Consider the following 144,179-nt stretch of genomic DNA (forward strand, 5'->3'; position numbering starts at 1 on the left):
CTTCTCAGTTACTCCATGATGTCCTGGAGTTTTCTCTTGGAGAATGGAGCTAGCACACACACAGAGTCCTGATTATAGGGAATCACTGGGGATCTGTTCTACCCAGAGCAAAAAATAAGTGTTATCACTATACCACAGCATCCATGAAATTTTAGGACAGGATAGCTGGAAAGAAATATTTCTGCTGTGGACATGATCACTTCGGTTTTCTGAAAGAAACGGCACTACTGATTGATGGAAAAACCCTGTACATTTTTGGTAGAAAAGATACTTAAATGAAAACTTAATTTAACTGAAAACCTACTTTTGCCCCCAAGAATGGCTTTCAGTGACATGGACTTTGGACTCTACCTGCTCACATTTTTAACAGAAGAAGTTGTGGTCCAGTTAGACATACTCAGCATTGACATGATCATTTTACCTGTGTCTCTTGTCATTATTGTGTATTTGAGGTTCAACATGTGCAATTCTGGTAACATGAATAACATGGAGAATGGTCCAATTTTGCATGTACATGTTATTAAGTATGTGCAGCTGGACTGTGTGCCATGCCACAGTGACAAAGACTAGAATCCCTTTGAAAAAATGGCTGAAGAAAACTTACCTTAGTGTTCCACTGGGTGCAATACAAATTTGTGAATAATACAAACGAGAATGTTAACCAAATGCAGAATCAAAACTGGCAGCACAGATAGTCTGAATGGTGAATTTTTCTTTTGCATAAAGGCTGATCATTAATCACTGCTGGTTCTTTAAATAAGCTACATTTAAAAAGTGATATATTACAGAAATACACATGGTGATGGATGAGTTCCCTTTTCATTTGTTATTAAGGATCCATTTCACTGTTCTTTTCTGGGTGTGCAGTCTGACCTCAAGAAGCACCTGACATGGGGTAACATTTTCCCTGTTGTGGCCCACAGGTCTTTTTTCCTGCCTAGGTTTGGTTAAATGTTTTATTGCATTCCTTTGTATTAAGCCTGGGAATTGTCAGGATGGTTTATTCTTCCATCCAAACATTCCTGTTGACCCATTTGCACAAAGCGTGTTCTGTCCCGAGTTCCACACCAAGGTGCAGATGTACAGGTTACATTTTCATATGCTTGCTGCTTTCCAGTGATCTGTTTTAAAAAGGCAAGTAGTATTATGGTGGTCTGTCAGCAAGACGAATTTTCCAGTTAGATTTGCCAGATGGTTGAGCTTGATCAGGACTGCCTAATTTCAGGTTCTATCAATAGAGCATAACCAGATTGCTGAAAACCTGGGTTGCTGGTTCCTCATGCTGCCTTGCACAAAGCTGGCAGTGGTGGGGTTTGGGTTGCCTGTCTGGCTTTGAGACTAGCCAAGACTATGCTCAGATTTCTTCTTTGTGATTCTATTACAGCTAGTAAGGTAATACTTTTCCTGTTCGCTCCCCCCACCCCTTCTGTTTCTTTTTGATAAAGTAAGCCTGCAAAAGAGCACAACAAACAAACCAACCAACCCCCCAAAACCAAACAACAAAAAGAAGTCATCCCTCACCTGCATTTGTCATTCTGAATCATACTCTGGACCGAAGGGCTGGGACTCAGCCCCTGGCATTCAACATTACATGCCTTCATTGGTGCTGCACAAGAAGGTAAAAAGGAAATACTTCATACTGAACTGCTTGGTTGTGCAAGAGAAAGGCATATATAGGAAGAGAACACCTGCCAGTGTTAGCTGTCATCATGGTAGTGTAGCTGTGAAACTCCTGAGGTCCAAGGGAAGTGAGGATCAAAAAGGACATGAGACTGAAGGCTTTTATGAGAGCAGCTGATAGAACTAGAGTAAGTGGAAAAGTGTTTGAGATTGAATTCCTTTAGAAAGTCACCGGTAACATCGTACTCATGTTATGAAACCATGAAATCAGATCAGTGTCCTATCTTCCAAGAAAAAGGGCACCTTCATGGAAGAAGTTTGTATAGAAAACTTTGACTCAATTTGGACAAGACCTTTTCCTCCATGGCTGTTTCCTTTCTTGCCTAGTGAAAACACTGCTAGGTTGACTGCTGCATAAATACAGTTGAGCTCCTAGGGCTCAGCCCTTTCATAGACAACAGTGTGAGAGATCACATGGGTGCTCTTCACCACACATCCTCACTGCTACAGGTGGATCTGGGGTTGCCTGTAACCACCTCCTGTTGATAAAATGAGGGTGTTAGCATAAAAACTGAGGTTTTCCTGCAGCTGTGAGGTGCTTTTGGGAGGAGAGGGTGATTGGCAGAAAAGGGTGCAGGCTTATGCCAGCTGCTCTTGAAAACAAAGCAGTTAGCAATGCCAGTTCTCGCCACACTGCCCCTGAAGCCAGGCCAACAGCATTAAGCCAATGCTGTCCCTAACCAACGCACAAGATGAGGTTTGCTGATGAAGCCTTGCTGCTTCTGGAGAGGCACACCTCAAAGTGGCTCATTAGTGCAGAGGTTCCAATGTAACAGAAAACATGCTGAAGGGCAAAAACTGTGTGAGGGCTGATATCAGCACATTGTAAGCTCAGTCTTCTAATTACAGGGCTGTAAGAAAAGAGTTAGAAGCAACCAAATACAAATATATCTGTGGCCTAAACTGAACATCAGCTCTTTTTGGCCAGTTCTTCCACTCCAACCACTTAAGGACACTTAAAGTTGAGGCCTCAGTATTGAGGGTGCTACCCCTTCCTCTGAAAGCTGCTCCACATCTCAGTCCTTAGCAGGTTTAGAAGAGGTAATCATCCATCTCCAGTGGCATTCCCTGCTCCAGACAATCTTCTCCATGGGTAACTTGGATCTGAACATGGAGGCATCTGTGCAGCTGACACTCTGCCTCTCTGTTTTCCACATGATCTTTAACTGCCTGAGGATTTTGTAGAAAGGTTGTTAGAAAATTCAGGGGACAGGCTGCAACATGTAGTCACAGCTACCTGCATGCACCGGTCTTGAGCCCAGTTTTGTAACTGTAAGCTGACTTTTCTCTCTGTCAGACCGTGATGAGGAGACTGGAGATCCCTGCACACTTTGTCCTTGGTTTATGTTGTGTGTCACCAGCAGAGAGGAAAGCAGGTCAAAGAGAGATGGAGATTTAGGACAGGAGATGCCAGGAGGACAGGACAGGAGTTTTCAGGGTATCTGATGAGATGGGGATATTTTAGAACTTTTCCTCAGAGTGGTCATGTCTTCCTCCTCTGGAAATAGCCTTTCATCTGGAGAGAAATGATGGTTATGGACAGGTATAAAACATTTTCCAGAAACCCATTGTATGGCTCAGCATAAAAAAAGAAGTACAGTGGTGTTATTACAGGGCCTCAACTGCCAGGATTGTCTTTTTTTTTGTATCACTTAGTGCTTGCCCTTAATCTCATTTATTCCTCAGTATCTGAGCAGTTCCTCTGTGACACTGTGTTGGCACTATAGTCCTCAGTTTCAGTAGTTTAAAAAAATAATTACTGTCATTGAATTTGACAGGAGTGGTTAAGGCAGGATTAGATGGAAAGCTTTTGATTTTAGGGCTGTGGCTAATTCCAACACCTTTAGTTCCCCAGAGGTAAGCTGTGAGTTTCAGGCTCAGCTGAGCTCCAAATTTCAAGGCTAACCTGAACATACATGCAGATCTTCCCTAGTTTTGCTATAAAGATACTGACCAGACCAGACTTATTCAAACCTACACCAGCTTTGTTCCCAGGAGCTCATAAGCTCCACCCAAGCTCTCCCTAATCATGGAATGTATCTTGAGTTCATGGCATGGCATATTTGAGTTCACATACCGCTGGTTTTGCCCGCTTCGTCTTTTTAACTTCTCAATCAGATTTCTTCTGCAAACAGCTTTGTCAGGACTCTAAGTCAACCAGAAGCCACATGAAGCCACATGGCTATTGCAGTATTGAGCCTGCACTGATCAGCCCTGGTGATAAGCATCCTGCACTGGTTTAAGATCTGCCCTGCGCTACTGGAGCTATGCAGCTGCTAGTAGGCTCAGAATTAAAGCAGAACTTGGTTGCTTGCTCTTGAAAAGAAAATCTGGGTCAGCAGTAAGTAATAAATACTTGTGGACACTGACTTTTCAAGCTCAGCATTCTCCACAGATTGGATCACTAACATTACTTCCGTGGATTGTCCTGTTAGCATCTACATTAAGTTGTAGCTGGTGCAGTATGCGGTGCAACAGTGCCACTACTGTGCCTGTGCTCCAGGTACTGCGCTGGCTGGAGCTATTGTAGGGTCCAGCTCTGCAGTACGGGGTGCTTTGGTCTCTGGGACATTAGTCTCCCTGCTTGCTGAGATGATGTGGTACTGTGTGTGCTAAGAACATGAAATGTAATTTCTGGGCATGTGGGGAATAATCTTCTTACATCCCAGCAATTTGTAGAATTACCATCTCTCCGTGCTCCAATACAACATAATGTGAATCTACTCACTTTTCATAGCTAAAATGGAAAACCAAGCCTTTTACCCAAAAATGTGTGTGGAGAGTTAATTCAGGCACTGCAATGAATACAGATGGGTAATATAGCAGAATATGTTTTGTTTTCTTCCTACCATTCCTCATGTCTTTCATTTTCTCTGCCTGTATGCAGAGCCTGCCTTTGTTCTGAAAGTCTTTTCATATAATGCATTCATTCACCACCCAGATGCTGCTCTTTATTCTTCCTTTTGTTTTCATTTCTCTAACATGAAAGTCACCTTGAACTGAAAGAGCTTTGCACTTGCTAGGCATGCAAAGTATTAAAATATATAAATATAAAGATAAGCATACAAAATACAGGGTCTAGGCAAGTTTTTGTAGGGATTGCTGTTGTAGGCCATGGATACTGAATCTGAGTTGTCCATTAAAAGTCAAGATGCTGTTCAATTGGATAAATAACCCATAGAATGATGGCAGACTTAAACACCAAGGCAGGGGTGTTATACCTTTATTTTGGGATCCATTTCTTCCTGAGCAGTAGTACATTTGGGTACACACTGAAAAGTTTTTCATCCCACCTGCTTTACAGATGAAGGAAACTAAGACCCTTCTTTGCCGAACAAGAGGCAGCACTTCAACTTGACAGCCTGGTAGTGAGTGCTTAAATATTTTTGGCACATGAATTTAAAAATGTGAGTTCAGACAATCACACTGTGAGCATGCCTGCAGTGCTGGCAGCTCAGAGTTGGTCTGTCCATTCTCTTAGTTAAATAAATGGCTAAATGCATTTAGCCACATTAGTATTGGCTGGGACAAGTGGTGCTGTGCTTGCTAGGCCCATGCAGCTCTGCCAGCCCTCATGGTCAAAGAGCAGCTACACACTGTCATTTTGTGCTTTCATCCTGAGAACAAAAGCTGGACATAGACTTCCTTCATGTCTTCCTGACAAAATTAATATTTATTGCCTCTTTTTTCTCATTTTTTGTAGCAGGGAATCTTTTAGCTTCATTCTGGTTGTAAGAGCAGCAGGAGATTGCATATTTTAATGCCACAAAGAAATGGGTTACACACAAGGGAAAAGCTCAAGAAGATGTGCTTTTTAAAAGGCATGAAAGAACAAAGACACACCATTTTCTGTAGTTGGTGGGCATTTGGGGCATCCTTTCTTCTATAAATTTGTGACATTTTGTGCAGGATGGAATCTGGTCCACCCAGAGGAACTTTTCTAGTGACAAGCTGGCATCTGATTAGTAACTTGTGGTCCATTTTTCTCTCTTTTCCAAGCCTGTATTGCTTAAAAAGAGATTAATGCATTCAAATGACCAGTCTTACCAGTTTTAACCATAACCTGTACAATTTGAATGCAAAGCCCTTGAAGTTTACAGCATGCCACAGCACTGGACACACTATCCCTCACATGCCACCATTGACTGTGTCTGCCATTGAAACTTTTGTTTGTGTATATATGTGTCCATGTGCACATGGGGTTTATATGTGCTTTGGCAAACACTTTTTAACTTTCAAAAAGTCAGGGAGAAGATGAAAGGTGAGGTCCATTCCTTTGCAGAAACTGGCAAAAAGAACTGAGAATACTTACATAGTTGGATCTGGTGAAGTAGGTAGTTTTCTTTTATTGTACATTTTACCTACACGCACACCTGTTGTTGTTTTGCTTTTTCTTTTTTCTCTTGACTTAGATTAGGAGTACTTCTACAAGGGCTTGGATCTTGTTACCAGCTGTATAATACTAAGCTCAATGGCACTGCAGTTTTGATCTTTCCAGATCACTTTGTGGGATTGTTGTGCTCCAGACACCAATGTACATGACTTCAGTTAATTCCTATAATATTCACCTGGTACTTATGACTATGTAATACTTCTCAAATGTGTCTCATTTGTGGCCTAAATGGGGTTTTATAAACTAAAATGTACAAAAGAAAGTTAGCCAAGTCAGTGGTAAGACCCACACTTGACAATTCTCATCTGAGAGATGAAATCTAAATGCAAGCACTTGGTGAGGAGCATATGTGTGTCCAGAGTACAAATTTAGCATCTAACTGACTTCAGTGGGAGGAAAATCCAGTGATTCAGGATGTAGATGTGACGCTCATGAATACTGTAGCCACAAATATGCTTCCTGAGGAAGTCTAAATAACTGAAGGAACTTTAAATCTCTTTTTCTTTCTTTTTCTATCTCTTTAGACACATAGAATTGAAAGAAACAGGTTGGAGTCCAGCTGCCTGGAAACATCTGTCCAATGCTATATCTAACATGCTTAAGGGTCTCCAAGACATCTGGTTCAGCCTGGCATATATGACATAAGACTTATGGTACACTCATTTGGCCTGTTGCTAGATGCTGAGTGAGATAATCTGCAGCACTTAAAATAGCACTGAGCCCTGCCAATGAAGTCATTCCATCTGGTGAATACTGCAGGAGAGGCTTAGGTTTGTCCATTTATATCCATTACTATTTATATCTGCTTGATTATGTGAAGAGTGAAAGGAAACATTTTCCCTTAGAAAGTTTTAGAAAACAAAGGCACACCTACTGATACCAGGGCATGCCAGGGAAAAAAAATCTCATTAAAAACATTTTCTGAGCTGCTGCCCAGAAAGTCATCGAGAGGACATTTATACATTCTGCAAAGTACACTGAAAAATTGTTCAAGTCTAAAAAATAGTCACAATGACATAAAAACATTAACATAACTACCATCCTGAAACGTGCTGCTTGCAAAGCCAGATCTGTCAGCTAGACAGCAAAGAGAAAGGCTGCCTGACTGAGGAAACACCACCTTTTTAAATCTGTTGCAACCTACAGGTGGGTTTAGCTGTGCATGGAGTGTCCAGCTCTGTCAGTGCCATTCTTCCTTCCTGGCCTGCTTTTGTAGTTGACACATTCGCCCCTTGTGTTTGTTCAAACGGTACTTCACTAGTGGAAGAAAGAAGCCCCCATGGCTCTTTTCTCCTTTCAGCTGCCAAAGAAAATGGAAAAAGGAGCTTGTTTCCTATGTGAGAGCACTGTTTGCCTGCAGTTGCATGCCCTGGGGTGCATCAAGGTGCCAAAAGAGACGGGAACTGACAGAGACATTCAAAAATACTTATTTCTTGCTGATTTAAGTGGCTGCTGCTGCTAAAAACCCCACAAAATGTGTAAATAATACTAAGTCTCTGGCCCAGGGCTCACTCCAGGGTTGCGTGGCTTTAAGGTGCTGATGATGTTTGCACAGTACCTAGCACCTGGCAGGATCTAGCCCCAAGCTCGAGTCAGGACCACACCGTCTGCTTGATCCCAGCTGAAGCCTGAGATTGCCCTACCTATCCTCAGTTAGATTCTCTTTGGACACAATTTGTGAAGTAATATTTGAGGTGGGAAAATGGATTTATTTGGAATTCTTTTATTTGCTTTGGTCTTTAAGATGAGGTGATGGACAGGTTCCCCAGTGCCATTTACACTGAGCCACAGCTGTGCTTCCCAGCACCTGATATTTTTGCTGAAAATCGTAGCAAACAGGAGATATTCCAGAGAGTGAACTCGAGTTTTCCTTTAAAATAACACCCTCTACTGTTCACTCCTGAATACTATATATAAACAAACTGTAGACACAATTAAAGTGACTACTTCTGTGTAGCACAGTGATTTCTAGAGTACTGTCTTAATTTCATTTACATTATTCTTAGAAACTAGTACAGCAGTGATTTAGCCACCTGACCTACCTTGTATGTTTTTCAGACAAAGTAACATGCAGCAGTGTCAGTTTTCAATAGTTTGGGGATTTATTTTTGAATATATCTTGCTAAAACCAAAAGGAGTAAAGAACCTGTAGATTTTCTCTGTGAAAGTCAGCTATATGGCAATGGAAAAAGCAGAAGAAACTGCTGAGCTCTCCTGACCAGTCTATCAGTAGCAAGACAAGTCTCTGAAGCTAATTTTTGGTCTCTTTATTTCTGCATAAAGACACTTAGCTCATCATGCTTTCTAGTATGCCCATCTCCCCTGGCAAGAAAAGGGTTTATGGATAACCTAACTTTAGGAAAGCTATTCTCAAGTGGCATGAAAATTGTCTTTCAGTGCTGTTCTCCATATGTGGGGCAATAAATAGGAATCTAGCAAAACATTCATTTCCCTCTCACCATTACCAGCATCAAATCAACCAGTATTTGTGGTTCTGTGTGTAGGCAGGTGCAAGCATGGTTAATTCTTATCAGCCACAGGAGTTTAGCAGGATTAGTCTCAGGAGTTCTTCTGTCTTACTGCCAGCTTCTGAAACTGTTCCAAAAAATTCCCTGGGTCTGTCTCCAGCCCTCAGGTTTGCTGACCTGCCAAAGTTTTCCCTGAGCTTCCTCTCTACTGAAAAAAAATAAAGGCACCATCCTGGGAATTCTCTTCTTCCCATGGCAGCTGTGTTGCCATTTCTCATTTGACTTCCCAAGAGTCATCAGAAGATTAGCTACAACCTCTTTGCAGGTGGCTAATCCAGAGCACTGTATTACAGTGCCTTGCTGCCCTCTGAATATGATAATAGGTAGACAATAAGCAGAATAGTGTTCACAGATGGTACAGTGGCATAAGCAAAATTATATTGATACTCCTCCCTTGAGTCCTGCTGAAATAGCTGTACACCCCCAAGGCAATCCCACAGGTCTACTCATGCCAAGGGGCACAGGATGAGGCATAGCCTTCCTCAGTGCTCTCTTATGGGCATCACAAACTTGCAAATTTATGTTTTGCTGATAGTTACTGCTGTAGAAAGTCTTTGATCATTGTTCAGGATTTTTAATTGTATTATTAGTTTGCTGGAATAAACCTCCTGTTGGTTTGGAAGTAGGACAAGCTGGCCTGAAGCTACAATGATTTCACTGTCTTGATGAATATATGCACTCTGATAGGCTATGCCAGTCTATGGTAAGTTATCATACCTTAATTGTGGGTGTGTTTAAGCTAAAGGGAGTTAGGGCATAGGTAACCTTCTGCTCCTAGTGTAGTATACTCACACTACAAAAGATATTTCATAGTAATCATAGAATCATGGAAGGTTTTGGATTGGAAACGACCTTAAGATCATCTAATTCCAACCCCCCTGCCATAGGCAGGGACACCTTCCACTAGATCAGGTGGCTCAAAGCCCTATCCAACCTGGCCAGAGAGATAAAGGAGATCCATCTAACAAGAACGTGTCTCTCCCACCAAGAGAGCAGTGAGAGCCAGTAAAATGCTCTGTTGAGGTAAGTCATTGAGGGAGTGCATTAATCACTGACCCAAGGTCTCAGACCTTGTTTGTTTATGCAAAGTTTGAATACAGTATGTTCTCACTTGCAAAGATTTCTGGTGTCTTTGACTTTGTTGCCTGTAGTCAATCTTGATACCATAAGACAACAGTTTTTACCACCTCAGCCAGTGATATTTGTTCCTTAAAAGCATTTCACCTACTTCAGCATTTCACCCTTGCCTCATCTAATTTGTGTGACCTGGAACTGCCCACAGCTGCAGATAGTTTGTATGGAACCATGTTGGAGTGCTGCTGTCCTGATTTACTCTCTGGTAAGCAGAAAGTCATATAAAGATATTTAGCAGTGCCAGATCAATGAAGGTTCAGCAGGACTCAGCATTCTGATGAAATACTGAACTTTTGTTGCATTTCCAAATGCTTGCTTTTCATGGCTATTATTAACGCCTGTATACGCAAGGCATACTTTGCACCTTGAGCCTTGTAGACAGTACATGGAAATAAATAGTGTTGGCTAAAATAACTCCAAAGCAAAATAAAGAGGATAGGATTTTTTATTCTCCTCTTTACTCAGTGGTTCAGGTAAGTCATTGCTTTCTGATGGGAAGCAGCAGACTGCTCAAAGAGCTCCTGAAATGAGGGTCAGCACATGGACACTTGGAGCTGTGCTAACAAGCTACACTGGTATCCTTCCCATACAATTTCTTTAGTTCTCAGTTTACAATTTGACACAGTGTTTATGGAAAGAGTAGCTAGAGAGTTACAGTAGGCAGTTAGAGACCTACCACTCATCACCTGTCTCATGTATCTCAGGACACAGTCCATCCTGGAGTCTGGGCAGACAGGTGCTAGATCCAAGTAAAGATATTTATAACTTCATGAAAGAGACATCTTTAATCTGTGACTACCAACATTTGGCTGCAGACCATCAGCTGTTTCCTCAGACTCATCAGTGAGGCCCAGCAATGACAGCAACTGCCTTCATAGAGCATGATGAGAAAAGGTTTATAAGCCATACTTTATAGTTCACGTGTCTCTCTTTCCTTGTCTTTGCTTCTAATGAACCACCATTATGTGACTGAAAATGCAATTTACTCTGTTTGCAAGAGTTGGGCTGTATCCCTGTCGTCTGTACCTCTATCAGGCCTGACTAGCGTTTTGCTGAAATTCCCCTGGAGACAGCAGGATAGTTTTATTTTCACTAAAAGATAGGATTGTCCTGAGAAGCAACTTAAGAAATATGTATTCTTGTGTATATTTACTGTCCCAAGCTAGCAACCTGGGGAAACATTAAGAAGGCTGCATTTGCAATCACGTTTGTTTCAACACAGCAGCATGAAAAATCTCATGAGCATCTGTAGTGCTCCTGCACAGCTCATTTAGCCTGTGTCTTCAGGTGGTTTGAGTCACATAGGGTGTTAAGCGAATTCACAGGTAGGCTCACATGCAGCAGAAATTTCCACACCTCCCTCAGGCTGATCCCTGCTGATCAGTGACCATTTGCTCCCCATCCTTCCGGGTTCTCTTCTATCAGGGAACAACCAGGCAGAAGCATGTACTTGCTTTTCTGTGAAATGCTCTACAAACTGGCAGTGCTACATAAAGGAACCAGCTGAGCACTTGCTTGGGCAATGGGCAGGAAGGTTCCTTATCTACCTGTGCCCTAGTCTATTCTCATGCAAATGTCTCTATTTGCTGTTGAAGGAACACCAAACAATATTAGAGGCTTACTGTTCCTTCTTTGGGAAGTTTAGCCTTTAATGTGTTGTGATTTTGCTTGTAAAAACAACTGGCTTTAAGCGGATGCAAAGGCTTTCATAGATATATAAAGGATCCAATCCTGTTACACCAAAATGTGTGGGATGTTTTCCATTTATTTCAATGGAACACAGCAGCTGTTATGTATTCAGCATTTCTTTTTTATTCAAACCCAGAAAAAAAAAATCATTCAGTTTGGTTAAAAAAAGAATTGCACACAGTCACATCCTTCCCCTTACTGTATCTTCCCCTCCAGTGGTGAAGGTTAAGGTAAAATAAATAGAGTTTATTCACTTATAATTAGGGTAAGATAGTGCTTACAGGGAGAACATTAAACAGGTATGTGTGCTTTTTTTGCTTTTGTTTATCAGGAGATGTCTCTCTTTAGTGGGGCTAGTTTCTGAGCTTGACTTGGTCATGTTCAGTTTTCTGCAGTAGTCAGTTCCTCACAGAATTAGGCTGTTTCAGGACTGTGAAAATACTTGTGATGTGGATTCCACATTCCCTATTTGAATGATTCTATTCCTTGTTTCTTTTTTGTCTATATTTTGATTTTGTCTTGCCTTTGCACATATGCACTGCATGGGTTTGTTCAACTGAGCTCCCACTCCATAGATTGTTTCCAAATCATAACTCAAAATGCTAAAATACAAATGGCTTTTTAAGACATACCTAATCAGTGCTTCTCTTGGGAGCAAAATCAAATGAGCTTTCATCAGGTTTGCAATTCAGTCCAATTATTGTACAGATCTTTGTTCGTTTAATTCCTCTGAACTGGAACAATCACAAGAAATGGGTCAGAACTACAGTGCAAGACAGGAAATGATGATTTCTCAACCTGAAGAAAATGAGATTTTAAACCACAGTCATCCATTCATTCATTCATTCATTCATTCATTCATTTATTCCTTCATTCATTTTTAAAGCCTTATTCTTCTGTAACGCATCCTGGTGGTACTTTGTTGCAGAGCGTAGCGGTCTTTGGAGAACTATTACAAGAATGTCAATGCCTCTCACAACAGAACCACATAGCCAAAGCCTCAGATACTGTAAATCAGCTCAGCTCTGTTGGTTGCCCTGGACCACCACCAGTTTAGAGCAGCTGAGAACTAAAGTTCACTGGAGTTAAATGTTGAGGTATTAGTTTTTGAATAAAGTCACTACATACAATACCATTGATCACCTAACAGATTCAGAAGGGGACTTCTAGCAGTGCCACTAAACACTTACTAATTTTTGACAACAAAGAATGATTATATACTAGAATTCTGCTTTGGCTATTGACCGTCTTCCCCATAGGGCCTGACTCTCAGTGTTTTGGTTATGCATTATAACAACACATGGTCTGTGAACTGTACTGCCTCAGGTGACTGAACAACTGGGGTTTATGCTGAGATGGCTAATGCCAGGAACTGGCCTCAAGATGTTGAAGGATGGCTCTGATATAATGTCTGCTTCCAGCTTGGAGCCTGATTCAACTCTGTGAAGTCAGTGAAGCTGAACTCCACATCAGTGCTTGGAGCCCACACTGGCAGAGAGCACAGCAGATAGACATACAGAACTAAGGTCACAAGTCTCAGCTGTCTTAATCCTTTCCTCAAATCTACTCTGCCTCACAGATTAGACATGCTTCAAAATGCTATCTTGCTGCTGGATGCAGAGAGACACTGCAGTGTATCTTTCAGCAAGTGATGAGTTTCAAATGCATCCAGGCTGTCATGGGCTCAGGATTTAATTCTATGATAGACTAAGTCAAGGCTCCAAAAACTCCTGTTGCAATTAACTCATTTTTTTCTGGTGCGTTTGGGAGAAGTTACTGATGCATTATCTGACTTTATTTTTTTTCCTTTATTTCTCAGAGACTTCTGATGATTAATCTGAAAGCTCTGGTCATGCAGTTAAAGGGAGCTTCAACCTGACAGACTAACTCTGGAGAAATGGAAAGCAGCTGCAGAAAGAGAACTGCGTGAAAATCTTTCTTTCTTTCTCAGAAGATTGTCAAAAGTGCATGTTATAAAAAAGTGTAATTTATTTATGGACTCAATAATTGTGATTTTTTTTCCCCCAGTTTTGTTTCTTTTTTTTTTTTTTTTTAAGAAAATAGCTCAAAATTATGTATAATTTTATGGACATTTAGATGTTTTGTTATTGGCAGTATTTCTCTAATACTAATAACAAGACAGGCAAATAACAAGACAGGCAGTGTCACAAAACACAGAAAAAGGCTGTTTCCCCCTTGTCTACCCTGAAAATAGTCTAAGCCATGCACTACAACTAACTACAACTAACTGAAGACAAAGATCTCCTAAAAAGTATTCTTTGAAAAAAAGGATTAACAGGAAATATTTTGAGATGTATCATCTCACCTCACCAGCTATTTTCTAGCAGCTATGAGATTTTTAAAGCAGTCATTCACTCTGAATTGGTGTTAGACATGTTGTACGTTTTACGTTATGCTCTGAAGGAAGAAAGGGATACTGCAAAATCGGAATGGGAGAGCTCTAAGAAGCAAAACTTTTCAGGGGAAGCCAAGGGAATGTGGACCCTTCATCAGATTCCTTGGCTTGGTGCATAAAGTTCCTGCAGCGTCTATTTTGCTGATTGATAAGAGGACAAAAATCTCAGCAAGGTCTTTTGACCAGAGGCTGTATGTTGGGTCTGGCTGAGATGGAGATAATTTTCGTCATAGCAGTCCTCCTAGTGCTGTGCTTTTATACTGGTAGCTAGAAGGGTGTTTTGGCTTCTGCTGAGCAGTGCTCACATAGCATAAAGGCTGTCTCTACAACATTCCCTCTCACCAGCCAGGACAGCTGACCCAAACTGGCCAAAGGAATATTCTGTACCATATGATGGCTGATCAGAAAGAAAAGCTAAGAGAATTTCGTATTAGGATGTTTGTCTTCCAGAGCAACCACTACCCATACTGAAGCCCAACTTCCCAGGAAGTGGCTGTAAGTAGGCTGGAAAAAGAATAAAATGAGAAAGCAAGCTATGAGAGGGAAGACTGTGTTTGATAACTAGGTAGCTGAGGACCACGGTGTGAAAGACTCTAATGTAAGTGCTTGCTTTTTCTTTCTTTTTTCCCCTTCTCTTTTCTATTTTGAGGTGCTGGAACTCCATTTTTTTCCTTTGTTATTAATTATAATTTCCGGGTGCAAACTATCACTGATGCTTTGCTTAATTGCAGACAGAGTGGAACAAAATTGATATTTAATTTGCATTCAAAACTACAAAATACTTTGTCAAAATTAGACATGTTAATTCATGGTTGTGTTTCAAGGGGTGTCTATCAGAGAACAGTAATTTGAGGTCACTGAGTTAAATCATCAGTAGTGCCTTGCTGAACGTAACTGTTTTGATGGATGATGTCTTGCAGCTGTCAATGTGTTGAACTTCCTTGTTGATGGCTCTCAAAGGGTTGGTTTAATGATTGTACAAATAAAGCAAGAGCTAAATGCAAGTGTTGGAAAGAAGGAATATTTGTTCCCTGAATAAGCATGTTTTCAGTTATATCTAACCATTCAGAAAATGGAACAAGCAAAAAGATATTTCTTTTTTTTTCTGTCATCTTCAATACCTAAGCGAGTGGCCAAACTCTGCCACCAGCAGATTGAAACCTGAAAGTAAATAGGTTTGAATAAGAATATAATTAGCATACAGGAATAGATATGAGAACTGGAAAATAATTGCCAAATTTAACTAGAACTTGGGATGGTCTTCTGCCTCTTAGTGCCTACTACTTTGACAGTGACTGATGACAGTAAACAGCAATCAAACCTTTTTGTCAGTTTGCTGTGCGTACTTCATGCTATTAGGCAAGTGTGTTCAGAGTGTTAGTGGTTCTGTATCAACAGCTCATTTCACTGGTGTAGCTCTAAATTTTGAATGTATTTGTTCAATCCCTTTGGGGGATTACTGAGCAGAATTAAATCTGTGAGCTTTGCAACTAGTTACATTTCATTTTGGATATAATTTCAATATAATTATTAGCCACATCACTAAGGCTGCCTTTGAAGAGTTATAGTCCTGATACCAATGTTTGGATCAGTTACCAATAGTTAGAAAAGCAGTGTAGGTAGCAAATCAGACTTGTTTTTGATCCAGCATCTTTAGTGAATAAGCTGAATGTTGTGGTGCTCAGGAGTTGTACAAAGCCCTCAGGAGAAGAAAAAAGATGCAAAAGGATCAGAAGGAGGGGCCATTGGTTCATCAGGTCCCTCCTGCTCACTGGCTACACCATGCCAGAGCACAGAGAGCGCTGGAGTCAGTTTGGTCCACTCTCACCCTGTGTGTGTCTCCAGCACACACTTTGTATGTATAGTGGAAAAAGGCTCTTTTGATTGACTTCACATGTAACAGGCACATGTTTAATAAGCCTTCTTAAAACTGCAGCAAGTTTAAACCTTCTGTGGCCCTTTTCAGGGGGTTTCAATGCCTGAATGATGCTTTATAACAGTGTATCTGTCTCTTGCTGTAAGGAGCTTAACAGAGAATGATGACTCTGGGAAGAAGCCAAGGGAGAGGAAGGAAAAACAATCAGTGCAGGCTATATATTTATACACTGAGAAATCAACTACCACTTCTAAAAATTATGCAATTCAGATACATCTAAAAATTTGAGAAATAATCCTATATTTTATAAAAAGTTTTTATATTGACAATGTGTTACTTCCTTGAATAGAAAATAGTCTTTTCAAACGAACATAATGTTATGATAAATGCTTAGATAAATTTATTTAACATTGTTTTCCTTTATGAAACATCTTTTTTTTTTCTCAGAGATTTACTTCTGTAATATAAAAGATTTGAAGAGACTTGGTCCTCTGATTAAGAGAGGTAAACTAAGGTACTGTGAAAACATATTGTAAATTTAACATAGTATTTTCTCTAAAATTTCTTACACCAGTATCGCTGAACAGTATGGCAGACTTTGGAAAGTAATGCATTCTAGATGTGGACATTCATTGTTGCTGACCTTTGGAAATACCCCCAGCTTTTTCCTGGATTCTCATCCAAAGCTTCCTTCACATAGTAACCAGAACATGGGGGCAAGATGTAGAACTAGACCTTGTCACAGTAAGAAGTCTCCCAGGAATGCAATCCAGCAGGAAAGGAAGTAAAAAAGCATGCTCTTCGAATGCGTTCTGCCTTCCCAAGCTTTTCGGTTCTGATTGCCCAAAACCCTGTTACTCTGAAGACTGATGTGATAGCTGTGTGAGAAAGAGACCTCGAGTTTCTCATGGGCTTTTTAGAGGTGCCCTTTTCCTCTCCGTAGTGCTTGTTGTGTGTTTCAGTTCATCTTTCTTATGTAAAATAGTTCTTAGCAAGGGAAGAGAAGTAGCTCTGCCTCTCCATAACCCCAAGCACTTAAATGCATTTCTACTATCACGTTGTGTCCAGTCTAGCTGAACTGATGTTGTACAGCAAAGTGCAGTGGCCTCTCAGAGGTGACATGGCTTTTACTGACTCTTTTTCCAGATGAAGAATCACTTTATGGTGCTTTCATACACTGTCCTTGTTTCCAGCTTTTAGGCACCCTTTGAAAAGCAGAATCAGAGTTGAGCAGGTGAAGTCCAGGGGAGAGTTAAAGCCTGCGGGGAGCTGCAGTACAAGATGCGGGAAGCATGCTGCCCGGCCCCGGCTGAGCGTCAGCAGGAAGGTGAGCCTCCTCCAGGAGGTCAGCGAGGGAAGGACAGAGTACTGAAGAGCCCTATCCAGCGGTACATCGACGAGAAACGCCTCCTCACCAAGGAGAAGCCGTCGGTCCCAGCAGTAGTGCGGTGACCAGCTGCGGGCTGTCTCCTCACAGTATCCCTCAAGTAAGGCAGGGCTTGCTCCCCTCAGCTGGCAGACACATCCCCCGCCCTCCTTCCCCTCCTGACGAGGCGCCGCTCGCCGCCCGCCCGCCCGCCCGAACCGGCTCCCTCAGCCCCAACGGCCGTCCCCGCCACGCGAAGGCACAGGGAGCGGCGTGCGCAGGAACGAGGCGGCCGCGGTGGGCTGCGGGGAGCCGGCTTTCTGTGGCGGCACGGAGCTCTCCTCCCTCCTCCGGCCGGCCTCTCCCCGCGGCATGGACAGCGGCGCGGCGGCTAAGGTAGCCGCGCAGGCACCAGTGGGAGCGGTGAGTGCGCCCGGGAGCTGGATGTCGGCGGCTGCGGGACCTCGCCCGGACGAGAAGGACTGAGGCAGCGAGCCCGCCAACCCCGCAGCGAGGAAGGGATGAGCGTCCGGGCTGGCGCGGCTCCCCCCCGCAGGTAGCCAGTGCCTCGGAGGCCGGGCCGTGTGTGGCAGAGGGGGGTCACATCTCTTTTGGTGTCGCCGCCCGGGGCTGCGGGTCCCGGCTCCGGCAGCGGCCCCAGGCCGGCCCGGCCCTGCCCTGCCCTGCCCAACTTTCCTCGGCGTGACAAGAAATGTGCCGGGGCGCCTCCGAGCTGCTTTGACGTCTTGATCCTCCCAGAGAACTTAACAGGATCGCAAAGCCCTCCGAGCTGCTTTCGCCGATGAGCCGAGCTTAGGGCGCCGGCCGCGGCCGGGATCCGCCCGCGGAGGGGCGGCCCTGCGGGCCCTGCCCCGCCGACCGCGCCGGACCGGGCCACCACGCCGGGGAGGTTCGCCGCGGGCCGGGGGCGGCGTCCGGGCCGGTACAGCGTCAGGGAAAGGCAGAGCCGCCTCTTTATGTTGCTTGAGGATAAAGGCCCCGAAGCGCCGGACAGGCAGTTTCCCAGTTGGGATACTGAGGAGGAAAGCGTGGTGAGTCGGAAGGAGTAGGCAGTAAGCCGTTGTTTGTGTTATTGCCGTGAGAGTGGGATCATGTCCGGCATCCGACTTCAGTTCTTAACTCAAAAGATTGAAATGGGAATGTAACTTATGAGCTCTGGGTTTGGGGGGGTTCGTTGTTTTTTTTCGTGTTTTTTTTTTTTTATTTTTATTATTTTTTTATTTTTCCTTTTTCGTGTTCTAAGAGTGTTAATTTGATTAATTGACACAGAGATCTGTATCCACAGTTAAGTTGGATCAGGACACAAATCTGTCCAGAAACAGGGCCTAGGGGAGTTACTCCACTCCTGTTGACTGAGGCTTAGCTTTACCAGTTTGATCTGCCTGTCTCTAACTTCTCTGCTGTCTGGTGGTACAAGCATCAGGTTGTCAAACCCTGCATAAAGAAAATACTAGCATATAGTACAGGCTCAGTGAAAGGAAATAATTTTCCTGGGATTCCTGGTGCTCCTGCTGAATTGACCTTGTTTTTAGCAATGTGACATCTTTTGCGAAACTCGTGTAGTGTAAACCAGGCCATGGTTTACATGCCTAAGAATGTGCAAGATACAATAATGATAATAATCAGTGTTTTTCTCTAATGCATGGTCCACTCACTTGCTAAGAGGAAGAGGCCAAAAGAAAACAAGGAAAATTGACATGAATGTTACTTTAAGTCTCTGGGGAAATGATGTTAAATGTAAATGCTGGTACCTATTAGTAGTGGACAACTTTTATTATGTTTTGTTTCCCAGATTCAGAGTTGTTACATTCAAAGCAAGTAGTAAAGGGGCTATTGTATTTCAAATCTGCAATTTTCATTGTTACAAGTGTGTAGATTGTAGTTTCAGATATTGCAGGCTTTGAAATATTAGGACTTTGCCTTCGGTTGGCACGTTTTTTGTTTTTTTCTGTCTGATATTTTTGTCATTTTCTTTGAGTACGCATGCTGAAACCAGCTGGTTAGAAAAATACATGCTGCAGATGATAATGGGAGTTGCCAGGATGTCTAATCAGCAAGGGTAATCACAGAAAACAAGCAGTGAGCAACTTGAGGGAAGAGCACATCAGCTTTAAAGAAATTATACACCATCGTTCCATGTCAGCATCTCTCAGCTTTGCCTTGTGTATCTCTGTGCATCCCAGCCTTTGTCATCCAGTTTGTGCCCAAGCTCTGTCATTTCAGTTCAGCACGTTATCCTGCTGCCTTCTCCAGTGTTGCCATCTCTTTTCATTAGCATCTCTTAAATCCTCTTCGGTTGAATGGCTTGTTGCTGTATGTGAAATGTGATATAAATTACTTCTCATGTGTTCCTTCCCTAGCCACATGGGATGGCTGTAATAGTTTACATTAAATGGGTAGGGAATGAATTTGAGTGGGTAACATTCACATGTATGCACATGCACATATGTAAACATACTAAATATTTTATACATAGTCATTCAGAAATGTAAACCTTCTGTGTTTTAGCTGTATTCACGTCCTTGTTATGTTCACTTTTAAGAATTACCCTGGCAAATGAATGCACTGACAGAGATTATAAAACCATAGAATAGTTTGGGTTGGAAGGGATCTTCAAAGGTCATCTAGTCCAACTCCCATGCAATGAGCGGAGACATCTTCAACTAGATCAGGTTGCTCAGAACCACATCCAGCCTGGCCTTGAATGTCTCCAGGGGTGGCACATCATTTTAGACAGTGGTGACAGAAGTCTTGCACAGAGTTTATTTGCTATATAGAAACATGGATACCTGCATGGTGTTAACCCATACTAGCAACAGAAACAACGTGATGTAACTTGGTAGTCCACTCAACTGTAATTTGTAGTTTACTGTGTTTTAATTTACAATGTTATGTTCAGTATGCACAGCTAGATTCTCCTGAGCAGTTTCCAGTCTAAAAATGATACATTCATAGAAAATGGTCTGAAAAAAAATAAAATGGAAAATCTTAGAACCTTGAACTGTATTAGTAATAGTTCATAGATACAGAAAGGAAACTCAGTACAAATAATTCAATGTATTTAAAAGGTTCTTTTGCTGCTATAGGGTTCCAGGGACTCAACCATCAAATGGATGAAGGATAATCATACACATTTCATTATAAAACTATAAATGATACCTATATACATATGCAGTAGTCATTAACGCCAACTGGCAAGTTGTGTATTTGTTTGACAGATCTTTAGTACTGTGTTTACCAAGCTATGCATATAAATTATGTGCATTTTCAGGAGATACCAGTCCCCACAGACTATGGGGCAGAGATGTAGCAGTGAGTAATGAAATTTGAAAAGTTTACTTACAAAAGTGGTCATAGGATGTAAGAGTTGTTGATTTAAACTATTATGCATAATGATGCAGGAGGGTAAGGTGGTGCAGCCTGCTTATTATGTTTTCAACCCCTTGGGCTTGACCCAGTAGCTTTTATACAAAGCTGATTCCCATGAGAATGTGCTGGAGTTAAATCTGCAGGTTAGTTGACAAATCTCCAAATCATTGCAGAAAAAAGTTGTACCTTGTCTTCAAATCACATACTTGCTTAAAGATCCAGTATCCCACCGTTGATGTATATTTGTTGCCTGTACTGCTTGATATGTTGGAACTGTAGACTGTAACACATAACACACACAGTGGTGCAGCTGAACCACAACTATTATGAGGTGATGTAACAAGGATCATGTAGGTGGAGGTCAAATCCTAAAATAAATCCCAGAGACTTACCAGGGTTGAACCTGAGAGGCTCTGTGAGGATTTGGAATGTGTCTTAACTAAAATGATGTAAGTGATCCTATGCAGCTTATCTCTGCTTCCACAGCAAGTAGCAAGATGTTGTTGAAACCCTCAAGAGTAACAGTATATTACCCGCCACACAAATACAGAAGATCCATTATGAAATCATATGTAAGGTCACCTTTTACTTTGTGACAATGATGCATATTTCACCTTGAAAAGCTGTTTTGTGAATTCTGTCACAGTTTCTGTCTGTAGTCCTTTTATTCTAAATAAATAAGCTTTAAGACTGTGAAATGGTGGTATAAAGAGCTTGCTCTGCCATCATTACTTGACAGCAAACTATGTTTACTTCATATCAGAAATATTAATATTTGTTTGGTTAGCAATTTTGAATTAAGTTAGAGTGAGTTAACACATTCTGCCCAACATTGCTAGAGTAGCCCAAATGTGAACTCTCAATGCTCTTGAGAGGGAGACTATAGTTTTTTGCTACCAAGCATATGCCAGATTGTCTGAAAACCAGGCCAAGGAAGCTGCTCAGAGGCCTTGACTGCAGTGGGTGCTGAAAACAGTCATTCCTGCTGCTGAAAGTATATGTTTCAGAACCCTGCAAACTCATGGGAAAGCAGGTCTGTTGGTAAGAGGTTCTGGAGAAAGGGGAAAAAACGTTTTTGGTGTGCTTAATTTGAAGCAGACTTGAAAAGTGTCTCATTTTTGAGGTGGAGCTCCAAAGCACAATGCAGTTTGCTGCAAATGAGTAAATAGACTTGAGAAACCAAGTTAATGCCGGTGAATTGGGTGCTGCCTCCTTTTGACATGGAGTTAGATGCTGTGTTATTTTCAGTGTCTGGTTTTAGCTTCAGTCATTTCATATTGGCTGGAGTATGTAGCTTCCTTCTTAGTGTCTTATTCCTGGATACCTGGTTTTCTGCCTGCCTTCTATAGGAAATCCAGTGGATGCTACAGCCTCCTAAAATTTAGACGCTTAAGCCTTTGTAAGTCTGGTTCTCAGTCTAATATTACAGTTACAAAGAGATAAGTAGAACCTCATTTTCAAAATTGAGAAATGCTTATGTGAGGCTGATGTTTCCATAGGTTACTTGAACTTGTTGTCAAACAACTGGCTGTCTTGGTAACACAGGTCTTTTACACCATACAGTGTATATAAAATAACTTGACACAAAACGTCAGTTGCTACTGAATCCAAAAGCAAGAAGATAAAAGAGGACATAAACTATTTGCATTTGGAGTAGGGAGAGCTATCACTAATGTATAATTTGTAATATTTTTAGTAGGATACTACATCTCTCTCATTTAGCTCTAGTTTCAGTCTCTGAATCGCTGAAAAGCAATTTTCTTGTGAGTGGAATTATTATTCATCTCTTTCATTGATTGCCAGGAAATAAACAGTGAGAAAATATGTTAAAATTCTGCTTAAGTCATTGGTAAAGCTAGGATTGTTTCAGATAAGTTCTGTTTTGCTGTCTGGCACTGGAATATTCTTCAGCCCGAGGCATTTTTTGTTTTTCAAAGTTGCAAGTTAGCAAACTTGCTGTACTTAAAGATTAGTTCTGGAAAATTAAAAATTATAATGATACTTCAGTGATCCAGTTTGGTTGCCTAAAACCAGGTAACTGGATTCAGGCTCAGAGGACCATCTGCCAGAGCAGAGATTCATGGGCAACCGATGGGGAGGACCATGCTGGAGCAGATAACCAATGTGGAGGACCCCACAGTGCAGCAAGTAGTTATTTTCTGAAGGGAACTGCAAGACAGTGGAGAGGATCCATGCAAGAAAAGGTTTTCCCGACAGGAACTGTGGCCCATGGAGGACCCATGCTGGAGCAGGTTTATCGTGAAGGACTTCAGCCCATGGAGTGGACCTACACTGAAGCAGTTTGCGACAGAGCGCAGTTGGTGCAAAGGACCCACACTGTAGCAGGAGGATGGTGTGGGGAGGAAGGAGCAGCAGAGAGGCAGCATTGTGGACTGACTGCAACCCTCTGTACTGCTGGTTGGGGTGGGGGAGTTGGGAATGTAAGAGTGAAGTCGGATCCAGGGAAAAAAAGAGGGAGGGAGGTATTTTGTCTTTATTTCTCACCTTCCAACTCTATTTTAATTGGTGATAAATTAAATTAATTTTCCCCAGTTTGAGTCTGCTTTGCCTGTGTTGATAATTGGTAAGTGATCTTTCTGTGTTTATCTGACCTATGAGCTTTCTTATCTTACTTTCTCTGCTGGACAGCTAAGGAGGGAGTGAGAGAGCAGCCAGGTGGGTTTCTAGTAGCCAGCCAAGGCTAACCCACCACGCTGCTGTAAGAACTGTTTAAATACAAAGCTGAGCCTCTACTGAGTTCTGAAAATTGTTTTCTAAACATCAGCTCTCTATAGCAGTTTTACAATTCTAGATCCTAGCTAGTTGGAGTTGTTTCTTTGTGGCCCTGCAAAGACTTTCTGGGAGACCTGTGCCTCTGCAGCACTTTCCTTCTGGTTGACTCCTGATAGCCGGCCCCATGCTCTTTTTAAGCTGCTCCATAGTCAGTTGCTTGCCAGATTTGGGATCTGGCTTTGAAATGCTGATCTCCTCACTAGATCAGTAAACACATTTACCATTAGGAATCTTGGAGGCTTAGAAGGAGCAAGTATTTCTTCTGTATTGGATAGTCAGTAATTTGTCAGAATTCTGTGTGCTTCATGCAGGGCCAAACCATGTTCAGAATGTTTCACCGCCTTCACTGTACCCAAATTACCTCTTTATTTATTTCTACCAGTCCTGTGTTCTGTCTCTCTCTACCACAGGTGGGTATGCACAGCACAATTTAACAGTGAACCTTCATCCACTCTCCCTACCTCTTTCCAAAAATATATTAGTAAATTTTATTGCTAATAGTAGAATTTTATTTCTGTGAGATTTTTACATCCTCCTTTCCTCCAGTCTAGGGTTCAGACCACAATGTGTATTGAATTTGGATTTTGAGCTGAAATAATTGCAAGGGCTCTGAAATGAGCACAAATTTTGCCTCCATATTTTTATTGTATAGCTTCTTATTCTTTGCCTTTCTAGGGTGGGCAAGCCCCATTTTCTGTGTCCTTAACCATTCTTTTTGTGCTTTTATTCTGCAGTATCTTTCTGTTTAAGAGAAGGACTAATAGTGTTCCAGATAATTTTCACTGTTGTTTCATGGAGCAGTTTTAGAATTTGCTGTGTCATTACCACTTTCCACGTATACATTGTTAGCTATTATGTCAGCAAGCCTGCCCTGCACTAAACAAGGCATTTCACTTAGCTGTACATATATAGTGTTCAGGTTCCCTTTCTGAGAGCTTCAGATGGTTAATTTGGAAGCACACGAGGCAGTAGGTTACATATTTTTCACGTGTATTCACTGATTTCCATTTGCTTACATTGCATGTTGCTTGCCATCAAACTGAGAGATTGATCTAGTTGATGTGGGTCATCCTAAAATTCCTTGTACTCCTTTTATTTGTCCTGCCCATAGTTCTTTTGCCATCCTAAGATCTTGTTTCACTGCTCTTTCTTTTTGTCTTCATCATTAATGAGAAGTTTTTCTATGGAACCCTGAGGAATATTGTTCTTAAACTTCTGTAGCGGTAAAGGTTTAATTCCATTCTTGCTTTCTGCCTTCTAAGAAGCTAAGTTTTTTTTTATCCAAAATAGTGTTTGGTTTCATATATCATATCCTATGACTTGTTTTGTTTCTTTTGTGGCATAGCTTTTGGAAGTCTACTGAAGTTATACAAGTGTTTCCTGTATTTAGTGCTCCAGTGGCATACATGAACGATTCCAGGAGATTTGGAATATCTAATTCTAGTATCTATTAGTAGTGTCTAATTCCAAACTAGTAGTATGTAAATTTAGGAAGTTAGTAACATCGGAAGAAACTATTTCATTTTGAAGTTTAAAGGAATACTGTAGTTCATGTTTTTTTAACCAAACTTTCAGAAATGGATGGAGAGCTGTCAGGCCTGGAAATTCATATGTCACACCTACAGCGTTTGAAATATAGAAAGGCATCATTCATTACTCTCCATGTTCAGAACCAATGTGTCTCTTCAGGGAGATAATACATGTTCTTAGAAACTAGTTATCTACATCATTGCTAGATTTCAGAAGGTTTTTATTATCTTAAACTTTTATTGTTTAAACAGTGATTGATTTTCTTGGAGGTTATAAACCCTTAGACCCTTGTCTAAGAACTGCGGTAGACAGACATCAACCTGATTATGGGTCACCAGAACTAATGACAGCGTTATTGTTATGTTAAATGGCAGAACTATTCAAGATCTTAACTCAGTATTAATTCTGTGCTGGAAATACATACTTAGGAAAAAGTTAATGCTTTGTTACTTATCGTATGAATCATTCTTCTTTGTCCACCATCAAGCTTTTGAAACCTTGAACTAGAATACAGTGAAAGTTTAACGGAGATACATGGGGAATACATGACACTGTTCAGTGGAAGAGTGACAACTCCTCTCTCCCTCCTGCAGTGTGGTAGAGAATCGTATTATGATTATGAAAACCCAATGAAATTATTTTGTTGAGCTTTAAAGGAGAGCAGGTTCTATACAGAGCAGTAAAATCCAAGCAGCTTATGCCGTTGTACTCTTAAAAGTTATCTTTTGTGATACTTGGTATAGCTCAAAGCAGTGGAAATGAAATAGACAGCAAGAACAACAATCGGTAGGAAGGAGCAATTTGCTGCTGTGCCTTACTTTCTGTATATGCATAGCGGTTTGTCAGCAAGAAGCATGCTGCACTGTTTTTAAATCAAGTGTCTATGACAGCATGGCTACTTGTAGTTCTGTTGTCAGTTCAAGTCTTGGAACCTGGGCAGAGAGACAGAGTGTAAATTGTAGGCTACTTTTGCAGATTTTGGTAAGCTGAACTTCGAAGAAATGGGTAACAACAGACGGAAAAACATGTTTTCTTTTTACCTTGAATTATGTTCAAATTAATATATGAGAAACAGGAGTTACCTTAATGCTGTCTGTTATGACAAAATAAATGTCCTAATCGCCAAAGCACTATTGCGTGTCAGCTATCTAATTCTGTGTTATAGTATGTGTAGAAGCACAACTCTCTGTGTAGCAGAAGCAGTAATAAAAACTAATATTACTAAATATAACTAAATAATAACTAAATATAACAAAAAAAGATGAAAATTTTTCCTAGAGATTCGATACCTTTGGCACATGCATATTTTGAAACCTATTCATTTGACTAGTTTATTTATTAATAGGAACATTTGTCTCTTAAAGGCTGAATAATTTTAAAAGATGTGTTCATTGATTTATAATGGATATACATTAACATACATATAAATAATTTGGCAGATGTTTTTTGAACAAACTTCTCCAGTTAACATTTTTATACATAGTTACATTTTTTAGCATGTCATCTGCGCTTTAAGAATTAATTGTTCTGAGTAAGCGCTCAAATGTGAGAGCTGTTTGAAAGATCTCTCTTTGTTTTTTTATGTCAATGTGTAATAGAAATGCCCACTTTTTCCCCAGTAATACATAAGTTATCCAGTATGTACAGGACTCAGCTTAAGGTGAGACATAATTCTATACCAGTTGACCTACACTAAGGCAAAATGGGAAATACTAATCAGATATTCAGGTGTTAAATGCCTAAGGGCTATTTCTACACTAATTTCATTTGTTCAGGATAATAAAAAATGAGTTAATGTATTTTCTATTTTGATATATGTTAAATTATTTTAAAAGTTGTATATGATTCCATTTAGTTCTCTGGGAAATGCGTGGAGGGTAAGTCAGGTATGTGTTTTTTAAGAAACTGGATGCATAACGTAATCATGGATTGTGAACTTTGCTTCAGAAATAATTCAGAGCAGAATGTTAACTTCTGTAAGGTCTGCATTTCATTTGCTGCTAATGAGGAGTATTGTATGGTCAGTGAGACAGAGGATTACAGGTGAAAACAGCAGATGGTCTGAGGTTACTGAGTGATCTAAGAGAATTTCATTCCAGTCATATCTCAAACAGAAATGATTCCTGAACGGAGTTTCAAAACCTAAAAACGTTTTTCAAAATTCAAAGCTTTCACTGAGTCTTTCAGTCTCTCGTTTTTAAGACACTTGTCTCGAGTCTTAGAACCTGTTTTGCAGATGATAGACGTGAAAGGAATTTGGTAAGGCACTAAAGACCAAATCTGGAAAGGAATTTAGGTCAATTTCCTAAATCTTGTAGAAGATGGGCTACTAAATATCTTAATAGAGCTTGTCTTTAAGTAGCATAATAAAAATGACATATGGAAATAAATGGGAAAAAAACCCTAGTATGTGTTTTGTGCAGTTTAGGTAATACAGAATTAATCAGTGGCATATATTGAGCTGAGGGATACATTTCATTAATTATCTGCTTAGTTAATATGTATTTTTCGAATAAAAAAAAGTCATAAAATAGGTAAAATTAGCACAAAGGTTCAACTTAAAGTGGGATTGGTTGTCCTAGCACATGTGTTACCTAACTTTTTTTTGGTTGGCTTTCTAACGGAAACCTTCTTTTAATGAGATTTTAAATGCAATTGCACTGTGGATAATAGGTGTGATAGTGTGGATATTCAGAAAGCCGAGAAACTAAAAATAATACAGTGTCATGCAACCCTTTTCTTTGTTCATGATGAATTTTATTATACTTTTACTAGCACTGTTTTCTTACTAGTGCAAATAAATCAAGGAACAGGTATCATACTGTGTGTGTAAATATCACTGGCTAGTCTTCAAATGCTTGAAATTGCTTTTTGCTGTTCCACTGTTTAAATAAATCACTCTTTTAAAGTACACCTCTTTTGCGAACTTCACAAAATGTTTTTTCTTCCCTGTTTCAGCTGTCATTTTGATGTTGATATGTAAAGCAAAATGGCAAAAATCAACACCCAGCATTCCTACCCTGGTATGCACAGGCTGTCTGTCAGAACTACTGATGATGATGTTGCCAGGATTGAAAATGGCTGCCTCAGGTAATATATTCCTTTCACCAAGTCAAGAGGACAGATTGCTGCATAGTCTGTGGTGTTGCACTAGCTCTGCATTGTGAGAGTGTTACATCATGGTATTGTTGACCCCGTGCACTTAACTGACTTACCAATGTATATCCAAAGTAGAGAAGATACAGCAATGGGAAGGTAGTCATGACTTCCAGTTTTGGAATTGTGCCATGCAGTGCAAAGCTTTTTTTTTTTTTTTTTTTTAAAGGTGGCCTCTACAATTTGCCTAATTCCTGTGACAGGGAACATCTATGGTGTATAAAGGATAACAACATTTTCTGACTGGATTTTCAGAGTCTCTTTGTATGGTGGAACTGTAACAGTTCTTTTACATTCATCTTTCTCTATTTTGATAGTTTTAATGTGGCTGTTTAAAATGTGCCACTGAGCTTGCACTTAGATTTTACATAGTACCAGTCATTTGTCTAGTCTAAGCAAACCTTGTTGGGCCTGCAGGAAAGTGTACAGCACCTGTACAGACTGGAAAAAGTGTTCTCCTTTTGGCTTGTTGCGGTCAACCACCTCTGCTATGTGGACCTTGTCAGACTCTCTTGCTGTTCAAATGTGTACCCAGCCTAGAGCACTCAGAATCCCACTGGACAGATAGATTGCCTGGGTTCCTGTGTTATTATAATTTTGGATTGCATGCCCCTAGCATATATTATATGTGGGATCCTTGTCCTGTTTGGACATAGAATAATAGAATAGGTAGGGTTGGAAAGCACCTTAAGATAATCTAGGGACATCTCATACTAGATCATGTCACCCAAGTCTCTGTCCAGCCTGGCCTTGAACACTGCCAGGAATAGAGCATTTACCAGTTTTTTGGGCAGTCTGTTTCAGTGTCTCACCACCCTCACAGGGAAGAACTTCTTCCTTATATCTAACCTGAAATTCCCCTGTGTAAGTTCAAAGGTCCTTGTTTAAGGTCCTTTTTTTCTTTTTGCTTTGCTTGCATGATAGCTTCTGTCATGTAGGTGTACCTACACCAGTGAAAATGCTTTTATCTTGCATAGTATGGCTTGCTTGAATTAGTTATGCCACCCCATGATCTCCTTAGGGAGATTTATAAGAGTTGTGTCCCTTTGTGTCCCTTTGTCTCTGTTTACAGTCGTATCTCAGGAACAGGAAAAAGCATATCAAAATGTTAATACAACCTCTTTGTATCCTTTTTTAAATGTCTTTTTTTTTGTAGAGGATATAAGTGATTGGCAGCTCACAGAATGGTATTACTGTCAGGAATTTGAGAGTGTGGTAATAAAGGTTTAAATGTAGAATTAAATCACTGCAGTCATCTGCAGTTTCAGAGGCAATGATTTACTTATGACAGAGGGACTGAAATATGAATCACACTTTATCATCATGATGATGGTTTTGAAGAGTCATTTATTTAAAAGAAAATTTGCTGTTAGCAGTATTAATTACAGTTCATAGATGAGTAAAAAGCTACAATCTTACTCTGCAAGAGATATATTTAAGGTTTTTGTATTGCTGAAGTGGTTTCTAATAGGTGTATACAATACCTTTTTAATACCACTCAAAGAATTTTGATACACATCTTTTTAATTCAGATTTGTTTTAGAATATGTCTGTATTGAAAGATAGATCAAAGTCAGAATTTTAGTTAGTTTTTGACTTGTAGCAAGATACAACTATAGACATTGGGAAAAAAACCCCAAACCCCAGGTTTTCTAGAGTAGCAGCATTTCTCCTTTACCTTTATCTTCCTTCAGCTTCTGTTGGCTATAGTTCAACAAAGCAATTAAGTGTACTACTTAGTTCTCATTAAAGTCACTGGATGTTAAATTTGTGCTTAATGCTAAGGATATGCTTAAGTGCATTTCTTCTGTGGAATGAAGTATTATCAAGGAAAAGCGTTCACTGCAATAGTTAACAGAAAACTACTAGTGTTGTTTAAACTCTCATTCTCAATTATGCTGAAGTAGGTGATTCATGAGCCCATATTCTTACAGTGTAGTGTGCTATAAAGTTAGTCCATTTTGTTAAAACAAGACCCAACATAACAAAAGATACCTCATGAGTCTTAATTTTTAAAATCCAGCCTCTGTATAACAACACCTCAAATAGGACAGGCAGCACATTAGCTTGTAGACACAGGTTATCTATCTAAAAATAAGAAGTAGGATTCAGCTGTACCTTGTAGATATCTGTATTTCAGTGTGAATGAATTGAATATGAGCAGGTGTCTTAAGTTCCTACTGTCATCAGTGAAGATGTAGTCAGTACTAACATGGCACCTGGAGAACTGTTCAGCTTACCCTAAAGCTCAATAGCTCTTCAGGCCTGTTTTGCTCTGTTGATTATGAGAAGTATTTAGTTGCCTAAAATAGGCATCTAAAACTGTTTGATGTATGATAGAGGACCTGAAGCATTTTGCTAGGGCTAGTGGATTTGATGTGAGACCAGTGTGCTTTGGAGGGGTCAGATAAAGTATTTTGAGGTATTCCAAATCATACTAGACTCCTATACTGAGGCAACCGAATCAAGCTCTAAGATGGCAATTGACTGTAATAGGAACTTAGATGCTGAGTTTATATTAGACACCCTAATTTAGGTCACTGCCATCTGGAGTCAGATCCTGCACTTCTGGCTCATAGTTGTTAATCAAAAGGGCTTCAGCATTTCCTGTTTAACTGATCAGAACTTCAAAGCAATTACTTCTAAAAGAAAATTCTGGATTATTTGCATGCACTTTAGGTGAAAATGGTCTTCTAGTGTTTCTAGAGGTAAAACAAGGCAAGGCAAGGGATGGGTACAGAGTAGATGCTGGTGTAAATACCTTTCCCAGAGCTTACCTCTAGATGCCATGAAAGCTAGGAATAAATTGGGCTTTAGAAAGCTGAAGAGGCATAGAGTAGGAACCTCAGTGTCAGGGAGTTTTCTCTAAGACACAGTGGTGTTGCTACCCCCAGGGAAATAAAATATTTTTCAGCATAAGTGGAGGAAGCACAGTCATCTGCTGATGTTTCTGCTGTGTAACCTGTTCTCTATTTCATGGCATACTGTATTTTCTCTTCTCCTCTTGTTGATTTCAGACTGTGTGACAACCTTGGGTAGTAATGTCAATGGTTACTGTTTGGCAAACATGATAATGGAATCCAGAGGGGAATGCATCTGTCTTTGTGAAAATAAAGTAAACACTGTGCCACATGCACTGAGGGTGTTGCATCAAAAGCCCCGTCTGTAACTGTACCTCTGCATCAATATAAAGCCAACTGACAAATAAAGCCTCTTGTTTTAACTGAACAGGGTTCAGGAAAGTCATGACTGAGTATGTGAGTTTTATAATAGGGAGTTATAATAATGGAAGGAAGAGTTCATTTTAGATTTACATTTGATTTGCATTTGTGTGAATTAAAGTGGAATGTGTTTGTAATTGCTGTGTAATATTGAACAGGAGCTTTCATAAGAGTTGCCTGTAGGAGTCCTGTGTGTATTTTTTTCTGATCCTGTTGCAAATATACAGAAGCTGTAATTGCAAAAATGAAATACAGGCATTTTAGCACTGTTTCCACAAAATGATTTTGGTTTTACGAAGTGGTATACGCATGTTATTCATATAAATTTTTTTTATGAGATAAACCTGAATTTAATTACAAGTGGTTATATTTAGTTATAACATAGTTGTAGAAATTCTTGGTGCACGTATAGAATAATCAGAAGATTCTTTTTAAAAACAGTCAAGCAACCAAAATAAAAATATAGACTAAAGATTTCACTACAGAATTCCTACAGAATATAAGTTTTTCAGTGAGTGTGAGTGACCAGAGAGTAATTTAAATAATTTGAAATTTTTAGTTGATTTTGTAGGAGTCTAGATCAGATTGGAAGATGTTCATATCAGGTCACATATGCATGCAGTTTTCTTTCACCTAGATGAAAACATTTCTTCAACTTACTTCTGGCTCTGGACACCAAAGGCCATGCCCTGGATGGAAAACATTAGGTTTTAGATGGTGGCATTAAGTGCTTTGTAGCTCCTGCTAGCAAGAGGACAGAGAGTTGGTAAAACTTTCAATGTTACAGACACACTGAGTATGATAAGCCCGTGTAGGTACAGTGGAGCACAGCTTTCCACACTGCTGAGGAGTACAGAGTTGATGATCATGCACACAAAGCTCTTAACAGATGATGTACTTGCAAGTATGACTGTGCTGATAAGTGGAGCTAGTAGAACAGTATTACTTTTGGTACCTGATCCAACTTGTTTAGAACTCACGCAGCTATCTCTGCATGATTCTGCATTGCCTTCCGGCACATTTACTCAAAATGAGCTGAACTTTTAATTCTTAGCCTTTTATTTATTGTCAGCAGGTGCCCAATCACAGTCAGTAAGAAGGGAGACTGGCACTCCTTTCTTTTACAAAAGTTTACAAAAACAAATAAGGATATTTAACAGTGCATTTTGGACAGCAATTTTCAACTGCTGCTTGGAGGGTAACCAGCACAGTTATATCAAAATAGAACATCACATGGTGTACATTTTATTTCAGTATGCTTATACAGGCTAATGAAATTGAAATGTATCTCCCTCTGAGGCTTTGGATTGGACTGATTTCCTGGGCCTGACCTCTGTGTAGAGTTTTCTTAGTCTGATAAAGAATGCATTCTGATAATCTTTTTTTGTATTTTAGTTTCTACTTGAATAAAATACTAGAGTACTTTAATGCATGTTTATTTTGTTTTCAGTATTATTGTTCACTTGTTTATTTTCTGACCCTTATAATTAACAACTTATATTTAGGGTAAATTATAACAATTTAATGTACAGTTGATAAAAGCAGTTGAATTACTGCATTTGAGCTACTCCTCATTATTGGAGTCAGTAATTGAGCGCAGACTTTGAATCCATTCAAATATGAAATAAAAAATTCTGACTTAAGTATCCACAAAAGCATATCTGTTTCTGCAAAATACTTTCTTTTTTTTTCACATCTGAATTGTGACACTCAAAATTATTTTCAAAGAACTTGAACTATCTTCTTTTAAAAATATATTTTCAGGACTCAAAAGGAGTAATAATTGGTAAGTAAGCACAGAAGTAGCAATATTAGAATTTACTGCTGTCTAAGATCACACAAAATGTGTATTTTTCTGTAAAAAGGAATAGAAGGGCTTAAAACCAGCCATAGCATGCAGTCTAAAAGAATGACTAGTTCAGTGTCCCTGCTTCAGCGCGGCTGTAGGCAGATGCTTCAGAAAAAGGGGAAAAAACAAGTGGGCAAACTGCAAGTATCTGCAACATACTTCCCGCTAATGCTGTCCCAGCATCCAGCTCAGGAGATTTCTTGACCTGAATGCAGACTCTGTGTATCTGGTAATCCATAATGGATTTCTGTTCCATTAGTTTGTTCTTTCTCCCCTAGAAGCCATGATAACTTTGATGTTCACAATATTCTCAGCACCCACAAAATAAACTAGGTTATAAAATTGTCAATACTAAGGAGTATCTATTGGTGTTTTCTTATTAGAATAGAAGAAGAAAACAGTTGACAAGTTGAGAATTCCAAGACTCCAATGATATACCTCCTGTAGCATGGTTGTTTGTGTAGAAATAATAAAGTTTTAATTCTCTGTTTGTCAGTTTCTCAGCTATGAGTACACACAAAACTCAGCTGCTAATTATCCTTTTGTGGGCATTCAAAATGTTGTTGCCAGTTCTTACGAAGATACTGCAAAGTATCATTATAGTCAGTGTTTTCCTGGCAATACAGATTAACAGACTCATGTGAGAGTTGTTTGCATTACAAAGGCGGAAAAAGTGATCCTTAATGGATGTGAAGAAGTTTCATAAAAGGGAATACTGAAGAATTAAAAAGGCAGAGAAAACCCCAGAAGTCTTATACAAAAATTCAGGGTGATCCCTGGTAATGTCCAGGTTCCAATAAAGTCAATTTCAAAACTCCGTTATGAAAAGATGAGGCTAAAATCTAATGTTGTTTTCTCAAATGTTAATTATTTTGGTGCTAATAAGTAGTCTTACAATGATGGGTACTCACGGGGGTTGGCATGACACTGCACGTGGCATGACACTGCAAGTAGCTTAACTTTACAATCACTGTGCAGTTGCATGCAACTGGGCTGTTTACAGTATTTTTCATGTGTGGCAAATAGCCTCATGTCATTGCTGCTCTGAGGTTCTGCCTCTTTTGCTATGCCATAAGTGAGGTGTCTGTTAATGAAGTGAGCAGCATTAGGCCTGCAGCTGTGCAGCTGGCTGGTAAGAACAGCAGTGGCGGTACTCAGGACTAACTACTGTAAAATCACCATGTTGCCTTACAGTCCAAGTTGGAGTGAAAGCAAAAGGACATGTGCATTTGCTTTGAGTCACAAATAGGAACTGCACTGGTACAAATTCCAGACTGTTAATCCCCAAAAATGTCTAGGAGAACAACACTGAAAAAAGCAGTGGGCAGTTACTTTAAAGCCCCCCAGGGATAAACTCCATGATCTTGCTGGAATGGATGGCAGAGCCTTCACTGACTTCATTTCATTTTGGATGGCTCCAGGGAAGTAGGAATATAGGCTTAGCTCTATATTTGTCAAATGTATGCCATATTACTAGGAAGAGGACAATTTGTTGCATTGCTTCCTGATGTAGAGGTGGAAAGAATCAGGTGGGGGGAAGTCTGCTGTATTATTATGCTGAAATTATTAAAAAAAATAATAACTTGCTTTTGCAGAACCCATTCACTGTGTGAGGATGTGTCTTCAGAACTGCAGAGAGTCATTTCTGTGGGGGGAAGACATGCATCTGAATCCCAGACGAGCTCATTCGCAGGCAGGGGAGCAATGGCAAGGTAACATGCTAGTATATTTCCAGCATTAAATTTAACTTGTTGAAAGAGATTGATCACAATTTGGAGGCAAAGTAAGAAGAACCATCACTTTCCAAAGAAAATAGATGCAGTCCATCTGAAGAAAGACTTTAAGAAGTAACAGAGGCTGCTTTTGACCTTGATTCTGAACTCATTGCTTACTCATTCCTAATAAAAACCTTAGGATCCTTGAGATACTGAATGAGCTCACACAGGTTAGTCTGAATACAAAGAAGTAAAGCATTTTTTACATGATCAGATCTAAAATATACTGAATGCTGAGGAAATGCATGATGTGAGGCCGATCTGTATGGTTTCCTTTTGAACTTGGACAGAAAACATTTTCAGGATATGTAATGTGAATTTGTGGCCAGAGAAAAAGATGTATGAAGATACGATAAGTTAATTACGTTATATCATCTAATTCTGTCAGTCCAGGATTCCCCTATTATCACATAATGTCAGAAGCTTGTCAGAAGTCAACTGCCCCACCCCAACTACTTTGTTTGTCCCCACTTGGAAAGAATATTCTGTTGCTTCTGCTTCTCACTGATGTGAGAAATTTTCCTGATACACTGGAAAAGATGATATATGAAATTGCTGGAAGTGACTGGTTTCATGCAGTTAGTGCCTCAAGTTTAATTTTGTGGCAGGTGGAGAAGTGGAGAAAAATCCTCCTGGGCTACTCTTTGTGGGGACAGCTTAAGGCATCTGATGATCTTGTCTGGTTCAGTCAATGTTGTATGTCTGTTCCATGCAGGCTATCACGATTTGTTGTATCTGTGAGGTCATGGGCTACAAGACATACGCACCATGAAGACCAAAGACCTGATTCTTTCTTAGAACGTATCCGAGGGCCAGAGCTCATAGAGGTGTCCACTCGGCAAAGTAACATCCGCTCCTTTCTGGGCATCCGTGAGCAGCCTGGGGGAGTAAACAGGTAAGAAGATGGTTTATACTTTAAACAAAGACGTCCAAGGTTATGGTATTTTCTTGGTAATTAGAATGGAAGTTTTATTTTAAGAAGAGGATAAGGAGCTTAGCACGGGAGCTAACAGAGTATCTAATGCTGCCCAGGAATCTTCACATAACTCAAGTATTATGGCTTTCAGCACACTTTCTCTTTCCCCCTCAAATATACTGTGGCAAGAACGGGTTCTCAGAACTGGAATTTTATGATATGCTATCTGTGCAACTTGATGTTGCTAAACTCCTCTCTGCTAAGGATGAATGCATTTCTATTTGAAGAATCTAATTGAAGAATGCTAATTGTGGCTTTTTAGGACATTAATGTTATGCACATTATCTTCAAGTGTTAGGAAACTCCAAACCAGCAGTTGTGCAAAATGAGCCATTGCTTTGTTACACCTACTCATGAGTTCAGCTGTTAACATTAAAGAAGGCTTCTGATGCAGAAATGAGAAAATCTTCTGGCTGCCGACTTAATATAATGGCACATACTCATTAGTATGTGCTAATTAGCACACACTCATTAGCACATTGGCACTTACTTAGTCTTTGAAATGGAAGGCAGGTTCAGTCTTAACCTTAAAATTTCTCCAATAAAGCAACAGAGGCTTGGAAGAGAAAACTTTGTGTTTACCATCTTTTGATTTGATGAATTCTCATTACTTTATATGTGTTTTAAATTTAACTCCAGCTGAAAGAGGAGAATGAAGTCCCAAGACAAGAGCTGACTTTCTGTTTGGTATTGTGCTTTGAAGCATAGACTCCCATATTTTTTTGCATAGCTGAAGATTGGTAGACAAGCAAGTAGTAAGTTTATTTGTTTCAAAATCTCAGCTAGTAATTCAGATTAAAGCAAGAACCTTTGAAGGGCTGTGCGTGATACACGTTACCTTCATCTGTTGTGGCCCTGCAGAGCTTACTGTCTTCACTTATCTACCCATTAGAAAATCAGCCCAAAGGCACATTTTATTGCATTAGCCAGATTGTCTGATTTTTTCAGCTGTCTGGATCAGTAGCAACTGCAGATTCAAAGTAGTTAGAAATGACAGCATTGATCATGGACCAACAAACCTCTGCATGAGGCTCTTAGGAGGAATGAATTTCAGAGTATTCATCCTTGCCTTCTGTGTTTGACACTGTTGCCAAGTGACAGTAACTCTGCAGCAGTGGTAGGTATGCTTGTTACTTATCCACAAGCCTTGACAGTGCATCTGTGGAGAAGACTTGAAACGATTGAAAGGATTGAAGAAAGCTTAAAATAATGGCTAAATGAGTACAGGGCTAAAAATTGTGAGAATGCATGTTGCTGTGCACTTGTATGCCTGAGAACAAGCTTTGGACATCAGATGTGGTCACAAATGTGTATGCCAAGCACATGGTAAAAAGAAACTAGTGCCTTGAAATACTTATGCAAAGGGGCTTATTGTGGCAGTCAAAGTTGACCTTTCTAATCTCATCAGTGCAGATGTGAGAAGCTAGTAAGTCAGTCCCTCATGTCAATAAACACGTGTATGAAATACCAATAGTCTTTACACTCTTTAATGTGTTTTATTTAACTTGCTGCAGCCGCTGGCCCTTGGCCAGGTTTAATGTCAACTATAGCAACAACACTAATGAAGAGTAAGTATTGATAACTTTCAAACACCTTTAGACTACTAGCTCCTTCTCTTTTTCCCTTTCCAACCTAGTAACATTTGTAGTATAAACTCCTTATCTCTTCCTAAGTCTTTCCTAAGAATATAGTTTGATTATGAAGAAAGATCTAGTTTTCTTTGAATGAAAAGCATCCTTTGTGTCCCCTGTGAACTTCTTTTTGTCTGAAGTTACCCTTACCTCTCAAGGAGTGAATTCGATTAAGCATTTAGTCTCTACGTCCTCTAGTTCAGCTGGCTGATTTTGCTGCATTGCCAATTGGTTTATTAATTATTCAGTTTTTAAATGAGATGTGTGTATTAATTTTCTAATAGTGGCTTTTCTCTTTTAACATACTAGTCCTTCTTGCAAATCAAGTGCCCCAAAAATTTCAGGTTGTCAAATGAGAAGCGGATACTGATCAGGGTATCAAGAAAACACTCAGTGTGTACAGTCTAAATGAAAACAAACTGTCTTTTTAAAATGTATGTTTCAGTTCAACAGATGTTGTTGGTATAGATGTAAAGAGATTGACAGATAACATAATCAGGCTTGCATTGCAACAGAAGTTCTGACAGAAGCTAGCTATCCTTTGGAGTTTATTTTATATATTTGACAAGATATTTCACAGTGTTACACCAAAGAGAAATCTCTGAATGAAGAACTATAATTTAACATCACTCAACACCAATGTTTGTTGCATGTCTTAGACCACAGCTGTCTGAGGACATATCTGCTTTGTAGCATCCAGCAGCAGATCTGTTGTCAGTCATGATGATAGATTTTTTTTTCCTTTTATTGATTTCCAGATGAAAACAAAAATAATCATGATAGTTTCTGATTATGTCAGAAAAACTTAAAGGGAACTCTTGGTTTTCTCTACAAATAGTTCCATCACAGGCTAGTTCGAACTGTACATTGAAATGATGCTGCAAAGCCAAAATGTGCGTATACCTGAACAAGAGGTCTTCTTGCTCTTGAAGCAACTTTTTGGTTTGGTTTGCATAACTTCTATTAAAGAAGAAAATCTGTGCAGTGAACAGTGACAGAATGTTCAGAATTTTATTTAGACTGGTATGAAAAAGTGCGAGAAGCCTGGAGCTGAGCCTGCTAGTCAGGGCCCAAAGGGCCGATTGGGATGGAAATACTACTTTTTTACTCTTTTTCTGACAATGACTGGTGTACCTTGGGCAAAACTTTCATCCTTCCAGTGCTTCATTATTTTTAAATGCAGACAAAACCTGTCTGTCTACCTGCTGGACAGTCTGAAGTATTTGACAGATGGGAAATGCAAATGTTTGATTCATTCAAAGACTATGACAGTGTTTTCATAGGGGCTGACAAAGACATGTTTTCTAAGTCTGAAGTTGCATGCTCCTTTTAATGTGCTGGGAACACAGAATGGATGCCACTGTACTGCTGTTAAAGAGAGCAGTCACAAAACAAGCACTTTATTAGTTACTGGATTCCAGTTTTCTCAAGAGCACTGATTAAAAAAAAAAAGATGCAGGGTTTTTTTGAAGCTTTTCATTATGTTAAAGACTTAAGAACCGCCTGCAGTTGGGGAACTGCAGAACGTAGTCTTTGATTATGTCCATCCTGTTCCTCTGAGTGACTTCCACCTATAAGTAGGTGGGAGTATGGTAAATATGGAGTTACCACAGTAAAGAGATAGGTAGTGGGTCACAGAAATGGAAGAAACTCACTTATGAATGATACCTGTAGTTGACAGATGAGTTTGTAGATCTCAGAGAAAAAAAAAATGTTGGCATTAGATGCTGTGTGAGAAAGTGTTTTTTTCTCTTTTCAAAAACAAAACAGAGGAGTAAGTTGGAATTGTCAAAATATTCCCTCCAAAGTTCACCACCACTAAGACTTCTGGATTAATTCTCTATCTCAACCTACATTTCCCTGCATGTCAACATCCACAAATTTACAGTGGCCCTACCCTTTGAAAATTATGTTTACTTACATTTCTTCCTTTCTAGTAGGAATGCCAGACTTTAGAAGTATTGAGGAGCTATGTTAATGCTAGCAACAGCAACTGTGACTTGGCCTTCAGATCAGGCACCATGCATAGTAATGTGCAGTGAAATCCTGATATGTTTTTTAAATAAGAGTTAGTTTAGGGGGCAGATTTGAAAAAGAAGTCAAAGTTCAGGGGTTTCAGTGGCAGAGAAATAAATACTTGAGTTGCAGTTCTCATTGCCATGTAGAAATCGGGCTTAGTAAGTGAAAACTGTTTCTTTGAGTTGAGGTGCATGTATAAATAGAAGATCAGTCAATCCAAAGGTTCTTTTCTCCTCTGCCTATGCTCCATGTTAGTTTAAAAGACATGTGAGAGGAAATTCAGCTTCATTTAATTGCCATTAAGCTTCAGACAGTCTCTGGGGGGTTTTGGATCTGCAAAGAATGCTGACAGTTTGGTCAGCCATTTCAAGTTCTTCTATATCTTTTTAAATGCCTGAGTTCTAACAAATGAAATAAATTAGAAACATATAAGTAAAATCAGCCTGGTACACTGGTATCTGAAGAGATCAAGAAAGCACAGGTAACTAATGCACCAAATCAGCCAGCTGGTTACCTGATGTGATGGTGTCAGTTTGAGAGGTCTCAGCCAGTAAACCATTTTTACCAGTTGGATCCCTGTCCTACTCTCTCTGGAGTCTAGTCTAGTTTCCTGTACCTCAGCATCCACCCTCTCCCTTAGCTGCTAGAATATCAGTAATATTGCTAAGCCTTACATTATGTTGTACAGCAAAAAGGAAGAAAAGAAGGAGGTTAAAGAGGAGAAAAAAGAGGAAAAGAAAGAGGAGAAAAAAGAGGAAAAGAAAGAGGAAAAGAAAGATGACAAAAAAGATGATAAAAAAAAAGAAGAGTAAGTATAAAGAATGAATGTGTGTTTGTAATATACCTCCTACACCACAAAGCACAGTGTGGCGTTTCATCACCACACTTCCACCACAATACTTGTTCTGTAGGCTGCAAAATGTTAGCCTGTCAAATTGTTAATATGTTTTTCCCTTTGGAAAGGTGCAGCTGCCAAACAAACTTGTTGCATCTCAAAGACCTGTGTTTAGGCATGTCATCAACAGCTTCCTAGGCCAGTAAAAAGAATTCATCTACTTCTGCTCACTTTGATTTGCTGTTGAAGATCACTTTTTACTATGAGGGCATTTAAAGTTAGCAGCCTGCTTTGCAGATCTGCACAGACTTCTAATTCTTCCAGAATGTCCATAATAATTCAGACAAGATGAACCAAAATCTGGTTTGGACAAAGAGGAAAAGTCTTGCCTGTAGAGAATTATAGATTTACTAGTAAGTTTACTTATTACACCAACTAGCATATTTAATTACTTAATTTGTGCAGTTCATTACTGGTGATCACTAAAGTTTGCTTCTGCTGATTAGGAGATGCTGTATTTTTGCAACTGCCCTGTTTTCAGTGGTCAAACAAGATTATTTGAATGCTTTAGACAGAAATGGATCCTGCTTCTGTTTTGTTCCCCCAAAGTTCACGCAAACCTAGTACAATTTAGTTCTTACCAGGTATTAAAAATATCAGTGATAACATAAAAATATGCATTTGAATGGACTTCACAGTTAAGGAGTAGGTTAAGGTACTATACTGCAAGTTTATGTGTATGTATATGGTGGCATGTGCTGCGTAGGCATGGGAACATGCAGTTGCTAATCGCTCTGAGATAAAATCTGCTTGGTGTCAAGATCTTGACTTTCTTAATCAAAGCTTCATTTGCTTAGCCTTTGCTCTAAGGATTCTCTTTCGGGTCCAGTTACCATATAGCGAGAGCCTGAGCTTTGCAGTAGCCAAAAGGGTTTTAAAACATTTTGGCAAAGAAAAGAAACATTTGATGTCTAGAAGGTACTGTACTTTGTCACATGAAGACCGTATTTCATGGTCGCCAGTTTTGAGGTGGTGATCAGTTTTCTAGAGAAAATGGCTCGAAATCTGTTGTGAAGATGACAAAGTAAATACTTTTTAGATTAAAGCTGCTTCCTTTGCTAGCATTATCATCTGGGCATTCAGCAAGGTTAATGCCAGAAATATACACAAATATGAAATAAATTATCGTTGCATTTTAATATATTTACATTTTTGGGGATTAGGAAAAGTCACACAAATACATATGAAGCATTGCCCAGTCACATGTGTCCCACACTAGTATAGAGTTCACAGATCATGATACCACATGTTACTGTTGGAATAACTTCTGCAGGTGCGGACCTCACAATCCACTAATACCTGTTTCCTTTGATTACATACAAGATGCCTAATTGCTGTCTCTTCCATATCAACTTTTCTTGTGCTGGGGAAGGCCACTTCTGAGCATACTCTGCATGTGCCATTAGCCATGCTGTTCTTTAAATCTTTACATTCCAGGCCTGTATGCTTCATTTAGCGTCTCTTGATTGTTGTGAGGCTTAGGGAGCCACGACTGTAAATATGTGAATTTTTCTTTTACGTAATAACACGTCTTAGTTCTGGTCACACACTTTATGCGTGTATGCACACATGGAGTCTTACTTGTATAAACATGTATTTCAATACATAGGTGTTTTACTTAAGTGTGTGCTCATGCAGTCATTTCCAGAACAGAATTTGCCAAAACCATAAAAATTAATCTGCAAAGGAAGGCTCTTTTCCTAGCGAGGGGCCATAGCCTTCTAGCTGGAATAGTAATAAGAAACATTTAACATTTTACTCGTTTTGGTGGGGGTCATATGCAGAAAAACTCTGGTTTCCAGCTGTGGCAGCATGAATATCTCTGGTTTTCTTTCCACTCATACTTACTTTTTCCAAAGTTGGGTCAAGCAAATAAATAGAGCATGTCAGATGGGATGAAACTAATATTTAGAATCTCATCTGAAGCTGCCTGCATGGACACCTGCTCTTTTTTTCTGGCAGCTGTGAGTTCATTGTGAGATGAGCAGCCTCCAGAAGAGGGAGGTCCAGCAGGGTCACTTCATCACATATCCAGTGTAAACCTGCATGTTTTACTTTCCAGGAAGAAAAAAGAAATCTTTGTGATAGATCCTTCAAGCAATATTTACTACAACTGGCTGACCATAATTGCAGCACCTGTGTTCTATAACTGGTGTATGCTAGTGTGCAGGTATGGATTTAATTTAATAATAATTTTAGGTTTCAAATGTAGTGTCTCATTATGTTTCCTATGTAAATCTTCCTCTTATCTTCCTGCGGTATTTTTTGGGTGCCTTACCTAGAAGAGTTACAGTCCATATACCCTTAGAGATATATGCTATATATGCCACTAGGAATATAGATGGCCGGTGTTTATCTTTTTCTCACGATCAGTGTGTTGTAACTTGCAATGACCATCCTCGTGAGCGCTGGCTGTGGCCTCTGTGTGCCACCTGCTGGCTAGATGCAGAGATGAGCTTTGGTCACTGTACGCTCAGCAGCCACTGCTAAGGATACGTCTTCTAGTCACCCAATAGAGAGCAGAAGAGATGTCTGGGCAGTGTTGGGTCATCTTAAAAACACGAGGCATCTATTGATGCTTGGGGGCAGGAAGATTTTACTCGAATATTTATTTTCCATTGTAAAATGTAGAAAACAGTTTGAGTCAAAGTAATGGAGTCCTATGGAAATGCTTAACTTAGGCTGTGACTGGGAGAGATGAAGGTGGCTTGCCGCTCAGAAACAAATCTTGTATTTGGGTATTATCTTAATGGAGATATGTATCCCATGAAATCTGATGCATGTTTTATTGTAATCTGAAATGAAATCTGACGCATGCTTAATAGTGTGCCATCAGCAAGTTTGCTGATGACACCAAGCTGTGTGGTTCGGTTGGTACGCTGGAGGGAAGGAATGCCATCCAGAGGGACCTTGACATGCTTGTGAGGTGGGCTGATGGCAACCTTATGAAGTTTAACCATGCCAAGTGCAAGGTCGTACAGCTGGATCAGAGCAATCCCAGGCACAGCTACAGGGTGGGCAGAGAAGAAATTCAGAGCAGCCCTGTGGAGAAGGACTTGGGGGTGTTGGTTGATGAGAAAATGAACATGAGCTGGCTTCAGTGTGCACTCACAGCCCAGAAAGCCAACCTTATCTGGGGCTGCATCAAAAGGAGCGTGACCAGCAGGTCGAAGGAGGTGATCCTGCCCCTTTGCTCTTGTGAGACATCACCTGGAGCATTGTGTGCAGTTCTGGTGTCCTCAACATAAAAAGGACATGGAACTGTTGGAACAAGTCCAGAGAAGGGCCACGAGGATGATCAGGGGACTGGAGCACCTCCCGTATGAAGACAGGCTGAGGAAGTTGGGGCTGTTCAGCCTGGAGAAGAGAAGGCTGCGTGGAGACCTCATAGCAGCCTTCCAGTATCTGAAGGGGGCCTATAGGGATGCTGGGGAGGGACTCTTCATTAGGGACTGTAGTGACAGGACAAGGGCTAACGGGTTAAAACTTAAACAGGGGAAGTTTAGATTGGATATAAGGAAGAAATTCTTTCCTGTTAGGGTGGTGAGGCACTGGAATGGGTTGCCTAGGGAGGTTGTGAATGCTCCATCCCTGGCAGTGTTCAAGACCCGGTTGGATGAGGCCTTGGGTGATATGATTTAGCGTAAGGTGTCCCTGCCCATGGCAGGGGGGTGGGAACTAGATGATCTTAAGGTCCTTTCCAACCCTAACCATTCTATGATTCTATGTGTTTAAGTTTTGTTCCTGGCCTGAACACCTTTGAATTCTAAAAGATCCTAGTGTCTGTATAGACACAGCTTTAGTGTGCCGGTGTCTGGGCATGGAGATATGCTGCCTGTAATTTTTCAGTGCCAGTAATGTGCAATAACACATTGCAAGTGCTTTGCTTATGCAGTTGGTGTAATTTTTGTGTGCGTGTGTGTCTTTGCTCCTTTAGAGCCTGCTTTGATGAGCTACAAGAGGACCACATTAAATTATGGCTGTTTTTGGATTATGGCTCTGATATCATTTATATTTTCGACACGTTTGTGAGATTCAGAACAGGTGAGTCCTTCTGGGGTTTTACAGTGTTTTCAGGTACAACATGGATATAAAGGCTGGAAACAGAAATTCCTTGTAGGATCTGACCAGTGTAATATCCTGTCTACAGCAGAACTCAGCAGTGGGGGCTTTGGGAAGATGAAATGTCTCTCCAGCTTGGATTGTTTTAAGGCTGGACATCCCAACACCTGCACTTCACTTCTTTCTAAATTCAGTTCTGTCAGTGCTTGATAGGCATGCCAAACGCTGACTAAACAGCCACTGTAACAGGCTGCCTGGGGGAAGGGAGAATAAGGCACTTTCCATATCACAGTCATTCTCTGTGTGATATATTGCTTGTGTTTATCAGATGGAGCAAGAAACCAATTGCACCCCGCAAGTGCTGCTTTCCTAGCCAAGCTGTGCAGCATCCTGCTCAGAAGTGATTATTGAGTCAGTCAAGCACAAGACCTGACACCCGTCTCAGCCTCTGGTCTGCAGGCTTCTGCCTGCAACCAGCAGTGCTGCTCTTCTGCCACCAGCTGTATTTCCTGCAGCCTCTATGAGGTCCTGGCTGGGGCTCCCACTGCCTGGTGGTGTTACAGGGTTAACCCAGGAAGGTGGTGTTATGGGATTAACCCCAGCACCTGTGTTTAGGTCTTGCCTTCCTCAAGAAAGAGTGAACCTAAAGGATCTGTGAGGACTGTGCCATGTCACATGTGAAGGGGCTCCAGCTTCCTGTTCCTGTTTCTGTAGACCAGACAGGCTGAGAAGATTTCATATTAGAGCCCAGCTGGTACAGATTCTAGCCTTAAAGGGATATCTGTTTTAAACTAAATAAGGTCATAACATAGGCCTAAGCAATGCCATACAGTGACCCATATCATTAAATTGCTACAATAGCCCTTGAGGTACTTTGGTGCTTGCAGTTTGGTCTGTGACAGGTAGCGCTCCCTCAGGGCAGTGTCTGGACATAGCTGGAAGGACAGCAGAGGTTGGGTGTTGTTCATGGTGTTATTGTTGGAGGAGGCTGTGAGAGCTTGCATGTGAATAGAAGCTGTCATGGTAGCTGGTCTCAGGGCCAGAAAATGTTTCCTGGCTTGTTCTACTTTCTGGTATGGACTCAGCCCCCAAAAGTCCCTTGGAGAGGTCCAGAACCACACTGATCTTTACAAAATGAGAGTTCTTTAAACCTTCCATTTTTACATTTTGATTTTTCATTCTTTTTTTTTTTTTTAATCACGTTGACCACTTGACATTAATTATGGTTTGTGACAAGTTGTAAACATAAGACAGAGGCTAAAAATGCTGTCACGCTGGGAAGTGCACAACTCATGGCAAGCCAAATTCTGACACTTAGCAAGTACCTTGTTCAATAGGAAAGTCTATTTCAGACAGCAGCCTAAATCAAAGGACTGCTGTATTTGTGGCCGGATGGAAGGGTTTCATCTTCTTTGTGTAGTTGAAATGTCAGCTCTGCCAACTAGATTTCTCTTCTGCTGTTACATTTGTTATTGCAATGGGGAAAAAAGCAGAAATTGGGCATATCCAGGCAATGTAAATCACACATTTCCACAGTCTGTCCTGACAATGATTGACTATTAAAATGTGGTTAGAAAGTCAGTTGTGCAGGCCTGGATTGGAACTGCAGAATTGCCACCGAGATCTCCTGAATGCATCAGTGTAGGTATTTGCTGCAGTTTCAGGCACGCAGTTAAGGAAGTCACTTCTTTTGGGTGCTGAAATCTTTGTCGACTCTCTTAACAACCCCATCTGGCTCTGTGCCTGCTGCCTTTTCCTGTAAGTCTGCAGGGTCTATCTGCCCTGGGGACAGAGGTCATGGAAGCCCTTGGGAAAGAGTGCGACTCCCTGCTGTCTAAAGGCAGAGATTGGCTTTGAACTGCATCTAGGTAACCCTGCAACTACTATGATCCGCATAGCTTCTCTGTGGTGCAGTCCTGTCTAGCTGCAGGGCCAGTTTTGCTGCATTTCACCTATTTGGTGACTGTGCACTATGAAGCAGAAAAGATTCATGCCTCAGCAGCTGATCAAGTTTAGCATACTCCACATTTTGATGCTTTTAAAAGGTTTTAATATAGGACTTCAGTTCTGTGAGGGGACAAAAAAGAGCTGAGGGCTTTTATTTCCCTTCATGAGGGAGGTGTTTTCAAATTTAATTGTGAGCCAAAATTCATCTGCCTGGTCAACTTTTCTGTTTAGTTGCATTATTCTGTTAATAAGGGCATATTTGAGCAGCTTTTCCAGCAGCTTTCTAGGAGGTAATACATTCATGCCATAGGAACTACTTCCATTTGTCGTCACCATTAGTTTGCAGACAGTGAAAGACAGATGCACACATATACGAGGCAACTGTAGAGGTAGGCAAACATTCCAGAAACACAGTTGTGATGTGTAGACCACAAAGACATGCAGCTTGGTTTTCCTCTGCTTAGTAACATTGGACATAAGAGGAAAAGCAGGTCTCAGGGAGGAGGAAACTGGGTTTCTTTATCTCAAGGGTATCTATATTGCTTGGAAAAAAAAATTCCAACAATCCATTATGCCTACTTCTTCTTGTTATGTATTTAAAAATATTCCACTCTGATTTTACACACAATTGCTTAGCACTTGCTTAATTTTAGTTATGACTCATGCCAATGATTCACAAAAAAAATGACACATTTGAATCTCCCCTTTCTTTTTGCAAGCATACCTTAAAGAAAAAGATAACAGCTGTCCCAGAACAGAGTGGGAACCTGCAGGGAGCATGGTAATCGTAGAGTCACTGCTCTTCATCATTATATATCAGCTTTGAAACTTCACTGAAATATCTGCATTTGCAATGAACTATTTTTCATTAAATGAATTCACAGTGTATCAGTGTCTGTGTGCAGATCAGTACAAGTGTTAATCTTCTCAGGTATCTGCAATGTAAGTCAGTCAGTACTGTTGATGGCATTTTTATTCTAACAAGTAAAATATGTACTTTTATTCTTTGAAGGCTTCCTTGAACAAGGCTTGCTAGTTCAGGATGAAAAGAAATTGCGAGATCACTATACCAAAACTTTGCAGTTCAAACTGGATGTGCTGTCTGTTGTGCCAACAGACGTGGCATATCTGAAGTTTGGTTTGAACTACCCTGAGCTGCGATTTAACCGCTTGCTGAGGATTTCTCGGCTGTTTGAGTTTTTTGACCGTACTGAAACCAGGACGAACTATCCCAATATGTTCCGTATTGGAAACCTTGTCTTATACATTCTTATCATCATCCACTGGAATGCGTGTATATACTTTGCAATTTCAAAGCTCATCGGATTTGGAACTGACTCTTGGGTCTACCCTAACGTGTCCATCCCAGAGTACGGGCGCCTGTCTAGAAAGTACATTTACAGTCTGTACTGGTCAACACTCACTCTGACAACCATCGGAGAAACACCTCCCCCGGTGAAAGATGAAGAGTATCTCTTTGTGGTCATTGACTTCCTGGTGGGTGTCCTGATCTTTGCTACCATTGTCGGTAACGTGGGCTCCATGATTTCCAACATGAATGCCTCCAGGGCAGAGTTCCAGGCCAAAGTGGATTCCATTAAGCAGTACATGCATTTCCGAAAAGTGACGAAGGATTTGGAAGCCAGAGTTATTAAGTGGTTCGATTACCTCTGGACCAACAAGAAAACAGTGGATGAGAAGGAAGTTCTCAAAAATCTGCCTGACAAGTTGAAGGCTGAAATCGCCATCAATGTCCATTTGGATACACTGAAGAAAGTGCGTATATTCCAGGATTGTGAAGCTGGACTTCTCATTGAGCTGGTGCTGAAACTGAAACCTACAGTCTTCAGTCCTGGGGACTACATTTGCAAAAAGGGAGATATTGGGAGAGAAATGTACATTATTAAAGAGGGAAAATTGGCTGTGGTGGCAGATGACGGCATAACCCAGTTTGTAGTCCTAAGTGATGGCAGCTACTTCGGTGAAATCAGCATCCTAAACATCAAAGGTAGCAAATCTGGCAACAGGAGGACAGCCAACATAAGGAGTATTGGTTATTCTGATTTGTTCTGCTTGTCTAAAGATGATTTAATGGAAGCCCTCACAGAATATCCAGAAGCCAAAAAGGCTCTGGAAGAGAAAGGGCGACAAATTCTGATGAAAGACAATTTAATAGATGAAGAAGCAGCAAAAGCAGGAGCTGACCCAAAAGACTTGGAAGAAAAAGTAGAAAAACTTGAAACAGCTCTGGATACACTGCAGACCAGGTTTGCGAGGCTCTTAGCAGAATACACCTCATCTCAGCAAAAGGTGAAGCAGAGACTGGCCAGAGTAGAAACCCGAGTGAAAAAATACGGTAGTGGCACCTTATCAGTTGGAGAAGCAGAGGGTGAAAAATCTGAAGAGGAGAAAAAGCAGTAATGGAGTATTTGTACTTCCTCATTTATTCAGTGGAGAAGGTTGAAGCCTGTGAAAGCCATAACTGTATGTAAATATGTGTGTGCATACACAGACCTGATTATTTTTATATGAACTCAAGAGAATGGGTTTTAGCATTTTTAACTAAAGCAGTATTTTCTTGTAAATAGAACAATGCCATTTTCTTAGGGGGACATTTGGTCTGGCATTTGGGTGCTTTTTTGTACTGGGAGTGGGTTTCTTACAAGTCATGCTCAGAATGTTTATTGTGTGTGGTGTGTGTAGGTCTTGACGCGTTGTCTCTTCCCATCTCTGTCGTGTTAAGCAGGCATTGTACTTAAAGCAAGGAGGGATTGGGTTTTGTTACAGACTTCAAAAATATTTAAAGGGTACATAAATAGCTGTACCTTGCTACCTTAATAGCTGATCAAATACATGGATGCTCACCTGGGCTTCTCAAAATCTTTGTCCTTTCACAACAAAGCATCTGCAGAAGTGGTTGGGCTACAGCTAAGCAGCAGCATGTACTTGGCCTGTGCACATGTATGAAACTCCTGTGCACACAGATGCTTTAGTCTGATTATTTCTAATGAGCTGGACTCTGCACAAAGGGCCACGCTGACAGAGTAAGCAGTGCTCATTCATGTCCTTTCTGGCATGGTCTGTGCTTTTCAGCACAGCCCTATGTCCACTGGTAGAATCCTTACATGGAAGGGGGTCCCCAAAAGCTCACTAGTGAGAGGCATCTGTAACAATATGGCTTCACTAAACCTGGGCGGAGAACAGAGGGCCCAGTTGTGTGCAGCTCCTGTATGGAGGGTCTTGAGTGAATTCTGTCTCAGCAAGTGGTTGGTCCCAGAGGGAGGCTGCTGAGAACCTGCATGGGCTGGCAGGACAGACTGTCCCTGCCTCCTGCCAGCTTTCTCCCCCAGGGGGGTTTCTGTGAACAGGGAGAACAAACCCTGTGTTCCAAAGTCATTCTTGCCTCTAGGCCTATGTGTTCTTCCTCTTTATTTTATTTAAGGATGCCTATTCCAGCTCCCTTCACTACTTACTGCCAGCTTTACTCTGAACTGCCGTGTTTCTGTTAGGGAGAACCAAGGCCACATTTGCTGACAGGAGGCTGGTTGTGCTGGTTGCGCTGGTTGCTTTTCTGCTCACTGCAGAGCAGCCAGCAGTCTGGATCTGAGATGAATACACAGGTCCAGTCCACTCAGCCTGCTGTGACATGCAGGGCAGAACAGTACTGAGGTTTCTTGCTCTATCACATTGCAACTTCAGGATTTACCTCTTACGCACCCCTCTTAGCCTCTCCTACCTTGCTGCTTCCAGTTTCTTTCCAGGCTTCTCTCCCTCCCACCGAGAGGATTTCTCTCAATACTCTCCCCCTGGGAAGATACTGTCATTTTTCTGTGCAGTATTTTTCTGCCGTGTAGCTTTCTCTGTGTTACTTTTATCCTGTGGTACCTCACTGACCTGAGATGTATGGAGTAGCAGAGGCTGTTCAGCATCTATGCCATGGGGGCTGGGTCCTCCAGCACCATTAGGTATTACTTAATTCTTCCCTGTGAGGCTGGTGAGGCACTGGCACAGGTTGCCCAGAGAAGCTGTGGCTGCCCCATCCCTGGCAGTGTTCAAGGCCAGGTTGAACAGGGCTTTGAGCAACCTGGTCTAGTGGCAGGTGTCTCTGTCCATGGCAGGGGGTTGGAACTGGATGAACTTTGAGGTCCCTTCCAACCCAAACCATTCTATGGTTCTGTGATTACCATGGGCAGCGCTCTGCCTTTTAGTTGTCATCAGCCTTGGTTTAGGAGCCCTAACAGCAAATGGGAATAGGTGGTCTGTTAGAAAACTAGTAAGAAACCCACAGAGAAGAGGGTGGATTATGCAGGTGATATCCTGCTGTATTCCAGGCTCTCTTGCCCAACAGCCATTTGGAAAGCCATGTTACATTTTGTGCAGATGTTCATTAGGCTGAACAATGAAATAAACAGAGACCATTGCTCTGGTGAGTACAGGTGCTCAAAGTAGGCACTTGTCTCTGGGCAAGCAGCTGTCCCCCTCCTGTTGATACTTTTGGGCCTGGTGAGAGACAAATCTGACAGTGACTAAGGAACAGGGCTTTACCAGGACACTGCCAATGGAACCACCAGGTAGTAGATGTCCACACACAGGCCATGTCTAAACTCTTATCATCAGCCTAGAAGCCAGCTAGACTTAGGGATCTACTGTAGGCTGGGCTTAACCTCTGTTACCAAAGTTTCCACTGATTGCAACAAGTGCTTTGGAAAGTAGCTGAGACCTACCTCTGGCCAGTGGAGTTCGGAAGTCCTTCAGCTGAATCTTGTCCTTATTTTCACCATGGCGGCGTGGTTCTGAGTTACTGGCTGGGCTTAAACCACGACACAGGGGCTTGAGACAATTAGGGGACGTAAGAGAGGTGCTTTTGGCAGGGGTCTGAGCACCTTCGTCACCCCACACTGAGGAAGGCAGGGTTGAAAGTGGGGCTGGGTTGGTACTGTAAGCACAGATAGTCACAGGCTGCTGAACTTGAAGCCTTCCCCTTGTAACAGGCAGGTACCACATGCACCTGTAGCTGATGTTCACTGTCGTGTTACTCAAATGCCATGTCTGGTAGGGTTTCATACTCACTGTCATGTTCTACATCAGTCATTGTTCTCTGTAAATATCTAAATACCTACCCAACATCCTACAGCTGTTCCATCCTGCTAGGAATATACAGATAGAACTGTTTAAAGTATTACTTATACCAAATTTTTACCTGTTAAGACCCCCCCCCAAACACAAGAATGCTTTGTCATCTGATGGATCAGAACAGCTTAATCTATCCATTAAATATGTGTTTGCTCTTCCCTTTTCTGTACTTGTTTGGTTTTCACATGCCAGAAAAAGAGCTATTTTGATGTTATTGGCTTCAGTCATTTGGAAACGTACAGCTTCTGGCATGATGAAATTGCATCCTTTGACATCTATCATCTCTGTAAGATGCTTTTTCCGCTTAATGTGGCAGCATGTACATTAAAATATTCTGAGTAACATTCAAGCAACTCTGTGGTTTCTCTTACCCATATCCCTCTAGCTTTTAGCATTTCATGACAGACTTTCATTGTGCCACTATCACATTGCCCAGAAAGCTTTAGCTGAACAGAGATCTGAAGTGACAGAAAACCAAGTGGGAATGGCGCTGGTCTCCCCTCAGCATGGGGCAGCTGGCACAACACGGCTTTGGTCCCATGCCCGGTTTTGACACCATCACTGTGTTTGCAGATACAACACAGACACAAGAGCCTTGACCCCCCACCCCGCTTCCACAGTGGCGCCAAGCCTTGTGGGTGGCAGAGCCACCTGGCTCCTGCCTTCCCTTTCCCCATGCAGGGTGACACAGCAGGGATGGCACCTTGTCCGGCAGAAATAAATGTGTTGGCAGCACTCTGCTACTTGCACACACACGTGTCACCTACCAGAAAACAGAATGGTTTGGGTTGGAAGGACCTTAAAGCTCATCTGGTTCCAACCCCCTGCCACGGGCAGGGACACCTTCCACTAGACCAGGGCCTTGGGCAGTACCTGGCATGGGCTTGCCTGGTCTTTCAACCCACCATAAGAGAAAGCCAGGAAGGAGACAGCTCTTAGAAAGCATTTGAACACATGCCCTGAATTTGCAGACAGGGGTTTCACAGGCACAGCATCCACTTCACACAGGTACGGGAGCCAGCCTGTGCCAAAAGGGTGGCCATGGGGTGGGAGTCTTGGTCCAGACTGCCTGTGCTGAGTGAAACACCTGATGGGGAAGGCCAGAGGTGCTTGAACATCTGCTGCAGGTGCAAAAGGAGGGCAAAGCTGGTGAAGCAGCACCACTGTGTTCCATGTGCTGCTTGGAGCAAGCATTTCCAGGGAAGAAGTTCTTAATTGCATGGCTGCCCCATCCCTGGCAGTGTTCAAAGCCAGGTTGGATGGGGCTTTGAGCAACCTGGTCTAGTGGAAGGTGTCCCTGTCCATGGCAGCGGGATTAGAATCAGATGATCTTTAAGGTCCCTTCCAACCCAAAGCATTCTAGGATGCTATAAGGGCCTTGAGGTATAAGCCCTGCTCCCTAACAGCAAACAATTCAAGCCGTGCTGCTCTGCAGAGTGCTCTCCATAGCACCCCATCCTTTTTCCCTTGTTCCCTACTATTATTTTACTTTAACAGATTTTACAGTAGAAAGCTCAGCTCTGGAAAATTCAATGAGCTGGACAACAGAAATGGTGGTGACAGCAAAACATCACATGCCTTTGTACAGACTCCCATACATAGAGGCAAGGGTTGGGGTTAGCTTAACTCTGCAGCTCATTCTGCAGAAAGAGCCCAGGATTTATTTATTTTCCCTTAAGGCATCCGCTTTACAGTTTTATTCCTGCCAAATGTTTACAACCAGACAGGGCTCTGCTTTACATTAAGGAACAAACTGGTCATTTTCCTTTCCCTCATGAAAGCATTAGTGCTTTCTGCTTTAGTGCTTTCTCCAAGACTGTCTGTAGGTTGTTGCTTTGAAAGACATGTTCCTGTATCACTGCTGACAGCAAGGATGAGAGAGTTGCACAGGCCAAACCTAGTCCAGGTTGTCCAACAGGATAATACAATCAGGCTGACTAAGGAAGAGCTGTTCTTCATCCTGAAGACTGCGGGATGACAGCGTTTTACTTGGCTTCAAAGTCCTGCAGCGCTTCCACTGACGTTTCCATCCTGGAACACACAGGAAGAATTAAACTGTTGTTTACACAGTTTCAGAAAAACCCTTTACCTATCCCTGAGAGCAAAATGAATTATGCAGTAAATGGAGCTGGCAAGTCAACAGGCAGCTGACACACAAGATTCCAGCTGTGGCACCTTTCTTTGGGGAAGCCATCAATCTGGGAACATCCCTCTCCCTGCAGCCCCAGACACAGCCCAGAGCTCAAGAAGGATGCTCCTTTACAGGGAGGATGGGAAGCCCAGCTCCCTTCCGCTCGGCCTTGGGCAGATGGGGAAGGACACACATGCAAGACCTGAGAAGCAACCTCTGGGGCTAAAACCGGTCAGGCGCTTTGTTTCTGAAATTCAGATTTTGCAGCCGTTTGCAGCTCACAAGTGAACGCCCCTCACAGCTTCACTCTGGAGAACACAGTTCTGCTGCTCTGTGTTTGCAGCCCAACCCCACTGCGCACCGGGCAGGGTGAGAAACGAAGGGAAGACCCACATTATTTAAGCAAAAGCGGTTTCTGCAGCCTCAGGAGCAGTACATGGGGTGGCCTCAGCTCCAAGGATGAGCACAAACATCAGCTTTAGTCCAGAAGCAGCAGCAGTTCTCACAAAGAGATCATCTTCACCAGCTCTACCGTTACTGCTTGGCTTCTGCTGGGAGAGCAAAGGGTACAGTGCCAGTGGCCACAGCTCCCATGCCATCCCTTGCCATGTTCTCCCAAGAGGCAAAGGACAACATGGTCCAGCTCTGACAGGGACCTGTCTTACCTGTAAGCTGGGGGTAGGTTACTAAAACCAGAAGTGCAGAAAGGAATCTAGTAATGGTTACGGTTCTATTTTTCTTTCCTTAACAATTACAGTGGCAGGTATCAACCTTTCTGTAACAGGGCAACTGAAGAACAGTAACATGGAAACCCAGGAAAGGACTACTGCATTACAGACCGATGGACACCTTGAGTAATAGCTCATGATTTATCAGCTTTTCAGCTGTTTTGACATATCATTTCTTTAGTCTCCTGACAAGAGAAAACAACAAAACACAATACCCCCAACATCCCCCCAAAACCTAACACCCCTCTCCCCCCCCCCCCTTCTGTTCTTACTGCCAACAGCTGTTTCCCACATCACACTGGAAGGGGTCATCCCACAGCAGGCACTGCACCCAAGCAACCCCTGCAGGTGGGTATCACAGTGAGAACAGTGGGCACTGCCTGCCTTCCCAGAGCAGCAGCTGAAATAGATTTGAAGGAGTGCTGGTTTTGGCTCAGCTCACCTCCAAGGCTGAGGAATCGAAGGGACCTTGCTGCAAAAATCTGTGTTTTTTAGGAGAATCAATGCCAGTTGCATGCTGCAGTACATACACGTCACCTGCAGAGCTACAGTGCAGGCAATTCATGCAAGCAGCTTCCGTGGGATTCCTGCTATCTTCAATATCTAGTTACATTTAGGCTGTTTAAAGCAAGCCTCAGGGCTGCTTGTTCACAGGTACTTGGCAGAAGGAAGCATCTTAGCAGCGACTTTGGGCACGCTGTCGTGAAGGAAATGATCCAGAGGTGAGTTTAACTGGATTCCGACTATTGAACCGCAATGCCTCATCTCCCTGTAATAGCACCACTGCCTCTGACCATGCTTGCATGAAGGCTGGTAAAAAGCTCAGGTATAGCCACAAAAAGCTGCAGAGCTTTCCTAGGGAAGCACCACACCTTTCCAAACACATCACTTGCTGCCACAGCTCGTTTGTCCCATCAGCCACAGCCGGGATTCTCCATGCATGGTTCAGACTGGGCAGATTGACAGAGGAGCTGCTCCAAGCAAAACACCTTCACTTCAGGGTTTCAATTGCTTTGAAAGGCTTTCACCTGCCATAACCTAACTGCACCAGCTGCAAGCAGTGGCTCCAAAGGAGCATGAGCACAATGAGGAAGGAGTGAGAAAGGAGCCATGCAGCACCTCAGGGCAGCCAGAGGCAGTTCAAATCTGAAGCCAAGAGCAGGGGTGACAAACCCATCCCAGGCAAAGGAGAAGCACCATGCAACTCAGCTCGCTGCCTGGGGAAGAGCAGCTGTTACAGAAGAGATGCAGAGACCTGGAGAAAGCAGACAGGGAAGTCCCTGTCTATGGACCAGGCAACCGATTCACATTCTGGTGGCCAGCAGAGGCCGTGCCAGACTGATGGGCAACAGCGATGTCTCCAGTGGAGCATGGTCCTTGCTCAGCCATCTCCAGTGCTACGGGCAGGAGCAGCAGTGGGCAGCACAGCAGTTAGCTGCTCTGTGGGTTTCAGTCCAAGAGGGCTCCATCCTCACTTGTGCAGGGGAGAAAAAATGGCAGAAGGAACTCAGAAGGTGATGGGACCAAGTGGTGCTGCCGCTGGCCACTGGGAGAGTCCAGAGGCTGCAACCACTCTTGGGACATGCCTAGAGAAGTGTGAAAACAGCAGCATATGGCTGCTGGAAGCTCCCACCTTGCAGATGCTGCTGACACAGCTCAGTTTTACCACCTGCAGCCCTGCAGCAGTGGCTGAGGCTCAGGGGCAAATCCCTGTTGCTTCTGCAGCTCCAGCGTCAATCTTTGCAGCTGCTGGTCTGTAGTAGGATACAGCAGCTGTGTGCTGGCTCCAAGCCACCCACTGTCCCTTCGAGAGAAGCCAAGAGCACAGAAGACAGAAGGGACTAAAACCATCCTACTGGTGGTAACAGCAGTAGCGTGTGGTCCCAGAAACAGAGTCCCAAACCCAGGAAGCCTTTCAAAGCCAGCAAGGAACAGGCTTGGATGAGTCCAACTGCTTGGCCAAAAAGCTGCAGGTTTGGAAGAGGTTTGCCCCTGAGAGGCCCAAGCACTGCCACTGGGAATGATCTCCAGCCCAAGAGTGCTCGCACCTGGGCTGGCTGATGGCCACTGAGCTGGAGCCTGGCAAGGGCAGAGCCCAGTGGCTGCAGCCCTGCTTCAAGGCAGCTGACAGCAATTTTGTAAGAAATTATATCCGTTGGGGATTTTAGTTTGGGAATGTGAGACCCTCCCTGGAGAGATTCAAGCTGAAAAACCCTGGCCCAAGAGCAGCCCTTATCAGATGCTTGTAAAGAAGACTGTGCTGTGTTTTGAGAATAAGATATCCCTGTTGGTGAAGCCAAAATGTCACCTGCTTTATGTTAGGTGACTTGCTACAAAGTGCAAGGATTCTTCATGTGCAGATGACCATTAAAAACTTAAATAATAAAACAAAATCAGTGTACACAGCACAAGGGATGTTATTCATCTGAAAACATCTATGGAACATTCTAGTGTGGAGCTTCCCATTTTTATTAACATCAATTATTTTACGAAATAATGAAACCCCTTTAACTGCCATCATAAGAGCTCACCTGACCTTTGCACCTTGCTGCTCAAACACTGAATGTCTGCAACAGGAAATAACTAAATCAAGCCTAGCAGCACATAAGGTATGGCATCTCAAAACATAGAACAGAAACCTTCAACTTGTTGCCATGGATGAACAGTTACTCGTGAGCGCTGCTGCTCACACTGTGGTACTACATGGGTCTGGAAGCAAAAGGTTGCAGTGGGAAAACAGATTTAAGGGATTTTCTCTGTAGGTGACCCCCCTGGCACAGCAGAAATGCACACCTGAGCTTTCACTGACATTAAGCAGAAAGGCCTCACGTCAGCTTTGCACATGACAACAGTTCAGACACAAATCAAGCTGCTGGGTTTTATCTTCACCTGACATTGCTCAGTTCTAGTTGTCAGCCAAGCCCGTATGAGCCATAGCATCCCTGCACAAGTAGCTATTTGTAGTTTAGCTGTGCTGCGGGTCCTCCCAAAGGCAGAAGCCAACTCCAGTGATCACTGACTTTCAGTCAGCTCTGCTTTTGTTTTTAAGCCTCAAAACTATGCACAAACCTACCCAGGAAGGTAACGTAGCAGTTCCTAAGGCTATTATCCTAAAACAGAGTAACTATTCCTGCCCTCTACCTGCATCTCCAGTGTCCTTGTCTCTTAAGAAATTTTCACACACAAAACCCCTGAAGCAGGATATATATCGAGCACAGAAATCCATAAACACAAGTGTAGCAGGCTGGCTTCAGTTATTTGTCAGGACCACTGAGTGTATCCTACAAATACTGCAGAACAGAACAAACCCATGCTGCTGTTATCTCAACACAGCACCCTCTGCAATTAAAACCACCTTCCCACATTCCTTGTCTTCCCAAGATCCTTTACAAGATTCCTTTCAGTTAAGGAAATAAAACCGAGCACATCTCTGCTTCCTTCATCTTCCCTAGCCATTGTCAATCAGGATGTTTTCCAACTGCTTCTCTTCCCATCTACTTAATTTTTCTGCTGCCCCATCCCCTCCTCTCCCATCTCATCCCTCCACTTGCTCCCCCACCAGCCAACACAAGTGACTCCACCAGCCAAGCCCAGCTCCCACCCCATACACCAGCCACTGCAAAAGAGGGACTGATGTTTCATACAGTACAGTTCAGAGGAATAGGAATTTGCATCCAAGCGAAATACATTTCTCTGAGAAAAATAAAATTAAAAAAAATGGATTGTGTCATATGAGACAATGCTGAGATGCCCCAAACATTTTCTTGTTAACAAATTAAGGACCCCCTGAAAAGAGAACACCAGCACACTGGCATCACAGTGCTACCTTGGATGAGAAGCCTTATGTCTCTCTCACCTGAAAGAGGTATTTCAGTGACACAGAAGTACACCTACATTTCCAAGGTCAGCTTTGTAGACCTAAAGTTTGCTAAATGCTGCTGAAAGACTACGAGAGACTACAAGAGAGTTAAAGACATTCCAGGTGTGCCTGAAGAAAAAAAGAACTTAAAATGGCATTTTCCCCAGTATGACAAACATTCCAAGCAGCAGAGGACTGACTGGAACTTCTGCAGGGCAGGAGAGCAGCGTGCAGCTACAAGACTTCAAGATTTATTTACTTTAAACCTTATCAGCTGCTGCAGCTGGACAAGCACACCTGTACCACCACTAAGGACATAAGGTTTTGATACCATGCCATTTTGGGGGTGGCAGTATGTATTTAAACAGGAAACCTGTCAATATGAAGTGCTTATATCTTACCTGAAAATGATTCCTTGAAAAACAGCTTATACTTTTAAAGGCCAATACAATTACGTATTATTTTAATCTTAATGCTAAAGGAAGAGAAAAAACATATTCACAATGCCAACACCTCGGTTGGAAAACTTTGTATTGCTATCCAGTGATGCTGTCTGCCCTGGTTTTGGGTCCGTTTAAAAAAACAACGTGAATTTTACCCACTTGTTAGCTGGGTATAACCACCATCCACAGCTATATCAGAATAAGACAAGTTACAGGGACACAGCTCAACAGCATTAGACTATTGATGTAGTACATACCACACAGCAGTATCATGATGGGGTTCATACTTGTCACAAAACACCTCAAGCCACTTGGCAAATCTTGTTTTTGCCACTTACAGTAAAAGATGCCCCAAACCTGGAGGAATCTGCCGGCACTGTTGTCAGCTTCCCTACCCAGAGGCTGGTATATCTTGTTTTCCTCTCAAAAGACATGAAATAAGGTGAACATCCAGAACAGCTTGCCCTACCTGCCACCTCCAGCTCAAACACCAGAAGACAGCCAGCACCAATCCTTCTCCAGCGAGGTTCAGTCCCTGTGTCCAGGTTGTCTTGGATTTGAGAGGGGAACATCACTGGACCCCACATCACTACAGTTCACCTCTGGAGAGATTTCCGCACCTGTAACCCTCAACTTATGCTGTACTACAACGTTTTCTAATCAAATAATGTAATATCCAATTCATCAAAGTAAGGAAGTCACTTGTTTTCTTTTTCACTGAACCGTGGTGAAAAAGGTCACTGTTTTATTCAGCATCAGTCACATAACAGTTGTCTGTTTCTATTACTAGAAAGAATTTATTAAAATAGTCCTGAAAGACAGCTTTTCTTTCTCCAATGATTTCAAAACTATGCCTTTTAATGCCAATTCCACACAGTCACGGGATTGATCGGTAGTAGTCAGTTATAAGCAATCGTCAAGGCACAAGCTCAGCTCTGCACATCCGCTGCAGCTTGTATTGGAAAAAAGAGATATGCCAGTTACATCCTCACTTAAAAATGCATAATCCCTTTGTCATACACTGCAACAGGAGAAATTAACATTAAACACAGACTACGAAAGGTAAAGGATTTATTTCTGATATGATTTGTAGAGTTAAATTAAAAACCTACTGAATACTTTATGTAATAGATGAACATAACCTTAGTACTTACTTTCTAACAGTTTAATTAATGGTTGGAAGTGTACAACATGAAGTAGGCCTTACGTTTAATATTGTTCAATTTTGCTTATTGTTAGATGAGATTAAAATACAGTAGCCATCCCTTTAGATTATGTTGCAACACTGATCATGTGCCTTGATAAGTAGGAACAATAAGTCATTAAATAAACGGTGATGACATAACATGTAGGGAAGACTTTGGATTGTCTATTTAAAATGTCAACGTAATAGGCAATTAAGAATAAAACTTCATTTTAAGTGCACTTCCACATGCTTTGTTTATAATAAAGCAAAAACTTCCTATCTTTTTTCCAAACACTTCACTCCCTACTCTAAAGCTGTTCAGTTGAAAATGCACTTTCCCCAGTAAACATCTTTTTAAAAAAAGTAACTAAAATTTCTACCCTTTCTTATGCTAAGAAATGTTTCCTAATTAAAAACACAGTTTATTACAAGACATGTGTAGGCAACATATAGTGAAATGAGATTTAATTGTTGTGCTGTGACTAAAGTAAAGTTCTCAAGGCTGCAATTTAACATTCCAAGTTCTCCCTTCCGTCTTTATTGATTCTTAAGATTTTGCACAGAAACTCTTTGGGGGCTAGAACAGCAGTAATTGCATCACACTGTTTTCCAAGACTTCAAGTTTCAAAAGCAAACTCTTCAAAAAGTACAGTTCTTGATTTGATTAGATACAGGGACAAAAATATAGCACATACTTGAAGGTTACATGGTCTACAAATGATGGCAATATTTTCCTTGGGAGAGTACAGTTTGTTTTCTTGTAAATACTCAAAAAGGCTCAACTTCAAGCAGTAATAAACACAAGCAAAAGTGATTTAACCCTTAAAATAAATATTCAGGAAAACCTCTCTGTACATACAAGTGAAAGAATATGTAACACTTTCACGCTAAAAGAAAAAATAAAGATTTTGTTCATATAAGCAGCTGAAATCTGCTGTTCCAGCCCAATGTCCCCAGTAAAGAAGGGAGGCACAAACACAGGTGACTACTGTAGCTCACTATCTTATGGCCTTTTTAGACAGGGACATCATCACCATCATTTTTTAATCCCTTTTGTTATATATTTTTTTCTATTTTGTTATATTCATTACAGCATGCCAAATCCTTTGGCATATGTGATGGCCTTCAATAATCTCTCCTTAAGCTTTTCTTTGCTTGAGTACTCCGGAAGCAAAAGTACATTAAAGCATGTGTGAGATGTAGGTAACCTGTGGGGAAAACAAAGGGAAAGAGAAAAACAAGAATTCAGATCTGGGAACATGCAGTACCTGCAAAGAAACACATTGCTCTTTCACAGATCCAAAATAATGAATTTAAAGAGAATCCACTTTGCTTAGATGCAACTGTCCAGATTTAACAAAGTTAACTTAAAAGCAAGAATTTGCTTCCATTTATAAACAAACAAGAAAAATGTAGACTTTTTTTCTTTTACCTCTCTGTATCTGGGCCATTTTTGGCTATGATCATCTTTAACTTTCCAAGTCCTCCCACAGGGGCTCTGTCTGTGCCTGTTGTAAACTGTAAGAATAGCCTTTTCTGTTCGTCTGTAAATGAATGGACAATTTCCCAGAATTCCCTATGAAGGAAGAAATCAAGAAGTGAACTGAAACCTGGTATAAATGAGACTCTTGGAAGTAACTGAACTTTGAATGTTTAGTTATCCTTATCAACCCTAACAGCAAGTTTACAAGTTGCATTCATAAACCAAACCAGTAACTTCTTTACCAATCGAATGAGATTCAGAAGTAGAAATTAGAATTAGTACCAAAACACTGCAATTTAACTGTTTTTAAATGTTAATTTGGCTGATAAATGAAGAATATTTTCAGATCACTTAATTTAGGATTCCCATTTCCTAAGGAATTATACTGGTTCCACTACAATGGCCATTTCTACTACCATCTTAAACACTACAGTAAGCAAACAGCTGCTGTCAAGGTTTTCTACCCTAGCAGGAATTAGTTAAGTAGTTGGCAAAGTCTAGAGCACTCAAGATGCACACTTCCCTAATGCTTGTCTTCAGAATTCTCTAGTCCAAGGGGACACAAAAGTAGAAACATCAAAACCACTGAATTTACTTGATTTCTAATTAGAGCAGAATGGTTTACACATGCAACCTATCCAAACAGTTCAGTGTGATTTCTTTTCTTTTAAAAACAGCAGCAAAGCAATGGTTATTTATTGAAACAGCCCTGTTTATACTGGGGATTATATAACTGTATGGTATGAAAGACAAAAACCCAGGGAAAAATCCCTCTTAATTTTTACCAAAGTTCACTAGAAGCTAAAGACAGTACACTTACAACTATGTGCTCTTTCCTAATGACGGTACTTGAGTAAAGCGGAATTATGCATAAGACACTTGAATCTCCAGCACTACAAAAATACTCCATGTTACAATACTGTGAAGAAACAGCTATGTCAAGTGCTTTTTATCTTTCAGACATCAGAAAAAAAATAATTTACCTAATAATAAGAGAGTCTCTGGTATAGCCACCATCATATTCTGTAGTTTCTTCTAGTGCTTGAAAATCTAAATTCTGTAAGAAGATGACATTTTTTAAAATGACCACTAGTTAGGTACTTAGCATCAAAAAAGCTCCACTTTCTGGTGTACATTCAGAATTCTTACCCTACTTCCACATATAAGTAATTCAATTTCCTCTGGTCTAAATAAATATTTCAAAGGAGATTCATTGGTCACCATGTGGAATCCTCTCCGAAAGGCCTTGAACTGCTTTTCTACTGATTTATTGAGGATATAGTCAGCATACAGATTGACAAATTCCTGTAAGGAAACAATCCCCCAAAAAACCTTAGTACTTTGACACATGCCACTCAACGTATCTCCAAAAAAATGTAAGACCCCGAAATACACGTAATTCTATGTAGATTACCTGGGTTCAGCTTCTACTCAGCAATAATACAGAACACGTCTCACATATTTCTCAGACAGGTCAAACACCACATCCAGAAGCTACAGATGCATACATCGATGCTTTCTTTAAAAGATAAGCCTTTCCTGCTTACAACTATACTGTGCTATAGCAATTAAAAAAGGCTTTTAAGCTTAAGTCAGGAATGAGACCAAACCTCTGCAGTGCTACACAATTCTGCATACAGTATCTAAAAATTACAGATTACATTAAAAATCATTTGAGTGTACCTTTCTATTTTCATTTGTAATAGGAATTTTATCACCGTTTTCCTTTAAATCATGCATCATTGGATTGCCAAAGAGATCCGTGTGAGATATTTGAAACGTTATCATCATATCATCTTCCACACTTCCTTCATACTCTAGCAAGTCTCTCAAACTCTGGTAAAGAACCTAGAGAAAAAAAACAAGACAATAAATGTCTGTCATAAGCAGATTTCAGGATTTCACTGAGTAATACCAAAAGGCATAAAATCATCTGCTCAAAAAGGGTTATTGCATTCTATATAACACAAGTCCCCTAAGATCTCCCATGACAGTCCAAACAAAGGTATGTTAACCTCCGTGTCTGAAAGAACCAATAGCAGATATTAAGGAAAGATAAAAAAGAAACATGGCAATGAATGATAAATCCCTTAGAAGAGCCTACCAGTACACAGGAATATTCCTAAATGCAATGGTCAAACCTGTAGCTTAAGAGTCACTGACTACCTCTTTACCATTAAACTCTCTTGAAATTGTATTTATTTTTGGCATCCAGAACACGTTACGCTAGTAGGTTGAACGTACACACATTAAAATCAAAAGAAAATGCTGTATCTTATATCAGCTAAACTCCAGGCAGCAAGCTTCTGTCTTCTACATCTTGAGTTAAACCCCAAACGAACTAGGAAGCAATCTTGAAGCGACAGACGGGCAGTTATTAAGGTAAGAAAACATTTATGCACAAATAAAAAAAAATAATAACTAAAATCACAAGTTAAGTCAGAATTTGCCAAGTGGAATCTGAAATTAACTGCAAGAGCCTGCTCTATTCAAAGGAGTGACCAGCCTTCCTCCATGCTATGCCTCAAGAAAAGCTCAAGACTCTTTCGGAAACCAAAGGCTATGCACAAAGGGAACAATTATTTGTCTGAGGCAGAGGTGTAGGACTCAAGAATGCAAAACAAAGGAAAAGCAACAACTGAGTGCAACTGTATTTTTTATAGTGAAGTAGAAATAATAAATTCCTCCTAAATGTTTCAATTATTAAAAGAGTTTACATGTAAGCCTCATCCTTTCACTAAATATATCCTTTTGATTCTTCCACAGGACCTTTAAAATACCTTGCACTGACAGTGGCTGGACTTGGAACTGCTGGTGTGAGGGCTGGTGACCACCACATCCTCCATGCTCTAGCAGCTGGACTCAATATTAAAGGTCTTTTCAAACAGTTGATTTTATGATTCTACTCATCTTTTTTGAGTAGCTGAAGATTTGCATAAGCACTTATGAAAAGAGAAATGAAATGAAGCATTTCAACTCATATTAGCTAGCATGTGAGAAAGCTACTGGTGATTTTTAATTGCAGATGAAGCAGGGCAAGTCACCCTGCATAGCTGCTTCTGTGCTCTATCTAAAACACACGCATGGCTTAGTGCTTTTGTATAGCCACTGGCTGGGGAGAGGTAGGGAAGACGGATACTGATCATTGCTCCCAAACTGTGCAGATATTCAGACTGCCTCGTCCGTCTTTTGCTTTAAGACAAAAGACCAAAACCAAACCCCAAGTGCATCACACCTTTTTTGCATGTCTACTGTTACTTTCATATTTGTTGTAGAAATCTACTTCTACAAATAGATATAACCAGCCTAATTTTAGAAGTCTTTTTGGGAAGATACTATGAATAATAGTTACTGCTTAGTAGTGCTTAGTGATATTAAACAATTTAGACAGCATGTAAAAAAAAAATGTAACAAAGCCTTACTGATACCCAGCCCTATTTGTTGACTTGACAATTCTTCTTCCTCCAAGCCAGATGTAGTAAGAGATTTTATTGCTTATGAATTTATTTAACAAATGCAGTCTTTACACAAGTCACTGGTTATTTCACTTCCACTTCTGACAGTGATCTTGTATTTGCATTATTTGTATCTGTTGCATGACAAATGCATTAATAAACTCAAAGAACATAATGAACTTACAGGATGAGAGTCTGCCAGATCACGGAAAGTTCCTTTTTTGCCCATTAGCTTCCTGTAGACAACCATGGGAAAATGTACGTCCAGTATACAGTTATTGTAAATAGCCAGCCCCAGTACTATGCCAATCAGTGTAAACTGACCCTCGGTTTCAAAAGAGGACGGATTAAACCAGAACAGTTTTGTAGATTCATCGTATGTGAACATCCCTGTAGGAAAAATGAAGTTGAACAATCATGGTTACATTTCAATAAAAATGACATGTAAAACACACCATTATAAACACATTTGCATTAGAATGCCTCTAAAACATGCTTAGCTTAACATTATAGTGAATTTAATGCGAAGAGAACCTGCTTACCTTAGGGTAATTTGAGCTGCTCAAAATACTGTTACTAACATTATCACTAGAAGTATGGAAGAAACCTGCGATACAACATCCTGCAATGCCCACCAAACCTGTTCATGCATGGCCTTTCATCGCCTGCCATTACTAAGTAGCCAGGAGCACATTGTCAACATACATTGTAACTTCGATAAATACAACAGGACAAGAAAATAACAGTCAAAACACATGTGGATGAAATAATCCTGAAGAACTCCAATTAGTACAGAGCGACAGCCTTTCCTTAAAGGCTTTTCCAGATCAGTTCCAGCAAAGGAACAGGACTAGATGCAGCCTTATGACTGAATTGGAAGCTATGAGAACAGGGCATGGATTAACCATCACATATAATCTTAGATCCCCACATTTGGGTTTTGTTTGTTTAAAGGTACTTGGCAAGGCCCACTGTTGCTGCAGCTATCACATACATCTTGAGGAGAAAATGTAACATGAGACTGTGTTTCACAGGAGGGGATGCAACTTTAACAGCTTATCACCGTTGAAAGCGAAGAGGTTTTGCTTTGCTCCCCTGTCTCCCTTCATCTGATTTTCTGCAAAGTCCACAAACTAAGTACCTTTACAGAAGTCTTCAAACGGCTGAACTGGCAAATGCCAGGAGCTACAGGGAGTGGATACGGCTGTATAGACAAGAGAAGGATAAAGCCTTACCCTTTTGGCTGTAGACTAGCTCTTGTTTATGAAACCCAAGTTTGTGCATAGGCTACACACTATTTAAATGAACCCTACAGTAAAATCCATTTCCTTACTAGATACTAAAAGAAGATAAATTCAAACCCCATAGACTTAAGGGGAGAGACTAGTATAGTCACAGTGACCTGTTACCTTTACAGCTTGAGATCATGATTTCCAGGCAGAGCTTAAGGAAAAGCGCTCAGGCTCCTTCCTCCCAACACAACAGAATTTAGATGCACATGGTCAACAACATGAACTACGTTTGCCACAAGGATTTATCTTGTCAGCTCTTAAAAGATATGCTTATTTACAGCCTACTGAGATGGTACAAACTGATTACAAAGCCACAAACAGAGTCACAGAATTACTCCCAAGACTAAAAATGTCACCTTCAGCTAAGAGATAAAGCCTGAATTCTCATTCAGTGTAAGAAAATGACCTGCAAACACATTCAGAGACTGGCTATTCCCCAAAATTGAAGATTATTTATCACAGTAAGATACTAGGACAGGGCCAGCTATTAGGGGAAGCACATAAATAACAAGACTAACATAAGGTAAGGTAGCTGGAAATCAGAAATGGATAAGCAACACAAACATATATAGGAGAAACATTAAAGAGAACCCTGCATTCCATTTTCTGAATTGACTGAAGTAACTTCTGGATTACTGGCAAAATAAAAGCAATTACTTGTACTTTCTGCAAGAAAATGGAAGAGTTGAACAGTCAAAATAAACAACTCCGGCAAATGTCTAATAATTAAGGACTAACACTTCACCCAGACCAACATCTGGAAACACTTTCATGTGAAATACAGCATTTTAGTCATTGACCAAAACTAAGACTATAGTACATTAACATTAAAATAAAACACCAGAATAAAATGGAAGCTTCAATAAGACAAAACCAATTGTATAGTGTTGGCTGGAATACTGTATAAAGTTATTCCTTCTTTCCTTTTACCATGACTGTTGGTCATAAATCTAATTTTGCTCAAGTAATTACCTCCTTTGAGTAAAACCTGACAGTAGTTTAGTATCAAAATACTTGAAATGTAATGGCAACAAAATTTACAGGTATAAGTGTGACTTCACACATACCTATCAGATGACATTTTAAATTCCATTTAAAGGATTTCCTTCATTTTCTCTGGTAAATGAAGTGTTTATGAATCAACAAAAACCCACTTGGCATATATGGTGTATAAACTGTTAAACTGCAGTGCATATTAATAGGTGCAAAAGTATGAATGCAAGCTACATTTTCTGGTTTTGCACATTTATGTCAAAAGCCAATAAATACCCTCCCCCCCCCCCCCCCCAAGTTGATATGAATACAAAAAGTGTACTTACTTTTTACTTTTTTGTATTTTGAATACAGAAGTAAAATACAAACCATGCATGCACATCTTATCTATTACCCATCTTTATACACAGGGAGCATATATACACTGCTGGATTTTAGCTGAATCAGACTTCAGTTACTAAATGGGATTATTTCAATATAGGCATCCCACGCAACTTCTGCTTAGCTAAACTCAGGTAAAAAGAACAAATGTATTTTGCATTGAAAATATACCTTTGTCAAAGTAGTGAGACTTCCTTATTTTGTTGTACTCCAATTTATTCCAAGTAACCTTGCTAATTCAGATTCCAATCCCTCCAAGTTAATGGTAGTTTTCAGAGTAAGACTTGCCTATGGATCTGTATTGCTTGTGATAAGAACTGGCTTGTGTATGGGTAATAGTAAGTGTCAAGGTTCAGATCCTGTTACTGATTCTGGGGACTTCCTCTTCAACCTGAACAAACTGAACTTTTATGTTTATATTCATCAATTTTCTAAACTACAAAACCAGCAGCTTTATTTTTTAAAACAGCTCAATGAACCCAAATTAACTAATGGCTACATGCTGTTGAGCTTTAATGGAAGCCTTAACAGGAACTGCAATATGTCATCATCGTTCAGAAACTATGAAATTAGTACAAGAACCTGCTAGGTCTCATTTCTGTTCTAACACAAAGTATTAGTAACACTTTAAGACATTTTAATCTTATCAGAGCAGCAGACCAGCTGCATATTAAAAGCAGTACATCTCTGCATGTATGAAGCAGAAGCATTAGACACTAGTGCAGGGAGCAAGGAGGGTAAAAGAGAAAAAAGGCAAGATGGAAATGCGACTGTTAAAACACAAATATAAAACTTTGGCTCTGATATATCAAAATCTCTTAGTTCTAAGTAACTACAATGAAATTTGACATTACTGCTACACTTTGGATTTGTACCCCTTTTAGATGAAATCATTAGAAGAACTGACGCTATCAGACGTTTTAAGCTGGAGGAAGGGGAGGAAATAAAAACTCACCATAAGTCCTACTCTGGTTTTATTGCAGAAGCTCTTCCTCTTTGGTTTGATTACTAATTCTAGAAGCTAATCACAAAGCAGAGTGAGGAGAAAGGTGAGAGAAAAAACACAGGAACCCTGCAAAGAAACCCTATACTACTGATTTATATCCAAACAGGCAGTGGTAGCTTTCACTAGCTATACACATAGCTTTTCATCATTCCTCCTTAGGAGGATGACTGATGATAAAGACACAGTGAGCCTCAAGGGGTCAAATGCTCTCATGATCACCAAGAAATCTGGAGAGCTTCAGAAAGAAGCAGCAGCAGATACAGAAAGGCACTGCATAAACACAGAACAGGCCAGGTTGGAAGGGACCTTGAAAGATCATCTGCTCCAACCTTTTGTGTGAAAAACTTGATAAATTAGTAAATTCTTATATCACATACCAATATCTGGATTGAAGATTTCTTCCACAACCAGTTGAAAAAATTCTTTGGAAACACCTCCTTCATCTACCCCTTGCTCTCCTTCAAATTCAACATACAATTGCTTCTTCAAGTCTGCAGGATTTTCCATGGCAATCATCTCTAGCTATTGAGTGAACAGACAGAAGTATTTCATTAGTAAATCTGTTTACCAGAAGAGTCAATTGAGTATCAAATAATGAAATCACAACTACCCTCCAAACTTAAGAAAGCAAGTATAAATCTCAACGGTAAAATACCAGAAACCAATAGTAACGCTAAATCACTCTAAGCCTGTATCAGAATTCGGGGATTAACACAGCAAGAAACTTACCACAGATCTGATCTGTTAGCCAATTAAGAGTGTTAGCCTTCTCCGTTTCTATTCTTCTAAGCACTTATTTTAAATAAGTTAGCATTGTGTTGCACAAAATTCACAGAAAACAGTATGAAAACAAGATTTATTACTGGGATAATCAAATTCATCTGACAAAGAAAAGAGACTGCAATCTGATCTACATGTTTGCAACAAATGGTTTTGTGAAGGGATTACACAAGATATGTTTTCAGAGTGAAAGACAGAAGACAAGCCTTTGACTAGTAATCGCATCTCACAAAGAAAGAGATGGAGAAAAAACAAAACACCCCAGAAATTAGAAGACACTAACATTACAGTCAAATTGGTCTCCTTTCCTCTTGACGCTAATGAAGAAGTCTCAGCATTTCTTGCTCTTATTTCTTCAGTGCCTTTAAACAGATCTACTGCACTGCTTCCATGAAAGTGAATATTCAGTTAAGGTCAAATACCAGTTATAACATCTCACAGGAAAGGAGTTCATGTCTACATAAAGGCCATTACATATCTTTCACTTGCTTACAACAAAAATGTATCCTTTCAGTTAATCAAAAGTTATGCAAGAATACCTTGCAGCTGATAATATGCTGCTTAAAAGCATAAATATATTGGTTAAATCTGTGCAACATGATTATATTAAACATGTCTTTGTGGCAAAGAAGAAAATGCAACAGCAGTAAAGCACAAATGGACCTGTGCATTCCTCTACCAAGACTGTATTACTGGTGAGATTTGCCTCTAAGCCGGACTACTGAAACCTGTACTTACCACCAGGTGTCCTTAACACACCGAAACACTTCTATTCCACTACTTACCTTATCCACACACACATGCCAACACATTCTTTACATCCCAGAGTTCTACTACACAATTGTAAAGGAGAACAGGAACAGAACAGAGAGCATAAAGATAGCAATAATCACACCATCAACTCAAAATGACACCACCAGTAAGACACATTTTCTCCTGGTAACTGCCAAATCAGCCAGCCCATGTTTCAAGCAGCACAGCAGGGGCAGATGTGAGACACTGCTAAAGGTAGTTAGCATTAGCAGGTCCAGAGACTTTGAAGCTCCTCATGCAAAAAGAGCATGTGGAGAAAATTGCACTACCTGGAACTGAAAACTAGTGTCAGAAGGAAACAGAGTGTAACTTCAGATCATATCAAGCTCAGGTAAAAAAACCCAAACAAACAAAAACCAAACCCAAACCAAACCAAACAACAGGCAAACCACGAAGACCCCAGTAAAGACAGCAAGTCAGTTCAGTTGATTGGGACGGATACCGTTACAAGATCATCTGGAAAACATAGTTATGTTCTACATAAACCATTTGGTATTCTATTGCATACTACTTGCAGTGAAGTGGCTTTGCCTTTAAGGAGACCAAATAATATTTATTCTTTGAAATTCACTGTAATTTTTATCAACAGTACTTCTGCAGCAAAACTCTGCTGTGGTGTGCGTCCCCTGCCCTGCTATTCTCATCACATGCTTTCCCTAAAATGTAATCTTTTATCTCGTAAAATCATGAAAACCTTAAAATTGTGCATCTTACAGATATGTAAAATCTTTTCTTCCTGAACAGGACAACAATGGAGCTTAAGGCATGTTTCAAATACAACTGAAGATTTTCAAAACGGAGAAGTAGCATTTATTTTAAGATCCTCAATACTTGTTATACATTCAAGCTGGACAGACAGTTCTCCTAGTTGAGTCTCTTCCACTTACAAGTGGCTCAGTTTTTTTTCTCCTCAGGGCTGTTGGCTGTGCAGTATATAGCATCAGCAGTTTTCTATTTTGCAATTTTCATGAATTTTGAGGAGTTCTGAAAAAGCAAGTATTGCCTTTGCATGTCTTTTGGGACAGCAACCCTTTGTCGTAGTGTAAGGCTCTTCTGAGTCACAGAAATACACTTCTACTAAGGAGAGTTCCCATATTTATAAATATGAAGCAATTAAAAATATTTCAAAAATATTTTTTTTTGGCTGAGAACTACACTGCAATGAGTGATGTAAAAGAAATGCAGCATTTAAAAAAAAGGGGAAGGAAGCACTTGTAGTTGAGCAACACTGGCTGGATATATTGGAACAGTGTGCACTGGATGTCTGTGAGGGAGTCAGATAAAAGATTACCAGAAAGCTAGCATTTTGAGTCAAAGCCTAATGTTCATTGAAGTAGATTCTATAACCAGGACAATGTTGCTAAGCTGCTCAACTGAAGGTTGTGGGTTTAGCTCCCCTTTGAACATCCTGTCTCAACACTGACATTCCACAAGGAAATTGGAACTGAGTGGAAAACACAGCATTAGTCATGATAGCAGAGAGGCACTAATTTTAGCAGAACTGCAGCACTGTTTCTATAGCAAGGACATATGAACTTCAGAAATACATGACACCAATATGACAACATTAAAAAGCCTGATGTAACACCAGAGTTTGGCTACCTTCTTAAAACTGATGATAGCTGAACTAATTTCTATTCAGCTAAAAACAATCAAAAATCCCTTCAAGTTCTAGTAATGTAACATAAAAGTTCTCTTTCAGGCAATGGCAGGAATACTTTCCTCACTAGAAGGCAGAAATGACATGAACACAACTAATTCAATTTTGAAAGTACCAGTGACATGTCATGACAAGTCCATCACTACATTTTTCTGAAATTTTTCTGAAAACCAGCAACTTCAAATGACTAAGCAGCATCCTTGCCAGCTGTACTTTATGGTTCATGTATACGCTTGAGTGGGGCTTGCATGTGTCAACATAGTCACACACATTCTGCATGCAACCAAGGTGTACTGGTGCTGAGATTTTCCACAGGACACACAAACATCAAATTAGTTCTAGAAGAACCAAAAAGGTCCTTAAGTACTTTGTTGCTAATACACTCTGAGAGAATCTGCCTACTGGTTCAGCTGTCACATAAGAGTTTGTGCTCATCAATATATTCAGCAGCCATTTACAAGCAAGAGGCCTGCTGCCTGCCAGCTATCTAAGTTCCATGTGAAATTTGTCAAACTGAATTTCTAATTTGTGAGCAAGTACCAGCCAGACTCTGATGAAGGAATCCACCACATTTTCACTTGCACAACTTGAGTGTTGTAGCTAACACCCATTAAATTACTGCTACCTGAGAATAAATCCACATACAAATAGCTGTTGAGTGATAAAAATGATGAAGAGGGGATTTAAGGATAAACTTCCTTTCAATACTACCACATCCACACAACATGATGCAGCAGAAGTACAGCTGACCTCAAACTTGTTAGATGCAAAAAGGCATATTAACTGCTTTCAAAAACTGCAAACTGAGCTACCAACTCCCAGATGTAAGGGCTCCTTAACAAATGTGGGGACTACTGCTTTACCAATTCCAAAATTCCTCACCCCAATGACTTTTCAGATTAACATAATAGAAGGAAAGCGTGTTTCATTAAGTCCATTTCAATGAAAAAAATGAAAAAGAAGTTTCTGATGCAAATTTCATACATGCAAAGAAACTGAGCAATGAATGTGCAAATAAAGTTTCTGCTTAGATGTCCATGTTTCAGAGTGAACTGTGATTCTCTTAATAAGCAACTCTTAACAAGTTATTGCATTTAAAATGTATTGCTTCAAATTCGCAAGAAAAAATCCTGCAGTAATAATAATAATAAACATCACTTACCAGTGCTCATATTTGTTTTAATGAAGTCCAAACAGTGAGATGTACATACTGAATTCTAGAAGTTTAAATATTAAATGTTGATAAGAGAAACCCAGCTTGGTGATCACTCAATTATCTTGATCAATTAGAAGAGAAAGACTGGTATAGTCCATTTGCAAGAAGAAATTATAAACGCTGATGTATTTGCTTGAAAAATATCCAGCATCAATAAGGAAAATATGAATAAGAATCTCAGCCTCATTTTAATAAATACTTATGAAAATGCTTTTATTGGGAAGTTCTCAGAGTTATTCCATATACAGTTAAAATGGCCTGCACTGACTGTTCTGTAAAGACACAAGTCTAGTGACCCATGTATGTAATTACTTTGAAGTCTTTAAGTATTCAAACTCCAGAAATAAAAAAAAACGCAATTCAAGGGTAAAAATATTTGTAATCATAATTACTTACCTGTAATTTAAGCACCTTTGGAAATGCTTTGCCACTAGACAGATCTAAGAATATGCTTTTACTGCTTAAGAATATTATCTTGGCAATATCTTTCTGACAGTTTTCAGTGAGACCCTTCTGAAGTTCAGTAGTGCACCCAAAACCACAACCATTACTGATACAAACTCATACAGTGTAGCTTTCACTTGGGTTTTATGCTGTCAGTGCATGGTAACTATCTTTGACTAGAATCATAGACAGAACAAGTAACTTTAAGGATTAGTACTCAAGACTGAAGACTTATTTCAGACCAATTAGGAAGTGGAAGTGAAGTTTAAAAATTACTAAAATCACTTCTCAATCTGCTACAGGAAGTACCTGTAACAACAGCATGCAATTCTCAGATCAGGCAGTCACAGAAGAAGCTGCGAGACAACAGCATGGAACAGCAGTTTCCTTACAACACTCTTCCAGCAGATTTGCAGCTTAGAGACTTTCTGAGGTTTGTGTGTTGGTCACAGCAAAATACCTGTAATGCCCAATACCTGTAATGCCCTGTCTGGGCAAAGACATCCACAATTTTAAGGTAGTCAGGTAAAGCTGCTTGTGTTAAACCTGCTTCTGGATAATATGAGCAGGTGCTATGAGTTAAGAAAACCAGTATTCCTCATTCCATTTCTTCATGCCGTCTTTTATGTACTCTGTCATCTTTTTTACCACTAAGAGGACTTACAATCTCTCCAAAGAGACTCTAGACTCTCCTAATGCATTTCTATTGCATTGTTTTTGATATTACAATGAGAAAAAACAAATGAGAGAGAGACAGACATAGGCACATTGTAGTAGACAGAGACAATGTTTACTACATGTTCCATTTGGTCTTTTCTTAACTCCTGCCACTTTTTCAGGAATATCCAAAATCTCCTTGTGAGCACTGATACTTCATATCATCAGTTAAAATGTAACAATAGCTAAAAGGTGACTCTGCAGACCCTTTACATATAATTTTTTCAACACTGTTTTTTCTTAAGGCCACATCATCTTACAACGGTTACCTTGTTGCACCTCTTTGAAACAGCACATACTCTCTGGCCAGAACGGCGAGCCTTCACTCTTCTCCATTTTAGTGAATATAATCTATTTCCTTCAAGAAATTCCTGGGCTGCACAGTTCAGCTCAGATTACTTGAATTTAGAACAATTTTATCTTTTTCTTTTATTTTCTGTTCCAGAATAAACAGTTTTAAAATCTTACTCTTCTTGTGGCTTTGACAGAGTCAGATCACCATAATTTAGCATGTTCTGACAGCTTAAATTAACAGCCATAAGAGGATCCATGGCAACTGCCCAAGCATGTATTCGCAGACTGCAAGGACACCACAAATTAGTATGTTTGAGCTTGATCTGATTTAAATTACCTAAATTTTCAACAGACCAAGAGCGTGCGCAGCAGTAACTGCTGTGACCCCATTGTGATACAGCAGCTGCACTAACTTGATGTTGCCCATGTGCCTTCTAAACAACAATAAACATATTTTTACTGTTCTCAAAGATTTCAACTTCCTTCCACAACAAGCAGTATGTGTCCTTTTCTCATATTTACAGATTTTCTTTTCCATCATGAGCATGAAGAGGAAGGTCTGCTTCCTCTCTGCTAGAACAGACATCAAAACAAATATCTCCCCAAAACTAGCTCTTATCCTTTTTTAGCCCATCTTCTCCTAAAGGGATAATACTGTCCCTCCCTTTTTTCCCCAGTATTTATGTATCAGAAAGCTGAACAGTCAAAGAAGTAGGCTCCATTACTTTAATGTGCCAAAACTCAACAGGATACACCTGTACCATGGGCCCTGATGGGATGCACCCACAAGTACTGAGGGAGCTGGTAGATGTTATTGCTATGCCACTCTCCATCATCTTTGAAACAGCATGGAGAACAGGAGAGGTGCCCGAGGACTGGGGAGAAGATAACAACACCCCAGTCTTCAAAAAATGCAAGAAGTAGAACCCAGGAACCAACTGGCCAATCAGTCTCACCTCCATCTCTGGAAAGGTCATGGAATAGCTCATCCTGGATGTCATCTCCAAGCATGCGGTGGACAAGAAGGTTTATTAGGAGTAGTCTGTGTGGGTTCACCAAGGGGAAATTGTGCTTGACCAATTCGATAGCCTTTTACGATGGAATGACTGGCTGGGTAGATGAGGGGAAAGCAGTGGATGTTGTCTACCTTGACTAGGATTTTGACACTATCGCCTGTAATATCCTCATAGGTAAGCTCAGGAAGCATGTGCGAGATGAGTGGACAGCGAGGTGGACTGAGAATGGGCTGAATGGCAGTGCTCAAAGGGTTATCATCAGTGGTGGAGCCTCGTCAGAGGACTGTAGCTTGTGGTGATCCCCAGGGGTCAGTACTGGGTCTAGTCTTGTTCAATTTACTCATCACTGGATGAAGGGACAGTATACCCTCAACAAGTCTGCTGATAATACAAAACTGGGAGGGGTGGCAATTCCCAGGAAATAGCTAGCTCATCTGGAAATTCATAGGTACACAGAAAAATCAAGGTGGGAGCTCATTTAGGGCTCTCACAATTGACCTTCAGCAGCAGCTAAAATCATCAAATTTAACTAAAAGTAACAGCTGAGCTGAGAGGCAAAACCAGGTACTTTTCCAGAGTCTCTCTAAATACCTGTCTGGCTCTTCAGCAAGCTTTAAAGCTATGTTTGAATTTACAATTTTGCAAACAGTGTTGTGCTTTAATAACAGAACATAGAAAAATGAGCTTCTGAAAAATAACAGCTTTAAGTGAAAAACTAGAAGTAGGAAAAGTCCTAAAATTAAAGGACATATTTACAGGAAGATTTTCTCTGAAGTATTCTTTATAGTTTGTATCCTGTATAAGTCCTGTATAGTTTGTATCCTGTATAAGTCCCATCTTCCAAAAATGTGTGAACTTTAGGAAGCTTTACTTTAGGAAGCCAGCATATTCAGAAACAAGCTGCCCTCACAGCTCTCAGGTACCAACAGGTCTGTCTTCTCCTTCCTTGGTCATACCAGTATTTGCACCAAATTGCAACAATTCTTAAGGAAATGAGAAGTTCTACTTATGCAGGCACTCCACACTTTACATCTTGAAATTCAGAAGTCCACAACAAGAGTACACAACTGAAAAGTTTTAATTCCAATTTCCATTTGAAAAATTCTGCTATCACAAGATGATCCGACACATTCCAGAGGACAAAGGAAAAGTACCGAAACAGAAGAGTAAGCTGTAACTGCAGAATCTGTTAATGGGGAGTAAGAGCTATTTGACACTTTAAAACACTTAAGTCTGCAACCACTCAGAGTGAAAGCAGTTCTGCCTAACATACAAATCTTCAGCAGCACGTGTAAAATTCAAATTTAATATGGTAAAACTATTTGAGTTTCTTCTAGAGGAAATCTAGTACATAAACCACTGCACTCACACACAGTCCTTTTCAGTAAGTCAAAGCCCACATAGTTTGCAATAGTCAGAACCAACAAACTTAAGTTCCATGTTGCTGCATGACTTACCCGGACAAGCGCATCATCTATGATGTGATCACGTCTCACTTTAAGTCGCAAATATGGGTTGAGCTGCTGTCCTTGAACTAAGCTGTAGAGCACAGTTATGCGTCTTTCACTGTACATCCGGATTCTGTTGTCATAATACAATCCCAGGTTCTTGGTAACAGCATTCAATATGAAGGGGCAGGTCATAAAAGAGAATTTATTTTCTGTTTCTACTTTGAAGAAAGTGTAGTCTTTGTCCATTTCTAGAACATCATTCAGTGGTTCATTAATAAATTCTTCAAATGGGATAAGTGGTTTTCTGCAATCTATAGTTTTAACACCAAGTTCAGTTTCCAGTGGGTCCACTCGAGGACCTTTTTTATTTCTTCTTTCCTCACCCAAAAGCTCTTGAAGTGTTAGTTCACTAGATTCTGGGATGGGTTCTTCATCTTCCTCTTCATTATGATCTGTATCCACATCCCCTCCTACTACATTTGCATAGTAAACCATTTTCAAGCACTTTGAAGCAGCAACAACAGCATCATCATCATTCACTAGGTTACGACTACTGAACTCATTGCTTATGACTTTGTAAGTAATAAGTTGCTGAAATGTTTCCATCATTCTCCGAATTTGGTCTGCTCTGTACTTAGACCACAATCTGACCAGTTTTGCTTGAGCTGCAAGGGGCAGTTTGCTCATTGCTTTGCAAAACAACGGTAGAGCCATTTCCAGATATTCTGGGCTATGAAGATTGCCATTCTCCATAACGATAATAAACAAATTCAGATAGTTAGGATCCCGAGAGTACACATTATGGTAAGTCAAGTCACATTCCACATTAGGTGACAAGTACACAAGTGCATTTAAAAAGGCAGTTTCTATTTTTTCATTAGACAGTAATCTATCATAAACCCGTCTGACTGCTTCAATATCTACAGACACTTCATCTGGGCCTAGTTTTTGGAGGTTATTATCTCCCTGTGTGTTATCACCTATTCTTGATGACGAAGATGATGATGCACCTGAATCTTCTTCCATAGCAGCAGCCGAACAGGCAGCTTTTTCCTTTTCGTCTTCATCTTTGTCTTCATCCTTTCCTTGAAGAGACTTGAGCTCCTCCTTGGTGTGCTGCTTGGCTTTTCGGAAACTCTGTACCAATGCTTCAGCACTAGAAAATACTCTCCCAATCACTCGGATTAAAGGGGAATAATCCTCTTTCTCCCGACATAGTTCAAGAATTTCATATATCTTGTCTTCTGTTAGAAAAGTCACATCTATGAAAAGATAAAGTATTAATTTTGTTAAGATAAAATACTTCTGATTTGCTCTACTCAATGTGTATCATCATTAACACCAGAAAAAAAAAACAAAACAAAACAGTGTTAGTGTTGGATAAATTTAAGGCAGGTACTGCATAATTTCATTAGCATGAAGAATCGTGATTTCATTCACTATGATTGTGTAAAATATCTTATTTATGGATGTCGATCCCTGAAGGAGAACATGCTCAACAGTAAAACTGTTTTGCAGCCAATTAGCTGCATTTGGTAGTTAACAATATTGTATCATCTAAACAAGAGCAACTAAATCAATCACTAAGACGTTTAATCTTTGAAAGACTTACTGAATATGACTCTGTGACAACACAGTCTTCTGGTAAATCTGCACAGTTAATGTGTAAGTCATTAAACTATATCCCAACTAAACTGTTTCAACATCTTTTTTCAGACACAGCAGATATGTATGGACTTCACACATTACTTCTCCCTTACAAGTAGACTTTAAAAAAAATCCAATAATTAGTTTTGCTAAATATTAATGGGAATATGAGATCTTACTTTTATTTTTAATGCTTTCTGCAACTGTTTGTATTCTAAACCGATGCCTGAAAATCCTCTCAAAAACCACAATACATGCTCAGAAATTTATGCTGCCTTCTAAATTACACAGTTGAGTATGTGGGTTATTTCTTTGTACATTAGGCCTCAGTGAGACAAACATCTTGAGTATACTCATCAACATGCTATTCAGATGAACAAGCTGGTTTACATGCATCACCTGCATGCAATCCAAATACCTGCCTGTTGCCACCTCTCCCCCAAACCCCTGATATTAAGTCCTTTTTTTTAAATATGAAATCTTTCTTCTCTTTTCTAAAGAAAAAAGATTTTTATCTTTTCTATGCTGCTTCTCAAACAGAAGCCACAGATTCTTTCACATCAGGTGATGATTTAGAGTAGGATTACCACATGATCAGACCCTGAAAAGATGTTCTAGTTTAAGCAGATTCTTCTGAACTGACACATAATTTAGAATTAAAACAGAATCTGTTTAATAGCATCTCTGGAGATCTAAAAAATGCTCATCACAGCACTGTATTCACCAACCATGCTAGATCAACTATCTGTGCAGAAAGAAGGAAGCGTATAATTTTAATAAAGACAGTTCTATGTTTAAAGTATTTTGAAATGTGACTGCCTACACTAATATTCATTCCAAGCAGTCATTAAATTAAAAATACAAACTAAATGATGCCAGACAGACAACCTATTGATTTCTGGATTCCTAAGCCATTGTTAGAGCACATACAACACAGGAAATACTAAGCTTATGTCACAGTACTGAAATTGACTTCCAACCAATTCAAAGACAGTGAAAAAGCTTCAAAACTAAAATCTTCCCTGTTAAACCAACAAGAGCATTGAAAATATTATGAAAGGATTCAACCTTAGCACAACATCTCCTATTTGTACCTGCTGTGGTGAATGTTCCAGAAGCAAACTTGACTAAAAGATATTGTAACTGCTGATACATACGCTGTTTCATGCCATAGCTCTTCAAAATGAGGACCACAGCCTCAAGTTCACCAACACCGGATTGCATAGGTTATTCACAAAACGAAAATTATCAGCAAAAGTTGACTATTTAACAGTATAATACTCTTCAGATTTCTGTACTTACAACAGGAATTCCCTAGTCATTCTTTTAAAGGTTTCAGTATTTAGTATTAAAGAATCTAGTCATGTGCCATTTCCAGATAAAATATTTAGTATTATCATTAGCAGTTCCATAACAGTTCTAAATCATATCCTTTGACCATCCTCTGAGCTATCAGAAGAGTCTGCCCCATTTTTACTTTCCAGTAGTGATAAAAGAACAAATGTAGTGTAGTACAGTACAGTAGCGAGAGAAGAACAAATGTATAGTGAAGTTTTCTTCTAACTCAAGTCAACTTTAGTCAACTTGTGTGTGGATATGTGAGTTTTCACATGCCTTCTCTTCTCACCCTTCCTATTACAACTACATGATCCAGCAAAGTAAGTGTATCTCTTTTCAGACCTCTGTCTCAGTAATACTCCACGACAAATCTGTACATGGAGTCATGCTTTAGCCATGATCCTTGACTGTGAGAAAGACTGCATGTGGTATGCATACTGCCAATAACACTCCCCAGTTAACAAATTTATTAATTATCTTTTCATTATCCCTTATGGAAGCTTTGTTATGATTGTGTGCTCACTGCCTGTCCACTGATGTTCTCTGCTTCCAGTTCCATGTTTTGGTCAAACATTAGTTTCCACAAGTTAAAAATAGCTTCCCAGGTAATAATGACACAGATTTTGAAATGGCACTCTCTCTCTATGACATTTGTTACCCATGCTTTTTTATAGATTTGTAATTTTACCATTCCCTTCCTCTTTTTGGACAGCCATCTAAGATATTACTGACGTACTGACAATAGCCTACAGGCACATTTTTCTCCAAAGGTAATAGTCTTAGGGTTTAGCACTACAGAAAAGTAGTTTAAATTATTGTTTCTGCAGGTTATTTCATTTTATTTAGAACTTTCAATCCTATGTCAAGCATAAAAGCAAGCTGCATATCTTCTTTCTTGGCTTAACTGCAGTTTTCCCAGTAACTGTTACTGCAGATGGATTTAAAAAAACCCCGAACAATTCAGAGTGCTGAATTCCTTAGACAACATCCAATTCCAAAGGTGATTAAGAGACTCCAATGGACTTTAAGAATGCATTAATGATCTCTGTCCATACAGCTACAAAGACAGGTCAATAATTGAGATGCTGCAACAGATCGAGTCACTGCTTTAGACAACAGACTGACTCTGCAGATGGTTTGAGAGGACTTTTAGACATCTGTCTTGGGGAGAGAGGACAGTATGGTCAGAACGAAGGAGGAAAGCTCTGTCCATACACGCCTCCATTAAAAATACACAAAATAAGAGACAAATCACAAAACAGACCTAATGTTCCTCTTGCCCATCTCACAGTACTCTGGCTTCCCTTTTCCCTACCTACTGTTCGCCTCTCTGCTTACTCAGATCATAAATAATTTCAGGACAAATTTATATGCGCATCAGATAAAGAACAAACAGATACAGGTAGGTATTGATTGGAGCATCTTATAACACAGTACTATGTTTATTGCTGATTCTGTAGGGCTTTTTAATTCTTTGCTGTAAACAGTTTCACCTTCTTTAGAGAAAATGAATGAATCTGAACTTCTGTGTTTATACCACTTACAGCAATGATACTTAAAGGTCTGCTCAAAGGTTAATTGCTTTAATTTCATTTAGCTTCTGCTTGCACCACAGGTTTTGGCAACACTAATATGTATTTACTATCCTACAGAGTTTAAAAAGCTAACTAGAAGTTACAAAAGACATACTGAACAGTTTTTATTTTCGTACATTGGCTTAGAAATCACTTTGCTTAATTTTTAGCTTGGTCGAAGTACTGCCTATCATCCACTGCATAATTTTTTCTTCATCTGTTTCTTAACAGAAGTGGAACTAGTTAAAGCATAACCTTTATAACTCATTAACTACAGAAGAGTTATGAAACTAAAGCAGACATACAAAGCATTTTAAAAAAACAATCTCTCCATATTTGCAAATCCAGTTATGTCAGAAAGCAACAAATGCACATGGATTTTAACAGGGACATGGTAAAGATACAGATTTAGAATCAGCATTCAGCATTAATCCAGCCATTTTTCAGATTCCACAGTAAAATACCTGATTGCCCAATATTGTATTTTAAAGTCAGCAGAAACCTCCCGCATTCAGCAGAACACCACCACAGTGAATTCCATAATTATGCATATGAAACATATTTTATTGAAAAAAACTAAAGTAACTTCTTACCTTTAAAGTCATCTCTCGGGCCTTGCATTTCCTTCTTGTTCATTTTTCTGTCAGTGCAGGAATTGTTATGGGCACCTTTGGAATTGTTTTCTAGGTAAGCTGAGCTCGTTCCTTTCTTGGAGGGATGAGGATCACAGAGTTTTGCATTAATCTTATAAAGCTCGAGGGCCTTAATGGCTGCTGCATTGTTATCCATACGGAGAAAAGTTGGACAGGAAGCACAAAATTCATTCGTGCAGGCTTCATTTCCACAGCCCTCAGTTAACTGGTGGTAGTAGCGCTCTATTAGATGCTTTGCAGCTGCTCGCTTCCTGTAGCAAACATTCAAACAGTAAGTACAAGGATTAGTAGAGCTTTCACATACAAAGCTCATTCAAATGCATCAGCAAGGCAGAGATTAGTCAGGCACCGAAACACAAGATTTCTGTGTCAGAAAGGACACATCAGGAGCGTTTTTTAAACGCAGGATTCTCATCTTGACAAATGCAAGTATATTTAACACAATTTAATTTGTGGGTCCTATGTAAAAGTGGAAGGTAAATCCTATTTATGCAGTTTTCAGCTTTACATTTTAGCGCTACAGTGGACACAATCTTGTTCAGTTCTGAACAATCTCAATTATCACTAGAAGAGAGACCAATTCAGATGCAAAGCAAGGCTTCAAATGAAATAACTGGATCTCACACAGGTGATTAAGTCTGATGTATAGTACTGAGGTATGATTGCCACTGACAGACAGGGGGAAGAGATATAAAATACAAACAATTCAGACATTTATTTAGTAACACTATCAATACTACACCAATACCATCTAAAGCCTTTAAAAATCTAAACCATTTTTTAAAGAAGATTACAGATAACTTAAGGTTTCAGATATTTAGTCTGCTTAAATCTGTAGGAAAAATATTGCTTGGTTAATTAAACTGATGACAAAACCACAACCACAGATGAGCTCAAGGTTGAATATAATTCCCCTTAGCTTAATAAGGTATATGGTTCTCAAAAAAGCTATTCACCAAATCCTCTCCTTTCTCCTGCAATTATACATGGCAAGTATGTATGCTGAAGAATTACGAGTGCATTACTATACAAATCAATGTGCTCAGTGCTATATATACACACAAGAAAATTTAACTGGCCAATTATTAAGGTCACAGACTTATGCAGAAACATGCAAATAGTAAAGAAATCACTGGAAAGCTGTAGGTAACTGGGACAGAAGCAGCTGCACGCCGCACCTAGAGTGATGTATTTGACCATGTTTTGGCAAGAAATGAAGTTTTGGGGGTTTAAGAAAACAAGTTATTAATGAAAAATACCAGATATGAAACGTTTCAAACATTTTGATTAGATGAAACATGGAAGCTTTTTACCTAATTTTAGTGATACAGTACTATAAAGATTAGAACTTGTGAAGCAAGATTTTAATCAGAAATTGTGTTAAAGTTGCCTCTTCCAATGTTGACGCATGCATAGATTCTGCACAGAACAAGTATGAGAGAACTAAAGTGCTAGACTGACTGGTACTACTCAGTACTCTAGGTCTTAATACTGTTCGGTTAAGTATCACGAGTTTCAATGTAGCCGCTTTAGAAGGGAAAATGTCCTCAAGTTCTGAAAGTAACTATCAAGCCATGTATTATTCAGCAATAACACCTTTACTCCTTCCTTTTCACCCTTCAAGATCTCATGAGCCTAGGGAAGAAAATACTTCTTACAAAGAATACCATTACCTTAATGTCTACTTGACCTTCCAAATGTGCCAGTGAATTCCATGACCAAAAAAAAAAAAAAAAAAAAAAAAAAATTGAGAAGCTTCCCTGGCACTTTGAGAGGGAGGAGAAAGATCATAAAAAAAATATAATTAAAAAATGCAGCACGAGTAATACCATCAAAACCACCATTGTATAAACAAGGAATAGCGGCATTCTAATCGAAGGAAAGAGTTCTAGCCTCTCCCATTTTTATATGTAGACTTAAAACTTGTGTTTCTCCATGTACTCATAAAAATGCAAGGTTTTTTAAATCTTGTCTTTCATACTTCAGCCTTCAGGACAGAGGCTTTAAAAAAAAAACACACCAAAAAAAAAAGCATTTTAATACAGCTTAGACCAGTACATGATTTCACAAACATCTATTTCTGAAGACAAGATTCCATGCTTTGATCATGCTTGTCTTTCAGTCATTCAGACCTTCAGATTTACAGTGTGAAATATTGTCATTTGTAAGCAAGTAATTATATCATGTGAAAGCCTTTCTTTGTTAGTACTGAATCTTTACACTTGAGCTATGGCCACCTGTCTCTCCAAAATGCTCCTTATTTACTCCTCTTTCAGTCTCTCCTATGCATACAAAATGGTCATTCTTTCATATACACATTATCATTTTATCCTTCCATCTTACTCCTCCACTGCAGTCTATACATAGATCACAAGTTTTCTGCCATAATCTTCTGACCTATGTAATACACCCACAAACACTACATGGATTATTTCTCAGAGCTGTTCTAAGTGTGTGTATTTCTAACGTGTTGTATATATCTCAGTGTGTGCATGTATAAAAAGGGGTATGTGTATTTAAGAACCTAAAGCAGCTGGCGTTGTTATTCAGATCAAATGTATCATGAAAAGCTGACCAATTCCTTAAGAAGGGAGAACTTATGTTTTCAAATTGGAGAAATTGTTAACTCTTGGACAGGCGCGCACACCTTTCTAGCTTGCTTATCCAGTCTGAATAAAGTTATTTTAATGTATAAACACTGATATATTAACAACACATTTTAACATATTAAACAACATTTCAGTGACATCCAGAGATGCCAGGAGACAAAGCTAAGCTTTGACTTGTCTCTAACAGTTAACTTCTGAAGGGCTCAGGATATTTTGCTTCCAATATTTAACTACCAACTACTTCTCAAACTGTGCCATGCCTACAACAATGCTGTTTGTACAAACATTTTCATTTAGACTTGTAGCTGCAGACTCATTGCCTCAAGTTCTGTGAAATTCTATCAGAGACAGAAGTCTGACTGAAAGCTAATTTTTTCTTTTCTTTTTCCTTTTTCTTTTTTTTAATCAGCTACAGAAGCAAACAGCACAACAGTACAAGAACACAACAATATTAGGATTTCTTCCCACCTCTTCCCACTGGGCTGTTCCACAGACTTTTGACATGGCCTCAGATAAATTATTTAAGTAAATAAAAAAGGTCATACTCAAAGCAAGGCTACAAACGTCAAAAGGTAGAAGGGAATTTACTGAGCCTTCCACAAGAGCTACCCTTACTGAGCTCCATCCATGAAAGCACTTACAGAGAACACAGTTCTGAGCAAGCCAGTGTGTGATCTACAGAACAGTAAGTTACTCCATACAACATTCCCATTGGTACTTGATGAATTATTGTCAATGTCCAGCGCCACATTTCCTATATTACTGAGAATAAAAAAAAGAAAAAAGAAAAAAGTAGCATACCTTCCCTGCTCTCCAGAGGTGAAAACTTGATCTATTTCTACATTCCCTTGCTCATTTAGGATGCAGAAAACTCAAGTTCTTACCCTGAGACATTAAAACTGGGTCACTAAGCAAGGTAACATAAAACCTATCTCTATTCTTAGCCCACACTACACAGTGAAGACTGCAGCTCCCTTTAAGATCCTATACAATGATCTAGTGAAGATTAACTGGTCCCTTATAAATTTGATTACCAGTTTATTGTATGTTAGCACACAGACACCTCCTAGTGTTCTGAGGCTTCAATGACTGACTTTCATATATGTTTGCAAAGACTCACAGTGCTGTTGCACATCCAAGTATGAAACTGCACCAGTGTGGTTGCAGTTGTAAACATTTCACAGGCATACCCTCATGGCCTAAAGATAACTTCTCACACACTGAGCCTTGTATAACCTCCACAAAGACACACTACTGCAACGGAGAGGCAGCTAAAATAGACATCATCTTCCTTCCCAAAGTCCAACAATTTCATAAGCATAATTTTTCCATTTAAAAATACATGAATATTCACTGACTTACTTTTGTAGTACTTCAGGGGAAAAAAAAGCCTTTATACTTTTTAATTGTTCTTTAACTAATAAAAAGCCAGGTGATAAATACTTTGCATCTGTAATTTAAATGCTGCTGAAACTGTGGAGTATCAAAAGAAATGTGCACCACAGAGCCTCTGCCTTTCAAAATACTTAGGCAAAGGTGGGCTACATTTTGGGTTGTAAAGTAATTTCCAAATGTCTAAAACCTATGAGAAACGAGATGGAGTGCACTGGTTCAAAAGTTCCTATGTAATAGCATCTAATTTTCATTTCTCAAATCAAATATAGACAAGTACTACAAAAAGGAAACTACAAAAAGGAAACTTTTGTGACAGAAAGAAAAAAAGGGAGATTTAAACATTTAAGGAATTCTAGAAAAAATGTGAAGCATAATTCTTTAGAGTTCATCTACAAAACAAAGATTTTTCCATCCAAGTTTCAAAACTTGCCTGAAATAAAAAATAAATGCATAATTTTATCTTTAAGTTTACCTAAATTTGAAACCTTCATACATATTTCTTACTTTTTTAGAAATATCTGTGTAAAATTACATATTTCTGATTGGTTTTTGCTTGGGACATGACTTTTATCTTATTTCTACAAAGAAGTTTGACATCACTCTAAGATGTGGGAAAAAAACCAAACCAAACCAAAAAACCCTAAAAAAGACCCCCAAACAAATAAACAAAAAAAAAAAAACAACAAAAAATACCCCAAAAAACATAAACCAAAACCAAACCAAAAAAACCAAACAAAAACATTCATGTATATGGAAACAAAAGAAATTTAAGTTTGTCTTCTGGGTAGGAAAACTCCAGGGAACAGGTTTTTTAGTACTAATAGTAAACCAACTTTCAGTATATTCCTTAACACAGAGGAGCATAAAAGACACCTGCAACAATTATATACTCAGGATATAAGATGACCAGCAAACCGAAAGCTGTTAAAAAAGTGTAGGTTATGGATGAACATCTGTCAAATACTGCTTTCTAAGAGTTCCAGTTTCAAACCTTGCATGTTGGTTTCCTGCTTCTGTTTAGTTAAGAACAGCAATGTTAGAAAAGACAATCTTCCCGTAAAAGCACTGCCCACACAGACCCTTTGGAGTTGCCTCCACACTGAACTGCCAAACACTCCATCCAGAGCTGGAGCTGAGTCCTCTGTTCCAGCAGTGCTGTAACATGCTTTGCCTGCCTTAGCTACTGGCACTTCAGCAAATGCACATAGGGCATAGAGCACACATTTTCCAAACCTCATTCTCTCCAGTGTGGTAAGCCCCAACAGCTGGGGTGCAGACCATGAACCCCTCGGACCACAGTGGTGTCACCCAAGGGACCTCCCTTCCCACCATGTATTTTAGATCCATTGTGCCTACGGGAACAACATGTGCTGATGAAGACACGGCACTTCCTCAAGAAGGCTGAACCTGAGAACAGAAGGGCTGTTCTGGTTTTATGGAGCAATGAAGACAGAGAGAGAAAGGGTCTAGAATACAGCACTTATCCCTCACTCCTGTCTCACAGACAAATTACCTTGTTACAGTCTTATTAGAAAAGCACCCTTCGCTACTGCCCTTTCCACTTCAGGTTATTAGTTTCAGGACTCTTCAGAAATAATGTCATTCCACACCCCAACTGGTTTCATACTGTGGTTCCTATCTGTCCTTAAGAAGGATCGCAGTGCCCTGTCACCTATGTGATCCTCCAACATTCAATTAGCCATAAAATTGAGAGATGAATTATGCATCAATTACATCCTGGCTTTTCAATAAGCAATTTCAGGAAAAATCCCCAGTCCCTGCTCCCCATCTTCTCCAACCCAAGCCTCACAGTATTACAGGCCTGAAGCCATTAAGTAACTGATTACAGGGAAACAATTATTAGGCAATTTTTATAATTGGTAATGACTGCAGGCATACTTGACTGTGTTTTAAATATTACACTCATTTTTACAGAATTAGTACCTTTTGAAGGTAGAAATACATCCTTCACAGAAAAGCCCATAAATTTATTTAACTATAAAGAAATTTGAGTTACTGCCAGGATAAACATATTACTAAGTTGGACTGATTATAAGCTTACAACATCTTACTCTCTTTGAACAAATTTGTTAGTATTTTAAAGAAAAGTACATAATTGTTATCAGCTGTTAAACCCCCAAAGAATAATCATCTCTAACCACACAAAACATTTCAACAGTTCTCCAAATTTTGTTTTAAATTATCTAGTACAGAATCCTAAACTCTAATACTCTGTACTGGCTGTTAGGCCACAATAAAACCCATTTTGACTGTATTGGAAAGTAATGAAATGACAGTAACTTCACAGAGTTGCAGGAATCCTTCAGCCTTTTATATTCAAGACAAAACTAGTAGTGCATACTTTAATCAGACATTAAGCATATGACATACTTTTTAGGATGCTTTCCCTCTATTAAAGAAGTCGTGGCACTCAAGCAAGTACAATTAAACTTCATGTATTCTACTGAAAAAGCTTAACTTTCTCAAGTATGAAATTTATATCCCGTATTCTGATCAGCAGCCCAAGCAAAGAAAGGAGATTAAAATCAGCACTGCAGTGAGATATCGAAAGATATAGACAATAACTTGAAGACACTGATTCCAATTGTCTACTTCTGGACCACTGTAGTGTTTCAGTAGAAAGCATGACATGGGAGACAAAATATTTCAGACAAAAATACTGATTTGTATCTAACCACCATAGGACTTGCAAAGAGACATAAATGCTGATCAATCTTGTACAACTTGAAGAAATATCACCATGTACAAGCAAATGAAAATCACACAACTCTCTTAGTAGAGACTCTAGAACATGTTCAAATTAGGCTTTCATGGTAGCATTCCTTCCTTATGCCTTCAGTCTGCATGACACTGTCCTAGAAGGATGACCATGATCATGCAGAAACTAAGTACAAATCATATGGATCATAAGACTGAAACACCTAAGTTTCTAGTTTAACAACAACCTACCATTCATGGATTAGACAGCTCCAGAGAGAATGATCTCTCCTCTTTAAGCTTTCTTTCATCTATTTTTAACTGGTAAATTTACAGCATCCTTCAAGCTCCATGGGAACCGAGGACTACAATACATTTGCTCCACTTACGTCTTCTAGTGCAAAACCTGGAATTCCCTTTCTTTCATTATAAAACTCGGCCAAACTGCACTTCTATACAACTGCACTTTTGCTCTTGGAAGTAAAGGTAAACCAGACACTTAGTTGTAACTTAAGTAGCTGCTAAATTTAAGAAAGTAATAATTCTTGAGTGGGTCAATGCAGTCTTATTAACTGATGAAGCTTCCTCAGGGGAATCACTGTCTGGGTATAAATGACGCATTGCAAGAGGCTCCAAGAAGAAATCTTTTCATTCATCCTACACATACCACAGTACAGAATAGCAGAGTAGTCAGGGTTAGAAAGGACCTTAAGATCATCTAGTTCCAACCCCCTTGCCATGTACAATACAGTGCAAGGCTGCAGGTGTACATAAAGATATTTCTTACACCTTTTTCTCTGAAGAATGGCAATAAAACAAGCAGTAAATGCCACACAAATCACCCTATGTGTCAAAGTTTGATACAGAGGCCAGGAGCAGCATGTCCCATGGTTATGTCATGCAAACCCACCTCTGCTTTCAGCTATGACTAATTAGAAACTAATTTAAGGCACTCTGTCTAGAAAGCACTAGGATGTCATCTGCAAGTATGTAGTATGAAACACTAATACAGTTACTGTACATATTTGCATTGGTTGCAATTTGTTTTTCTGGCACATTTTGTGGCTGCTGCAGAATTTTCATTTTTCTATTATTTCAAAGGAAACAAGTCAACTATCAAGTCTACTCCCTTTAAATATGTGTGAGGTGTGTGTGCGATGTCAGATTTTTGATAAAAAAAGGGGGAGGAAGTTTCAAATCTGAAAGCATCCAATCCTCAAAAACAGAAATTAAAGATGAATGCACAGAAAGCCAGCATATCAAAATACCCACACCTTTGCCTTGATATGTGACGAGATAGAGTGTAATTACATGAACTGATAAGAAGCCAAGTTATTGTCACACTAAACAAATTTATATAATTTAGCGCTAAAAGCGTTTTAAGAAAGTTATACTAAATTGAAGCTGAAAATTAATGTAGAACTGTGACAGGATCTTAAAAAATTCAAAGACTCGAATGAATGCTAAGGAAAAAAGACTTAAAGCTGAGTTCAAACTAAGATGTTGATCATGCATAGAGCCAGAATTTGAATAGCTTTGGATAAGCAAGACTTCTGCATGAAAGAATTTGCTGCTTAAGAATATGAAAGAGGCAGTTGATTTTTTATTTTAATTCCCACACGTGAAACATATATGACTATGCTCTTGGTATAAAGCTTTGCAATGCAAAACAAACAAATAGCAATTATGTCAGTCAACCAGAGCAAAACCAACTTAACCATTCAGTGTGCAAATAACAAAATACTTGCTTAAGTGCCTGTATTTATGAATGAATAAAGGTCAGGTACATAACATTGTAACTATTTTAGCTACACAGTAGGCTTGCAGGTCACACTGTATTACCCAGCCTGCCATTCCACCTGATGTGGCAAGAGCAGCCACGCAGCAGGATTGCAGAAATTCTCTAAGTAATGTACCATCACATTGTGTTACACTTAAAAAAATATAGTTTTGAAATAGTACCATGCATTAATATTGTGTAACTACTACTCAAATACGCGAATCCCTACAGCTTACTGGCTTACATCTATTTTAGACAGACACCTGAAACCACAGGGCAACTTCAATCATCATTCTGCACCAAAAAAATCAGTTTTCCCACAGAAAAGTTTGCTACTGTAGATACTTTTCCAGGTTCAGTTTTAAGGATAAGAACACATACAAAAAAGAACTGTCAAACTGCTAGCATAAAAAGTTATACTGCCTTTTCCTTCTCATTTTTCATAGGTCCTTACAGAGTCTTTATTTCATGCCAGTCAAGATGCTTGTTTCCAACACATCTTTCCTTACGATGTGTAAAAAGCACTAGTCCAACTGACAATATGCAGAGCATACTATTAACCAGGCTACAGACTGATTTCCCCTGTTTGACTAGGCCAGGGAAACAAAAGAACACAAAACTAAACTGCAGGAACAATAAAACACAATGAAGGAAGGGCTGCTACTGGAGCAGAAGAGACTATGGCAGATTTTTTGCTCTGCAACCTCTGCCTCTAACATGTTCACACAGCAACAGCCAGTCATTTCTAAGGTCTGTATCCCTGCAACCTGTACTCCTAAAAAAGCAGCTAGACAGCACTTCTGTAACAGATGTGCATGAGAGGGAAAAGAGCTCCCAGGAAAAATCCCTGCACAAGAAAAGACTTCACTGCAGAGACTTGTTAAAAACACACGGGAAAAGCATTCCTTGTTTCCTTCTCATCACTTTTAAGGCTAGGTATGCAGTCCGACGTGGGCACTTCAGCTCTGCTCATCTCCAAGTTGGGCAGCTACAGCACAGAAGTCCTTGAGCAATTCACACTATATCCCTAAGCCTGCAAAACATCCTGAAACTCGCGTTCAGCCACAGTGTATAGAATGCTAGACCACTCGGGGGGAGGGTGTGGAGAAGACAGTTTAAGATCAGAGAAGTTTGTAGGCAGAGAAGAGAAATGAGCACAGATCCTTCAAAGCTTCAGACAGTACCCTAACTACTCAGCTATGCTCTCTCTATTATTTTGGAACTTGTGCTCTAAGCCAGAAAAGCAGTTTGTGGTTTCTCAGAGTTCTATGACAGGACAGTTTGAATAGCTAGAAAAGAATGTGTTTACTAACTTAGAGAAGAATAAAGCCTCAAATAACTTTTCTTTTTTTTTATGTTTCTCTCATACGTGCAACCCTTTAAAATTTGAAATGAAGATTTCAGCCTATCACAATCATGCTTCTAGTTAATCTTGGCTTCTAGGCTAATGAAGATATACCAAAACAAGGTCCAAAAGTGTGAACAAGATGCTACATGAATACTGTTTAGTATTTTAAACTTAAGAAAGCCAGCATTCTGTTTCTAGAATTAACTAGTATGTGCATGACAAATTCAGACCTTTTTTAGTCTTTTGAGTTTAGCAATCCATCTGCCACAACAGATATTAGCAGGTATTGTGCCTTAGTACTGAAGTGTCTTCAAACCCATGCAAGATGTTAGTGAACAGCAGGTAGAAATTACACCCCTACTGTCAAGTCTGAAGACAGGCCTGAAGATTTCTGACACTGTATTATGCTACCATCTACTGGTTCACATTAAATTAAACGCCTGAACTTTCAACCTATTCACTATCAGAAAAAAAAATTAAAAAAAAAAAACAAAAAACAAAAAAACCACAACCAACCAACCAAAAAACCATCAGTTTCTTAAAGCTATTTATTTTTCCAAAGCAAAATGTTACCTTGAAATTTTCTACAGTAAATCCACAGCTCACCTCAGCTTTGGTCATCTTTTTTTTTTCTTTTTTAAGCAGGTGCAAGATTGCTACATATGTCCAAAACATTTTGAAACAAGATATACCAAACTCATCCACTCATTTACTTACATTCGGCTAGTTTCAATGTTTTCAGAGTGAGGTTCTCCTGGTGATCTGCAAATACAGATAAAATAACAAATAATGCTTAAAGTTTTGTAAGTCATTACAATATGAAATTAGGAAAGGTGGAGAGTGATGATACTGTATTATTGCCAGGAAAAACATCAACTTCTATGCACTTCCACATTCAGTTTGTTTGACCAAACCCTAGAAGACAATTTATAATGTAAACCCTGACAATATAATTAAGACAAATTTCTTTAAGGAGGACAGCACTTTTTCCCTCACAGCTTACACAACAGCAGGCATTAGAGAAGAGTTCTGCTGGCAGTACTTCCTTATTCAGATTACATACTACACCACTTCTGGGCTAAACCTTCACAATCAATTTTGTAACTAAAACATATACTCAAAGTTTACCATTGATCAACTGTTACAAAAAAATTTTCTGCACAGCTGGACTCTAACAAGCAGCAGCTCCAAACCAGGTCTCAACAGCATCTCAAAATAAATTTCATACATCTCTCAAATTGAATTTATGGAAATAATCTTGCAGGCAGCTGTTTCTTCCTTCCAACCAACAGGTCAGACAGTAATATTCAGGATTAGGTTTTTGCCCAACATTTTTGAACACAAAAACAGCAGCTTGACTTAATTTACAGACTCAGTTAAGGGGTATAGTTCCATATTAACTTAAGTAGGCTAAATTACAGCTCCTCTTTATTATCATCTTCTTCCTTATGCAGCACAAATTCAAGAAGTTAACATTTAATAGATTTTTTTATACTGATTATTTTTTTCCTTCCTTCAGGACTTCCTCCTATGTTGTGAGTTTGTAGCCAATGAGCCAGGAGACATGGCAGCAGTTTTAACTTCAATCACCTTAGCTGCCTTGAGAATCATACCTTAAGAACATAGCCAACCTTCACTTGGGTATAGACTTTGGTACAGCTGACCATAACTGACACAAAGGATACATTGCCCGAGAAGCGGAAACAGAGCACAGCCATTGCAATAAAACTCTGTAGCTTACATGAACAAAAATGTCTTTCATGACAGCTTTCTTAAAACAGAAGTGAACTAAAAATCTTCAAATAGAACTCACTTTGTAGGCTTCAACAGTTTGCTACAGGCCTTCAGTTAGCACAGCTAAGCAGGCCTTGCCATAGCTTCACTGAGAAAATCTTTGTTTAGAGGAATGGAATTCCTGAATTTCTCTATTTACTATATGACTATATATATGAAACACTCTTGGAAATCTCCACCTGTAGCCTGAAACATTTTTTTTTTTTCATGTTTCATTGTGCTACCTTACTGGGTGGTTCCTCCTAGTAAAGCCTGGACTATTCTCTCAATTCTCTACTAAAATCTTAGTTCATTTACCGACATACCAGAGCAACTTCCTGGATATTACCAAACTGTACCACACTAACAGATCCAGTGCCTAGAAAGCATTTCTGGCAGACAACTTAAAAATTCCTAGGCAAGCTGGATATCATGCAGTGACAGTTGAAGAACACAGGAAGTAATCTGTTTATATTTCACCAAGTGACAAAATTCAACTAACACTAGCAACAATTCTGAAATTACCATCCAGCTGATCTTATACTGATGCTTAAAATGCAAATACCCTCTAGCTGGGAAATAATAACTGCCCAATTTCAAAATTTGGTCTTTATTTATTCCCTCCAAATGATGTTTCCCCTCACTGTGTGAAGTTCAGGACTGACAAGACAGCTGCTGACAAAAATGCTCAACAGCAAAACAAATCAAAATTTCATTTCCCTTCAACTCCAGTGACCAAACCAGGTCACTAAATACTTAGCAGAGAGAAAAAAACTTCAGTTTTAGTTGTTTTTTTTTTCTAGTTATTCGCCTAAGCATCCAAGTGCTAGAAGTCGTATGACCTGAAGAACAGTGGAAACAAGAGTGTTTATTATGTTCATACTCACTAGCTTCTCTATTCACATTCAGGACTTCAGAAACTGATAGCAAAGAGACTGGAAGTTTGAGGCAGTTGTGATCTTTTAGTCATATGACACAATGAACCTTTGTTGCTTAGAAAGTACAGGTGAAATAGCATTAAATCACAAACACCAAGAAGATGCTTTGAGCCTTCAAAATATGCAGCAGTATGAAAAATTAAGAGGAAAAAAAGCAGACTGGCACCTAAACATATGTAAAAAAGGTAGCCTGGTAATTTGCAGTACAGATGCAATCACAGCTATCTGTACACTCAAAATCTTTTCCTATCTTTAACATTTGTGTGAGTTTTACCTGGGCTTTGAACAGACAGCAGTTAGTACATGCTATTATGCTAAAAAAAAAAAAATATTCTGCAAGACAATAATATAAGACACAGGTTTAGGAAAGTTCAGAAAAAAATAAACCTATCTGAGTCAAAAAAAGGTTTGGTCCTTTAAGGTAAATGGTTCTAGAGAAAACAGGGATCAAACTCCTTCAGCTAATTTGTTTTCTATAGCATGAACAGACCTAGCATAACTATGATTTGTACAAGTATTAATGCAATTACTAACCAGATTTTAAAAGGTTCCAAACGGTGATATAAGCACCAGATAAAATGAGCTTTCAGGACTCATTAAAACAATGTGGAACATCAATCTAATTATAGGAAATGTAATATTTGTTGAGAAGCTATTTATTCTGCAATACCCAATTGTTTACAAACAAGATACCTTGTTATTCCTCTGAGCAAGCAACAGTATGAAGAAAGAACTATACAGTATGGCAAGACGTCTTTTCATCATGCTTAAAATCTGAAACAAGAGTTCTGTTCAGAGAAAATCACAGAGCAAATGCTCTTATAAATTTCAGCTTTGAATTAGATCTTAGATACGGATCACAAGACACTAACTAATCTGAATACTGCAGTATGAGCTAGCAAATTGAAATGGTGGCTCACTTCCAATAACACAGGGAGCAACTTCTCCATTCTGCAAGCCACTCCTTGAATAAGAATGCTAAAAAATTTATACAGAATTTCAGTGTGACAGTATAAAACACCAGAGACAAAAGTGGTAATATTGGTCTTAAGAGGACTATCACAGTGCACCACAGTGCTCCTATTGTAGAAAGCAGGCAGAGACAAGCTAAGCAAGCTTCGAAATCACTCTAAGCAAGAGCGCAAGTCAACTTTGACAAATGATTTATCTTAAACAAACAATACACCTTAATACTATTTACAAAACTAACTTCAAGCCTTACAAACAAAATACTTTAAAAATAAATATTAAACTGAAACATACTGATCCTGAGAAACAACACAGTACACTTGATACTTACCTTTTACAAGCTGTGGCCATTCGGTGACATCAGGGTGATCACAATTGATTCACTGATTAAAAACGAGTTGTCACACCAGTCCTGTATCACGCTGGGCTAAGCATAAGCTCAACAACTCTAAATAATTAAAAATAATTTAGTTGTAAGTCCTTACAAATTATTTTCAGCCAGTCTGCTAAATAAAAATCATAAAACAGAAGAAAAAAATACTGATGTTAAGCATTGTTTTAACTGCAAGATTAAGACCTACTGCACAAAAAAAAAAGTTAATTTCTGAATGGCATTTTAAGACTTCTGGAGTAACTCATTACAGTACACTCAACTGATGAACTTGAAAATTCATCAACTTAGTTTTAGCCTCTCTGAAAAAACTAAAATCCATCTTTTGGACAAGTGGAAAGCACTCAACATCGGGACAACAAGCATTTGAAGATTTGGAAGCATATGCATAAATATGAACTGTAATTTCTAACTACAATAAAATTCCATTAGTCGTTTATCTGCCACAACTTAATTGATACTGGTTCCTAATGAGGCTCCGTTTTCCCAGGGGAGCAGCATGTAACTTGCACTTTGCCATGTGCCTCTCCCCACAATAAAGTAGGCTAAAGCTATGTAAAAGTTTCAGAGGAACAACCCTTACTATCTGTGGCCAATATTTTAGGTTCCTTGCTCCATTTAAGCCGCATCTACTCTTCTCTCCCTTAAATTTTCAAAAGGGTATTTTACCTGTCAACTGTCTCCTGTGATCTGGCTCCACGGTACAAATTGTAGGGTTGGTCCTTTATTTTGTCACGCAGGTGGCAGCCAATGATCACCCAGCAATACTCGTGCCCAGAGCGCCCTGGGACCACCCCAGCTGATTACTTCCATGGCTGAAAAGGAACCAGTTAGTCTCTTACCTACTGCTATTATCTACTCTAAACTAAAGTTAATTGAAAAAATATTTCCAAATATAACCCTCAACACTCAATTCAGTCCCATTCTTTCTCCCACCCAAGCTCCTAAGCGCACTGGACAAAGCCTGTAAAGAAAAAAAGGCCTCTGATGGAGAGTCAGACCACAAAGCATTGTTCACTTTCTGTTAATATAAAGTTCGATTAAAACTGAAATGTTATTACTGTGTTCAGTAAGTAAAAAGTTATCTTTTTCTAAACACCAGTATCTATGAAGGCAGACCTCTATGCAGTATCAGAGAAGTTTATTCCTGTGGCTCAGTCCCAGATAAAACTCCCCACATCTGAAGGTTGCCATGAAGAAGCCTCACACAGAAGCAAGGTGTACAAGGCTAGCAAGGTGTACAAGGCTAGCAAGGTATTCAGGGCACACCTGTAGCTCTCCAAAGTCACAATGATCTGGTACAAGTATTAAGGGAGCACATCAGACAGTTTTAAATGTTCCTGTAAAGAAAGCTTTTGTGCTTCAGTCCAATCTGTTACAAGAGTCTTCAGTAAAGACGCTCAATAAGCAATCAAGCATTCTCAATGCAAATTTGTTATCTGTTGACTTGTCAGTGATATGAAATCACTTATCTCTAAACAAGGCCCAGGATTTTCAAAAATTTGGCAGAAAAAATGCTGACTTTTGCTATTCTGCTACAAGCCCCACAACAGAACAAATGTGTATTAATTTTGGAATGATGCTTATTAGTTTTACTGGGTACATTCCTTGAGATAGGAAAAATGTCATTTAATTTTTTTAACAACAGTTATATTTTTGTCTTCTCATCTAAACACAAGTGCAGTTAACATAAGTAAAAAGGAAGCAGGTCACCAAAACCCTCTGAAACAAAGCAGAGGTTCTCTAGTACTTTTACGGGTATAAATTGTCAAAGTTTAACTGAGTCAATGCCAGGAACACAATGCAACCATTAAGAGTCAGTTGGAAAGGTTCCTCATCAGTCAACATTAAATGACAAACAGGGTAAAGATTTTCAAATTAAAGTTCACTGACCATCAGCTGGACAGAAAAGCAAAAAATCAAGATGCTGATGCAAAACTAAGAAGTCTTAAAAACATTTCTTATGGCATTCTGATTATTTAAGACCTGACAGTGTCTACTTTCAGGCAAGCCTTTGCTTTAAATAAACAAACGCCTATTCCAAGGCAGTGCTTCTTTCTAAAGTTAAATCTAAATTCTTGCTGCTTTCTGAACTGATGTCAAATTGCTCTGTAAAAATGCATGCAGAAATTAACACTGCTTCTAGATCTTTGCCTAAGTAACTTGCAGCATGCTGGTCAAAGAGGACAGTGGTGTAATCTCTAATTTCCTCATGTGTTAGGAAACCTGCATTCTGTCCAACTGCTGGCAGCATCGGCTCACGTTCCAAATCAATCACTCCCTACCTGGATTTGCATCCTGTACCACCCAGACCATGGGCAAAAAGCTAGTTACAGTAGTCTTCCATTCAAGTGGAAGCATGTCAGAACAGGCTGAGAGCAACCTTAAAAAAAGGTTTTCCTGAGGTTTCATATTATAGAAGCCATGAACATGACTGTTAACAGTGAAGGAACACGTAAAGTGCTGGTACTGGATTCAAAAACCATCAGATTTTGGAATGTTGAAGAATGTGCACTGAGGTGGCACCTCTACTAATCATGGCCAAGTCAAGTTTGTGCCCAGGCCTGACACAGCTCCAACTCTGTTAGTCAGATTTAGCATACCACTGAACATAGTATCTACAGCAGCTCTGTGAACAGAGGCAGCATCCAAGCCAGCATGAATCTCACCAAGGTGAAGTTAACTCATCTAAGTTTTGTAGTGAAATTTGTGTCTACAGATTGAATCAGCACATTTCTAATCTGTAACAAGATACCTTAAAACTAGATTTACTGTATGGGGTCTGTGAATCTCATGCTACCTTTCAACAATCCAGATGCTAGAAATCTTAATGAATCATTTTCCCTTTTATCTCCTTCTTGTCCTACCTTCCCCACCTATCCGTGCTGCCACTCCTTGGGATAGAATATGACAGGCAAGGATTCCCTAGCATAGATGAAAGAATTTTTCTAAAACCTTACTCATTCATGCATCAGCAGAGTAGTGTCTCCTGGCAAAGAGACCAGCATGCTGAAACACAGGGTGGGTGGTAAAGGAGACTGCCATCAGAAGATCCCTTATTCTGATTCTAGTTTGAACAAAGGACGTTTTGATTGTTGATCCAAACAAGGCAAAAAAAAATATTAAATAAAAACAACAAACAAAAACCCCACAAGAAGTAACAGAGTTAAAGGACACTATTTGATCAGGAAAGGGAAATCACAGCGATGAGAATACTAGCATTCTGGAAAGTGACATTATGAAGAATGGGAAACTGACCTAAACCAACTACTTTTCTGTCACAGGAATGCCATTACAAAACACACTCTGGATGTAACTTACCTTTTCTAAGGTAGGAACAGCAGCCCCAGAGCAGATATTTATTCTTATTACTCAAACAGATTTTTAGAATTATGATTAGCATGTCTTACAGTTTAGGCTTTCACTAACACACTGAGCAGCTGAATGCATCTAAATTTGTGCCTGTGGAGTATGTCCAAGAAACCTGAGATGGCTGCTTGGCTCTTTGGGACTGGGCAGGCTCCAGTAGAGACACATCTGTATCTGCTTAGTGACTATTTACAAGAGGTAGACTCAACCAGGACTGCAACAACCCCTATTATAATTAGCAAGGCAATACACAAGATCCATGCCCTCAAACCATATATCTGAAGAACCTTATGTGGCTCCCTGGAATAGCCCTCATCAAGATGCAACAGGATAAATAATGTTTATGCAGTAGTCTGAGACAACTCAGACCCATTTCTCCAAGGGGGCAAAGGTGCAGATTTTCAGAAAAGAGTGAAAGAGGAAGAAGTCAGAAACAAGTTCAGATGCATTAAAAGGGGCTAAAAGCAACTTTTTTGCATAGCCTGATGAGATCTTCATTTTGCATGTTTCATTTAATCTCAAAAGTCTAGGATCACAAACAGGAGCCAAGAAGAGGTCTCCAACTTCAACATACAGAACTTAAAGTCACACCATGGAGAACATAAGCACCTACTTGTCAGCAATCAAAAATAAAGCCAAAAAACTTCCAGGTACAAATCACTTAATTGAAAAGTTATCACTTACATGGGTTTTCTATACCCATTACTTTCTCTGTGTTGTTTCATGTTCATTTTCTGTGAAAGCACAGCAATCAGGCAGCTGACACCTAGTATCTGAGATCTAGGAAGATCCCAGAAAGAAGGAACACTTTTCTCATTTAAACTGTAACTTCTTACTGACCTCACTGAAGGATGGGTGCCCTGGAGGTGGCATTTGTAAGAATTTAAGTTTCTTTTACAAAGGAATTTTAAGTATCCACCTGAGTAATCTTTGATCCAATTTTTCTTCTTTTTAAAATTCTCCTTTTAACAGGTGATCTCATGAAAACAGGGGTGATTCACCTGTACAAAGAACTACCATGACCTTCCTGACCTTATAGTACCAGAATTTGAGTTGCTTAATTAAAAATAATCCTCCATCTCATGAAGATAACACTAAAGACAGCTTTCACATGTTTTCTGAAGAGTCACTCTGAATCCTCCAAGAATGAATTTGATACACTTCTAGATTTTTGAGTACCATGATGAAATAAACAGTTACCATCTATGCAGTACAAGGTACCCTCAGAACTTCCCCTGATAGGTTACTACTTCAAAAAAGGAACTGACAATCAATAGAAAAGCTGGTCTTGTATAACTTGAGATTGTTTTAAGTATCCTGGAAGAAACTGTAGAATATTCACCAAATCCCTAAATTCCATCTTAACTGCCATTAGCAGGGGAGGGCAAAAAAAAAAAAAGTAGTAATAATCATGTTTGAGACTTAACTGATGTTTTCAACCTTATCAAGACATTATTTTCATTGCCTGCATGCTTCTTCCAGCAGAGAAAACACAAATGGACATAAGATTCCGGAAGTTTTCTTCATACAACTAATATGAGGTTGACTGAGCCTAAAGTAAAATAAAACATCCACTAAGAAAACTTGTTAACATAAATCCTAATGGAGCCGCAGAAAACCAGTAGTAATGCATCTGTACTTTTTTTGCCCACTGACTAGTAAGCCAAACCATTCATCTAGCAAATAACAAAGTCACAGAGTTAGAAGACCAAAAGAATTGGGTTCTATCCTGGAAAATGCCAACCTGAAGTAATTAAAACAGTCGTAACCGATATGCAAACACACACGTGCTCCCAGTATTACAGCTAGAACAACTGATATGAAGGGCTCCTGGAAAAGTGCCTGTTCATCTACATAAAGTACTTCTGACATGTTCAAAACTTATGCCCAGTTCTCCAATTATTCAATATTCTTCAGCAGTGTTCTAGGAGTAGCAGAAAAGAGTCACAAAGACAGCATGAATATAGGAAAAAGTGCCTTGTGATCAGATAATGGAAAAAGTTCAAAGTTAATCATGCTAATCAATATGGATACTGGAAGTAACTAAGTCCTCTCACTGCACATAAAGAACACATAAAAAAGAGCTTCCAATTAAAAGAAAGCATATAAAACCACCATATGACTAGAAACTGAAGGCTGACAAATTCAAATTAGAGTAGGAAGAGAAACATGCAGAACAGCAAGGATAATTAACACTCGAATAAATTATTTGGGGTAGGGATCTGAATTTGCTACTATCTTCAGATTAAAGCTGGCACCATTCTGGAATTTACACTTCAGTAAAAACACAAGTTACTGAGTTTAATAAAAGTAGAATTTGGTGCATCCTGATATACAGAGATCAACTACAGATTTACACAAAAGCTTAATCTTGTTAATATTTGAATACTTACTTTGCCCGTATGTCAATAGTCCAGAAATCATACAGTAACAGAAAAAAGTCTAGTGCTTGCCCCCATTCCCCCCCCTCGTGCCAAGCTAAAAGCCCGCGACTTATTTTCTAAAACCAGCCCTGCAATTCTGTGTATTAGACTTTCCTTTCAACATCTGGTTTTGGTTTGATATTTCAATAAGATCATAGATGTAGTTTATTCACCTCTGTAAAAGAGGGAAAGACCTGAAATAATCTTTAGTTTCTACATTTTTCACTTAGAACACAGCTGGGTTTTTTTTTCCACTACACACACTCCTTGGTTTTACAGCAGAGCCATTTGTTTCTAACTCAATTATGCCTGCTATTACAGGCTCCCACCAAAATAATAATGCAGTTATGATTAGAAAACCCCTCCTACATCAGGAGGTGAAATCCAATCATCTGTTTAAACTTCTTCTAGTAGTTCTCCTTTTACTGGCTGGGTATCAAATTATTTTCCAAACACGTATGTTCTACACCTTCACTTCAGTTTTAATATTTAAACTTCTATTCCATCTGTCCTTTTGTTTATACTTTGTTATTTTGCTTTCTTTTGCTACCCATCCTTCATGCAGCCTTCCATGTAAAATACCTTTCTGTTCACCAAGTTCTTTAGTATCATCAGCATGTTTGTTTAGACGTAAGTTATATTAAGACCAAGCAATCACGCAATTCTGTAGCATAACATACAGCTCTTCTGATATTCCATTAGCATTCATTACTCAAATTGTGGGGGATTAGAGGGGAATTCTTTATCAATTTATGAAGTGCATACCAGTACACAGGCTATGCATACATACAGTGGCAAGCAGTTAAACATTTGGAAAACAGCAGCCAGTATCAAAACTGGCAAGAAAGAAGTAACGGTTTAAGTTTGAAGAAGAGTCATCATACACACAACTGGTACTGAACTGGAGAGCAAGAAGCAGGTGGGTGGTCCCAGTGGTGCTGTGGGTGCAAAAATATATGCTACCTACCAGATGCCTGCTACAGTAAAGGACCAATTTATACAATTCTCTCAGGAACATCTGGACTGTGATAATGTAACATTATAGCTTTAAGTCATTTACAATCTTTAATTAGCACATACTATATTTAAAGTAGTCCCATCTATAGCTTTCTATGAAACAGAACTTAAAACACAGACACCAAACAATCCTTCTGCAAGGTTGAGATTTCAAAACTTTAAATACTTTCCGCTGTTAAATATCTCCAAAACAAAACCCCAGACATACACCCATGGCGTATAAAGCTCTTATCAGCAGTTAGTGATTTCTTCCCATGTTTTAAGTGATTAAAAACAGTATGGATGTAGCTTAGATGCAGTTAATTTTATATATTACATGTATTCACATAGAGCTTTTATGTACATTATTAGACATATTTAATATGGTAGAAAAAAAAACAACCCAGTAATTGTTTTTCTGAATGCCACAACGCAAGAAACTTCCAAAATTCTTTAAGTACCAAACTGCAGAACTACAGAACTTGAAACCCTAGGGTGGCGCAGTCATTCTTCACTACCAGGTATCTCCACAGGACTACACCAGAATAAAGTCAGAAAACGAAAATTAAAATAACTGCAAGTTAAGATTCCAACCTTGCTGTAATACATGTATATATTTTTTAAGCTGCCTGGACATTCAAGAGCCTAGACAAAAAAATGCCATATGCTATGAGCTGATGTTAGCACTACTAATGAAGGCTACATTTCTGTATTTCATAGAATCATAGAGTAGTTTGAGTTGGAAGGGACCTTCAAGTTCATTGAGTTCCAACCCTCCTTCCACTAGACCAGGTTTCTCAAAGCCCCATCCAACCTGGCCTTGAACACTGCCAGGGATAGGGAAGCCACAATTTCTCTGGGCAATGCTGTTTCCTAGCATTCCAATTTACATATTTAATTTACACTGATGTTTACTTAAGTTTTCTTGTAGTTATGAGCTTATTTTTCAAGCCATTCCTAAAACCTGTAAAAGTCTCACTATAAATGTGCTCAGCAGGAAGGAAAAAAACCCAAACAAACCAAAACCAAATCTTTAGTATTCTCCAAGGAAAAAAAAAAAAAAAAAAAAAAAATAAATCTCAATTTAGTCGGTTTTCTGGAGCACTATGCCTAACTAGTAAAAATCACAGCTAAAAAAATACAGGAAAAATGAATGCATTTTTCTTCCTGACTTTATTTTCAACTTTTCATTTTTTTAACCAGGGAACAAAAGATAATTATTTCATACTATAATTACTAGCATACATGCACTATAAGTGAAAACATAAACATACCATATCTTTCCAGAGCTGCAGAAACTTGTTCTTTCAAATTTTAAAATGGGCTTCTAGAGTTCTCGTACCTACAATACAAAAAACCCCATTACATTCCAAGTTTTCACACTGTGCTTGTACAAGTTCAATACAACTTCAAAATGGTACATTCAATCAGTCACAAGCTGCAACTAAAGGAAACACAGAATCACAGAGTATGTCCAGTTGCAAGCGACCCATAGAGAGTCCAACCCCCTGTTTTCACAGGACTACCTAAAACTAAATCATGACTTCCCAAGCTAAATCATATTTCCCATAAAAAGCACAATAGAAAATATCTACTATGTTAGGGAAAATACAAAAGCAGAAAGCCTGTACATACAATGCTCACAAATCATTCCTCCACAGTAATGCAATAGAGTTTTACAATTCCATTCATCTAGCTCATGATAAATATCCATTTCCTTCTTCTTGAAGATTCTGGCACGGTCTTCTCTCCCCCCTCTTGCCCCCCGTTTTTTTTGGTGTTTTTTTCTTGCCTCCCCCCCCCCTTTTTTTTTGTTTGCTTTTTTTTTGGGGTGGGGAAGGGTTTGCTTGTGGTTTTTTCTTGTTTGGTTGGGTTTTGTTTGGTTGGTTGGTTGGTTTTTTTGTCTGTGTGTTTCTTTGTGCTTTTTGGGGTTTTGCTTGTTTGGTTCTTTTTTGTTTGGTTTTGTTGTTTTTATTGTGGTGGTTTTTTGTTGTTTTTTTTTTTTTAATTAACTAATGGTAATTATCATTAGGAAAAAAAAAACACCCAATGCTCAAAGAAGTCACAGATAGAACTACATCTTTGTCCGGGCTGCACAAAACTGGTGGAGTTTGATAAACTTATCTACAATTCATTCGTTTTCAGGCAAGCCATAACTAACAACAGACACATGATTAAAACATACTACAAACATCTTCAACAAATACCTAAAGGCACAACCAGTTTCTGGGAGAAAAAAGTGAGAGAAATAAGCATATAAAGAAATCTAGTAGCAACTTTCAAAAGAAAAGAAAAAAACACAAACAAACAAAACCAAAACACCCAACTTACTTATTTGCCACAGAGTATCACATTTTCAGTACCATAAAGATTTAATACTTAATTTCTAGGTTCTAAAACGCTATTTAGAACAAACAAATCCGATGCTGCTGATTTAGGCTGATCTCCAATACAGATGAGAGTTCCCACAAAGGAAACACTGATCTGGTGACCTTAAGAGTACATTTTGGTTTGCCTTAAAAGATGTCAAACCACAGAGAACCCAACCAGTACACCAAAGGCCCAGTTCTTTATCAGGGATGTGAAATGGGGTGATCCTGGTCTGAAACAGTCGTGCCAGTAAAGCACTCTCTCCACCAACAATTTGTCCACAATTTTTTGTATGTAAAGAAAAAAGTTAAACAGGACACCCTACTTGTTTCATGAAACAAGACTGCTATTTCAGCAAACAATTAGGATAATTATGTGGATTTATGAGTTAATGTTATGCAACTACACCAATAAAACTTTGGTACCATTCAGAAGAAAAAGAAAATAATTATTTGAACAATATGAAACAATAACTGATGACTTTCCTGTTTGGAGGTGGCACTTCTCCATACCAACAGAAATCTAGAATATCTATTTTATATTCTGTTAAAGAATAATTCTTCATTCACAGTGCTGCCATTAAGCAAACTCAGAAATATTCTGACAAATGTGACCAATATTTTCATACCTTGTTTCACAAGACTTCCAGCTCAAACACCAATGCATATAATTTTTCATGTACACAGATAAAGCAATATCATCTATATAAAATTCACTCAGTCTCCTTTAAGGTACAAAAGCACCATCAGTATCCACAGTGTATGAGCAGAGCACAAAGTATAGCACGAAAAGGTATCAAAATTACACATCTATCAAGGATCATATGATTATTATCCAGCAATAGGAGAAAAGACAACAAAGGTTCCCAACATAATTGAAGCTGTGTAGTTTAAGACAGTACAATTTACAGAAGAAACAAGACCACAGCAGAGAGGAAATGGGAGACACAGGACTTGCTTAGTAACATGTAGCTAGCAGCAGATGAGCAATTCCAGCAACACAAAACCGAAGCTCCTGGACTTCTAGTCCTCTTTCTTCAAACTCCTTCCACCAGCTACCACCAGAGCAAAGCAGGAATTCGGCAGTCTACTAAAAAACTACACTTAAAGGCTACACAACCAACATCGAAATGAAATACAGAATTTGTAATGCTTGTCTAAAAAGAATGAAAATAATTTAATGAAGTCATATGTGCTTCAACATTCACCTTTAGTACTCATTAATTAGCATTAGGCTACCACAACCGCCTAAAAAAAATGCAAACGGAAAATGTGACTAAAGCATGGCTAACACACTTGCTTCCTTCCACTCAACAAGAAGAAATCTTGATGTGTCACATGACCAGAGCCAAAAGAGCTGCTTGTTTACAACTCTCATATATCTTCAATAAGAGGAGACTTTAAGGCACACTGAATATTAACAAAGATGCTAAGCTAGTTAATTAACCAAACTATAATGTACAGAACTGCAAAATATTTAAGAAATTAATTCTAAATTACAAAAAAATACTTTGCAACTTTCATGTCCGGCTTGATGCAAGATATCATGAAATCACCTCTATCTGGTCATTAAACAATGTTTTCCACTTTTTTTTTTTCCAGTAACTGTCACAAGACAGGAGCAAAATAAAAAATTCTGAGCGCTACCCTTAAAAAAAGTAGGTATTTTATGTAGCATTATGTATTTGAAATTGTATTAGAGAATCTGAGAGTTTAAATAATAATTTTCTTCCATGACTGACATACATAACATAACATTAGCCAAACAAAAAACCACCAAGTATTCACAAACACCCTTCTTTCAGTAAGATATTTAGGTCAGGGGAGCCACACAAATGGAGTATTTATCACCACCTTACAATGCGAAGGGCTCAACCTTTACAACCAAAAAAATACCAGTATTTCACAAAAGTGACACATTCCCTTAGGAGCTCCCATGCCCTTGAACTCTGATGGGACTTGCAGACTGTGTAGACTCTAAGTATGTATTGTCATGGTCCCAAATAGGTAAGTTTTGCTACAACAGCTGAAACACATCTAAGTGCTGCCACTGCAGCCTGTGTATGCTCATATACCATGAACTTCTAAAAACAAAATAGGGTATATACACATATTAAACCACAGCATTTATTACCACAATTTTGCTCAAGGGATTTCACTATGAAATAAAAAGTAATCATTATCTGAGTATGGCTATACAAATAAGAAAGCTGGAGACATGATACTGAAAACAGAAATTCTGAAGTAGTGATAGACCTCTTCAATATCGTCTAGCTTTGTAGAAGTTTGATAGCTTTTAAGAAAATGAAAATTACCACACTGTAAAATCAAAATATTTTAAGCATTAATTAGCTCCTGCACATGACTAACCATCTGCAGAAGAAAAACTTGTCTACAACTATGGTAGCATTTTCTGAAGTACTTTGACCTGCAGACCACTTTAGAAGTTCAGCTCCTTTAAGAGCCACTCCACCACCCCCTGACACCCCAAGCCTGCTGAACTGCAGCTGCTCCAACCTGGGTCCCACAGAGCATACCAGAGCAAGAGTACACAAGCAGTGCCAGAGCCCAGCTGCCTGGACAAGTCTGGCATCTCTCAGCACCGTGCAAGCTTGGCATGTTACACAGGTCTTGTGCCTCCCCTGCACACAGCTCCTAAAGGTATGGAAAAGGGGTTTTCGTCTGTCATTCTCATTTCATTTCACCAATTTCTTTAATGTAACAATTATCAAGGGAGTATCAACAAGTCCAAAAAAGAGTCCATCAAAGGGAGTAGAAGTGTGATCTCCTCTATGAAGGACAGATGAGTAACTAGCTTTGTCCCTAGAACTCTAGTTTGGTCAGGGCAGGAGTACTGCCGCAGTCCTCACAGGACAGAATAAAAAGAAAATCATGTGGACTAATTGCAGCTGTGCAATTAGCCAAACCCAAATACAGGTTCCATAATTTTATGCTTGTGATCCCACTGGTTGAGGCAAGGCCCACCAAGACCAAACCTAAACTGGGTTTCAAACCACCTTATAGGTTTTGATACTTTGTCTTATGTAGGTACTTAGGTCACAGGTTTGACATTATGTCACACCAGGATTGAACACTAAGACACATGGAAGACAGGGAGGTGATTCAAGACAATCAGCATGTGTTTCAACTGTCATTGGTTGGATGGCTGCAACCAGATGGTAGTGGTCAACACCTCAACATCCAGATGGAGATCAGTGATGACTGGTGTTCCTTAGGGGTCTGTATTGGGTCCAGTACTATTTAATATGTACAGTTTGAGTGCACCCCCTGCAAGTCTGCAGCTGACACACCTGAGAGACGGGATGCCATCCACAGAGACTTGGACATGCTTGAGAAGTGGGCCCATGCAAACCTCATGAGGTTCAACACAGTCAAGTGTCAATAACCTGCACCTGGGTCAGAGCAATACCTGGTATCAATATAGGCTGGGTGATATCAATACAGAGTGCCTCTGAGAAGGACTTAGGGGGTACTGGTGGATAAAATAATGAACATGAGCTGACAATGTGCACTCGCAGCCCAGAATGTTAACTGTATCCTGGGCTGCGCTAAAAGAAGTGTGACCAGACGGTTGAGGGAGGTGTTCCTGCCCCTCTGCTTTGCACTAGTGAGTCCCTAGCTAGAGTAGTGCCTCCAGTTCCTGGATCCTCAGACAGGAAAGACATGGATCTGTTGCAGCAGGTCCAGAGGAGGGTCACAGAAATGATCAAAAGGCAGGAGCACCTCTCCTATGAGGAAAGGCTGAGCAAACTGAGGTGGTCCAGCCTGGAGAAGGCTCCAGGTAGACTTTAGAAACCTTACTGCAGCCTTCCAGTACTTAAGGAGGCTTATAAGAAAGACAGGACAAACACAGGCCTGTTGTGATAGGACAAGGGGTAATGCTTCAAAAATAAAGGAGGGTAGACTTAAACTAATTACAAGAAAGCAATTCTACCAATGAAGGTGGTGAAACAGTGGAAGAGGTTGCCCAGAGAGATGGTATATACCGCATAATTGGAAAAATTCAAGGTTAGGCTGGACGGGACTCTGAACATGCAGATCTGGTTGTATACGTCCCTGCTTCATTGCAGGGGGGTTGGACTGGATGACCTTTAAAAGTTCCTTTCAACCCAAACTATTCTATGATTCCATGAAAAAAGTTATACCCTCAGTATCAAGCACTCAGCTGGTGTATCAGTTCAAGTTTGTGCTAAACTATCACTGCTGTAATTCACCTATGGGACAGTTCCACTGTCAAAATACCACACAAGATAAGCATGATTCTCAAAGGTAAAGTATGTCAACATAGAGCATGTTTTCAAAGGTATGTGGAAGGATACAAATAGGAGTGCTTTTCAAAGACAATTCTAGAACAGCCACATGCTGTTAATAATTCTTTTCAAGCCACCAGGTGACAAAAAACCCACAAAATAACCCCAACAACAACACAAACAAAAAACCAAACCACTGCTTCACAAACTAGAAGTTTCTCTTAAAACACATACACCTGTTCTAAGGAAATGCAAGTTGCTTCAAAAGAAGCAGGTCACCCCTCTTACCTAAGACAGTGAAGTGAGAGTCAGGGTCCAGAGGCAAGCCACCCATTTAGTTCACCCAGCTGAATAACTGCAGCTTCTCCTAATTCTTCAACACTCTGTAAAACACAGGTAAAGAACCATGCAGGATGGTAAAGGAAAGAGTATCGCTAAAGACTGACTTCCACCCTCTTCCTCCATTCAGCAGTTTTCATAACACAGGGAAGCAGGCTCAACCTATTAAAAGTAAGAATTAGTTAATGCTTCCTTTCAGAGATTAATTCACAAGTATTTGTGAGACAGAACACCATGGTAATATTTAATTTATAATGTAATTTTGCAACAAGTAAGTTGTTAATAAGTCCTGTCAACTCCCAGCCACAAGAAGGTGGAACTATTCAAAAATAGCAATTAAAAGTGCTATTTGGTCACGTATTGTATTGCTAACCACGAATCCTGGATCTCAACATTATTTGATTTTATCTTTTTTTTTTAAATATTTATCCTACAAGGTTATTTCCCTGAAGAAACATCTCACCAGCCAGTATAGCTACTGAAGTGTTGCTTACAAAATGTTACCTTTACACTGCATTTGCTGACTTTCTGCAGACCAACCAGATACATTACACACATTATTGTTCATATGAGCCTGTTTTTTTTCCAAACTTTTATTCATGGGCTTTATAAGGCTGTCAGGCACTGCCTGTAAGTACAAGAAGTTAATGCAGTAAAAGTTAAGGTCAAAATATTAAGATGACAAAAAAACACTTCTAACATGTGGTTTGCTCACTGCTGTTGTTTCTGGGAACCAAATATTTAGCAAAGCTTACAACACTCTCCTGGGAGTGGGGGAGAAAATGATATTTTTATTTTTTTTTAGTAAACATCGTATTCTATATTATTTATTACAGAACCTGACAGCAAATGTATTACCGTCTTCCATGTACAGATCAGCATTTGATTAATGACAGAAAATCTTTCAACACTTCTCTGTAAAACTCACAGCTACTGGATACTTCAGAAAAAAGTGTAAAACATCTCCTTTGTTTAAAAATCAATATCAATTCATTAACTAAAGTGAAGCAAAGACCTGGCCCACAGTATCAAATACTGACACTGAAAATGGGATATATGCCTACATATTTTAGGAATTCTTTCCCCTTGTCCCTCAATTGCATGTTCTATTTTAAGAGTTAGTGGCTTTTATCTTCCCGTTTATGAATACACTGCTGTGGTGAGAGGGAAAAACATTTCCTGAATTTAAAAAAAAGATTAATTCTCTCTGAATATTCACTAAATAAACTGAAACCAAAAGAAGCAGAGGGAAAAAAAAAAAATTCATTCCATAGCAAAAACTAAGGTGATGCATATTTGATGCAGTTATAAGAATGTAAACATTATATTCATTCCACATTAAATGCCATATCATGTCCTACACTACTGTTTATACAAAATGTTACAAGGTTAAAAAGCAAATATTCATAGTGAAATAAGCATGATTTCCTACTGGGGTACATATTTCATAATTCTGAAAAAGGCTTGCTCCTACCAAACATGAAGTGAAAAGAAAAAGTATCCGTTTTATTTCCTCAAGTCAATTAGAACAGGGACAATATCACTAAGGTGCTCTAAGAAGCTGAGAACATCCCTTGGTGTATTTAACATACACACACAGTTTTAAATCCCATCCACAAAAGAATAATCATCTGCATATGTCTTTAAGCAGTGGCAGTAATTAAGAAAAGACTAAAAGCTTTGTTTGCTACTAAAAAAAAAGGATCAACCCACACAATGTTAAGGGTTCTGAAGAGCACCTGAACTGAAAGCTCTAGGTTTTAAAACACACTGCTGTGAACAAGGTAAACTCATCTGCTGTTCCAAGCCTGCCTTCCCTTCAGTCACTTTCTTTACACAGTCACAGAATCATGTCCCTAGAAAATCCCAAACAAATCAAGCTATTTTGCCATCTAGCTTGATGCTTTTATTTATAAATTCTTGGGAGATACTAGGGATAGTCAGGGAGGAAAACCAGCAAACAATGCTGGTAAACAGAAAAAAAACTTGTTGATTCTAGTATGAAAGACACTACATTAAACAGCAAACATTTAGAGTGGAACGGAAGGTGTTCATAAAAGAGAGATGCAGCATCCCATAATACTGCACAGAAATAATTTCAATTAAAGATATTTTTCAGACCTGTAAACCTAAGCAGTGATCTAGATTTTCTTTCAAGGTTTGTCTATATCAAATTGACAGAACGTTACTGTTACAAAGACAAGTCATAGGCACTGCAAACTTTTTAAAAGACGAATGTAAGGAAAACTGTGGAATATCCATAGCCATTTGGTAACGCACATTTCCTATTTTCAATTCAACACACTCCAAGTTTCACAGTATTTTCAAACCTTCAACTGTTTCCAAGATGAAAGGGCACAGAGTATTCCGTGCTACCACCCAAACTAAACAGTTTGTTAAAACTGTAAAGCCTGTTTTCCAGCAGTTTTCATTCTTATCAAGGGGTACCTCTCACTACCTCTGTTATCAACTCACCCAGTCATAGATGTCTAACAACACAACCTAGAGTTTAGCTTCCCTCTTCGCGTGGAATCTCTAACTGGATGCTATTTGCATGAATTAGTAACTTAATCTTATGTTTTAGACCTCTTCCTTTCAAACCAGTCAGCAACATAAACAAAAACATAAAATAACAATACATTTTACTTTGTTAGGAATCAAAGCTCAAATCAGATAAAAATTTCCCACCGAGGAACTTTCTGGTAGACCTGCAAGAGGCATGGTAAAACTAATCTGACAAGCTGATTCTCACAGAGCCTCAGGTTTGCACAGCCACCTACTGAGGCAGGGAAGTTTCCATACAGACACAGAGAGGCCATTCCTGAAGTGATGTGTAAGACATAGGTTTTCTTCCAGAGCTGTAACACAGCTTACACAGAAGAAAACAAAGTATTCCCATTAACTAGAAGGGAAGGAAAAAAAAAAAAGCATAACCAAAAGTCTATGGATTACAGGTCCTTGCCACTTAAAGGAGAGTTGTAGACCATGCTTTGTTCCCTCAGCAGTACTAACTTCTGAATGACCACATCACTTCATCTTAGACATCAGATACACAAATCAGCTGTGAACTGTAATGCCCCACAGAGCTCCTTTAAAAGAACGATTGCCGCTACACTTAAAAACGGAACCCCGAAAGTCCTGCAGCGGGAGGTGACAGATGCCGTTTACTAGCAAAGCAGTTTGTTCAGGTTAGAAGATCCGACTCTTCAGACTGGATCAAAGGTAACAAGAGCAAGTGAACACAGCTACTTCATTAAGCAGGCCTTGCACACTAGTTACGCACCCTCGCAGTACTTCACACACACGCACCTCCCCGGCTGCCCCAGCTGGCCATGCCGAGAGCACCCAGGCGCCCCGTGCCCACGGCAGCCCCGCAGAACCGCAAAACTTAGGCAGGGCCAGGCTAGGTTCACCCAAGGTCGCCCAGCAAGCCCAGGTCTCCCTGGGGGCGGGCTGCAGCCCAGCCACCTGCCCGCCCGGCCTTCCCGCTTCTGGGGAGGGACGGGGAGGCCCCGCACCCATGTGCCTCACGGGGAGGAGGTGGATGACCACGGGGGCCATGCACCCCTGCCGCCGACGCCTCCCGCCTGCCGTCCCCACCCCCGGTAGTGGATCTCCCAAGCGGAGGGAAACGGGCAGGGCCGCTTCCCGGCTCCCTCCCCCTCCGGGCCGGCGTGAGCCGGGCGCCATCCCCCGTCCCGGCCCTTCCCCGGGCTGGGCGCTGCGCAGCGCCTACCGACCTGGGCGCCGCGGCCTGCTGCTCCCGGTCACTCCCGCCGGCACCGCCGCCCGGGATCATGCGGGGGCCGCGCTGCGCTCGGGGTCGGGCCGCAGGCGAGGAGCCGCCGCTGCCGCCGCCGCTGCTGCTGCCGCCGGAGCCGTCGGGGCCCCGGTGCGGAGAAGACGGGGACGCGGCCTGGCGGGAAGGGACGAGGGAGCGGCCTGCCGAGAGCGGGAGGGCGGGCCAGGCCCGCAGCTGCGCCTCCTGTCTTGGACTCGCTCACTCTCAGCGCGAGCCCCGCACCACCATCTTGGGAGCAACGCGGATATCGGCGCAGCGCAAGCTCGGAGGACGGGCGGGGGTTGGGGGGGAGGGGGGGCGGGAAGGAGGACCCGCTGCGTCCCGGCGTGCAACGCGGGCAGGGGCGGGAGGACAAATCGGCTGCTCCACGCTACCCACCCCGCCAAACCATAGAGCTCCCGGGCCGGTTTCTTCCTGTCTTTTTCACACGCGGCTCCCGGCGGAAGGGAGCCGGGGCGGTGCCTGTGTGCCTGCGCGCGTGAGGCAGCAGCCGCCATGTTGGAAGAGGGCAACGGAGCGAAGGGCTCAGGGGGCGGGGCTCCCTCCGTATGGAGCGGCGGTCAGCGCAGAGCTCGGGGGTGGTGACGCGAAGGGCGGGGCGGAGCTGCGGGTGGCGCATGCGCGGGGCGGATTGCCGAGCGGGGGCGGGAGGAGTGCGGTAGCTAAGAGTGGGGCCGGCGGTGATACGCGCGTGTCCCGCAGTGTGCACGCGCACGCACACCTACGTATCTATGCATATATACACCTATATACATATATATACATATATCCCTGTGTGTGGGGATTGACAGGCACATGCATGTACATATAGGGTAGGATAGATATGATACCTGTGATAGGACAAGGGATAATGAGTTTAAACTAAAATGGAAAGTGCAGGTTAGGAAGAAGTTCTTTACTGTGAGGGTGGTGAGGCACTGGAATGGGTTGCCCAAGGAAGCTGTGAATGCGCCATCCCAAGGCCAGGCTGGATGGGGCTTTGAGCCACCTGGTCTAGTGTGAGGTGTCCCTGCCTATGGCAGGGGCTTGGAACTAGATGATCTTTAAGGTCCCTTCCAGCCCAAACCATTCTATGGTTCTGTGAGTCTATAGCCACATACACACCAAGGGACGTATACGCAGACGCACACACAGGGACGTGTGCAGGGACATGTATATCTGCATGCATGCTTATATGCTTATCTATATATGTATGCCCACTGATACACCAGAGGTGCACAGGCACACCCCTGTGCACACGCATGCATGCATGCTTTCACACACACATGCCCTGCTCGCAGCAGGGCTGCAGGCAGGACAGTACGCAGACATAGAGGTGAGCAGTGGCACAGCAAGGGGACACAGCTGTTGCGGGCAAGGAGAGAAACCACTGCCACCTCTGAGCCCTCAGCAAGGAGAGCACAGCCACCATCAAGGCCTGCCGTGGTGTCAGGCCTGTCCACGGCCCCATGGCAGCCTGCCCAGGGTGTATCAAGTTTAATCCAGGCCGGGTGCCAGGGCTGGCTGGCAGGAGGGAGCGCAAGAAGGGGAATGGACAATGACCTCTGGAGGGGAGACTGCTCTGGGGCCATATTCTGCTCTTGCTGCTGCTGGCCAAGGCACATGGGGACAGGCAGCACTCAGCATGGCCATCCCGGCTGTGTCAGTTCCCTGTGCAGGCGGTGGAGGAGAGGATGAGGACAGGCAGAGCAAGAGGCCCATGTTACTCAAACCCAAAACCGTTGGGGGCACAGAGTGTAGAGCTGGCTGGTGGGGCTGGGAAGGTTGGGGAGCAGTGAGGACTGGGCATGCGGACTGAGGATGAGCAAGAAACCCTGACCCTGAGCAGCCGTGCCCGAAGCCTGGCTGGTTCACCTGCCCTTGAGAACAGTTTTTCCATTAACTCATCTGTCATTTGTTTCCTTCCCCTACCTACACTAAGGCTATGCATTGCAAGTTTGCTTTCAGAGGGGTTTTAAAAGCACAGGTAAAATTTGCTCTTTGGCAGGTCAGTGTTGAAAGCAGGTTGATCAGGTAATTTCAAAATTGAGCAACACATGCAAAATGTGACTTTTAGGGATGATGACTTTTTTAAGGCATTGAATTTGTGCAGCTGCAAGCATAGAAGGAGAGGAAGGAATAAATAGAAAGTAAAAGGAAAACAGATCTAAATCTTTTTTATATTAACCCTTAATAAAGGGAATTAATAGAAATGATTCTACACTTGCAGAGAGCATACTTTTTTATTAAAAATAAATAAATAGCTGTAGAAGCATGAGAAGTTCTTAAATGTTAGAATAAACTGTTAAAACCATAAATTCTCAAAAAGTACAATACTGAAGCAAAGTATTTGTTCTGGGCCAGGAAATGTGTTTAAGATCTTTAAGAAGGCATGGATACCTTATAGTTTTTAGCATGGTTTTGGAAGACCTAAGCTGTATGCTACAGGTCATAGGTGGTAAGTCTGGTAGATTTAAACTACACTGTTACAGATCAGGCAGAGAGTCCTGGTACTCACAAGGAATATGGTGGGTAGAGGTATAATTGGAATAGTAAGACTGAGGTGCAAGAGTACTTCACAGCATGGTCTGAAAGCAGGGTATATTGCTATGCTAAGGTGGATATTGTTATTCATCTAAAAATAATCACTGGAATGAACACAGACTTCTGCATCTGGACACTCTCCCACACAGTAGCAAAACTTGCCAGCTTTGGTGTATTAAAATTTCAGATTCAGGACAAAGTTTACTGTACCATGAGCTTTCTTATTACCGCAGAAATAGTAATATTGAGAAAACTCGATCTGAAAGATGCACTCATTTGCTGCCTTTCCCTTGATCTGTTGCAGAGCACACCTGTTCAGTCGTTATTTCCTCCTAGCCTATAAGAATGCTATGGGGAAGCATGTCATCGCTAAAGTCCAAGTAAGCAACATCTGCTCTCCTCTTGCCTTCAGAGCTAGTCTTCTCATCACAGAGGTGCTCAGGCTGGTCAGGCATAATTTGCTTTTGGTAAATCCATGCTGGCTGTTCCCAGTCATCTTGCTCTTACTGATTCTGGAAATCACTTCAGGTTAAGCTGATGAGCCATGTCTTCTTTGATCCCCATACCCCAGATCCTCCTTGCCTCCAGCACTTGGGGACCTTCCACGAGCACCACGATTGTTCAGGGATGACAGAAGGTGGGCTCACAGTGACACTGGACATCTCTCAGTGTGCTCGGTTGTTTCTAATCCCATGAGATTACATATGTCTTGTTTATTTAAGTAGCCCTTAACATCATCCTCCTATTCTGTGAGCAGCACCTTTCTCCTGCAAGCTTTGCTACTACCCATAGGGATCTGGGAGTCCCAAGACGACACCTTGCCAGTAGCAATGACACTGACATGGTCTTTTCCACATCCTGTGCCACTACGTGCTCTGCCCCGTTAAGCAGCAACACCACAATTTCATTAGTCCTCCTTTTGCTGCTGATGTAACTACACATGCTCTTATTGTCTTTCACATCCCTCATGGATTTCAGTTGTGGCCTAGCTTTGGTCTTCACGATTTTACCCCTGCATGCTTTGATGACACTTCTAAACCTCTTCCTGCAATATATCCCAGTCAGTCATTGTGTGGAAGTTGTCTCTGTAACTTTTATTGGGACATTTGGTCATCTTCTCCCACCTTTATAGCAGGGAGGACCAGGGCTTCTCAAAATACCCAAGATAGGAATACTGTGAATTTGTATGATGATTGTCTTTTTTTATCCCTTTTTCTTACCGAATAGTAGCTGACACTTGGTTTGGAGTTGGGATTTTTGTCCCCTGCAGAGCATCAAGTGCATTTTTATTTTCCATGGAACTACTGATTGCAATCCTGGGATCTTGTTCCTGATTAGCAATGGACAGCTCATGGTCCATCACTGCTCTGAGATAATATTGCTTAGAGATGTTACAGGTTTTCATCTGAAGAAACCAATGCAATTGTTAGGAAGAGGCAGATGATAGCAGGTGGAGGAAATGTGCAGTGTGGATCAAGCTGATGTGGATGCTGGGGTTTATTGCATTGGCTGAATGCAGACATATGGGAAGGAGACGTCTCTGAATAGGACACAGGTATGAAGAGACTCAGCCTTCTTCTGTTTTAGGAGGTGTGGGACAAATCATGTTGGCTGTAGAGATGCGAAGAATGGTAAGTAATATATCCAGAGCAAATTGCAACATAGCAGTGTTACATGAGTGACCAAGCTGCATGGTGAATTTCACTTTGATTCTGCTAGGGATTAATTGTTATTTTGGGGGAAGTACTAAATTCCTTTTAGGTTTTATAGCATGTGCTATAACTTTTTCTTACTCTGAAGTAGCTTGACTAACCACAGATAAACGGTGTTCACTGGTGTGCCAAAATTGTTTCTGTTACAAAGGGGATAACTGTACTTTCCTGCCTCATTTAAGTATGTTACGTATTCAGAAATGCTGGGATATTAGAGTACAGAAATGCTTTTGCTGCCTTGAGTGCTTTCAGCTACTGTACACTGATACAACCAGCTGCTGGAAAGCAACTGGATCTGCCCAGCTGAGCAGACTCTGAATTTGAAGAAATCCGATTGGAATTCCCAGTGGAAAAGCCACCACTCCCTCCCTGCTTCCTCCTTTATCCCTGTTGCTGCTCAAGGGCCTGGGTGTGGACTGCAGCTGAGGAGAACAAGTGGTTAGACTGTATTATGCAGTGATCCCCTCCACAGAGCAGGCTCCAGTGAGATGTTTCAATTGCGTGACTGAAGTAATACTCAGTAAAAAGTAAAAAATTAAGCATTAGAGCTAATAACCTGGTCACTCAGTAGAAGCCCTGCAGAAAATATAATCTTAGTATCTGAACATTTGGAAACTATTGTCTTTCTCTTCTAGATGCTGAAATAGAATAAAACCAACTTGTCTGATACGCAAGTTATATGGAATAGGCAGCATTTTCCAGCGGGAGGAAAAGGATATTAAAAATAGAATCCCAAGCCTCGTTCACCATTTACTTGTGATGCTGGAGAAATGCCATTGTGAACCAAGTCTGCTGCATATTAGTTTCAGTAGATTTTGATGTCTCACTTCAGAACTTTGTAGAAAATAATTTCCTCTGGAGATGTCTTTGTAAATACACACAGAATGATGATTAAAAACCCGCCCCAGGGAGGGTGAGCGACCAGGAGCGCAGCAAACAGAGCGGGTAAACAGAGCGGGTCGAGGGTCGAGGCAGTTTGCGTGGCAGTTCGCGCGGGCAGGCGAGCGGGATGGTGAGCCCTCGTTGTATGACCAGGGCCTGGTCTGGGAGCTCTGCTCTGGCTGCCCCGGCGGTGGCCAGCGTAGGCACCCAGACAGAGCTGATGAGAGGGGAGGCTGCAGTGCAGAGCTCGGGGTGTAGAGAGTGCCTGCACTGGTCTGGTGAGGGGAGGGTGCACAATGGGCAGGGCTGCACTCGGTGCTCCCTGGTGGAGGTCCTGCGGCAGCAGGGGCTGAGCTGCGGGATGCTGTTAATAGGCTGCGAGATGTCAGGGAAGCTGAGAGGAAGCAGGAATGCTTGCTCCTGGCCCAAACTGTGCAGGGGCCTCGAGCTTCACCTCTGCCTCATGAAGGAAAGAAGGAGGCCGTTAACCCGGGAAGCTGGGAATTAGTGACAAAAAAAAAAAAAACCAGCAAAAAAAGACGGAAAAGGACAACCAAAAGCAAGGGGCTTCCCCCTAAATCCCCTGTCCCCACGCAGAACCGCTTTGCTGTCCTGCAGGGGGCTAATGAGGAAGCGCACTCGAGCCAGAAACAGCCGGCTGGTGCACTGCTAAAGAAGATCTCTACTGGTGCTGCTAGGAAAAAGCGGCGGGTCGTAGTAGTAGGGGACTCTACGCTGAAAGGGACAGAAGCACTCGTCTGCCGGCCCGACCCTGTCTCAAGGGAGGTGTGTTGCCTACCAGGGGCACGGATCAGGGATGTGGCAGAGAGGCTGCCTGGTCTAGTAAGTCCCACTATTACCCATTACCCCAGTGATACATGTGGGTGCTAGGGATATAGACAGTAGTAGCCTGGGGAACATAAAGAAGGACTACAGAGCCCTGGGAGAGGTGGTTAGGGGCTCTGGAGCTCAGATAGTCTTTTCATCAATTCTCCAGGATACAGGGGAGGATCTAGCAAAAGCTAGGAGGATTAGACAGGTTAATAAATGGTTAAAAGGGTGGTGTCATAGTGAGGGGTTTGGGTGCCTTGAACATGGGACCCAAGTTTGTAGGCAAGGTCTAGTGGGGGCTGGTAGAGCTGGTCTGATGACAAAGAAGGGAAAGAGCAGTTTTGGTAGGAGGCTTGCCAGGCTGCTCAAGGAGGCTTTAAACTAGATGTGCTGGGGGCAGGCGGCATCATTCCATCCCAACACACCCAGTCAGTTGCCAGAACCTACAATAAATGCTCGGAGCAATGTAGAGATATCCCAGCCGCTCCAGCCAATGAGCAGGCTTCATTTGGAGCTCGGCTCAGATGCCTCTATACAAATGCCCGTAGCATGGGGAACAAACAAGAGGAATTAGAGATGTGCGCACGTCTAAAGGGGTATGATATAATAGGCATCACAGGACCATGGTGGGATGGCTCCTGTGACTGGAGTGTTGGAATGGAAGGTTACAGGCTCTTTAGGAAGGACAGGCCTGGCAGGCGGGGAGGGGGAGTTGCCCTTTATGTTAGGGATAGGCTGGAGAGTATGCAACTCTGTCTGGGGACAGGTGAGCAGCCCACAGAGAGTTTGTGGGTCAGGGTTAAAGGGAATATAGCTATGGGAGACATTACTGTGGGGATCTGTTACAGACCGCCTGACCAAGGAGAACCTGCGGATGAAGCACTCCATAGACAGATAGGAAAAGCCTCACGCTCGCAGGCCCTTGTTCTCATGGGTGACTTCAACCACCCTGACATCTGTTGGAAGGACGGTACGGCCTGGCACAAGCAATCCAAGAGGTTCCTAGGTTGTGTAGAAGACGACTTCCTTCTGCAAGTAATAGAGGAGCCGACAAGGAGAGGTGCCGTGCTTGACCTCGTGCTCACCAACAGGGAAGGGCTCGTTGGAAATGTGACTCTCCAGGGCAGCCTTGGATGAGCGATCATGAGATGCTTGAATTTGAGATCCTCAGGACAGTGAGAAGAGCGTGCAGCAAGCTCACTGCCCTGCACTTCAAAAGAGCAGACTTTGCCTCTTCAGGAACCTGCTTCAGAAGGTTCCATGGGATACAGCCCTAGAGGGCAGGGTGGCCCAAGACTGTTGGTTGATATTCAAGGATCACCTGCTACAAGCTCAGGGGTGTTGCATCCCAACCAGAAGGAAGTGCAGCAAGAGGGCCAGGAGACCTCCTTGGATGGATAAGGAGCTCCTGAGGAAAATTCAAATGAAAAAAGAGGCTTATAACAAGTGGAAGCAAGGACAGGTGGCCTGGGAAGAGTACAGGGATGTTGTCCGGGAAGCTAGGGACCAGGTTAGGAAAGCTAAGGCCCAGTTAGAATTAAACTTGGCTAGAGGTATTAAAGATAACAGGAAGGGATTCTACAGGTACATAGCAAATAAAAAACAGACTAGGGAGAATGTAGGCCCCCTCAGGAAGCTCTCGGGAGAACTGGCTACACAGGATTTGGAGAAGGCTGAGGTTCTGAATGACTTCTTTGCCTCGGTCTTCACTGGCAAAGGCTCTGACCAAACCACCCAAGTCTTGGAAGGCAGATGCAGGGACTGTGAGAATGAAGACTATGATGGGGCTACAGAACTGATGGACAGGGGTAGAGCAGTTGATGTCATCTACCTGGGCTTGTGTAAAGAGTTCGACACTGTCCCACACGACATCTTTGTCTCTAAATTGGAGCGATATCAAGTTGGTGGATGGACCACTCAGTGGATAAAGAACTGGCTGGATTGCCACACACAAAGAGTTGTTGTCAATGGCTCAATGCCCGGCTGGAGACCAGTAACGAGTGGTGTCCCTCAGGGATCGGTGTTGGGACCGGTCTTCTTTAACATCTTTGTTGCTGACATGGACAGTGGGATTGAGTGCACCCTCAGCAAGTTTGCCAATGACACCAAGCTGGGTGGTTCGGTTGGTACGCTGGAGGGAAGGAATGCCATCCAGAGGGACCTTGACATGCTTGTGCGGTGGGCTGATGCCAACTTCATGTAGTTTAACCATACCAAGTGCAAGGTCCTACAGCTGGGTTGGGGCAATCCCAGGCACAGCTACAGGGTGGGCAGAGAAGAGATTCAGAGCAGCCCTGCGGAGAAGGACTTGGGGGTGTTGGTTGATGAGAAAATGAACATGAGCTGGCTTCAGTGTGCACTCACAGCCCAGAAAGCCAACCGTATCCTGGGCTGCATCAAAAGGAGTGTGACCAGCAGGTCGAAGGAGGTGATCCTGCCCCTCTACTCTGCTCTTGTGAGACCTCACCTGGAGTATTGTGTGCAGTTCTGGTGTCCTCAACATAAAAAGGACATGGAACTGTTGGAACAAGTCCAGAGGAGGGCCACGAGGATGATCAGGGGACTGGAGCACCTTCCGTAGGAAGATAGGCTGAGGAAGTTGGGGCTGTTCAGCCTGGAGAAGAGAAGGCTGCGTGGAGACCTCATAGCAACCTTCCAGTATCTGAAGGGGGCCTATAGGGATGCTGGAGAGGGACTTTTCATTAGAGACTGTAGTGAAACGACAAGGGATAACGGGTTAAAACTTAAACAGGGGAAGTTCAGATTGGATATAAGGAGGAAGTTCTTTCCTGTTAGGGTGTTGAGGCACTGGATTGGGTTTCCCAGGGAGGTTGTGAATGCTCCATCCCTGGCAGTGTTCAAGGCCAGGCTGGACGAGGCCTTGGGTGATATGATGTAGCGTAAGGTGTCCCTGCCCATGGCAGGGGGATTGGAACTAGATGATTAAGGTCCTTTCCAACCCTAATTATTCTATGATTCTATGATTCTATGATTCTATGATGCGTGTGTCCTGTTCTCATTTCACTTGAAATCCCCAATACAAATTACCTGATAATTCATCATTTTGGTGATGATTTCAAATAATTATGTGAGTGAAAATTAGATTTTGAAGCCCTGTAAGTGTAACCCCTTAGATAGTAGCATCTTTTTAGTGAACAATCTACCTTAGTTAATCCTTTTAGACAGAAAGTGTACACTGAAGTGCTGTGAGCCTTTGGAACCAAGCCAAATGCTCGAACTTGCTGATAGCTGAATCCTTTATGCCTCCCTTTGCAGATAAAAAGATAAGTGAGGGGAAAAGATCATCATCAATATAATGAAATATCAAAGTTCTGAGTTAGTGGTTAGTCTGGGCAACTGAGAGATAAAAAATCCCTGTAGTGACTGGGTGATTATGATGGACTGTGGTGGTCTGTTCTCTAGTCTTCATCTCTTGCCCTGGTAGATATTTGAAGGTGACAGCAACATTCTTGACTCAGATCTTGTTTTCAGTGCAAATGGAGAGACTTGAGCTCCTTAAGGGCTGTCTATAGCACACTGCAAATCATTTGGCTTAATACAGTGTAATCCTTAGCTTAAGAGGGCAGTGAAGCGAAAACAGTGCGGTGGAGACTGCACATCCAGGCCTTGGCAGGCAAGCGAGATGCTTTGACCTCAAGCCCTGGATGTAGAAGGCAGGTCACAACTGAGGTGGGCCTTGCTTCTAACCTTTTCTCTTCTCGCTCCTGTCCTGATGGTGAGGAAATAAGTAGTTTAAAGTGGTTAATATTGTGCCCCCCAAATCTTAAAACCTGTCCAGCACCTTCTAGCCACTTTACCCTTTGCCGTGTATAGTAAACATGGTCCTCCTTGTGCTGAAAGCTGTGGGAAAATTCTTAATGGAGTCAGATATAAGGGAGGCAAGTGGAAATAAGGACATATGTATTTCACTTTTCAAAGTCCTCTGGAGATAGCTCGAATATGATTCCCCCCACCTCCCATATGTTTTTATATAGGTGTGGGGTTTTGCCAGTGTTAATTTTTAGTGTATGAAGCCCTTAGCTTTTGCCATTGGTTTGGAGTGTAGGAATAGCAAAGAGAATGTTTTAATTCTACCGAATTACTGTACTTCTTATTCACAAGACAGAAACATTAGTTTGAAAAGTACAGAAGCAAAATGTAAGCAGTACTGAGAAAAGTTTATTTCATTCCTTGACTAAACTCAACATTGCCTTTTGTCAGGTATGCTTCCAATTAACTTAAATCCCCCCACTTGAAGAAAGAAGAGGTGATGTGTGATCCATGAACATGCAATCAAGAGTGGCTTTCACTATTTCATTCCAGAATCTGAGCTACTTTATATCTGGTTCTTCATTTTAACCTAAGGATTGAACTTTTCTGAGGGCATTTCTGAAGGGCCATTCATGCTTCTGTGTCCTGAAAAGTACACTTGTTCTCCCCTTTCTACTCATGAAGAGATGAACTGGTCTGTGGTTAAGGTGTGATGTGGAAGGTCATGTTATCTTAAAGTGGTTCCCATTTCTGGAAGGCTGATCTTGATCAAGTGTGATTGTTTCCATTCCTCCCTGCAAGCTGAGGGAGATTTCCTGCTGCATTTTGCTGAGATAAGCTCATCAGAGGAAAGTCTTGTTTCCCTGAATGCTTTGCCAGGCACAATGGCCTCTGGAAGGAAACAGGGTGAAAGAAGAAGCAGCTCATACACACCACTTCATCTCCGAATCTAGTGTTATCATCTTTCTGCCAGCCTTGCACTTGCCTCCTCCATTCTTCTTGAAGGAGCAGAGCATAGAGTTTTCTCTTCTTCCCATGGGAGCTGGCTGGACATGTTCTTTTTTTTTTTTTTTTTGCTGTTTTGCATTCTTGCTGGTTCTATGCTGTGAGGATGCCAGCGTTGCATGGATTTTCAGTCCTATGTTTTCTGCCCTTCTGCTGTCTGCTCTGCTGTATCTCACACTTTCCTACATTCACAGCCTGGCCCTGGTTTCTGACATGGTGTCTGGTTTCAGAAAGAAGTCTTGACTAGTTGCTGCAGTTGTAAAAGATGCTTAGGAGAAATGCTTTTGTTTACTCAGAGATTTCATGAGGAGATCTTGGTATGTTCTGCAGCATATAGCATGGCTGAAACTGCCTTACATCACATAGCTGTGCAGGTTTGAGCTAACTGTTGTTTTGGTTGTAAAAGAGGAGCCTGATTGACAGCTGTTTTTCTGACCACATGCTTACATTATTTTTCCAAGATATATATAGAAGTCTGACTTGCTGAGCACAGGAAAATGACTTTGTGCAATTAATGTGACATGCTTAATAATGCTTGGAAGGGTGCAGGCATCTGCATTTATCAACCTGCCATGGTTAAAAAAAAAAGTCTGACAAGCAATCCCAGTGCAAACAGAGCACATATTTTTCTAAAACAAGGGACTGCACAATGCCCAATTGCTTTTGAGACGAGACACTGTTTTTCCAAGACAAACTTGTGTCATGCCAGAAGCTCACTTTACCCTTGGGTTGAGCTACAGAGTGATAAACTTAATTTACCTTTTTTTTTCCTTTGGCATTTTAATGTCATAATTGCTCTCCTATTTAAACAGCTCATTCCTTGAATACAAAGTATGCTTTGGTTATTAGCACTGCAGTAGTGCTTTGGTGAAATTGGGTCCAAATAGCTATACATATATATTCCAGTCAATAAATAATTTTAAAAAGTCATCATGAGATAATTGAAAAGCTGAAGGCTCAATTAATTGCATACAATGTACAGCTTTCTGTGCCCAGTGTTTTTATACAGCTGCATTGGTAACACTTTTGTCTGAGGAGGTTTTAATTTGAGGAGGGCACTCCCGAGGGGTTTCTGCTTGAAGTTGAAACCTTGTTTAGCTTGAGAAGAAAAAGCATCAGCCGTAGCTCCAACCTCTCTTGGCTCAGGTGCTAGAAGACGTTAGAAGTGTCGCCTCCTTTCCTCAGCAGCAGTACTCATTTTACTGTAGTTCTTGCTGCTGCAGAGACAGCTATGAGAGGTTCAACCTCCTGTAGCTATTGGGACCTACCCTGCAGTATGTCTTTACCCAAAATGTAGAATGTACAACTCACAACATTTTTTTCATCACCAGATGCTTGGCTGGCTGCCCCTTGCAGGAAAACACAGAAGTAAGAGGGGATGGGGGGACAAGAAGGAGAGTTTAAGCTGCCTCACATGGCTTGTCCCAATGAATTGATTGGTTTTAGTATTAGGTAGAAGTTTAATTCCTGTGTTTTGAGTCTTGCTCCCTGACTTCCAAGGATCATCAGAGGAGGTGCAGAAGTACAAGGACATGGGAGGCATTGATCACTGATTGTAGCTGGGGAGAAGGGGATGAAAATGTTAATTTATTACCAAAGTGGAGGTGAATTGTGTTTGAACCCAGAGCTTAAAAGTACTATAGCTTGTTTGTCTCCTGAGAAAACCACTATCCCCATTGCTGACCACAGAAGATGCAGTAATCTTGGGAAATACTGCATAATCTTGGAAGAATCTTGAGGCTGTCTTGAGACTCTCTTGAGACTGTCTTACAGGAGGATCCTCTTGCTGGAGGATGTAGTTTTATGCTTAGGTTCCTTCTAGAGTTTGTTGCAGGCTGCATCTGACCTGTGTGCCTACATTGCTTTTCTATGGAATCTACTATATAATCCCTGTCTCAGCCCCATGCAACATTGGCATGTGGCCATGTTGTACCTCTTGACCCCAGAACTGTAATATACTCTGGACTGGTAATACCCATGTGCAGAGTAGATCATTCAGGTCATTATGTACGCAGCAAATGCATTCGATAAATGTTTTGTCTGGAAAAGCATTGAACATCTATCCCATACATGTCAATCCACCACTGCCCAAACATAAATCTACAGTAAGGGATCTTTGCATTTGTGATTTTGCTTTCACAGTTTTGCTAGAAAGGAATACTTTCTGTATGGCATGTTGAAGAAACACAGATATTTTCACTTGAGAAAGTGAAATCCTACATGACAGAGGAAAAATATGTGGGAGTTTTGCCTGAATAAGTACTAAAAGGTTTGGCCCTTGGGATGAAAATAGACCTTGGAGTTTTACCAAGGTGCTTCAGAGCTCTTTATTCCCAATGCTTTTCTCTTTCAAATACGATGACTGGAGCTGTCTGGATGCAGAACTCATTTGAACTAAAAATAAGCATCTTTTGAAAACAGGATCTTCACTGCCTGGTCTCTCAGAAAGTCTGCTCAGGTATGAAACAGTGTATTGCTTTTGGTGCTGATTTTCTAAACTGGTGTTTAATCTATGTGAACTGTGAAATACTGACTTTACTGTACTTAAATGGAAAAACCAAGCATGTGAGCAAACTATGGTGTTACTAAAGATTGGACAAGCTCCTTTAAACTAGTTTGTTTACTAATCTACAATGTAGATCTTATTGCAGGCACTTAAAAATAAATACCAGCTTCTTCACACTGTTTAGAGACATTGAAGAAGAAATATAGAGAGCTCTTAATGCACATGAGAATCAGATACATTAAACGTCAATTGTGACTTCTTGTCAGGTTTTCCTTTGTAAGCCTACAAGTTCCTTGACAGCCTTGCAATTACAGAAAGAATAAAAAAACCCACAGAGCAGATATGATTCTGTGCCCAGGGGTTATTCTGTAGCCCTGAAAGGTTGAACTGATACCACTTTTGCAAAAGGAAGCAGTGGGTGAATGCCAGTATGCTTTCTCACAAGTGACATCTGACAGGAAGTACCTCACCTGGTGTCCTCACCATTCTAGAGAGGATATTGAAAATGAATACAATCTCACACTTCTAAATTGGTCAAAATTGATGTCATTACCGAAATAAAGGCATTACAAAATTGGATGAGCACTCAGAAGTCATAACTTCAAGGGTAAGACCATTATACAATGTAGATTCTGTAAGAGCAGACAGCGGACTTACTTGGACGTCAGAGCTTAGTCTTCCGGTTTCCAGTTTCTTGCTCTTACTGTATGAACTAGACTGGATGCTTGTCTGTTATTTAGGACTTTTTATCTGTAATGACCATAAAGGAAGTGAAAAGGTATAGTAAATTTTAAAATGGTGTGCAGTTAGAGCCAAAATTGTATGAACTACATCTTTGAGACTACATTACCAATTCGAACTTTCATGCTGGAATGGGAAGTTTTCCTTCAAGGTACAAATTACCCTCTCCAACTTGGAGTACATAGTTGGAAATTGCTGGAGAGTCTCTACTTCAGAATGAGGGGAAATGTGGTAATATGCATTGTATAGGATGGGGGTTTATCTTTTATAGAAGTATCTGTACTGATGTTTCTAAGGCTGACATGTTACACTCCAGAAGGAACATCCCTCAGTTGTCATCTTATAATTTTGATTAATTTGATGCTTACAGACACTGTTACAGACACTGTTATGCTCTCCACTCTTCAATTAAACAAATGAGCTCCTAAATGTAGCAAGCAGCCCCCATGCCTTTTTTTTCCTTCTCCATAAGAACACTTCTACTGAACATGAAAGCAAGATTTACACAAGAAAATCTTTGCCCTGAGAGTGATGTTGTTTTTTGATATCTCTGCCAAGACTCCAGGCTTCTCAAAAGCTTAGTTATAAGCATGAAGGATTCTCAGCTAAGAGTTCTATAGCATAGTAAGTGCTTGTAATCATTTATAAACTGGAATTAGAGTTGTAGAGTCATTTCTAATGTTATAATGCTTGTAATACTGGAAATAGTACTTTCATACAGTGTGTCATATGCTTAAGACATAACTAGCCAAAACACTAGCTGTCATGCCTAAATCTTCCCCCCCCACCCAGTGATGCCAAATCTGTAAAATCATGAACTGATAAAAGTAGTTGAAAATAATATAAAAATTAATGTCAAAACAAAAATGTTTAACATAAGTGAAGCTCTGATCCTCAGTCCTTCTGTGGTGATACGCAAATTTTTGGGTAAGGAATACAGCAGCTCTATACTTCGTGTTGAACTTTCCTTACAAGAAGAAAACACCTCTCATGCTGTCCCATTGCAGACACAGAGGGCATGCAACTTTTATCTTTCTTACAGAAACACATATGAAGGAGAACTGGAGAAGCCATCTCACTGACAACCATTGATGATTCATTTATACTCATATTTCTGTTTCTGCTCTCTTAAATAAAAATAAGTAAATAAATAAACTTAGCTCAAGAGAAGCCCACTTTCCATGCTATTTATGCCACAGACTGTATGCAAGTTATGTGAATGATGGAATATAGCAAACTGCAAAGTCATTTACATTACATTTACATTAAACAACATCCTAGGCTAAGTCTTCCCTGACCTACTCGAACAAATAATTCTCTTGTATACAGGGATCATGATTTGTCTCATTTTCGAGTGTCTGTTGATAGCAGTGGCTGGGCTAGAAGTATTTTGTTTTCCTTAGCTTACTTCTTGTGTTATCTGTGTATATATGTGTGTATGTGTACAATAATGCATGGAAAGAGAAGGCAAATGTACAACAAAGGCTAATATTTGAAAAGGTTGCTTTGGACTGTTAAATCCTACCCATATTGGGATATCATACACCTATGAGAAAGACAATTACCCTCATGAGTAATCAGTCAGAAAACAACAGTGGCTTACTTTTAATAGAAAGAAAAAAGTTAAATGGTTTGAATGACTGTATATATTGTCAACATAAAATGAGGATAAATGGAATAGATTGCTAATTTTTTATATAGAGGCATTGTAATTCTAACTAAGCATTCATGAAGAATGACCTTACTGTGATAGGACTTTCTTATGTAGATTATATATCAGTGGTTATCACTGTGTGGTCTGCTGTTCTACAATTTCTTCTTTTTTACCATATGAGGAAGACTTGAGGTTTGAAAAGATGTGTGATATTATTAGTTTTGTGGCTGTGAAAATATTTTCAGTCAAGGCAGCACAGGTAAAAGGGCTGCTGGGAAAGCATCAGGGAGGGATGTCTTTGCTCCACAGCTGCTGGCAGAAACTGATTATTGAAACGGAGTTGCTCCCTGGAAGTGTGTGCCAGCTTCTAGTAGCTGGAAAGAGTGTTAATTACTGTAGGATAGTCTGTGAAAAATGACATTTTGTCAGTAGATAAAGGAATTATAAAGGTACTGTATGCATTTCTATCACAATACTGATTTCTTACCCTCTTGGGAAACTAATAAGTGAAAGGCTTTGGACAGCCCCTGTTGTTCACAGGGGAGGTCATACAAGGCAGGTTTTGCAGGTTCAGTCCTTTATACTGTTTTTTTGGAAGAAGAGGGGTTGTAATGTGGGGAAACCTGCTGCAGACCCAAATTTTCTTTCAACTCTCTTTTGATTTGAGTTCCAAACCTTGAGGTTTTTTATATGAATTAGTGAAAACAATTAAAAAGATCTTGTATCTTCAGTAGAATTCCTTATTATGGTATTCTAATGTATTTTCTCCCTACTCGATGGAATCATCTCAGGTGTCCATCTCAGGTGGAATTTCAACTTCCATTTTTATTGTAGGAATATGATTAAAATCAATATGATGATTAATTTTATTATTTTGTTCTTTTATTTGGTACATCTGTATACAACCTCCAGATACACTTAACACAGATATAAACTAAGCAGCAAAGTTAACTAGCACAACATGTGAGCAAGTAAAAGCTAAAAGACTAAAAGCACCCCTCAAGTTCTCTGGTCTGCTCAATAATGCTCCGGAAATGATCTGGTTAAACAACTAATTATCCTCAAAGCATCTTCTGAAGCTGATTAAACTTGGTCTTTGCCAGGGAAAGGGACTTTGAATGGGGTATCCTGTGAGACATGAGGCAGCTGTATGAGGATGCCTCTGAGCTGTGGTGCCTGTACCCTGACAGCAGGCTATGGAGAAAGAGAGCATGACTCCTCCCCTAGTGCCTACCTGGTTTCTATTGGAAGAAAACCTGTAGGAAGCTCAAGAAAGAATCCATGGTGTCATCATCAGTGCCCTCATATGGACACTGAGGAACTGAGATCTTAGGACACAGCAAAGAAGATATTATGTTTGCCCCATAGTTCATGTGTAGCACCAGAGTCCTCTGGCTGATGAATTACTAGGCTGAAAATGCCTAATACTGGATTTGGACTGGGGAAGTAAATTTGGAAGCAAATGGAATTTGTGCAACAAGGGAGATGTGTGGCCTTAGAGGAAAAAACATACATGCAGCTTCCTGAGATTTGAGTTAAGCATGGAGTAACAGCACTTGAGGAATTGTAGCAAAATCCACATCTCCAAGAGGGGCTTTTAACTCCTTAGCCAACTGAACAGTCAGAAACAGCCCTGGCTGCTGCTGCTAGCAATCACATCCTGAAGCAATGTGGTATTCAAGTAGGAGACTTTATAGTGGGGGTCACATTCTTGGGGAAATGCAAAATGGCTCCCTCATGTCTTCTGCACTCAGGAGCTGATGAGTCATCCTTGCTGCAGAGAGTTATGCACCAAGCAGAGACAGGATTTTTCAGTGCATTTAGTATGGACTTGATAACTTTCTTATTGTTGTCATGCAGAACAGAAGCGTCATCATTTAAGTCTATGGTGCCTAAACTGAATGGCCTTTAGTGTTAGTCTTTAAATCTTTTAATGTAGTGATTAAACATGACAGGGATTAAGTCCCTGTCCAATAGCAGCCTACTTGGGTGCGTTGTTGGTTGGATGCAAAGCACAAAGCCAAATGCTCTTAAGCAGCCAAGCATGTTGCTGTTTCAAAGCATAGCAAGCCCCATCATGTCTGGTGATTAGGAAACATTTCTTTTTTAGTGATGATAGTGCTGAGCAAAAAGCTGATAAAAAGAAAGTTTTCTAGATCAACAAAATATATTGCGGACAAGGGTTAGAACAAAAATTGAGAGGTTTTATCCTAGGTTTTAAATATATGTATGGCATGATTTAGATATACTTACAAGCATCTAGTCTAATGGAAAAAGAACTTGCAAATTCATAATTTCCTCAAGTATCCAGGCATGAGACTAAATTATGCATACAAGGTAAATCAAATAGAGTTTGACACAAAACCCATTAACTAATAAAAACATTCTTCTAGTTGCCAAGTTGCCTAAAAATCTCTGAGGAAATGTCAGAAGGAAGGTACCTGTGTGAGCCATGGAGCCTTTAATTATATCAGCACACAGCATATTTATTCTTGCAGAGTTCTTGAAAGAATTGGTATGTTTTTTTCTCCTCCTCATTTTGTGGGTCTTAAGGTTAACATACAATTCATGCATGATTTAAACCCTGTTCTGGAGGCAATGTCCTTTGCTGGCTCACTGGCCTTTTCCTACGATGCTAATTACTATAGCAACTGCGTGCTTCACATGGCTTTATTTTCATAACATCTGAAAGAGATGAATAGGTAACATTACTGTGCTTTACAGATTACAATAGAAAATTTGAGGTGAAGAAATGAAGTAAATTTGTTCATTTATTGAGGAAAAATTCCATTGCAAAAAAATTAAATTCTTCATTGATGGGTTTGCCTTTCAGCTGGAAACCCCTCTGGGAAGTGTGATTGTGTGACTGGAACTGTGATGTTTTTGCTTTTTCCTCCAGAAAAATAAAATAAAAAAGTTTTTCTTCCATGTGCTTGACTTTAAGAAAACCACATTTGGGGGTTTTGTACTGCTCCAAATATTTCATTTGAAATCTTTTATTTTAAAAAAGAAGTAAACACAATCAGCTGAGCAGAGTCCTTGGCGGGTTGTATCTCCTAATGCATATTCTCTGTGCAGGGGTTAGATGATGCTATGTGCCATGAGAGATGAAATCAACATCTGGAACCTGGGTTTCTAAAAACCAAAGACGTCACATGGATTTATCATACTATTGGTATCTGCAGACATGCTGACAGCCAGGACAAAAATGTGTTTCCCTGCAGCACTGGTGCCAGGTATGCTATGAAGAAGGTGGTAGAGAGCTGACCTGTGTGGGGTGGCTGAGGCTTTTGGGAGAGCTGGGATGCTTAATCAGAAACTTTCATAGATATCTGTGGGCAGAAAAGACAAAAAAAAGGAGAGCTTCAATACTTCTCAGCACAGAAGCTTTTGCTTTAATCATTCTACTTTTTCTTTGCACGCTGCTTTGCACCTCTCACTCACCTGGTGTTATGTCCTTGTCTTTCTCCACATTCCTGGTTTTCCCCAGGCCTCTGTGCTTGTACCATTTTTTATTTATACATTGCTCTTCCTACTGCCTTGCTGAACACTAGTCCTTGCTTTGCTCTTTCATGCTTTCACTACTCAGCCAGTCCCAGTTTTCCTTTTCTACTCCCCCTGCATCTTGCTTTCCTCATGGTCTTGCCAGCCTCCAAAACTGTGCATTCCCCATTTTGCCCTCCGGATCATCTTTGCCTTTTCCCTCTCCAGCTGCTGGTTCTTACCTGCTCCCTGCCTCCCCCACACCCTGTAGACTATGCTGATCCTCATCCACTCCATGTATCAATCAGGTGTCTTCTTACATGGTGCTTGGATGGCATGTTTCTCTTCAGTTTTGGCTACTGCTCAGCCTGAAGCATCCCAGCCCTGTGGGCTAAAAGGAGCAAATCTGGCATGTGACAGCACTGTCAGTCACTTGGAGGAGAACTTTCTGAGGCTGGAGGGGCTGTGGACATCGGTAAGGCTGCTAATGGATGAGCAAGATGTGTAAAACAGGATTATTGAGCAGGGTGTGGGGGGCTGAGGGGAGATCAGGGGAGAGAAAGGGGCGGGGGGGCTGAGATGGGAGATCACCACATTCCTTCAAGTTGGCCTTTTAGACAGCTTGCTGCTGGCTTCTCTCCAGGGTTTGCTTTTCCTGTCCCCTCTGAAGGAGCAGGAGTTAATGCAGGGAGTGGCAGCTGGACATGGCCAAGGTCCCTGGCATGTCTGCATGACCCAGCCACCAGCACCTGCCTCCTTCCTTCTCCCTGACACGGCACCCTCCACACACAGGGCTGTCTCCTCTCTTGGGCAGAAAGGCAGAGTGAGGTGGGTGCCATTTTGACCCTGCTCTCTTCTTTTTGATGCATGTGATGTGATTTGGCTAGGATTTTGTGGGGAGGAGGAAAGGATGCTCTGGCTCTTCACAAAAGCCCTTTGCACGTCTGGAGGGAAGCCACCCTCCGACTGGGAGAGATTTTTCTACAAGGGAAATTATTTGAAGCAATGTATGTGAACAGGGGTGGTCAGAGCTGTCTTTCAGCTGCCTAGCCCTAATTTTGAGGTTGTCTGAGGAGGGCAAAGGAACAGGGAACTGGTTCATAAACAGAGGACAAAGAGCACTGAAACTGAAGAGGCTGTGCCATAACGAGGAAAGGCACCATCTACATGGCAAAGAAACCGTAGTCTGTACTTACTGCTGGACTTACCTCTGAAAACTGTTCATCTGTATGAGTAGCACAACTGAGTTAAGTTTAAGGAAACAAAGACTTTGCCCAAAGGTATTCTCCATCCCAGCAAATGAACTGAAAATGTAAAACATATGGGGCAATCTGATTTTTAACAATAGTTAAAAAGAAAAAAAAATAAAACAACCACCAAAGCTTTTACTGTGTATTTTAAAGAGTTTCAAGGGCAGCAAAAATCACTGGCATGACTTAGCTGTATCCGGAGAGCTGATGCAATCCATATCAGCAGGGAATTGCTTAACACATCTGGGCAGAGTTCCTGCTGGTGGCGTCTACTGGACGTCTCTGCAGTGTTAATAGTGTAATAGGCAATATGCGGGTGGTTTGGGGGCCCCTGCTTTACATTTCTCTCTTTAAGCCTGTTATTTCTGTTTCCTTCTGTTTCCCTTATTTGCTGATGGTCACCAGCTGGGTCCTGACTTTGGGTTTGGGCTGTGCCACCACATGGGCATTCACGTTTGAGTCCATGGTGCCTCAGACCCCCAGAAAATAGAGGTAGAAGTGGTAGAGACCTTTCTGGTTGCTTCAGTTGGTGTAAGTTGGTGTTTTTTGCCTTTTTTTTTTTTAAAGTTTCATTTGGGATGAGAGGTTCCCAAAAGAGGATTTAAGTCCCTATGTGCTGAGTTTCCCAGGCAAAATAATCACGAGCATTGAAAATTTTTCCTCTCTCATACCTTCTGTGGAGAGAAGCAGCAGGTGAAGACAGCAGGTGCCTTGGACACAGCTGCAATGATGATCATTTCAGTAAGCAAAGGTCCCAGAAAGCCTATAAGCTTATAAAATCCCTTTTTAGCTGAAATAAATCGCTGCAGCTTCCCTCTCACAGCTGACCAGAGATTTACTCAGTTTACACGCAGTTTAAGATACACCCAAAGCACTTACAGCCTCTTCTGAACTCCTCCACACTCCTGCTAAGTGTCCATGCAATCCAAAAAGTGTTTGTATCTTTATCCTTTCAAATATCACTGTTGCTGAGGGGAAATCCCCGCTGCTTCATCTTTGCTGCTCTCCCCCTTGCTAGTGGGTATTAGGCTTGACCGCAGCTGACTTTGCTGTCTCACTCCCGGCAACTGGGTGCCAAGCACTATACAGTGACGCAGCAGCTTTTCCTCCCTTCCCTCCATTTCCCCTGGCTGCTGCTGCTGCTTCCTCAAAGTCCCAGGGCTACAGTTTCTGGCCAGTGCAGGGAGGTGATAAGGCTTTGAACTTTTGCTGTGGGCTGGCTTTCTGCAGCAGGTCTGAAGGATGCAACGAGGTAAAGGAGCAGGCAAGGGGCTGAGGAGCCAGATGGGTGATGCCAGACTCAGCTTATTTCCCTCCATTTTTTTAGCCAGCAGTACATCCTTCCAGGTCTGGCACCCCAGCTGGCCTGGCTGCAGGCACTGGGAAGCTTGAGCCTTCCTCTTGATTTTTATTTGTATTTATTTAAACATTTTAAGCAGTTTTGTAGGAATGGAGCTGTAAGATTTTCTCTAAAGAGTGTGGACTTTCTTTTTCAGAGCTGAATTCTTTGTTGTCAAAATATGTACATAACCTGGAGATTCCAGAAGCCTTTTCTAAGACCTGTGAATGGGCTATACGTGATTCTCTTACAAACTGTCACTTTACTGCACTTCTCTTTCTTCCACTGGAACTTAATGGACCTTACCAAGACTCAGGGGTGAACCAATTCAGTGTTTACCAATATTCTGCACTGGTAAAAAAATACAAACCCACCCTTTTTTTTGTGGAAGGAAATCATTATGGAAAAGATGTAAGGATATATATCCATGCGTGCATGTGTGCACACATGCTGGTTTTGACTCAGAAATGGAAGTGATGTCAAGTGACACTGACAAAACGCAAGCATATGTTTTACTTCCATCAGGCTTTTTCATGAACCTAAAGCACTGTCACAGGACTCTACTGATTGCTGATTTAAAAAAATGCAATGGAGTTATGATCCCATTGAAATTCCTCTGAATTTTGATGGATACAAACTATTAAAACAGTGAATAAAACCTAAACCACCTTGCTTTTCTCTTTCCTATTTGAAATCTGGTGGTTTATTATTAATATCTCAATTCTTTGTGCCAGTCTGAGGTGCTGACACTAAACTTCAATATTTTTGCAGACTCTTGTGGAAAACAAAATAAAAAAATCCCGTGTTAGTTTGGACAACTCGCATTCCACTCTAATTGGTGCCTTATAATTTTCCCTCTTCGCATTTTCCCTCTGGTTTTCAAAAGTACTTTTTAGTTTCTCCAAATCACTTTGTAAATTTACATTCTGGCTCAGCTAGTCTGTTTTTCTGTTTTAGAAAAGTCAAGTTGGCTTGGCAAAGCAAATTAATTTCCTTCAGATGAGAGGAGTTTCACTGAAGTCTCACTTCGCAAAGATACACAGTCCCCTAACTGCTAAGCTGCATTTACTGACACAGATGCAAAGTTGTCCAGCTGGAGGAGTTGCTACTTGTAAAGGCATGGGTATTGGAGAAAGTTTTTCCCCACCCTGTGTTACCTGTATATCCAAGGCCAACTCCAAGTCTCTGGGTGGGGTGCCTGCAGGGCACACCAAAGGATGAGCAGTGATGGAAGGGATCATACCTCTGTTTTTTCTTTCATGTTTCACATGTATGCTCACACTCTGCCACAATTGTTTTGGTCTTCCCTTGATTAAGTTTGTAACCCAAGCTGCCTGTCTCAGCTGAACTTCAAAAGACCCAGGAAAGTAATTCATCTGGTTACAGGGAGCAGGTTACAGAACCAAGTGATATGAGAGCACCTTTGCAATTCCAGCTGATGCCATAGCAGAGGCTGAAGATATGAGACTCATCTTGTTCCATTTTTTTGTTTTATATTTACAGTCTATCCCACTGGTGTCACCAGAGAAGCTTGAGCTGGAAATGATCACATAAACAAGCATGTCCCTTTTGTTTCATTGGCTTTCATAATCTGTTCAAAAAGACTTTTGACTTTATAGGTTTTTGCACTGAAATCCTTGTACCCATCTCTGATTATCTTGAGAAGTCTTATGCAGACGCAGAACCAGACTACGAAAGGTCTGTGAGTATCTCAGCTGCTTAATATTCCCCGCAGAGTGCTGGACAGCAAAATATCTCTGTATGTATTTAAATGTTAACCATTCTAAGCACTGCTTTACAGCTTATATTGCTTATTGCAAAACTTCATCAACTTTGTGATAATTGTCTGTGTACCAGAACAGATCGGATTGGTGGTGTTCTCAGTCATATTTGTTTCTGTCAGTATGTGTTGAGGGACTGAAGGAAAGAGGTGTGTGAAATTCTTCCCAGGCTGTACTTGGCTGTTTTCCTTTGCTGCCGTGCTTGGCTCTCCCCTTTGGCTGTCCTCAGAGGAAGAAGCTGTGTGCAGAAATTAGGAAAATCTCAGAGAGAGTACACGACCCTCAAAACAGTAGCTTGGCCTTTATAGAAGAAAGAACTTGTAGCAAGTAATGATTTATGTATCTTTAAGAGAAAGGAAAACTAGTTGCAAATGAATTTCATGTGTAATGGAATTTCAACTTACTAAGCAAAAAGAAACACACATAATGATTCTATGATTCTATAATGCATTGATAGAGGCATCAGGTGAATCTTTTCACCTGGCCTTTTGGAAAATGCTGCTTGAGAAAACATTGGTAGTGTAAAAACTTATGTCATACTTAACTCTGCAGAGTGACTGTTTAACTTCACTAGCTGGGGAGGATGCCGTGTTAGATCAGGTGAGGGAAGTGGAGGTAAAATAACACAAAAATAAGAGTTGTGGGGCAGAACTAATGGTAGAAACTGCCATCTGTGCATACAAAGAAATATCTGTTACATTTTAAATTCAAGTCATAGCAGTCTTAGAACCTTTGCTGCTTTGGAAGAGAGAGAACATCCCTTCCATGCTGAAACAAGAAGGTGGAACATTTTCGAAATACTGAAAATGTGTGTGTGTTTTATACCATCTCTTTTCAGTTACAAACCTTTGTTCCTAGGTTAGGTGTTTGGCACCCCTTGAGTCCCTCAGTAGAGAGCAGAGAGAGAGAAACGCTCCTGTTTGGCATCTCCAAAAGTGGTAAATCACCCCTGCTTGTTTGTAAAATCCCTGAGAGCACCACAGTGGGCCTTACTAAAACTTTAACAGTGTAAGCTGAAAGAAGTAGGATATTGTGTATATGCCAAAACTGGTCATATTTTTTTTATTTCATATCTTCAAAAAAAAAAAAAAAAATAAAGAAAAGCCAAAAAGGTTTCACTTTTGGTCAAGCCACTAAGAAAAAAATAAATGAGTGTATCAGTTCCTACTTTGTGTTTCAATAACAGCAACAACACAGGAAAGTTGTCAATAAAAGCAATAAATCGAGTGAGTAGGAGTTACCATGTGTGATTATACAGGAGTGAAAATGAGACTGATTAGGGGAATACAGGGTATCTTTGTTCCTCGGTAGGAGCAAAGACGCCATCTCCACTTTTCACTCAAGATAGTTGGTATGTCCTGCTGCCCTCAGTGCTTCTGGGGTTACTCATGACTCTTCTGCTTTGCACAGGCAGTGAAATTTTCTCTCAGAGGCTTGTGTCAGTTTAATAGTCTTTCCGGAAAAGCACTGTACTCAGAGCTTCTTTCTGTTTCCCCCTGCTAGTTTCCAAGTGGGAAAATCGCTCTCTGAAAGTTTGGCTGTTTAGGAGCTGAGCTGAGCTGTAGGGATGATTTTCACTTTTGCACTCTTGCAGACTCAGTTTCTTCTTGTCTCCCTGTGGCCGCATGTAGCTTCTCACAGCTTCTTCCAATTTGCTGGTGCAATAGAACAGAGCCTGCTGCTCAATAACTAGCCTCTCCTGCATCTGCCTCAGCATCCTCTCTGGGACAGTGGAAAGTGTCAGGTCCGGCAGTGAAAGATCTGAGAAATGCTGGAGCAAGGTAGTTAAAAGGAATCTCCTCTGAAGGGGAAAAGTTTGCTCTTGCCCACCCTCAAAGACTGCTTTATGTACTGCAGCCTCCACTGGAAGAGAAGCTCCATTAAAATCAAATCACAGCTTTATTTTTAGCACTTGACGTATTCTCTTTTCTCCATGCACATTTCCATTCCCTTTTAATTCATGAAGCTCCTGGCCTCGGTTGCCTCCGGTGGGAAGGAAAAGGACTAGGCAGTTGTATGCTGTGGGAAAGGATTGCCTTTCACCTTTTTGCCTTTCATTTTCAACAGATGCCCTCCTGCTCATGTATGATGAGAAATGATGAACAGGATTCACTTTCTTTGGTGCCGTTCAGTATTTTGAACACCTTTATATTTTCCCTTCTCTGAAGTGAACAGGTTTGATTTTACTATTCATCTAGAAGGTTTTCATGCCTCTAATTATTTTCATTGTCATTTCTGAACTTGTTTCATTTCTATTTTGTCCTTATCAAGGTATCCAGAACTGATCACAATGCACTGTTTGGGTAATAAAAAGTATTTTCAGTATTGCTTCTCTGTTCCATTCTTTTTCTTTCCTAACTATTCCTTTTTTTAGCACTGAAAGACATCTCTGACAAAATGCCTACAGTGACACCCAAGTGTTTTTCTGACTCTTGGCAGTTAAATTTAGAAGCCTGAAAATGCAGTTCCTATTCTTCCTCTCAGAAGGCACCATCTTCTGTTTGAAAATGCTGCATTCGTCCGTGATAGCATTTTGCTTTGCTGATATCTCATCCAAGCTCCTCTCTTGGTTTACTTGAAGATTTTGTCTTCCACCTTTTTTATTCTTCTGTTTCTCTATTGATTTTCAAACTTTCTTAGCAAAAAATCTGAAATCATTTGACTGTCCACGACTGTTTTGTGTCTGCATTTTATTCCTCTTCATTCCAAGAGCCTGAGTTTATCTGCACTTGTAGAAAATAACTTATCTTGTACTTTTTAGAATTACCAATTTTTAAAATACTTTAAATCCAGGTCAGATCAACACATTACCATGATTTATTAGTGGGTCTGAAAATCTTTGGCTTAACTAATCTGTTCTTATAGCAAAAGCACTTCATCAACTAGGATAAATCACTAAGGTTCACTCAGAAGCACTGCTGCTGCTGAGCTCATCAGTCATACAGGCTGCAGAAGGCCACGGTGCGGCAAATAATAATAATAATAGATTGATAATTTGTGGGCTCTTCTTTTTCATTAGACATACTGACCTACAAACAAGGAGAACAGTGTAGCTGTGTATTTCATGATTACATCAGCTACCAAAAGCTCAAATTGGCTGATCAGAAATGTTTACAAACTTTTTGTTGTTTTTTTCAATAAAAATGTTTATCCAGGAATTGCTGAATTTTCGTGGTTGACATGATTCTCATGTCAATCTCATGAGTGACAAACAGCAACAAATTAAAAATGTAATTATGTATTTTTAAAACATTTGGAAAAAAAACCCACAAACTCCTGTTTCTCCTATTAGAATTTGCAGTTTCTGACTTGGGGACTCTGTTTCCAGAGCAACAGCTGATAATATAACAAACACTGAAGGAAGCAAAAGAGAGAATCCCCTCTTCTATTTTAGGTTAGAGTTATGTCCCTCCGTTATTGCTAAGGAAATGAGTATGTTGCACTGAAGCAAGTATACCATGCATCTCTGCATGAAGAGCCTTTGCAGCGTGTTTGTTACCTGGTGTCTGCCAAGAGATGGAGCTGCAGAGTCAGACACCTACCAAGCCTGACCCCGTCTGTCAGGAGTGATATAATAAAACCCTTGGCAGCAAAAGCCTGTAGCCTTTCATACTGATGCATGCTACTTTTCTGTCCAGTGACGACAGACTTGTTTTGGGAACTTATCCAACTCTGTCCAATCTATTCCAATTTATTTCGTTAAGCTGTGGTTCGGAAAAGCCAAGAAACAAATTATATTGGTGAATCCTGGCCTCTGATCAGATAATGTTATAGAAAATGCTCATCAGTCCCACAGTTGATCACTAAAAGGATGAACATGGCTGCCCTCTTGGACTTGCCTTCAGATCTCTGTTCCTTACATAAACCCCTGTAAAATGCTGCTAGTGGTGCCTTGCTTTCACTCAGCAGGTAATTTTCTGGGCCTACCTTCACAATTTGGGTGTTGCTAAAAACCTTGTCTCGGTTTCTAGCCACCTGCAGTGTGAGACCGAAGACAGCAAAGAGATTCCCAAGCTGACGGAGACCTGAGTTTGTCAGTCTGCAAACTGTCCTGCCCACATGGATTTATGGGCTTAGCTCTGGAAGCTGTAAACCTGTGTTAGTACAGTGCGTAGCCAAGTATTTTTGGAGCAGACCTCAGGTTCAACTCTGGGTTAATGCAGTGATCTGGCATCTCCAAGCCAGCTCCCATCCACACCATGCTCTTGTCCTTCCCGGTCCCAGCATCGTGGTGGGTGGGATAGATCTAGGTTTGTATGTACCTGCCTGTAAAATCCCAGGATTGCCTGGAGTTATTTTGGGATTAGGTACAGGCATGGAGAGGCTGCTGAGCTAATTGGGCTCCCACTCCTATCGAAGCCCTGGGGGGATTCTCAGAATAGATGTTCCTGCAAACCAAGTTACTCGAGTCTCTAGATCTTCACACAGTACATCTGCCACATCAGTTCTGGTGCAAGTGAAGAGCTGGGAAAGGGCAAGAACGGACTTACTCAAGGACCCTCTCATACCCATGAGCAGTCAGGGCATCCTCTGGTTTAAAATTTGTGTTCTGCTTAATTTGCTTAATTCAAAGTCCTTGTGCATATTGATTCTTTTGCTGAGAACCAACAGCTTATCACTGGATAAATTCTCTCCTAGTTGCACTCCAAGGTGGGGAAGGAAGGGAGACAGGGAGATGTACGAAGGGAGGTGAGTCTGCCTCTGTCTTTGACTTGCACTGCGAACCTTGGGTCTGAGCAAACCAGTTTTGCAACTTGCTTCCAATAAAGGTTCCATTCTTTGTGTTAAGTGGTATGTCAATAAGAGAGAGATTCAAAACTAAATAGAAGAAAGTCCAGTTGTCTGTTTGCTAAATAAGATTGAGAAAAATAATTTTCCCCAATTTTTTTTCATGGGAAAAGGCTGACCTGGTTTATATGCATCACTCCAGCAGAAATATCTTGGCTAGGGATACTGACCAGAGTGAGGGATTCAAATATTTTTGGGGATAAGGATCAGGCCCTGGCTGACAGCATGAAAATTTAACATTGCAATCCCAAGGTCTCTTTGAGTTTTAGACTACACAGTGCTTGGTGAAATGTGTTTTAACCTGAGTTCCCAGTGAAAAGCCTGTTTGTCAATCAGTCTGTCATTTGCTGGTTAGGTAGGGAAGGAAATCAAGAAATAGTACAGGAGAGAAGTGAACTATTATTGAGGCTTGTAGGTGGCAGGTAGCTGATCAAAATATGTGTGCCTTTTGGCCATGCGTAGATCCAAAATAGCATAACACACATTGTCCCTTGCTGTGGTGTCAAAAGGAAGAAAAGAAGAATTCGAGTTATGAGGAAAAAAAATCTGTCTGCTGAATATCTGACTTTAGATAATAACTCCTTGAAATACCTGTGATCTTTTTACTGAGGTAAATAAATTATGAATTTATGATTTTTTAAACCAAAATAACCCACTTAGACTCTGGCACATAGATCTTTATAGGTTCACACGCTCCACTAGAGCAGTGACTCCCATTTTTCATATCCGTGTTTCCAAGTCTAACAAGTCACTGTGGAGCCTGCACTGGACTGGTGGGTCTGCTGCCTTGGGCACGGGGCTATAGTTCTAGCATAATATGCTCATTCCTCAACTCTGAAGCCCATATCACTGATTAGAAACCATAGGTCCATGTAAGCCCTGGTAACTCACTGAACCTTGGTGCCTCATCCTTCCCGTGTTGGTAAATGGAAACACCATCAATGGATAAACGTAATGATAGGTTTTGTCATAGCTTAAAGATGTTCTGCTTTATACAGGTAAGCAATGCATTCTTACTGTCTCTGAGAGATGTGGTTACTGACAGAGGAGTGGGTAATTCACCCAAGGTCGAGCTCACCAGATTCAACAGAAAGCCTTAGATACTTCACTTAGCATAGGAGGGGTGCCAGTATATTTACGTACATACGTCAGCTGACAAAAATACAGCTTGTTTGGCATTTTTGCTTTGTGTAATACCTGAGGAAATTTGGTTCCGTCATCTTCTGTGCATATTTATCTTAATTTTCAGGGAGCAGGTCCAGTCACTGGAGCACAGACAAACCATACATATGTGAGCTGCACTGTATTTTAATTAAGCAATTAAGAATAATTCTTTTTTGCACTGCATAGGTAGTTGATATTCTAAATGATGCAATTACATGCACATACTTTGTTTATTAAGACAAAGTGGCTCTGTTAAAGTGCTACAATAAAGTAACCACCTTTTGCTGAAGCAGCTCCATTTTCTACATCGTAAAACCACTTTCTCCCAGTACAGAACTTGTCAGCACCCAGTTGCCCCCTGAGGCCATGTGAGAAATTGCAAACGCTCTGCTCAATCAGGAGCTGGTTGGGTCTGGTGGTCAAAACATGACAACTTTCAGCACAAGAGATAGGGTTTGGTGGTTACTTCTGGAGTTAATTATTGAGACCAGACAACACCTTTAATCACTGTTTAAATAACAGCATTTCTCACTCTGTAGCTGAAGCGCTATGTTAAGCCCAATGTTAAATACTTACAGAGCATATCAGGTCAATCAGACACCTCATGGATGTTTCAGTTTTGCTCCTCTAAGCCATGGGGTAATGTGACTCAAACTCTAAGATTTTAAAAGTCATGCAATGCTGGGACTATCTGAGCCCCTGTCCCTTCCTGTGCTTACCTGTTTGCAAAACAATGAATCCTGTGCTTACCTGTTTGCAAAAAATTCAGTTGTAATGGGATTATAGTGGGAAGAATATACAGCATGTCATTTGAAAAATAATTTCTCTGTGTATTGTTGAATGATGTCATACACAAAATTGAAGAGCAATTAATAGCACATCTAGGCTTTTAACGCAGCAGTACTGAGGAACTTTGAGTAACTGGATAATGAATGGCAAAGGTCCATGTGCTTCCCTTCAGCTGGCCAGGCATTTTTCAGTGAAGCGCACCTCTGATAAAAACTGGTTATTTGAACTCAGAGCATTTCACAGACACATCCCGGGGTTGGTAATCATGCAGTATCCACAGGCAGGGCTCTCCCAGGCATAGCAAGGCTTGGAAGCAGGTCCCTTGCAAGGCTTTCTGACTGGGGCTAGGGGTTAAAAACCAAAGCAATACCAGTTGGCTTGGTGGCTTCACAGTAGAGGTGAAATGACTGATGCTAGGAAAATATTTTTTACAGGACGTAAGAGTTGCTGA

The 144,179-nt window shown here is 40.5% G+C and overlaps 2 protein-coding genes and 2 long non-coding RNA genes across 15 annotated transcripts; 3 read left to right on the forward strand and 1 right to left on the reverse strand.

Annotated features, from left to right (window-relative positions):
• Positions 1–17,293: 17,293 nt before the first annotated feature.
• CNGA3 (cyclic nucleotide gated channel subunit alpha 3) lies at positions 17,294–49,405 on the forward strand. Of its 2 annotated transcripts, XM_062628562.1 has the most exons (8): positions 17,294–17,638; positions 27,754–27,885; positions 34,617–34,733; positions 35,512–35,691; positions 40,111–40,230; positions 42,380–42,487; positions 44,255–44,361; positions 47,339–49,405. In XM_062628562.1, exons 2-8 carry the CDS (start codon positions 27,785–27,787, stop codon positions 48,745–48,747), a joined length of 2,142 nt encoding a protein of 713 aa, XP_062484546.1. In that variant the 5' UTR covers positions 17,294–17,638; positions 27,754–27,784; the 3' UTR covers positions 48,748–49,405. The 2 variants fall into 2 exon arrangements, with proteins under 2 accessions (XP_062484546.1, XP_062484547.1); XM_062628563.1 differs by lacking the exon at positions 40,111–40,230.
• A 1,347-nt stretch (positions 49,406–50,752) lies between these two features.
• LOC134168654 (uncharacterized) lies at positions 50,753–51,803 on the forward strand. The gene is made up of 2 exons (XR_009966626.1): positions 50,753–51,116; positions 51,163–51,803. It is a non-coding gene; the product is annotated as an uncharacterized LOC134168654 (long non-coding RNA).
• Positions 51,804–60,314: 8,511 nt separating this feature from the next.
• UBE3A (ubiquitin protein ligase E3A) lies at positions 60,315–113,977 on the reverse strand. Of its 10 annotated transcripts, none has more exons than XM_062628583.1 (15): positions 113,448–113,969; positions 109,657–109,751; positions 104,003–104,070; positions 96,610–96,755; positions 95,881–95,997; positions 92,587–92,631; positions 81,960–82,270; positions 76,814–78,069; positions 68,794–68,938; positions 64,929–65,134; positions 62,973–63,137; positions 62,439–62,594; positions 62,273–62,346; positions 61,239–61,382; positions 60,315–61,014 (listed from the first exon to the last, which is right to left on the reverse strand). In XM_062628583.1, exons 5-15 carry the CDS (start codon positions 95,898–95,900, stop codon positions 60,894–60,896), a joined length of 2,643 nt encoding a protein of 880 aa, XP_062484567.1. In that variant the 5' UTR covers positions 95,901–95,997; positions 96,610–96,755; positions 104,003–104,070; positions 109,657–109,751; positions 113,448–113,969; the 3' UTR covers positions 60,315–60,893. The 10 variants fall into 10 exon arrangements, with proteins under 10 accessions (XP_062484567.1, XP_062484568.1, XP_062484570.1 ...); XM_062628584.1 differs by having other exon boundaries at positions 109,657–109,869; XM_062628586.1 differs by lacking the exon at positions 109,657–109,751.
• Positions 113,978–130,654: 16,677 nt separating this feature from the next.
• On the forward strand, positions 130,655–137,131 carry LOC134168706 (uncharacterized). 2 transcript variants are annotated; one of them, XR_009966636.1, is made up of 3 exons: positions 130,655–132,370; positions 134,453–134,608; positions 136,826–137,131. It is a non-coding gene; the product is annotated as an uncharacterized LOC134168706 (long non-coding RNA). The 2 variants fall into 2 exon arrangements; XR_009966635.1 differs by having other exon boundaries at positions 134,497–134,608.
• The last annotated feature ends 7,048 nt before the right edge of the window (positions 137,132–144,179 follow it).

Source organism: Pezoporus occidentalis, unplaced genomic scaffold (genome assembly GCF_034315485.1).
Source record: "Pezoporus occidentalis ecotype Australia unplaced genomic scaffold, CSIRO_AGI_Poc_V1 ctg32, whole genome shotgun sequence".
Lineage (NCBI taxonomy): Eukaryota > Metazoa > Chordata > Aves > Psittaciformes > Psittacidae > Pezoporus > Pezoporus occidentalis.

Bases quoted from the DNA above. Each gene is read 5' to 3' on its own strand.
- UBE3A (XM_062628587.1), bottom strand. From the start codon at position 95,900: ATGGCCACAGCTTGTAAAAG. The intron at 92,632-95,880 runs GTAAGTATCAAG...CTGTATTTGCAG, and splicing joins ATGGCCACAGCTTGTAAAAG to ATCACCAGGAGAACCTCACT. The intron at 62,347-62,438 runs GTAAGAATTCTG...ATCTTCTTACAG, and splicing joins TACTTATATGTGGAAGTAGG to AATTTAGATTTTCAAGCACT.
- CNGA3 (XM_062628562.1), top strand. From the start codon at position 27,785: ATGGCAAAAATCAACACCCAGCATTCCTACCCTGGTATGCACAGGCTG. The intron at 35,692-40,110 runs GTAAGAAGATGG...TATGTTGTACAG, and splicing joins CAGCCTGGGGGAGTAAACAG to CAAAAAGGAAGAAAAGAAGG. The intron at 44,362-47,338 runs GTGAGTCCTTCT...TATTCTTTGAAG, and splicing joins GTTTGTGAGATTCAGAACAG to GCTTCCTTGAACAAGGCTTG.